Consider the following 144179-nt stretch of genomic DNA (forward strand, 5'->3'; position numbering starts at 1 on the left):
CAAGCTTTGTTTTAGGATTTTACCCCAGGACATATACTGCCACAGGGGCTGGATTAAATTGACCAGAAGGCTGGATTAGGCCCCCAAAATGGACTTTGGACATGCCTGATTTAGGACCACTTAAGAACATAAGAATAAGCCTGATGAATAAAGGTCCCTGATGATGTGAAGACCCAACACACATGCAGGTGTGTGTGTTTGTGTTTGTGTTTGTGTGTGTGTGTGTGTGTGTGTCTGTGTCTGTGTCTGTGTCTGTGTCTGTGTCTGTGTCTGTGTCTGTGTCTGTGTCTGTGTGTGTAGGGCAGGTAGAGATGTCTGCAGAAAGCAGAACTGAGATCCCCACACATGACTGGGGACTTCAATCCTGCTGGGTGGGGTGTGGCCATGCCAGCCAGTTCCCGCTGGTCCCCAAGTTAGGGGAGATAAAGATCTTGCCCACTGGACCAAAAAGGTCCCCCACCCCTGCCTTAGAGGTGCAGATGGCACATACTCCTTTTCTTTTCTTTTTTTCATTTCGTCACCAAGTGAAATCGTGCTTGTTTCCCCAGGCATTAAGAGGAGATGAGCTTTAGTTACTTATTCCTGGAGGTTGTAGTCTACTCTGTAATTTGAGGATGTGTATATTATGGATTGTTCATTTTAATCATATTTGTCTCACTTGCTCTTGTTGATAATCAAGATTTTTAACTTCCCTTAAAAGAAAATTGAATGAGTTTTAATTGTATTTCACTCTACCCTGAGATTGCTGATGATGAAGGAATGGTTAGAAATATTCTAAATAACCGTATTCATTCATACATACTTCACTGAAATGCCTGAAAGGTTGGTATTCTTTGAGGGTCATTCCTACACTTTGAACACCCTCTGCTTTGTGTCTTTTTATCATTGATATAGGCCAGCTTTTGCCTGTGTTATCCTTGGTATAGGCAATGGTAGAGGCTGACTGGCACAAAGATATTGATTGAATCCATAGACTCAGCTGTAAAGATCAGACAGCACCAAAGATAAAATAATATCAAAGAGAGCATCATTGGGCATGTAGCTGTGATACAGATTCCATGGAGGTCAAGAAAAAGTCACCAAACTTATTTTCTTTGTTGTGAAGACAGTGTTTGGTTCTTCAAAAGCCATACTTCGCTGCAGAATTTTGTATTTCTGATTCTCTCTGCACAAACTTTCCACCACTACTATGGAAACTGGAATCTGAAAACACTATTTCCAGATGTGTGTTTTGCAACTCATTGTTCATTTTAACTAATATGACAGTCCCCTCCTCCGTAATCTTTTCTAGTTGCAAAGTTAACAAAGAAAATAAAAGAGAGAAGAGGAAAAAATGAAGCCAATAAAATTCAATAAAGGGAGGGGGAGTACATAAATAGTCCTGGTAGTAACAAAAAAAAGCCATTCTCCATTTGCAATGTGAATGCAATAACCATTTTCACATACATCTTAAGCTAGGCCTATTATTTAATGGAAGCCCTCAAAATATCAATATACTGTATTATCCACACAAAATTATCAGAGGTGGGATGGCCATCTGTCATGGATGCTTTAGTTGAGATTCCTGCATTGCAAGTGGGTGGACTGGATCAGTGTTTCCCAACCGGGGGCCATATGCCATATGCCCATATGCCCTCAGGATATTCCAAGGGGGCCACAGGTGAAAAATGCATAAATGGGGGCCACAAAATGAGGCTAGGGGGGCACAAAGGGAAGCGAGGAGGAAAAAATCTTTTTTAAAAAAATAAAAATTCCTGATTGGCTTGCTATCCATTTGGCTGATCACGAGCGGGTAAGGGTGCAGCCCCCCTGGGGCCCAGTGCTCCTTTTTGCCACATGCATTTTCTTGGAGCAGTCCTGGTTTGTTTCCGGTGGTAGAGTGCGATCGCTGAGGCTCCCCTTTTGACCAGTAGAGCCCGCGATCCAGAACCCCCAGGTCAATTAAGTGCAGTGGTGGGGTGGCAATGAGTAGGGCTGGGTGAGCCGGAGCTGCTTGTTGCTGCCGCCAGTGCTGGGCCCAATGGCAGCCTGGGCCTGACTCTGCAAGGCGCAAGGTGCAATCCACCCCAGCACCTAGCAGATCAGATGCCGACTCGCATCTATTAAATAACTGAAGTGTTTACTCAGAAGCAAGCTGCACTGAGTTCAGTGGGCCTTACTCCCAGGTAGGGGGGGGGGCTATAGTGTTTTATCTAGGCAGCCAGGGCTCCTCTGGATGACAAGATCTTTTTGCACCAGGTCAGTGAGGACCGCTTGCTTTTTAAAATTCTCCCATATATACAGAACTACCTGTGCACCTTTGGGACTGTACCTGTAGGTTTCTCCCTCTGTGTCAGATAACTGGGGTCAAATAAGTGTCATTTACTGTTTATAATACATGGAAGATGGACCTCTTTCAGAAGGTTCTGGGCATTCCTTCCTTGGAGGTTTCTAAGCAGAGGACAGGGGGAGGCATGGGCGTAGCCAGGCTTTTTGTTAGGGGGGCAGAATCTCATATTTGTATTGATTTTCACTTATTTGGGGGGCAGCTGCCCCCCTGCCCCCCCGGCCATGCCTATGGGGGGCCCACAGGCAGGAAACAAGATCGGAAGGGGGGCGTGGTTGGGAAAAAGTAGGGAAACACTGGACCCTTGGTGTCCCTTCCAACTCTACAGTTCTATGGTTCTATGTGGGGTCAGGCCACTGGTCTATCTAACTGAGGGGTAGGCAACCTAAGGCCCAAGGCCTGGATGTGGCCCAATCGCCTTCTAAATCCAGCCCGCGGATGGTCCAGGAATCAGTGTGTTTTTACATGAGTAGAATGTGTCCTTTTATTTAAAATGCATCTCTGGGTTATTTGTGGGGCATAGGAATCCGTTCATTATTTTTTTTTCAAAATATAGTCCAGCGCACCACATGGTTTTCAGCCCACGGCTGAAAAAGGTTGCTGACTCCTGATCTAACTCAATGCTGCCTTCACTGAAGGATGGCCATTCTCCAGGGTTTCAATCAGAGCTCTTTCCCAGGCATACCTTGAAAGGCTGGGGACTGAATACATGACATAGTATTCTCTGTCTCCTACCATCATTCTAGTTACAAGTAGGTAGCCGTGTTGGTCTGAGTCGAAGCAAAATAAAAAAATTCCTTCAGTAGCACCTAAAAGACCAACTAAGTTTTTATTTTGGTATGAGCTTTCGTGTGCATGCACACTTCTTCAGATACACTGGAAACGGAAGTGTCAGACCCTTATATATATACAGAGGGTGTTGGGGGTGGGTGGGAATGGGTGATGGGCTGATGGGAGTGGTGAGCCTGTGGATGGCTGTTAACGGCTGCTGATGGCTGCAATTAGTCCTGGGGGGGGGAACAAGGGCTGAGGCGCTAAAGAAAGCTTGATCATGCATAATGAGATAAGAATCCGATGTCTCTATTCATTCCAGGTGGCTCCATGGTTTTAAGCTTGGTAATTAGTTCCAATTCAGCAACTTCTCTTTCCAGTCTGTTCCTACCATCATATTACTCTCACCCAGTAGAAAGCACACAGGATGCAATCATTTTAAAAACTAGCCTTAAAACTAGTCACTGCCACACATGTAGATCTGAGAACCAATGTGGTGCAACGGATGAAGTTTACGACTAGGGTTCAAATCTCTCCTGGACCCTGAAACCATATGGTGGCCTTGGGCAAATCAATATCTCTTGACCTAATCTACATGTAGGCTTGTGGGATAAAAATGGGGGTAGCTCCTATGCTTGTCACGTTGGTCCTCATTGCAATAGTTTCTATTCTCATTTCTCGCCAGAATGGCAAGAGAAAAAGAAAGTTTGACAAACTCTGACCTGGTACTCGATCGAGACACACTGATGGAATTGAAAGGGCTGAGCGTATGAAATGTTGCAGAGCTAGCAGGGAAAGGTGAAAAGGCATCTCTATAAATCTGATAGCGAAACTTGAAAGAGTAGCTGGTGGAGAGTAGCCAATCCTTCTTTTTTATCTTCCCTTGTCAAAATACTGAGCACATCACAGCACATAAACTTAAAGGCGTCCCAGGAGTAAAGAAACATGACAGCTTTAAAGGGTACCCTGGAATGCCAAGAACGAACTGATGCCCTTATGATTATTATTTTTTGGGGGGGGGGAATAATTTAGTGTGATTTAGGGATCAATTTTAAAAAAGGGCCATTGCTCATTCATTCACATGCATTAATGTTACTGCAAGCTGAAGTCTATATCAAGCCATTTGTGGGTCTTCCCCTATAATATGAAACACGGCTTAATTAACAGTGTGCTTGAGCCTTCTGCATTCATTTCTTATTTCCTGTCTCCTAGGCACCATTGAAATAATGCACCTTTCAGTCTTGTGCATCTTGTGAATCAAGCTGATGGCTCAGTTTAATAGATCTAATATGAAGCAATCTGTTAAGAGGTGGAGGAAACTGCCTTGGTACCCAGGAGGTGACTATATAAATGCTGTTGAGACCCCAGGCAGGAAGTAGAGCAACAGTCTTGCTTAGGTCACTTCCCACAGTGATTGTGGCTCTTTCTTCCCAGGGCATCTATTCAATAGAGCATGACCAGCAGGCCCTTCCTGAGATGTAATTATTATTGTAAGGAGTATATGTGTTTGCTACCTAGAGATCTACTGGGAGGAATGAAGAAAGAATTTATCTAGTCTCCTTTTCACAGCAGACAAACCAGACCTGACACTTTTGAACTTGCTTGTGGATCAGAAGCGGGTCACACATTTCCTTGGATTTTGCAGTGTGGTTTTGATGCAAAAAGGTGGCGCACAAAAATACTTATTTTACACAGGCATGCATGCAAAATACTTTATGAGGAAAATATTTGGAAAAGCATTGGAGGGGAAAGTTTGCTTTTCCTTAAAAAATAATATGAAAAATGTGTTGCACAGCATTGGAAAATATGTGATTTACATTAAAATTTGAGGAAGAATAGCATGAAAGGCATTGAAAAAAAGCATGTAAAATGTGTACAGTTTAAAAGAACATGAAGGCGTCACTCACCTCACATCCTCAAATGTTCATCTTTTGCTGGCTAGTTCACTTGCATCACTTACTGTTGTCATCAGACAGGTGAATGATCAGTCTCCCTATAGGCTTGTTTGTTTTGGGGGAGGTGCCTGTTTGAGTGGAGGACTGGGGTGAAAAAGGCTGCTTAGCCCATTTTCCTCTGTAAGGTGGAACATGTGGACACCTATATCATATGGTTTTGGTTTCATGGCACTGAGGTGTTTTTCTTGTCCTCTGATTTGTCCACCTAGTTTGAAGGTGGGTCAGTGACCCAAGACTTACACACATAGCTATACTGTAATTAAGAACAACCGTTTAATTAAAAGACTGTTCAGATATGACTGTATTATGCCCAAAGATTAGCAATTGGGGCAGAGCGGAAGGAGCTTAGATGGGAATAATAAGATTTCCCCCGAATTCCTCCAACAGTATGACTGTATTGAATATTCTTAATGGTCTTCGATTCGCAGGCCTTGCCAAGTTGAAATGAGATATGGGAGGGAATCATATCTTTCTGTTCAAAAGCATCCCTTCCTTTCTTACTTCGATTCACGCCTTCTACTTCTAGCAGCCATGAATGAGACAATAGGATGCTCTTGTCTGACTTCTTTCCCCCACCCTCTGGCTGTCACATTGGGGTGATCGTAGAAACAATACCTTTCCACACAAAGCCACAAAGAAGCCACTCCATTATTGAGACAAGATCAGAAGATACTTTCCTAGCACAATAGGGAAACAACACTGCCTTGTATGCTTCAAGAGGTTGGCAAATCTCCATTCAGCTTAATCTTCTTTCCTTTCTTTTTTTTAATCAAGCATTTTCTTTTCTTTTCTTTGTTTTCTCTGAAGATGCTCCAAAAAGATTTATAAAACAATGCACTTCCTTCGCCATCTCCCTGCTTGGGGTAAGGCCTCAGGGAGAGTTGGGTGAATGCGAAATAAGAAGGCCTAATTAATTTCCCCAGATAACTCAGCAGTGCAACTATAACAAACAGATTCCTTACTATGGTATGCCACTTTCAGCCAGCTGAGATCTCCTTAAAAACAACAGCAATGCCTTGCTGGATTAATCCATCAATAGTCCAAGGATCCTCTCAGTTTTGGGCCAAAAGTTAGCCTTCCAACACTGGCCTAGCCAGATGTTTCTGAATTTACCCTTCCAACCCCACCTCACCCCAATAGTTTTTATATTTTCCCATAAACTCAAGGTTAACCCAACACATTTTGCTGCCAGATGTGGAGGATCCTGCCCTCCACACTTCAATTCCACAGTCTGGCAGGTGAATGCTACTTCAACACTGGCAAAGCCATTGCATCCTCCTCTGCTTCTGAGGACATCAGATTTAAAACAGCGCAAACAGTACAATCTTTTGCATGTCTTCTCAGAAGTCCTGTCACATTCAGTTCACAGGTAAATGGGTTTCTGTAGGATGGTGGTCCAAGTGTCATAGGCCTTGCTGTCTCCACATTCACACCATACATTTAAAGCACTACAATACCGCTTTCCCCAAAAATTCTGGGAGCTGAGAATTGTTAGGAGACCCCTCTTCCCATCCTAGAGTTACAATTCTATGGGAACTGTAGCTTTGGGAGGGGAATAGTGGGTCTCCTAACAAATCTCAGCACCCTTAGCAAACTACAGCTCCCAGAATTCTCTGGGGGAAGCCATGACTGTTTGATATTACATTAAATGTATTGTGTGAACATGGCCTGTGAATGGTAAATAAAACTATCCTTCTGTCTTGACTTGATGCATTAATTCTGATTTATGATTTGACACTTTTAAAAAATGGTTTGGCTTGCATATTGTTTTCAAATCTTTGTTGTGAACCACCTCAGCATTCCATGGGGAACTGAAAGGCAGAACAGAAATATTTCAAGTACTGCAGCTCAGTTATAAGAACTACGGTATCCAAGCGAGTGTTTAGAAGAAGAAGAAAGTCAGCTCTACGAGAGCAAATAATGTCTGGTAGGCTTTGAGGGCTTGATCAATATTTTTTTTTTTTAACCAAATGAGAATGGAAATGTACAGGAGAGGAAATAATTTTAGTTGATAGCATTGCTGAAAGGTGGAAGAAAAGCAGAAATAGCTCTTAATTGATTGTCAATACCACTCAGGAAAAATCAAATTGCTTTAATAGCTAAGAGAAGGACAGCTTCTGAATGAGTCATATTTCCCAGATAAGTGTGTTTATTTTTTTTTTAAAAAAAAAGAAGAAAAAATCCATCCACACATTTAATGGAAATTGACATTAGTCTTTCAACCTACCATGTTTGGGCCTCAGTGATCTTCGGGATATGTAGTTTTGATTTATGCAGGTGACAAACTTTTGATTTGTTTTGAAAGTGTGAGGGCTACAAAGGAACAGAAAGCTATCTGTAGTCCAGCCTGTAAGCAAATGATTCAAAAATGCCCACAGCAAAGGAAATCACACCAAATCAACCAAGATTGCAGTCCCCAGAAAGACGGTGGGAGCAAACAAATTCTACCCAGATTCTTAGGTATATAGCACCTCCAGCCAGCAGATGGCATCATTCTGTTCTTTTACTGCTTAGACAGAAGGAGGCTAATATAAGCAATGAGTGAATGCATCAGATTACCATTGCATATGAGGCTCCATTGCATACTAAGGCCTTGCATGGTTGATTCACTGAGATCCACGGTTTTCAGGAGGGACAGGTTCACTATAACTTGCTGTACTATGGTGGCCTTCTGCTAACAGCCACCAGTGAAGCACATTGTGTGTGCACATGGGACAGGGATAGCTCCTCCCTCCAAGGAGACTATAGTCTACACATTTTGGCAGTGGATAAGACAACACTGAGAAGAGGAGGAAGACACAAAGAGTCATTCACAAGTGCCCTCCACCTCTCCATTGCGTGTGTCAAGTGTGGGGGTGTGTGTGACTGTACCCCACTAGCCCTGCACCCCACATGCCCACAAGTTCTCCTTCCACATGATCAGGAAAGCTGCATGTTTGAGGCTCCCAGTTTGCATGGCAGAAACTAGAGTTTGTATGCACTTGCATGTCCAGACCGTGGGCCAAACACTCAGAATGCATTCAGTTTTGCTAGCAGGCACAGCCATGTTTGTATAAGAAGTGCAGGCATTTCTGAATAGGGTTGCCAGACTCAATAGAGGACAGGACTGCTGTGCCTTTAATTGCCCTGCTCTCTTTTGAGTCTGGAAACCTTAAAGAGAAACCAGCAGACCCTTTGTTTAATTTCCAAGCAAAGGGTCTGCTGGTTTCTCTTTAAGGTATCCAGACTCAAAAGAGAGCAGGGCAATGAAAGGCACAGAAGTCCTGTCCACTATTGAGTCTGGCAACCCTATTTCTGAATGGCCCTAAGGTTGGATAACCACATACTTTGGTTATTGTTCGTATTATATAGGTTAAGGCCTGAGCCAAAAGCTTCACAGGGGAGAGATGTTTACAGGAGAGTTAGTGCACTGGTTGAAACAACTTTTCGCGCTCTCTCTCACAGACACATTCAGGGAAAGAGAGGCATACCAAATCTCTTGTCTGCCTGCTTTACTACTTTCTGAAATACAGATCTGTAAAACTACGGTGAGCTGCAATTACTTTATATTGGCTGATTGCTTCCAGAGTCAAATACAGGCAGCTGCTCTAATGTGCTAAGTCAATCTGTTTTAGCTGCTAGGAAGTCCAAAAGCAATCCATTATGGCTATTGAGGCTTCTTTTGACTACCCCTATTTTTATTTGCATCCCGATGTGTTTGTGTGAGGAATTTCCTGCCTTCCTATTATACAGAACAGCCTTGAGCAAGGTAATCCTGAATTTGTCACCAGCGTCTTGACGTACCACTTTCCCCCACAGGGGTATTTGCTGTTTTCCGAGATAGTATTCATCTCATTCACTGTCAGAGGGCAGTTTCATCCCATCTAATTTCCTTCTGAGCCATTTGTAATGCCTGGACCAGTGAACACGCATAAAACTTTCATGGCTACCTGTGTACACATACACCACACATAGTGCCCCCAAGGTAATTTGTTATCTCCTCAAATGGCTGTTTTAATGAGCTGGGGTGGGAAATGATTTGCACATCCATCAGGTCTAAACCTTTCTGGGTACCCAACAACCATCTACATTATTTATTTTCCTTTTGGCTACAGTTACCAAAAATTGGTGGGGTTTTGGAGGAGCAGGAAAATTTGCACCTGGGGCTGGATGTTAATAGGGAGATCTTCCGTTGCCTTATCACATTGAGTTATTTATTGGAGGGCCCATATTTGGGAAATGTTCCGAAGCAACATGAAACAATGTGCTGATCTTCACAAGGCTTTGGGGGGGGGCAGAGTTCAGGTATTTGACAATAGCCATGGTGACCAAGTGAGATAACAAAGTATGTGAATTGGGCTCACCCACAAATGAGGTAAGAGAGAGCAGAGAACTTTGCTGTCTGCCAAATCAATTCCCTCATGTTTTTCAAGTGGTGAAGTGACTGTAGCAGCAGTGAACACTGGGGTGCAGTGCTATCCCTTCTGCTGGGCCTCTGGTGTCTGAAGAGGTTGCCCCCCCCTTTCAAAGGAGCATTGTAACAAATTGGAAGCTTCATCAATTGTAGTTCCTGTTCTCTGTCGGTTAAATAAAGGGTGTTAAAAGACTTCCCGCCCTGAGAATTCTCCCTGCTTCAGCCACTAGGTGGAACTTGACTTAGCAGGAGCCTGTGTGGAGTGAGGAATTTCCTGTGTCTGTTCTTGTCTGAGAGAGATAATAAAGTTATTGACCACCACCCTGATTGCTGTATCTTCTAAGCTCTTCATGGCACTCACCCACAGACTCTGTTAGAATGTACTCAGGGGCGCAGGAAGAGAGGGGGGGTGATAGGGGCGCCCCACCCTGGGCAGCACGATCCTGAGGGTGCCATCGTGGCTGCCTGCCCCACCCACACTGGCCGCCCCTGTGGGCAGAGTGCCATGCCCCGAGAACGTGACCCCCGCCCCGAGAACACGCACCCTGCCCCTGCAGGTGTTGCGCCATGCCCCCAGAATGTGTGCCAGCCCCACCCCCACCTGCTCTCTGCCTCCGGTGCTGGAGCATGAAGCTCCGCCACTGAATGTACTGCGTTGGAAGGTACACCCATGCAGGACCAGCCTTGCCATGGAGCAAGGTGACACTACTGCTTTGGGATTCTAGGCATTTCTAAAGGGATGGGTGTTTCCCTTCTGCCTTTATTTATTTATTTATTTATTTATTTATTTATTTATAGTTGTCATTCTGACATTTGGCCAGCACTGAATCCATATTACTGAATTATTCCCAACCATCCAGAGTTTAAGGGAAGCGGGAATTATTGGCTCCACACACAACATAATGCTCCACCTGCAAGTCTGCTAGACAGAAGTAGGGTGGACGCATGTCCTTGTGTATGGAGGGCAGTTCTCTCTTTGAAGGGCCGTCAGATAGTTCTCTGTTTGAGGGACTCTCCCATTTCAGGTTAAAGAACCCTAAATAGGGAGAGCAGGGGATGCAAGAGGTTGCCCAATTTGCATGCCCTTGTAATATGCTAATTTATATGTATAGATGCAGCTTTAGAAATAATATATCTCACACCATGGTTCCTTAGAAGAAGAACAGGATAAAACTATAATGTATACTAGATAAAGGTTATTCTAGGCTGTATCAATGGAAGGAATAGCAATAGTGCTGTTGTCTTCTGCCTTGGTCAAACCACACCTGGAATACTGTGTCTAGTTCTGGCACAACAGTTTAAAAAGGGTATTAACAAGCTGGAACGTGTGCAGAGGAGGGTGGCCAAGATTATCAAGGATCTGGACACCAAGCCTTATGAGCATAGCTGCCAAGTCTCCCGTATTCCCTGGGAAACCCCCGTTTTTCCAGCCGTTCTCAGCAGGAAAAACGGATTTTTTTTGTTTCCCCCCCAGTTTACTTAGCGGCCAGGGGAGGCTCCTTCTGTGCATGTCTGGAGTCTCTGGACATGCGCAGAAGCGATTTCTGGTGTGCCGGCCATTTTGGAACTGGGCGGAGCATGCTCAGAAGTGACTTTCGATGCTGCTCTGCCCAGTTCCAAAATGGCCGCAGCGTGACTTCCGGCGTGGTGGCCATTTTGGAACTGGGCGGAGCATGCTCAGAAGTGACTTCCGGTGCTGCTCCACCCAGTTCCAAAATGGCGGCAGCGCTACTTCCGGTCTGCTGATCCCTTATTTTTCCGGCAGGAATTTGGCAGGTATGCTTATGAGGAACCACTGAGGTACTTGAATATGTTTAGCCTGGAAAACAGGAGACTGAGAGGAGATATGATACCCAGCTTCAAATATCTAAAGGGCTGTCACATGGGAAATAGGTCTAGATTGTATTCTTTGGTTCTGGAGGGTTGGAACTGAACCAATGGCTTCAAGTTACAAGAAAGGAGATTCTGACTGAACATCAGGAAGAACTTTCTGACACTAAGAGCCGTTTGACCGTGGAACAGACTTCCATGAGAGGTGGTGGACTCTCCTTCCTTGGAGGTTTTTAAGCAAAGGTTGGATCTTTCATGAATGCTTGAGTTGAGTTTCCTGCACTGCATGGTGTTGGACTAGATGACCCTCGGGGTAATCTTCCAACTCTACAGTTCTATGATTCTATGATCTAATAAAACTGCTTCTCATTTTCCCATTTGACCACAGCTTTTATAGCCTGGACACTGAGATCCTAAATCAGTTTGCTATCGATTCCTGTCTGTTCTCAAAGCCTGGAAGCATCCAAGACTCAGCAGATTGGTTAGCAATTAGCTAAGCTTGTTCCAAGTCATTAAAAAGTTCACCACAAACAATTAAGATGTCTGCACAAACAAGTTTTTATCCTAAAACCTTTGAATGGAAAATCAGCTTTGCAGCCCCAAAGATCCATTCTGATTACTGTCACGCTCTGACTTGCAGCCCTTCTGAACATCAAACTGCAATGATTGCCTCTTCAAAGTGCGTATTAACAATGAAAAGGTAGCTTTTTCGAAACATATTTTTTCTATATTAAGTCTGCCTTAAACAATATATTTAGCAATAGTCTTCGGTGAAAAGAAATACTCATTCCTCTTCTGTGTGATCAGAATCCACTCTCAGAACATGCTCTGGCAATATGCTATTTTATCTTGGTTGGATTCAGTCAAAATCATAGCTGGTGCTTGTCCTCTCATTGAAAGATTATTGAGCTAGTTAATGCAATGCTTTATCCACTTCCACATCTGCATCTCTGACATTGGCAAGATGTACATTTACGACACTTTTATTTTAATTGGATTTTCCTTCTGCAATACAAATCCCCCATATAAAATGGTGCTGGTATCTGTCTCCTTTGAAAAGTAGTACGTCTATTCCCAGTCCTCACCCTTGATTGTAAGAAGGGCTTATTAAAACATAGTTTGCATATCCTTGAAAGTTAAGCCTGTGAAATAGTCCTTCTAAAGTTTCCTTTTCATATCTCCATTGTTAATTTGGAATGCAATTCCACTTCAAATGCTATATAGAATGGTCAATTACAGAGACCCGATTTGTATGAGGATTCCCCCTTTTAAATTGCCACCAAATTGGCTGGCCTATATTTCTCCTGCTAGCTGCAAAGTGACTCCTGGGATGGTTTAATTCATCCAAATCATTATTTATATTTGCTATTTACGTGTAATCATAATCAATATATTAATTAATACATCCACATTTCAAATTGACATTATTACACCTGCTGAAGACACAGCTCTTTACCCTGGCCTTTGACACCTGAGATCATAGAATCATAGAATTGTAGAGTTGAAAATGACCCTGGGGATCATCTAGTCTAACCCCCTGCAATGCAGGAATATGCAGCTGTTCAAAAGGGGAACAAACCTGTAACCTTGATGTTAACAGCACCATGCTCTAACCAGGTGAGCTATCGCTGGAAAAAAAATTTTAAGACTTGCCCTATTCTCTTTATAATAAATTGTTTTGAGTGATTTCAATGTTGTATTTTTAATTTATGTGTGGTGTAGTGGTTAGAGTGCTGGACTAGGACCTAGGAAACCAGGATTCCAGTTTCTTGCTGGGTGGCCTTGGGCCAGTCACTGTCTTTCAGTCTAACCTACCTCACTGAAGAAGACGGAAGTAAAAATGCAATGGGCTTCTGTTAATATTTTGTGACTCATAACTCTCCATATGTTTGTGGGTTTAGTTTACATTTTGCCAATACACACTGTCGCCCTTCATATATATTTGAAACGATTTAGTACCATTTTTATAACTACAGTGGAACCTCGGTTTATGAACACCTCTGTTTATGAATTTACGGTTTACGAACGCCGCGGACCAATCTGGAACGGATTAATTCACTTTCCATTACTTTCAATGGGAAGGTTCGCTTCAGTTTATGAACGCTTCAGTTTATGAACAGACTTCCGGAACCAATTGTGTTCATAAACCGAGGTACCACTGTATAATAGATGATAGATGCCATATTTGTGATGTTCTATTACGTATCTGTTATTTATTGTTTGCAAACCACTTTGGGATTCATTTGAATGGAAATGAATTGCAGGGGGTGGACTAGATGACCCTCGGGTCCCATCCAACTGTACAATTCTATGATCCTATGAAAAGTGGCACTGAAATATAATCAATCCAATCAAATCTTTTCTAAAAAATTGTTTTCGATTCCATGCAAAATTTATTTATCTATCTGATTTGTTTACATCAGTTTGTAAGAGCCAACTTTTTGATCCCAATTACTTTTCTTTATCACGTCTGCAGATGGTCAGGATTTATTTCCTTCTTTGCTGTTGTTCTGCCTAAGCCACTGAGCATTACAAAACGCGCCATAGCGGTGTGCGACACCACTAAAAATCCAACAAGTAAGAGCAGATAAAAAAACCAAAACAGTTCTCCAAAGAGAAATCTGATACTGCTCACTGTGTTACTGCTGGTTTGTGTTTATGGCTTTTTTACTTTACAACCTGTCACTATTGTTTTATCTCAGGCTGTCTCTGAGTAGACTTTGGGTAGGCAGGCAGGGCAGAAATTGCCTAAAATAAATATATTAATACATGTTCATTCCTCAAACAACAAACAAGGTTATGTATTTTTTTAATGCAAATCAGCATTATCATTCCTCAAACAACAAACAAGGTTATGTATTTTTTAATGCAAATCAGCATCTAACCTGCTAGAAGATCAAACCTATCAATTCTGAAGGAAATCAGCCCTGAGTGCTCACTGGAAGGACAGATCGTGAAGCTGAGGCTCCAATACTTTGGCCACCTCATGAGAAGAGAAGACTCCCTGGAAAAGACCCTGATGTTGGGAAAGATGGAGGGCCCAAGGAGAAGGGGACGACAGAGAATGAGATGGTTGGACAGTGTTCTCGAAGCTACCAACATGAGTCTGACCAAACTGTGGGAGGCGGTGCAAGACAGGAGTGCCTGGCGTGCTCTGGTCCATGGGGTCACGAAGAGTCGGACATGACTAAACGACTAAACAACAACAAATCTAACCTGGGAAAAAAGGCCCTGAATGGCTTCAGGCCATGAAATTTGAAGGAACACCTCTTCCTACAAGATGCTGCCCATCAGGTGTGATTACTCAAGCTCTGCACCGGATTCAGCTGAAGCCTGGGTACCAAACTGGATCAGGTCCTTTGGTGGAGGGGAGGACGTGGGCTATGCCTGAGTTGGGTCAAGACAGTCCCAGACAGCCCTGAGTCAGGTCCAGACACCCAGGGGTGAATCACTGGGCAGGAAGGAGAGGCAAGAGACCCATTTTGGAAGGGGGGGATTTTCAATCCTAGGTGTTACTTGGGTTGTAGGGCAAGGCCTTTTCAAGAGTCCCAACTGTGATATAAGATCTAGAAGTATATGGAGGTTGTAGAGGAGGATTGGTCGAGAATTTACAGGTATTAAAATTCAAATATGTGTTATAATTATATTGTTGAGTTAGCATTAGATATAAATGTCAAGGTAAAATTGATTGGTTTGTTAAAGAAGTAATAAGAGATATTATTTGACAGTGAAGTTAAGCAGAGAAGAACATGTTTATATAACCTATAAATAAGATTGGAAACAAGATGTAGAAAGTACTAAAGATGATATACATTGTAACGCAGTTGGGAAGTACTGGAGGAATTCAACAATGTAAGAACATATGATAGATAATTAGAGTCTTTTTCTTTTTCTTTTTCTCTTTTTTATTGTTATTGTTTTGGTTTTCTATATATATATATTTTGTATGCTTGTATTGTATTCATTTTCAGGTTTGTCTTTTTGGTGTTTTTTTTCCTTTTTGTATTTTTAAGCTTATAAAATAAAAAATATTTCATAAAATAAAAAAAGAGTCCCGACTGTGGAACTCCCTCCCTCTTTGATGTCCTGTACAGAAGCAGTTAGACATTTTTGTTGTTCCCCTGCACTTTTTAATGCTCTTTCGTTTTACCTCATTATGGTTTTTATTTATCTGTTTTTGGCTTTGAAAACTCTTTTTAATTGCTTTGATATTTGATTCTTATTTGACATTTGAAACTATATCGGGAGCTCTTTTTGGAACCAAAAGGCAGCGTGGAAATATTTTATAATTAAAATGGAGAAGTCAGCTTAAAACAAAAACACCCTCCCAAACTTGTCACATTGAACAACTAAAATATGTATTTGACAGTCTGTAGACACAAAATGACTTGTACTCATGGTGTTGGTTGGCAAAGCCATTCCAGGCACTAGAGCAGGGATCTGCAACATTTGAGAAGCCTGGGATATGTTTGGAAATCTGCCATGAACACTTCAAAATGCCCATTCCGTCCATCAGGCAAACACCCCCCTCCCAGAAATAAAACACAGACAAAAAACCAGTCGTCCCCCCCTCTCAAAGAAGAAAAGCAGTCAACCCTCCCAACCAAAAAACAACTAAAGACGCAACTAAAGAAAATGGGAAAGGGGCTACAATTTATTTATTTGTTTCATAAAATGTGCACACTCTTTGATTGTTAAGAAGAAAAGCTTCAAAGCGGTTTACGGGGGGGGGGGGGACAACCTATAACATTATCAGTAGTAGACTAAAAACAGATTAAAACTTGCACCAACTTTCTAAACATCTGGGTAGGCTTGTCTCAGCAAACATGCTTTTAGGATGCCTGCCTCATATCAGTAGGCAGGGAGTTTCAAAGTGAAGGTGCTCCCACACAAAAAGCTTGAGTTCTATGTAGCACCGGATACAGTGCCAGTACATGGAGGGAGGTGTTTGGGGGCTCTCTCGTGCCAACAGGCACTCAACTGAGGACTCCAGGACTCGAGTCTTTGTAGTAAAACCCTTAACTTTACCTTGCCTATGTTACATTGCAGGGTGGCATCAGTCTTAAAGCAGGGAGCTTAATGCATGGGAGCTGCAATTTACCACGTGATGCCGATTGTTTATTTATGCATGTTTAAAATTGTTGCCCACTTCCAACCTTCAGCATCCTACAAATTTGCTTAAATGGCAGTGTTTTCTGTGCGTGAATTTCAATTAGATATGAACGAAGGTTTCTGTGGTCCACAGCGAATGTTCCCTTCTCTCTCTTTTCTTTTTGCTCATCAGCGGAGGGAGGGGAATCAGAGTCGTTCAGCTGACACAACCGAAAATCTGCTAATTTCTCCTTTGACGCAAGTCTCTGCTTGCATACCAATGGAATCTGATTATTTAAATATGGCTTCCGGTTGACCACGCCATCTTGCTCAGACGGGGGTCCGCACAGCGGAGCGGACCTCGGCGCTTCAGAGGTGGAGGGAATCGTTCCAGCGAAACGAAACCTCCTTAAAAGCCCCAAATCGTGCTTTTTGGGGACAGATTTTGCCTGGCGGCGCCAAAAGCGGGCTCTCTCCTCCCCGGATCGGCTTTGTTTAAGCCCCCGAGAGCGAGGAGGTGAACCGCGGCGGACAGGCTGACATTGCTGCTCTGAGAGTGCGAAGCTGCGAGTCTGGGAAGTGGAGGTGGCCAATTCTTCAAAGAACATTCAGCAAATGAATAGACTGTGAGTAATTTGGATTCTTTGGAATGTAAATTAAGGCAACAATTTGGACCTGGGAGAGAGGGGAAAAGAGGAAGCCACCCCCCCCCACGGTAACATAAGAGACAGTAAACAGAAACCCGAAGCCGTAAACAGAAGATTTTAACTTAAAAGGATTCCTCAAAGGCATCAAAGAGAATCTCCCCTAAATGCAGGGTAAAAGGGGAGAGAGACTGTTGTGATTGACTAAGAAAGACCTTTCTTTTTCTCGGGAGCCGGCAGCCCAGAAAACCCAGTGAGCTGACCAGGATTTATAGTTAAATTTTATTTCTATCTTTATCTCTGGACTTTTTGGGAATTTTTTTTTTGGTTTATATGCTTTTGAAATGTGAGTTCGAACTTTATTTTTAAGAATGCAGCCAGCTTGTTAAAATGGAGTCGAGAAAATAGACTGCGATCATATTCCACCCCATGTGACAAGTTTTGACCTTGACAGGACTGAACTATGTCAACAAAAAGGTACCCGCCTGAGTTTCAGCGGACTGTTTTGACCTTAATGTGGGAAACAAGAATAGAACTATGTCAAGAGGAGACACAACGGCTAGTGTTACAGCAACAATTCCAGATTGTGATGACAGAATATGATTTCCTAGAAGATGAAGCTTTTGAAACTGAAGAAGATGAATGTGAGAATGACAATGATGACGACTGTGATGATTTAACACAAAATGAAGCCCATCACGAAAAAAATGATGATTTTACTCTACAAAAAGTTGGATGGAGTGCCTCCCCTTCGAGGGGGGCACGACTGGATTTACTGGAACTCCAGAATGACCACAGGGAAGAAGGAAAAATTAAGCAGAGAAGAGAAGAAGCTCAGGGGTCTGATATGGAGGCCTGGATGGCAAAAGACTGCAAACAGGGGGTGGGGTGAAGGGAAAGTGAAGTGGTGATTGTAAGGATGGGTTAATAGGACTATAACTGGACTGCTGACTATGGAACTTGCTGGATTGGAGGGGTGGAGCAGGTACTCGGGGGGAGTAAGGTTAGTTTGGGAATAGTTATAGGTTTAAAAAGTGAATTGATTCTGGAAAAAGGTGAAAATATGGAGGCCTATAGAGGGGTAAAAACTAGGCACGGGAAGAAAAAATGGGAGTTTGATTTCTCAGTGATTGGATAATAGGCGAAAATGATAATAGTTTAAAAGTGGTATAAGATATAAAGGTGTATGTTATAAAATATGAACTATGAAACTGTTGAAGATGATAAATAAGGGAGGAAAACCGGGGAAGGGTGGGAGGGTGGGGAAGCCCACAAAATATGGTTTAACAATTATGAATTTAACAATTATGATGAATTTTTTTTTTTTGTCTTTTTTCCTTTTTGTCTTTTTTTTTCCTCTTCTCTTTTTTCTCTTTTTCTCTTTTTGTATTTTCTTTTTTTTTTGGTATGACAATAGATGGTTGGATGGATGAACTCCTGCGTACTGCCCTGGTTCACTGGAGCTCCCTGGTGGCAGGGGGGGGCTTGGGGGGCAGGGGAGGGGGAGGAGGACAGAAACCCAATCATAAAATGGACCACTTCTGACTGATCACCTGCGTGGGATACTTCTGTGGCAGGGGAGGACCCATGGAGGGGGGTGGGAAGAAGGTGGAAAAGGTGTTTATGTATGTACCATCTTTTGTAATTTGTAAAAACCAATAAAAATTATGTTAAAAAAAAAAAGAATCTGATTATTTAAATATAAATAACCATGTTTCCCCGGACTCGGTTCTGTTGAAGTTAACGGGCGACTCTGAAGGGATTTGCATCGCCGACGAATTTGGCCCATTAACTTAACATTCAGGCAACATCTTTCTGAAAAGAAATAAGTGCTGCACAGATGTGACGGCTTGAGCTTTGTGGAAGCCTTCTGCAGCAAAAGAAACACCATATGCAGGAGAGGGGGGTGGAAATAGGCTTGTGTGGGTGTAGGAGCAAAAGGGTCTCCCAGTGGGGGAAATTTGAGAGCAACACAATGAACATTTCTTCTTGGTGGGGGGGGGGGAGAGTTAGCTTGTACTATTACAACTTTCCTACTTTAACTTGGCGGCTAGATTGTTACTCTGCCAATTTCCCATTAGTTTCCCACTTGTCAAGTTTAAAAATCTTCAAGGCTTATGAAAAATCCATAGCCACGGGGAAAAGGCAAGGCACCGATAATGCATGCAGTCTAATTTAACGTTCTTGCAGAATATCGAGGAGCAGCGCTTTGCTCATATTTCAGAAGTGCAGAACGTGTGTGAGAGAGAGGGGGGTGGGGAAGAGGGACAGAGAGATTCCCTTTGAGTATAACGTATCTCTTTGGCACAAACAGTGGGTAGCATTCCATTTTACACACAGTAGGCACACTGAAATCAGGGATCATGGCTTAGTTAGGCCCATTAGTATCAGTGGGTCTACCTTGAACAAAACTTAGTTGAAGATCACCCTATATCTTTGCATTTAATGTGCAGAGATGTCTTGTTTAATGAAAATGGCATTTGGGGAGAGGGGGGTGAATTTAACCCTTTCTTCCTCCATGCCTGCTGTGATCAACATCATTATCGGTGGTGGCGTGATGGTTGTGGTCCAGCAAGGGAGAAACAGGTTGTGGTGTTTGGGGGAAATGGGGGCGCTTGGATGACTGAGGGTGGTGGAGCTGAATGCAGAAAAGTCACAAGGGGAAATGGGATGGGATATAGGAGTGAAGCGGTAAGGGGGGGGGGGGTCAAGACTGTGGAAAGTTTCGAAGTTAAACATGAGAAACAACCAGGAGTGGACAGGAGGGTACTTTAGGAGTATAATATAATACAACCCTACTCAAGTGGAATTCTGTACATTCAATGGGACTTCCCCTTCCTCTCCTTCTCCTGTGCCCCCCCCCACACACACACCTGCTGTGGAGGGCTTCCCAGCCTTCTGCAGCAGATTACCTCTGTAGAATTCCTTCCTTCCTTCCTTCCTTCCTTCCTTCCTTCCTTCCTTCCTTCCTTCCTTCCTTCCTTCCTTCCTTCCTTCCTTCCTTCCTTCCTTCCTTCTCAAAGCACACATTTTCCAGCACCCAATTGCAAGTAAGTCAATGTACATGTAACTGAAATGATCACACATTCTCCCTTGGGATGGGCTGTAGCTCAGTGCTAAGACCTTTTCATGAGCTTTTCCTGTAGAAAATCCCAGGTTCGACCTTTGGGATCTCCAGGCAGGAAAATAATGATAATAATACTGAGCTAGATGAGAAAGTGACCTTACTGAAGAATTGATCAAATCAAAAACGAAGTAGAGAAAGGTTAGCTCATGGTTTTAAAGTATAGAGAATCAAAACTGTCCATGAAAATGTATTTATTGAATGCACTCCCAGCAAAAGGCAGCTTCCATTCCTTTTGATACACATTGGTCAAGCTCTGTCCCAGCTTCCTGAATCAAGCATTGTAACTCTCAACAGTGAAGCAAGTCACAATTATGTTTTCCTGTCAGCAGCAGCAGCAGAGAAAAGCAGGAGAATAAATTTCTCTGAAAATATTTTCATTTTTGAACTCTGCATTATTTTCTTGAGTTCTTGGTATTTCAGACCACCTGACCTTCTGCAGCTTTTACACCACAACATCTCCATATCTCCTTATCTCAAACTGATCTCCATCCTTGATAATTATTGTTTTCTATGACGGGAAACACTCCACCAGCCCCTTCAATGAAAGCCCTGCTCAATAACTTCTGCTTGCACAATGGGGCTTTCCTCACCTCCCTCGTGCCCCCCCCCCTACCTCTACAAAATTGGTCCAGAGGGGCAGGAGAACCCCAGAACAGCGCATGGCATTAGGAGAGTGAGGATCATTCCATCTGGCAATGTTTGCACAGATCGAATGATTGGAGGGTTGTTAAATTTCACCCCATGATTTTTTAATGGCCCTAACAATCTTCGGCTCATAGATCAGGTGGCCATATATTTTTTTCGACTTCCTGATGCAAGCAATTACAAGTGCATCTGTTCTGCACCCCCATAGTACCAGGGTGGATTTGTGGGTGCCAGAATTGCTTCTGCAGTTCAACTTGGATATATGCACATGCCCTATTTGCATATCACCTGTTTGCGCATGAACACTCCATAAGTCCATCTGGCATGCTCCAGCCTCTGGTAGTGGACACGCCCTCTTCTCATTCTATTGTATGCAATTGGGTCATGCAAGGTGACGTCCTATGGAATTGACGGACATCCCAAAGGCTGTTTCACATTGGAGGCTGTTTCACAAGCCCTGAGCACCATGGTCCCTAGATGATGTGATCATCTTGCCCCACTTTGTGAAATGGCTTCCAGGTCTTCTTGGGATGCCATTCCTGGTGACCATCTCACGTGTGCCAAGCTTCCAGTGTAGTGAATGGGCAGTGTTATTCCTATCCACTGGCTGCAGTGGATGTGATCAGGGAACATGAGGCAGCCTTCCAGAGTATCCCTGGGATTGTGCTGGGAAGCTGTAGGAGCTATCCAAATTAACAGCCGGCATTGGCTGCTCACAGTGCTAGATATCCCAGGCATTTTCAAAAGTTGGGTAGAATCCATGTATGTGTGTAAGGAGATGGGTGCGGTTCTCACTGCAAAATCTAAGCAGCACATTGCATTTCTTTTTGGGTTCTACCTGGGTTCTACCTCAGGGGCACTCCTGGCATTTCCTAACTTTCCTAACTTGCATTGCTCTTGCTGGCACTAGTTTGACACAAGATGGACAAGCAGTGATTTAGGTAGAATTGCCACCTCTTAACCTGCCCAATTGTCAATGTCCTTTGGCCATTACCCATGACAATAGGGCAAAACAAGGAGGGCCATGGTATAATTGCAGTTGCTCCCAAATTTCAAAGCAAATGCAGAGATTAAAAACAGAGTTTGAAAGAAACTTTGGAGAAGGAGGTGCAGTCTGCACATTCCTACATGTTTCCCAAAGAAAACATCAATGTGCGTTAGTAATCAAAATAGACGGAAGGTGTCTTTTGCTAGATGATGGGTATAGCAAATTATTTCTTTATTACTTGCACTTCACCCTAAGCCCCCAGGTGCTCCCCTATGCATAGCACCAAATGGATTACTCATGAGGAATTCAGTTTATGTGGCAGGTGTACTCATATGCACAAAGTTAGATATCCCTCTTCTATTAGCTCAGCAGAAATAAATTAACTCTCGGCTTGTGTCAGTAACTCATCTGCAGCAAACAGTGAGTTTCCACTCCTTTCAAAGCACCGCATGATATTTGACAGCAGGATCCCCTCACCCTGCCTTTTAGATACCGAGTTTAGATCCTTTCAGGAGATTTCTGCCTAACATTTATATCTAAAATGGCATCTGACAATCCTCAGAGTCATTCTCTTTTCTGTGCCACTGGATTAGTTGAGAAACCAAAATAAGCCACACAGGATTTGTAGAATTTTAGAGGGATAAATTTCCTTCTCCATTTTCTAATGGTGCCATAGCAAAACGTTATTGTAAAACCTGCACTCATGCAGGAAAGCCTGGTAAAAAGATCCTTTGCTCTAGTTAACGACTTCAGGGCTTATCATATAACAATAACGGCTTTAACATTAAGTCTGGAGGAGCACATTACAAATTGACTATAGGAAGCTGTGAATTCCATTATTTGCAATCAAATCAGGTTACAATCCATTTAAAGTTATACTTTGCCTATTAATGAACTTACTTTTTACCTTGCGGCAGCTGTTTGCCTTAAAGACCGCATTATTTTGGTTTATAAACTCTTTTTCTTGATTGTTGTGTAAACTTCTTTCTGACCATCCCTGGAGCATAGCTGTCTATCCATATTGGAAATAGATAAATAATAAATAAGTAAGTATTGCAGTCCTAATCTATTTGAGAACATGCTTAAAGGACATAATAATGTTACAGTCTGTACATATCGCTGGACCTTCAGCCTTCAAAAGATTAGTGAAGTACTACAGGTCAGTCTGCCGCAAGTCTGCATTGGATTATAAGCTTTTTCTAGGCTTACCAAAGCAACCCTCTCTGTAAGAAGAAAATAGCTTTTTTCCTTCCCTTGGTTATAAGATGTTACTTCGGATGAATACTTCTAATATGACATAATGTGCACCAAGGTTTCTAGACTCGTTTGCATTTGAAAGCTGTGAGCCCTTTTGCAGGGAGGGGGCAAGAATGATCCGTCAGCTTGATGTCAGAACTGTTTACTGTGATATAAAAGGCTTGCTCTGCTCCATTACAATAGCTTAAAATATTGGAGACCTAGCCAAGGCGCTGCTGAGCAACACAAAGCCTAATCACATCATTTCTGTGGGCCTGTACAACTTCTGCAGCAGTAGCCTGGATTTTGGTAATCACTGAAGAATCACTTATTATCCGTTGGAGGTCCAAGGTCTTACGCTGGAACAATATTGTCTCGTTATTGTCTGGGAGATGTATAAAGGGGCCGATAATGCATTTATGCAGTTGGGGAATCACAGTTGTTGGTAATGATTAACATCTCTGGGGAAATGCTTGTTATTCTTAATGAAGAGCTGTCTCCATAGTGGTTGCGCTTTGCCTTTGGACAAAGCAAGTCTCCCAAGATGGCAATTTTTGAAATTCGGGATCAAAAAAGAATGGTTGCATTTCCACCCCACCCTGCTTCATCCAGGAAGACTGTGTTTCATTGGGAGCTGACTTTGCAGTCAGTCATAGATTTATGCCATCCAGAGAAAACTTGGCAAAACTGCAATGTTTAACCAATTAATCAAATGAAATTGTTCATTAAAGATCTTCCAAACAATTAAAAATGTGGTCCCTCCCCTCAGTTAATTGAGTGCCATTTTATTTATTTTTTAAAAAAATATATTTATTAAAGGGTTTTTTTTTAACAAACAACCAAAAACATACAAAAATACAAAACACACAAAGAAAATACAAAATACAAAAATACAAAAACAAAAATTCTAATTTGTAACCCTTATTTCTAATCCATTGACTTCCTCATTCCACCTCCTTCTGCGTTTCTTTACACATCATCCTTAGTAAACTCTAAATCTTAAATAAACCCTAATTATTACTTTAATATTACCTTATTTCTCTATCTTTTGTATCTTATCCTTTTACACTCTATATCTTACCTCTTAATTAAATTATAATTATCTTCTAACAATACTCATTTCACACCATAGTATTATCTACAACCTCTTTGTATCTCGCTCACTTCCACTGATTCTTAATTGAGTGCCATTTTAGAAGAGCATCTCATCTTCTCCACTTTCAGTTGTATCTCCTATTACAGTATCTGCCCCTACTCTCCCCCAACAGATTTGGGTGGAAAGGAAAGTAAGATTGATACAGGCACAGAGGGTGGGTCAGAGTTCTCTCGCATGTCATCTCTGTGGCCGGTCCTTACCACAACTCTTGCAGAAGTTGATTAAGCAAGGGGAAATTAAGTTTATCTTCCCATGGCCACAAAGCCAAGATTTTGCACAGGGTATTTCCAAACAGAGTGTGAGGCTCTGCTCTTTAACAGTTTTATTTGGGCTGAGGCCCCATTGAAATCAGTAGGATTTCCATCACAGAACCATGATGCAGAAATGCTATTTCCCCCAGGCCAATTCAGAACTGCTGGTTGTCAATATATGTTGAGATAAGCAAATTTTACACGAACCAACCAACTGGCCAACTAAAACTCACACAATTAATCAGCTCAGATTTCTTCAGCTGGGTGACAGATCTATAATAAAGATATCATGTCTTCCCCAAGCAATGGTATTTCATGTGAAACATTCCTTTGTGAATAAACATGGCATGTGTTTTTTGGGTTCATACTATTTGGAATGCAGGGCACATTACAACGCTTCCTTCATTCAAACTAAATATCATGGTTCAGAACGAAGCTCAATCCAAGGGAACCTTGGAAAAAATTCAAGCAGATCATCCTTCTCCCCATTGCCTATCCCAATATCTGGTATTTACAGGTATTTTAAAGTTCCATTTAGCCACCCTGTCTAATAGTCATTTATAGAGCCGTTCAAATTCATTGCTATCACCACAACATGAGGCCTGTTTGGCTAGTTCCTATGAAATATCATTACTTATTCAATAGATGGCATGGACTTGACTTATTCTATCAGTAAGCTGTACACTTGAGTAAATATTAATATATGTTAGATGAACTGTTAATTATTGATTATTAGTGCTATGCTGCACTGCAGTGATATCATATATCTTATTATGTCTAGATTTTGATTTTTCTGTGAACTTTTTTGAGCACCAATTTACTTGTGGGAAATGCGGAATGTTGTTGTTGTTGTTGTTGTTGTTGTTGTTGTTGTTGTTGTTGTTGTATTTATACCCCACCCATCTAACTGGGTTGCCCCATAATAAAATGACAATGGCAATATGATAAAAAAAATTATGTTAATTCTTCAGCGTGCAGTAACCCACAGTAAGATAACTGTGAAATTACATTTACACTGTTGAAGTGGGGTGGAGAACATATGCCCCCCCCACCCCGATGTTGTTGGATTACAATTCCCATCATTCCTGACCAGTGGTAATGCTGATTGAGGCTGATGGGAGCTGAAGTCAAACAGCACTCGGAGGGCCACAGGTTCCCTTTTGAACAAGTCTAGTTTAAAGCAAAAGAACCCTAAAAAGTGAGAGCAGGGGTCCCTCTGCAGTGGCCCCTCTGCATTTGGCACCTGGGCAACAGACCAAGCAGGCACACACATCACCTAGTCATAGTTGTGTGTGCATGTCCTCCCTCTTTTGACAATGCATAAATTGCCACCCTTATGGAAAAAACATGTCTCGTACACCCTGGTTCTGTGACTGCTGAATTCACATGCCATGCATTATTAGTTTTGAATGATGCAATGATCCTTCAAGCCATCTATAATCCCGTGCTTGTTAATGACTGTAAACGGGTTTGTTGTGAAACAGCAGGTCACGCCCAGTGGTGAGTCAGCCTGGTTAACAGAATCCACAGGTCATATTAGACTAGGTGGAAATGACCAAGTACACCCCTTTTATATTCCAGTCCGCGTTCTGTATAGCATAGCAGAAAAACCGACTGGGAGCCCCTCGCTCCGAGGCGACCTTTTGGCAAACCTGACAAGTTTGCATTGACATGCCCAAGTTTTTTATATATATAGCGTAAGCTTTAAAATGCTCATAAATGACATCCAGGTTTTATAAGGCACGCATCTTGCTTCAGTGAAATAACTTTATTAAGACAGGTTGAGCGGACTGTAAATTTTGTCAAGGAAAGAGAGCTTTGGTGGTGGAAATAGGATACGTCTGCTAAATGGAATTTCTCCAATTAGGAGGATTAGTAGGTCATTTTGTGCGTTGATTTAAACGGACCTGCTAGAATAGGAAATAGAGTTGGGGAGTTCATTGAGACTCTGATGTAGCATGTAATGAGAAAGGGAAGCTACAGGACCTAATGGAAAACAAAAGCTTTTTCCTTTGGCTGGTTGCAGCTCCGGTTCCCCTTTGAATTATGCTTCCATTAGCTTCAAGCAGTTCCTGGAGTAGTGAAGCCCTCGCTTCCAATTCATTCATAAGCTGATCCATTGTGGGGCTAATGGCCACAGAGGATGCTCTGTGTAAGATTTGTTGCAGCAGCCTATTTATTTATTTTTTTAAAAAAATGATGCCACGGGAGAACAAAGTGTGAAGCAAACAAACTATACTTAACATTGTGCGGCTTGGGCTGTGGCTGTTGACGTCGGCATGGCTACGGCCACGTTAGGTTTCAGATCTCCCTTGGGAAGGTTCTCAGAACTGCTTCCATCCATACACCTACTCAAGGGACATTTCACTTCCTGCTATCATGGCCTTCTTTATTTAAAAAGTGTTGAACCTTTTGGGTTTCAACAAAAAGGCTGGGATGCAAGTAGCCTATACATGCACACCATAGCTGCCAAGTACCCCGTATTTCCCGGGAAACCCCCGTTTTTACTTACCTTTTCCCGGAGGTCTCCTGTTCCAGCTCCTCTCCCGTTATTTTCCCTTATTTTTGTTCCTGTCGGCGGCTATTTTTCTGGTGCCGCTTTGCCCATCTATGGGCACCGAAAATGGCCGGAGCCACCACCGGACATGCATAGACGCGACATCCGGCGCCGGCGCCGGCCATTTTCTGGGCAAAGCGACACCGGAAGTCGCATCTATGCAACTTCCGGTGTCGTGCGGCTGCCGATCCCAGATTTCTTCTCTGGGCACTTGGCAGCTATGATGCACACTGGGCTGTATCCAGTGTTTCTACTTAAAAGGAGGACATACGTTAGTCACATCCATCAATTCTAATAGATCAGCTTAGAGTTTTGCGATGGTAGTACCATTTTTTGCTACAGAAACATTGATGCTCACACCTGACGATCAGAAATAGAATGATTTGTCCCAATGATTCTGAAAGGGTGTGGGACATCACTTCGGTGTGGCAGGAGAGGGTGGCAAGTGTGGCGGGAAGATTCAAGGACAATCAAAGAAACATTTAAACATTATATATACACACACAACCAGATAAAGCACCCCTGCCTCTTTTCAAGAGCACTGGCCATTCTTCTACAGTTCTCCGTGACATACTGTTGTGAACAGGGATTTCCAACTCTGACAAATATGAAAGATCAGAAGAGAGAAGGGCTTCCTTGTATTGATGAGGAGATGAGAGTTTGTCTCGGATTAGATCTAATTACAATAGCTTACCCGGCAAAAGCGAGCCCACACCTCTCATTAAGTTTGTACACATAATTAAGGTACATATGTAAGAGGCTCGTTTATAAATATATTTTGGGAATGGTTCATGTTCTTATGTAGCTGCATTGTTTTATACTTTCTGGATGGTCTCGTGATCATATTATAAAGTACTGGTATGTTGTAAATCAAGCACTTCCAGTAGTATGGTAGTTTCTTTTTGTTTTCCAATGCGTTTCTTTTTGATTAAAAAATTGGTGTGGTGCGAGCAAATTTTTATTCTGAAAGTGTGGCCCAGAGAAAAAAGTTTGAGAACCACTGATTTATGCCTTTCTTTTGCTATGACTTTACTTAAAAGAAGTTTTACAAATGATTGTTACTTACCTTGAATCTAAAGATTTTGCAAGTGTATGACCTACCTAGATATTCACTTACAAACCATTGACTTGGTTAAAAATTGACGCAGTCCATTTGTTGATAGATCTGCCCTTTTCCCCCGACAATTTCATAGAGGCTTCTGTTGTTCAAGGCAGGAGCAAATCACTTGCATATAAAGTCTTGTTCAAATCCTTAATAACACTGTGTCTTCCTCCCCTAGCCCCTAGCTCAAATTTGATTCTTAGTTCTATCTCAAGGGAACGGGAAGCAAAACATTAAACTAATATGGGAGAGGTGAGGAATCACTCCCTTTCCCTCTCCAATTCCTCATTATGCACAACCCAGATTATTTTACAAGGGATAGCAAGCCAGGAAGAGATGTCAGATTGCTTCTGTTCTAATCATTTCACCAAGTCTCTTTCTTACACATCACTTACTTGTGGGCCGCAGAAGAAGGCAGCCAGCATGCCTACATTGGCTGGCATGGCCTCCTTCTATATACACAATGAAAGGTATTTGGCAGCCCAGCAAAATGCTGAAAAGACATACCTTCTGGTGGTTTTCAGAGCCAGCATTAATTAAGGAGGGTAGCCTATCTTTTTACTACGCAAAAGTTAAGTTACAAAGCATTCTTAGGAGCATAGGAAGCCGCTTTATACAGAGTAAGATCCTTGGGTCTATCTAGCTGTCTACACCGACTGTCAGGATTTCAGGCATGGAGTCTCTCGCCAGCTCTACCTGGAGATGCTAGAGATTAAAACTAGGACCTGCTGCATGCAAAGCAAATGTTCTGCCACGGAGCTACAGTTCTAAGGAGAAAGTTTACATGCCTTCTCTGAGAACAGGGCTGCCAGCTTGCACCGACCTACCATGCAGCTTTGAGTCTGGGACTCACTCCACAGCTCCATCACTCGGAAGAGGTGGTAATTCTCTCTCCCAACTAGACACAAAGATATGCAGCACCACAGGAAGGCAATATTTCTGCAATATAAAATGTGAGTGGGGCGTGCAAGAAAATGTTGCAGTACATCCTCACTTCTTCAGAGGAGTTTCCCTGCCTGTTCAGGGTGCCCGCCTGCCTGCCAGCAAGCCATTTCAGCTCCTGCTGGGTTTTTCCATCAGCCACGCCACCCAGCAGTCAGCATTCTGAGGCAACTGAGCATGCTCAGTCCTCAGTGGGCTCTTTTGGTGTCCTCCAGAATATGATAAACTGGGAGGAAATCAAGCAGGCCATTCCATTCCCCAACCAACTTGAGTCATAGGAGAATTAGAAAAGGTTCAGAAATGGGCAACAAAGATTACAAAATTAGAGCCTTTTTTATTTTAGAGCAAAGGCCAGTAAGAGACAAAATGATAGAAACATATAAAATAAGTCCTGGCATGGAGAAAGTGAGCTATTTTCAGGGGACAGTTGCTCCCTTAAGTTTTTGTTTTTAAAGGTTTTTTTGTACTTCTGTAACCTTGGGATTCTCCCAGCATGCTGACAGGAGTAGAGGAAGCTGACTTATACAGAGTCAGACCATTGGGCTATCTGTCTCAGTATTGTCTACCCTGACTGACGGGAGCTGTCCAAGATTTCAGGCAGGGTTCTCTCCCTGCCCTACCTGGAGATACCAACAGACTGAACCTGGGACCTTTTGCATGCAAGGCAGATAATCTAAAAGGTAAAGGTAAAGGATCGCTGGACGCTTAAGTCCAGTCAAAAGTGACTGTGGGGTTGGGGTGCTCATCTCACTTTCAGGCTGAGGGAGCTGGTGTTTGTCCACAGACAGCTTTCCGGGTCATGTGGCCAGCATGACCAAACTGCTTCTGGCTCAACGGGACACCATGATGGAAACCAGAGTACACGGAAATGCCATTTACCTTCCGGCCGTAGCAGTACCTATTTATCTACTTGCACTGATGTGCTTTCGATCTGCTAGGTTGGCAGGAGCTGGGACAGAGCAATGGGAGCTCACCCCGTCGTGGGGATTTGAACCGCCAACCTTCTGATTGGCAAGCCCAAGAAGCTCAGTGGTTTAGACCACAGCGCCACCTGCACCCCTGCAGATAATCTACCTAAAGCAAATAAGATGTTAAAATGGTTCCTGAACAGTATCACTAGAGGTTGCAGGTCGAAGTCTTAATTGCTGAATGCTTCCCCCATTTGGGAGGTAGGGGAGCATTACATGTACATACAAAGCTGGCATATTGGGGAGAAAGCAATACTATGTTTATTCTCCTTGGCACCCAGTTTTCTATCAGTAAGGAGGTATGCATACAGAGCTATGAGATTCTGACCTGCAGCCTACAGCCTATACAGCTGAAGAGCAGCTGACAGTGACCCTGGAGGTGTTAACATTTCAGAGCTACAGAAAGTATAACTTAAAATGTTCTGGCCCACTAGATGCTTGAGTAGCACTCAGTCCAGTTAGGTGATCAATCCCTGACCAGGTCCTCCCCTTTCAACAGGTTAGTTTGAGAGACCTAACATTAAAGAATGGTCCGTGTTGAGATCTGGGGGTTTTAAAGCTCCTTTAAAGCTTGGCAAGTGCATCTTTGACCTGCTGTTTCAGCCCCATAAAAAAAAGCTTTAAATAATTGACCCAATCTTTTAAAATAGACTGGAAAGATGGATGGAGGTAGATTGTGAAGGAGATAAATGGCCATGGTAGAACATTCATTTTTTATAACACTGATATGTCCGTGCTCTGAAAGATTTATCCATGTCTAGGATGATTTGAAGCAGGATATCATCGATTACTCTTAACCACAGATTTAGTTTCCAGAGAAACCTACATACCAAGATAGACAATTTGTAAGGCTGCCAACCAAATAAAGAAACTTTGGGTGGTTAAGCATCATTCTAGCTGATTGATTCTATTTAAATAAATTTGCATAGCTTCAACTCCTCAATACAAGTCTCTTGCTGAGAAGTAAAACTGCCACACATGGTTGGAAAGGAAGATTATCTATTACAGTTACATCGGGAGAGCCATAGTAGCCCCCAAAAAATTCACAACTGTGCCATTCTATTTCAGTCTTATCAATTAATCAAAGTGTCAGTTATGGAATGAATTAGTTAAAGCTTGAAACCATAGGATTTTGGAGTGGTTGACGGTAAAAATGCTATGTTTAGAATCAGTGCTATTTTTCTAGAAAAAGAGGTGCTGGAACTCACCATGAACACCTCCTTCGTTCTCTTAGAATGGCAATGGCGCCCACCTGAGAGGTGCCGGAACTGAGTTTGAGTGAACACCAGGGAGGAATCTGTGGTCGTTCAGATGTCGCTGGACTGAGGCCCATTTGTGACCAAGCCAGCACAGTCCAGTGGTCAGAATAGTAGGAGTTAGTAGGCCAACATTTTCTGGAGAACCAATGGCTGGGCATCCCTTTTACATCACATTCTAAAAGGAGCAGCACTACTTGATACATGTAAGTAGTTTAGAAGTGGATATCTTTGTTCACATCTGGGGAAATGATGCAGCAGCATCTACATATAGTAGGAACTTAAAATACTTCTTGTTGAACTTAATACGCTGGACGTCTGCATCAGAGTTTCAGCCGATGTGCTGGGCTATGCCAAATATTCTCCAGTTTTGATTTTGATTTTGGGGTAGAAACTTGCAATATTTAGTGAGTGGGCATTGTTTGCCCCCCCCCAAAGACTCTCTGAAAGAACTACCCACACACCTAAACTGTGCAGATATTCATCTTTATCCTGTAAGGTGCTAGTTTTCCTTTGGCTGCTGCATCCAGTCTGATTAACCCTGATGACATCACCATAGGCAAGTGAGGGCATTTGAGAGAGAGGGCAAATGAAGGCAATGGAAGGGGACCTCCAAGCTGAAGGGTCGTCTACGAATCTGACAATACAATAATAAATGAAGAAAAGGGAAACGTTGCTCAGAGTGCTGAAAACTGCCCCAAAGTGAATTAATATCTGGCTGTGCCAAAATGTTTCAAAATTAACAGTGAGTTGCTTTTGATATTTCTATTTTCCTGGGGAAGATTGAGGAGATGGAAGAGAAGAGAGACAGTTTGAACTTAAGCGGTTAGAGAATCTTCATACGCCACCCTCCTATTTAGACTTTTCTTTGAAAGAAATTCAATGGAACAATTCTCTGCTGTGTTGGATTCTGATAGATTTGGTTTCTGCCTGTGTGAAATGCAGTCATTTATGCAAATGCCTTATAGAGTGGTTGATAAATTGTGCTTCAAACCAAGCTAAATCATTTTGCTATGCAAATAAAATCAATTTTGCAGCACTTACCCAAATTACGGCGATGAATTTGGTTTTGCTGGTGTAATTCTGAAAGCTGGCAAAGGGATAAGATTCTGCTAATTCGTCGGTGCACTGTTTACATGCAAATGGGCAGGTTAAGAAGCCAGCGCTTAAATTTAGGGCTGTTGCAGTTGGGCTTAAAAATTAATATTTTCCCCTGTAGTCAGCACCATTCATTTGGCCATCCAACACGGCCAAATGTTTGGAGGAGCAGGTGGGAACTGCATTTGATTTCTCCTTCTCTGGAGGGCCAGAGAAGGGGGCAAAGACATAAAATAAGGTGTAGACAATCCTGATTTGGCAGGGACAATCCATAGCTCTGGATGGTGGCAGAGTTGTTCCAGGTCACTCTGCTGCCGAAGACAAAGCAGCAAATGGTTCTCATCCCCTGAGTCGGAGGATAGTATTCAGTAGACATCTAAAAGACAACAGTGATTATGCCTGTCTAATATTTAATGGGAAGAAACTCCAAAGGGGTCCACAAGATTAAACCCCTGATTGACATTTGTGTACTTGCAACATGAAATGGTAGTTTCAGTTGCGTAGACTCAATGCGTCCATTTCAGTGACCGGACAAATCTGGGACCACTCTGCCGCTGACTGCCATCAAGCTCCAATGTATTCTTTTATTTGTGCTTATTAAATTTAAATCCTGGCCTTCATTTCAAAGGAAGCCCAGGGTGTCAAACGCATAAAGAACAACTAAAAACGTCTTTAAAACAATTCCCAATCAAGTGCAGACTTGGGAAGAGAAAGATTTTCAGTAAGTGCCAAAAAGACAACAGAGACAGCCCTTATTTTATATTTAACAGGAGGGAATTCCAGAGGGTAGGTGCCATGACACGAAAGGGCTGATTCCTTTATTCTGTGGAATGCGCCTCCTGATAGGATGGTATCTGGAAGAGGCCCTCACCTGCAGAACACAGCAATCAACTGGGTATATAGGGGGTGAAATGAGCTTTCAGGTATCCTGGTCCCAAGCTGTATTAAGAATATAGCATCCCACCTGTTAACTCTCAAAAGCTTAAAGTGGCAGATAGAACTTAACAACAAAACGTTGTAGTGTGCAGCATTCCATTCAGCCAGTTATACCTTCTGCCAGGTTCCTCTATGCCAGTAGTGGCCAAACTTGGTCCTCCAGCTGTTTTGATTCAATCCTTGTTCAGTCAAAATGCAGAGGCAACCACACTTGGAATACTGTGGGAATTGTAGCTCAATGAGCAGAATTGGAGATCTAACTGTTTGAAATGTAACAATATTGCTTTAAATGTGGCTTTAAATGTATAGTGTATATGAGACCCGGTAGTATTCAAAAAGCCAAAGAAATGGGTTTGGTTGGCTGTTGTTCTTTAAGCAATTATGACTATTTAAAAATACTTTCCCAAGCAACTTTGATGTGGATATGAGAGAGAAAATAAATTACAATCCTCATGACATTATGTTTATAGTCAAGCTTTCGAATTCAATGAGATATAATCAGAAGCTGAAGTGGGCTATTAGGAGCATGAAACATTTATTATTTTTGACACTTTCAGAGAGAACAAAAGAAAAATAAATTTAAAATATTTCTTTTCCCTAGTTTATTCAGATTGCTGCACGTTTCAGCCAATGAAGGTTGGCAGCTTTGAAGTAAACTTATAGGCACACTGTATATTTGCAGAGAAATGTCATATTCATCAGCTTTTGCCAATTCAAATGTCAAATGGTGTTATTTTGCAAAAGAGAAGCCAGGGCAAAAGCTACCTTGTTTTCAACAATTGAAAGTTGAAAATGTTGTTGCCCCCGCCAAGGTCCTGGGATTCTACTGATTCTTGCTGCAAAGAAGGGGAAGTTAGGCTAAGGCTCCTTACCACCACTGCCACTTGAACAGGTGAGCAGGTGGCAGGAGCTAGCCCAGGTGCTAAAGAGGGCAGGACTCCTCTTCTGTGTAGCTATTATAGATGCAGGATCTGGAGAAAAGCAAATACATTTCCTTTTCCTGAACTTGAATTAAAGCATGTGTTACTTTAAACCACATGAGGGCACTATTTGTCTAGCAATGTAGCTACCACTTGTTTATAATCTTCGATTTGTCTAAGGTAACTCCACCCCTAAAAGCTGAGTCAGTTTGTTTATTATTCTCTCCCAACTTGTTGACACACAATGTTTGCTGTTTTCTTTCTCTCATAACCACTCATCCTGTAAATAATTCCTGCATGAATAAAGCCTTTGAACTCCAGAATGTAAGTGACTTTTTCACTCTAATTCACACAAGCTGCAATTTCTGCTAGCACAGGAGTGCTGTCCTCTTCTGCATGTGGCCAGTTTGTTGCCTCTCCTTTGCTCACAGAAAAGCAACCAAGTGGGAATGGTAGTGCTAAGGAGAAAGAGCTGCCACCAGCAGCTGTCATCTGAATGTGTTCAGAAGCTAGAAAGGAGGAGTCCTTCTGCAAGGATCAGCACAGTGCAATGCAGGAATGGGGGTGGAAAGGTTCCTCCCCAGGGACCCAAACCAGAAAGAGAGCAGGCAGGTAGAAGTGGAAGTGGCTGATCTCCTAACTTCAGCAGCTCTTCAGGAAGCTGAAGCCCAATTAATGTTTGGCCAGTTAAATGCCATATTTCGTCGTCCTTGATCTCCTAGCTACAATTCCCAGTTCACTGGAAGATGGATTGATCACTCTGAACATTGTAGTTTTGTGGGGGGAACAGAGATTTCCTAACAACTCTCAGCACCCTTAACAACCACAGTTCCCATGGTTCTTTGCAGTGGGAAGCCATGGCTGTTTAAAGTGGTATGATAGTGCTTTAAGGGGAGTTATTGGTTTATTGGTTTGAACTTTTGGTAGGCGATTTTCCAATCAGGGAGCTGGCAGGACCAAATTCCAGGCTGAGTTAAAATCCTTTCTGTCATCTCGTTTGGTGGCTTCTGGCACTTCTAAAGAATTTCATTCATTCATTCATTCATTCATTCATTCATTCTTAAGATTTTGGAAGGGCTTAATGAATGATGTGAATGGTGCCAGGGTTTGTAAAAACAAAAAACAAAAACTAGGGGTATTATGGTGCATAGGTAAGCAGTGCTTGCAAGCTTATTGTATATTCAGCTTTCCACAGTTTTATATTGTTTTACCCTGTCTTATATTACTTGGTTAATGTTTTGTTAGTTATACCTAAGTAGATCTCTACCTTTCCAGCTCAAATTACTAGAAAACACACCATAAAATAGCTAATACACAGAAGCAATAGGTGGAAAGGGGCAATTGTACTTACCTCCCAGCACCAGTATTTCTGCAGCTTACTGGAAGGAAGAGAGAGAAGCGGGCAAGGAGGTCAGTATGATGCAGAGGCCCCACTGGAGCCAATCTGTTGCTCTCACCCATGCTGTGCCAAGCTCCCAGCCACGCCACCTCTCCCCCCCCCCCATAAGCCATAGGGTAACTGCTGCCAGGTGGTGGCCAGATGTGTGTCGCTGCCCTGCCCCTCTGGCTGTTCCTGCTAATCCATAAAAATAAGTTTTAGAAACAGCATGTCAATAAAAGCAGCACAGAAATAATATCAACAATCATCAGAAGAAAACACATCAATCAAAGACTGAAAACTTGTAGCATTCCTCTCCAGCCTCTGTGTGTTCTAAGCTTCAGCTTTCCTGACACCGTCTGAGCTTCTCAACTCTACTTGTCCATAGGGACCTGCCCTGCCTTCCATTTCTTTTATACATCCTTTTAAAAAAAATCAGCTCCTTTCCAAGAGTTCCCTGAGACAAGGGCTTGGTAGTTAAACCAGCTAGGCACTGCAGCTCTGTGTGGGAAATAGAGGTCACCTAACAATTCTCAGTACCCTTAACAAACTACAACTCCCAGAATTCTTTGAGGATGACCTGGGAGGCCAAGGCTCAAATCCCCATGAAGCCATGATGCTCACTGGGTTACCTTGGGCGTGGGTTACCTCACAGCCTCTCAGCTCAACCTACCTCACAGGGTTGGTGAGAGGACAAAACAGGAAGGAAGGGGGTTGTGTAAGCCCCCCTTGAATTTCTTGGAGAAAAGGTGGGATACAGATGCCATAGGAAAAATGAATCAGAAAGCTTCACAAATAGTGAGATGACTCAGAACTGAACCAAAGGTGTGGGTGGGGGTTCAGTTATTTCTATAACGAAGCATTGCTTGAAAAAGACGTTGCGGTTTTGTTTTCCTTTCCGTTTTGAAAAGTCAATTCTATTTGAAGTTAGATTGATGGTATCAGAACACACACAAAGCAATAACTTTTGAGGCGGGTTACATGCTTCTAAAAAAAACTCCGAGAAGCATCTGGTAACCACAAGCAGTGGTTATTGCAAGTCTCTCACAACCTAATAGGAGATGGGAAGAAATAAGAAAAAAAATCAGTTTATTGTCTCGGGAGGCTTGTCAAATTGCTTCACTGCCCCTTTCTCTGAAATTTCCAGGTGCATCACTTTGGGACCTCCTTGGTTCAGTAAAATAATTGTTTGTAGACAGGTTTAAAAGACTCACTACATATGTTTCTTTCTTTCTCTCCCAGAACAGTGGGTTCTACTTTGTAAGGTACCTATTTCTTTTCTCTTTTTTCACCTTCACAAACCTAACCCTCCCATCACCCTAGAAGCCAGCATACAGAGACCTCAACATCTCGTTAAAACGTTTTACAGCTTCTCTCTTGTACATAATGTCATGGTTCGACTCGCTAATTGAAATAGACTTGGCATCATGTCAGACAAATGGTAATGCAACACAGAGAGGGTCACATTTCAAAGACAGAAGACCCTCTCGTCAGTCTGCATCACAACAACAACAACAACAACAACAACAACAACTGCCTTGTGTATAGCATGTCAGCAAGATTGTTTTCCTCAGAGAATCCCCTACCCAGAAAACACACTCCAGATTCTACATACAGTAATCTGATCCCTAGCACAATGGATTTGTATTCTGTAGAACAGGAGTTGCTAATCTTTGGGAGGCAAGCATCACATTAGTCAACACTCAGGGGGGTGCATATTAAAATAGGTGTGTGTGTGTGTGTGTGTGTGTGTGTGTGTGCGTGTGAGAGAGAGAGAGAGAGAGAGAGAGAGAGAGAGAGAGAGAGAGAGAGAGAGAGAGAGAGAGAGAGAGATTTTTGGGGAGCGAGGTTGTTCAGCCTTGTAGCTGACCTTCCACTAGTTAAGCAAAGGGTGATATTTTTGAACATATGGAAGCTGCATATGGACTACCTAATCACTATACAGTGGTACCTCGGGTTACAAATGCTTCAGGTTACAAACGCTTCGGGTTACAGACTCCGCTAACCCAGAAATAGTACCTCAGGTTAAGAACTTTGCTTCAGAATGAGAACAGAAATTGTGCTCCAGTGGCGCGGCGGCAGCAGGAGGCCCCATTAGCTAAAGTGGTGCTTCAGGTTAAGAACAGCTTCAGGTTAAGAATGGACCTCCGGAACAAATTAAGTTCTTAACCAGAGGTACCACTGTAAATGACCTAGCATGCTGGGTGCTTGTGTAATGGGGAGAGGGAGAAAACAAGGCCCTCTTTGGATGTATGGTCCGCACTAGGGCTGGGAGATATATCAATATATCGCCCAAAACCAGTTTGTGGTTCCTATTGTGGTATCAGTTTCATAATTTTTGACCTGGCAATATATCATGAATCATGGTGTGCGTGTGTGCTGTGCAAAAATCTAAATGTGGGGGGAACCATGAAGCCAGCCAATGCTTCTCTTGATTCCTGCAGCCCCTGTTAACTCTGCTGGCTCAGCGCTTCCCCCTGCCTCCTGCAATGGGCAGTGAATCACGAACAGATGCCGGCAAAAATCACAATGCGGGAAACACCATGAAGCCAGCCAGTGCCTCTACACAGCCCCATCCTTATTTCAGACATCCTGATACATTGGTATATCGCGATATTTAGCTGGTGATATGTCATGATGTTGAAAACCAGATGTCGCCCATCCCTATGTTGGGCACAATACTACTACTTGGATGGGTTGGGTCCTGTAAGAATACTGTAGCTCTGATATTATTTTAACTGTCCTGGCTCACTCCAACAATACTAAGAAATGTAATTTTGTGCTGAGTGTTCACTGGTAAAGATCCCTCGCACACCCAAGCTACAGTTCCCAGGAATTCCTAGTGATAGTGCAGTCCTATACATGTCTACTTAGAAATCAGCCCCACCGATTACAATGGGACTTGGTCTTGGGGGAATGTGTATAGCGTTACTCAATCTTCTTCTCTAGCTCAGAACCATCCCCACTGACCGCTTATCTTATTGAGATTCGTGAAATTACTTGTAAATGTATCAGGGATAATTCAGTACTGCACTCCCATTAGTCAAGCACAATCCTTGCAGCAGTTAGAGATGCACTCAGTAGCAACCCCTTGGGTGATTCCTTCAGTGAGCAGGGGAGAGAAAAAACCTGTGCTGCTAATGCAGATGTGCCAGTTCTCTCATCCTTTTTGGACATCCATTCAGTCACACAGCAATGTGTTTTCTACCAACATTCAATGAGAGGGTTGGGGGCGGGGGTTGCCATTTGCTCAATCCTGAGAAAAGTCCACGGAGAAGGAAATGTATAGGTCCATAGCTGAAGCCAGATTCTAATTTCCATGCATATTGTTTCTGTTGAAGTGCTCTCTAGTGGTGGAATATTAATATGTCTACCGAATGAATGAATGCATTAAAGGAAGTTCATTACGCAAGTGTGGCACAGTCTACGTAAGATCAGTTCGCAAGGACTGCTCATTTTGCAAGGGAAGGCACAAATTATCATTTGCCCATTGAATTATTTAAATGGTAATATAGATCTGAAATTTATGTAACCCAGATAAATTTCCTAGTAGACTGAAGTGAAGAGCAAATTGAATGTAGTGTTTGCAGAATGAATTATGTACTTTATTTAAATGCCTGAAAGTACAGTTTCTCGCCAGTGACCCCCAACACACTGTAAACACAAGATCTGAAGAAGAAGAAATAGCTTAGCTATCCAGCTGAAGTTTTCAAAACCAGCAGAACGAAAAGGCTAGTAGTTGGACTGAGTTCAAAAAGACATTTAGGCTGTAATCCTAGACCCACTTATCTGGTAGTAGGTCTCATTGAAATCAATGGGACTTGTATCCCAGTAGGCAAGTACAGGATTGTGCTGTGAAAATACAATTTCTAAAACATTCAGGTGATGTCACAGAAGGAAGCACAGAAAAGAGGCTTTGTTCATGATTAGCTGCCTTCAGTAATAAGGTGACATATTTCTAATGTGTCCAAATCAGTTCACATGCATTATCTTGGTTGTTATTTTGTCTTGATGGCATCAATTGACAACTGGGTACGTGCAATGTGAAATGGTCGCCTCGGTTGCATGATAGCTTCGATTCTGTGGACTCCGTATATCCATTTGATTTGACTGTACAGATCTGGGACCACTCTGCCACCTGTGGCCATAAAGGCCAATGCATTATTGTGTTATTTATTAAATTTATATCCTGCCCTTCCTCCCAAAGGAGCCCAGGGTGGCAAATGCACAAACAAGAAACAACTAAAAACGTCATAAAAGCCATTTCAATGCAGATGCAGACTGGGGAAATCTGTCCCTAAATGGCTTGTTAGAAGAGGAAAGTAGGTTCCAATAAGGCAAAAGCGTCTAATATTTAGCTGGCCCTATTCTGTGGAACAGACCTCCTGATAAAATTGCATCTGCAGGAATCCTTCACCTGCCAACTGCAGGTATCTTGTTCCCAGAAAGTGTAGGGCTTTTATATAACAAAAGCAGCAGCTTGAAGTTAAGGCTGGTAACTAATTGGCAGCCAGTGGAAAAACTGGAACTACCGTACCAGAGTCGTTTGCAACTGGACTTAACTGTCAGGGGTCCTTTGCCTTTACCTTTTTTTTACCACAGGGTAGGATTCTATACTATATCAACATTGCCGAAATAACACACATGTTAAGGGTTTGACCCCTAACAGTGATTTCCCAGTTTTTTGGAGCCTGAGTGCACATGAAAATCCCTTGATGCAACATGTTATAATGAAAGGTTTTTTCATTAATGCAATTTGATTACTTTTGGAGAAGGCTATGCTTGCAATTGAAAGTGAGAAACTCAACAGAAGAAGAAAGGAAGATATATCATTAATAAGAAACCATGTACCATTTAGAAGGGCAAGAATTCACATAAGAATTATCTTAACCTTATTAAGTGGCTAATTTATTAAATGAAATGAGTCTAGAAATAAGGGCTCCCATTCCCCCCCCACACACACTAACCAGACTCCTGTGTCTTTAAAAGGGTTGCCATATTTTACTAGCTTTCTGCTTCTCTGCCTATAACTACTGGTTCTTTCACCAGCCATAGTGGGGGGGGGGGGTTGCCCATGTTGGTTCCCATGCTTGATAATTGCCCTGACTACTTTGTTTTGCACACTGTATGATTTTGAAAGCCACACACACACAAAAGGTCAAACGGGCTTTTCAGGTCAATTGGCAAATCTCACCATTAAAGGTTGCAACAGAAAATGAGGGAAATTGGCAGATGAACTATGCAGAACCACACAGTAGCCCCCTAAACATCTCCGCTTTTCTGAAAGCTCTTCTGTACCTTCAGAAGTTACCCATGAGAAATCCAGCCACTGTCCCTCTCAGAGATTGCACAACAAGTTTGTACTGGCCAAGGAACACCTTTATGAAATCCGTTTGGCCACAAAAATGTAGCTTACTATAAGTAGTGGAGGTTTAGGATCAAGAGTTCTCCTTCTCCTAGATGGGCGACCTTCCCAGGTTGATGAATCCCATCTGCTTTTCAGTTGCCTCTACTGCACATGCAAAAACCGCCTTCTTGACTGTTGGACCCACTATTGGTCTTGCCCACTCAATACGCCGGAGCCTCTCTTTTCATGAAGGGAAAGTCTCTAACTCGCAGAGGGTTTGAGACCCACTGGCTACCCTCACCTGGTTTAGCTGGCCAATCGAAGCCGTTCCCAGGGGGTAGCCACTGTTGCAGCTTCTAGGAGCCACAGGTGAGAGCTACCGGTAAGTGCAAGGTGGGGATCAAAGGTGGACAAACTACCTCAGAAGGAGCATGACATGTCCCACACCAGAGGTACTGCCCCTCCCCATACACCCCGCATGGCCAAATAATACGCTCCCCAAATGCATACACTAGAATAAAGTGTGTATAAGGTTGCATACATTGGCAAAAATAACATACAGAAATGAATTATACTAGGAGCAATTGTGAAGATTAGGATAAATCGGCACAAAATGCTTGTGATTTTCATCAATACTGGAATGTGAATAGGAGCTGGTGTATATAATTTGAAAAATGAGACCCAGTTTAAATCTCAAGCTAGGCAGGTATACAAAGCTTTCTGGTGTGGGGATTGTGACACCTAAATTTGGTTGCCATGTCTACCTGCTTAATAGCAGCATGCTAGGGACAGGGTAATAGTGGGTCACAGATACGTGGTGTGCAAATGCTGCACATCTCAGTGCCAGCAACTTGGATTAGACATGACAGTGTCCATATGGGACCTTTGTATGGGTAATGATTTATTTTTAAATGCCAGGCATCACATTTAAATTGGACCCGCGATGCATTTGAAGCCAGCAGAGCTCTATGTAAAAATGAGGAATGTAGCCAAAAGGGTCTGGAAGGAAGGTGGGGGAACAAATTAACCCAAAGTGCAATTAAGGGAAGGACTGTGGCTCAGTGGTAGAATGTCTGCCTTGCAAGCAAAGGGCCTGAAGTTCAACCCCCTGCACCTCCCTGCTTAAATTCCTAGACAGCTGCTGCCAGTCAGTGTAGAACATATTGAGTAAGAGGGTCTGACTCAGTATAAGGCAGCTTCCTGTGTTCCCGTGCAATGAATAATTCGGACTGAACTGGTAATACTGTGTCAACTACTAAAGTAACGACTGGCTAAGATAAGGTTAAAAACACACAGAGTAAGATATTAGATCGGAAATTGGATATTAAATAGAGCATGGGAGAGAAGCCATTATTCTACACGTGGCTGCGTTCGCACAGCATCTTATTCCCTTTCCTCAACGCTCCCCGGACGGTTAATTTCTGCATTATATTTCAGCTTTCATGTGACGTAAACGCCAGTTCATGAAAACTAATGGAATATAGCACATGTTCAGTGTTCGTTTCCATTCTATTTTATTCCGGGGGGGGGACCTGTTTGCAGTCCACGTGACCTTGAAAATTGTGGGAGTAAAAAGTGATTAAATTTGGGGCGGTATACCAGCATACAGACTAGTTCTTTCCTGCTGTTTTTGTGAGGGAATTGTGGGGGGACAGAAGCACGCATGTGCGGAATGCCGGGTGGGAGGGGATAGCAACATCGTTCAATGACACACCATGCTCACTGGTATGAAAGAAAGTTAGCATGATCTGCCAGTCATAAAGCCACAGTTCTATAATGCCCCAGGTAGTGCAGTGTGAAAGGAGCATTAGAAAACAGAACAGAAGTATATATACTATAATCAGGAAGCCCAATGCGCTATTCCCCATGCCTGAATGCACTGTGTGTTTGAACTCTTAGAAATTATACCTTGTTGAGTACCAGACAACTTCATGGGAGTCCTAGGTAAGTTTAGTTGAAAGGGTGTGTGAGTGTGAGTGTGAGTGTGTGTGGAGAGAGGCATCATCTCCAAGGCGCTGTCAGAATCAGGCTTGGGTTGGCAACTAGAGGAGGCGACAGAAACAGAGGGGCATCTGATTGGCAGGAACTGGAGTTGGAGGAGGGAGGTTCTCCTCATTGCCCCTCAAGCTGCTTTAGAAAGGAGAGCAAGAATCCTAGCTCCTTCCCCCAGCTCAGACATAGAGGGCACCTGCTTTGCATGAAGAAGGTCCAGCACACAAAATCTCCTGAGATGGATCTGTGCCAGAGAGTTCCTGCCAAGCAAAGCAGGAAGGACTCTGGGCTAGATGAACCAATGGTCTGATTCCCTTTACGATAGGTTTGTATGTTCTTCTATATGATTACTCTTCACCATGGGTAGGCAAACTAAGGCCCGGGGCCCCGGATTCAGCCCAATCGGCTTCTAAATCCGGCCCGCGGACGGTCCAGGAATCAGCATGTTTTTACATGAGTAGAATGTGTGCTTTTATTTGAAATGCATCTCTGGGTTATTTGTGGGGCATAGGAATTCATTCACCCCCCCCCATATGGATACATAGAAGATAGATAGATAGATGATAGATAGATAGATAGATGATAGATAGATAGATAGATAGATAGATAGATAGATAGATAGATAGATAGATAGATGATAGATAGATGATAGATAGATGATAGAGAGATAGAGAGATAGAGAGATAGAGAGAGAGAGAGAGAGAGAGAGAGAGAGAGAGAGAGAGAGAGAGAGAGAGATAGATAGTCTGGCCCCCCACAAGGTCTGAGGGACAATGGACCGGCCCCCTGCTGAAAAAGTTTGCTGACCCCTGCTCTTCACAATCCCAGCAATGGCACACATGGAGTTGATCTCCTAGAGACCACGGTATGCATGAACTTGTCCTTTATTTGTTTCTCATTTCTTTTTCAGGGGACTTGCGGTTAACAATTCTGCCTTTTTCATTTCAACCGTCAACAAATTTATATAGTAGTAAATCCCATTGATTTCAGCCTGAGCCTCAGAAACACAGAGCTAGCCTCCAAATATGTTTTCCAGGTATTGAAATAATAATAAAAGAAAGCAGCTCAAGTTGGGAATGAATTGGGGAAAGTCTTACTGGCTGATTGATGGAATGCCCTTAAAGTTTGTGGTTTTGCTGTTTTATGTTGGTAACATATTGTCCAGTTTGCTTTTCACCTTGTGCCCAATAAAGCTGTAGTAAGTGCTATCTTACTCATTGTTATTTGGTTCAACTGGACTTTTTTTCTAAACAATCCGTCCTTTGTTAATTTTAGGTAGTTTTTAGATTGTCTGTCTGTGTTTATTTATGGTTCAGTGTGCCCTTTTGGGTAGGCTATGTCCCAGAAGGGGATACATAAGTAATAACCGCAAATCTTGTAACTTTTTGTGCCAAGGATTGAGAACCGCAGGCCTGGGGGCAAAATGTGGCCCTCCAGGCCTGTCTATCTGGCCCTTGAGACTCTCCAGAGGCCACACTCTCTCTCCCAGGCCAAATCCCTTACCAGCCATGCCTCACACCCTCCTGCAGTGCTTTTTGCCTGGCTGGAATTTGCCCTTGAACTCTTCCTTACCTAGTCAGGCGCAGAGTAAACTGTATAACTATCACACATAGATTCACATTTTGTAAATATATGCCATCTGGTACTTGACAAGGGCACAAAAATGGCCTTTGTTGAAAACCTACCCCCTTGGAAGGGGCTCCTCTTAGATCGCTTTGCATTCATTTTTCAATGGGGAATTGGCTCACTATGTTTTTGAGCAGGGAAATGAGGCAAAATTCCTAGAGCTGTAATGCTAAGCCAAGCCCCGACTTAGAACACATGTTGCTGCACTTCTCCTCCAAGTTCTGATGTGAGAATAAGGTGACGGCTTAAAAATTAGCCGCTTTTTCTTTAATTCAAAAAGGAACTAAGTCAGCGGCCTACAATGAATTGGCAAAGCCTGCACGACTCACACAACCTTTCACCCAAATATACTTGTGTATATATAGAATGATCTGGTTGGTTAAAGCTGGTAGTGTTGATGTGTGTACAGTTGGTCGGTCGTTTTGCAGATAAAGACTTTTAAGAATAAAAGCAGAAAATACTCTGCAAGGACACTCTCCTCGTGGACTCTTTTATGCCGACAAGGGTCCGAGGACCAGGCTGAGGAGACAAAGGGAGTCAGGACCTTTGCTTTTTTCAAACACTGACAAGATAAGCCATAGCGTGGCTTAGTGTGTTGTCTGAATCTGGCGTTTGTCTCCACTAAACAAACTATGCACTGTAAACTAAAGACCAACATGGATCACAGCTTGTGGTTTGTCCAGAGTGAGACAAACCATGGGCCTGGGTTTGGCCAGCGTTCTAGACTAAACCATGATGTGGTTCATAGCAGCGCAGTGGAAGGAGGATCGGGAGACGATCACAGTGGCCACAATCTCTGCTTCGAGACCCCACCTGCTCATTCACTTGCACTAAGCCATACTTGGGCTTACTGTTGCTTGCAAGCCAGTTCTTGGTCTCTATCAACTTATACACCGGGGCCCTGATGCCGATTAAAACTAATAATGGCAATGGAATCTTTCCTCTCCGTGCAGATAGCAGCTGTGAGGACCCAACAGAGATCAGATCTGCTGAGGGGGCAAAGGGTTAAATTATCCACTGCCACCATGGCTTTTAAAAAGCCATTCATGCATTCACTTAATTGCATGATTAATGTCACGTCTTGCTGAGCACTCCATCAAGGCGTCTCCAAACATTTGATGCAGATGTGGTTGTTAGAGCACTCTGCACACTGACCTTCCACTTGCACACTGTTTTCACAACTCCAGCCAGCACCAATTACTGGAGGCTGTCTTTCCATCTGATTCTGAGCTCTTCAGTCACCACAAATGTTTGGAAGTGGCACTGCAGGGGAGAAGCACCCCTTTGCTTAATGGGCAGAGCAGATGAAAGAAGAAGCTTTTCACCGAGGCTGCTTCGTTCCAGCTGCTGAAATGGGAGTTAATCCTGACAAGCCTTCTCAGAGCAGAGTCGCACTGTTGGGCTGCTTTTACACTTAAGAAGCTCTCCTCCTTTTCTGAAACAAGCCTCTATGTATGTAGGAGTCTTTCTCACTATAATTGTATTTCTAAAAATGAAGAAAAACTGAATTGGCCAGGATCCATGGAACTACTCAGATTCACATGAAAGACATGAGCTAGCTAGCCCAATGGAATGACTGGCTTTGTTTTCTTCTTGGAGCACCTTGCGACCACATCCAGGTTTTTTGGGGAGGACCCAGACAAGGAATGAGCTCCCACTCCGGTGCCAACCCTCACCCTTTGTTTTCCTCCTTTCCAGTAAATGGTAGCAGTAAGTGCTAAGGAGTAGCAGCACTGGTGGAGTCTCCAGTCAGCAGCAGTGGGACTATCAGAGGCGCTGAGGCTACCCAGGTTTGCTAACCCTGGAGCACTGGTCCTGCCAATGGTTTGCTTGGTCCTGCCAATGGTTTTCCCACAAGCATTTGGTTGGCTGCTGTGATAACAGAAAGCTGGACTAGATGGACCATTGGGCTGATCCAGCAGGACACTTCTTATGTTCTTCTGGCTACTGTTCAAGGGAAACAAATCTAAAACTGCCTTGTGCTTCCAAAACCACATTCATGGTTCTCTCAATCCCAGTGATTTGCCTCCCCTCCCCAATGCTGGCCATTATCTTTATACCTTCATCGTTTTCAGAGTACAATCAGTGTTGCCATCCCACCCTTTGTTTCTTCTTCTGCCAAGTTTTGAATGGCCCTGCTTTGCAATAAGTCTGCAGGTCTCTACACACTTGCCTGGAAGTCAACCTCAATAAACTTAGATGGTCCAGTTTTTTTAGTGGATATGCATAGGATTGCCCGGCAGTTGAGTGAGCAAATCTGTCCATTTTGGTTTCTCATTTGTTCCAACCCAAAGTTCCATTTGCCACTTTCTGCATCAGTTGGGAAACTTCTTGTTGTTGTTGTTCTCATGTAAATTTGTCAGCATTTATGTGCACATTTCGCCCAACATGAACATTTTTATGTGACTTTTTTCCTACTACACACATTTTTTTTGCAAGCAATTCTCCCTGACACAATGCCTTTTTTAATGCTGTTTTCGCTAATGAATGCATTTTTAATGCATGGCCGCCACAAAATTCAGAGAAGTGTGAATTTCAAAGAAGAACTGTATTTCGGTTTGCATATTGTCTCTGGAAATGCCTGTCAGGTAGGTTTGCAGAAAAATGAGTCCCAAGTAACACACACACACACACACACACACACACACACACACACACACACTTACCTAGCTTGTAACACACTCTCCTTTTGCTGGCATGTCTTTCATAGAACAATCTTTTCTAAAGTTTTATAATTAGTTTTGTGCATGTGCTTTTGCAACTGGTCTCCTTGATAATTAACGGTGTGTGTTCATGCAAAATACTCTAGGGGATACTGTATAGCTCCTCTAGCCCATCCGCATAGCACTTCAGCTCTGTCTTAGCAAAGTCCAAAGATTGTCTGTCTGAGGCTTCTTAGTTTCCAATTAACCTGGGAAGCACCTTTCCTTTGCTTTAGCTAGTGAACTAAGCATTTTAATTGTTAAGCCCCTTCCTTCCTTCCTTCCTTCTTTCCTTCCTTCCTTCCTTCCTTCCTTCCTTCCTTCCTTCCTTCTCTTCATGACGTAATGCAAGTAGACACACCAACGTAAACCAAAAAGCAAAAGCTAATATTCAAACCATGCAAACCTATTCACCAAATAACCTTTGCACTTGAGACTTGAACCCCAGGTTTATATCTGGTGTAAGGTCAGGTGAGGGTTTTACGCTTACTTGCTCCTCCACCGCCCCAGGTAAAAGTCAGTGGAAGTCAGATTTGTCTGCAAAGCTCACCTAAAGCAACATGGAAAGCTAATCCAGCCAAAACAGAGAATGTCAATGTGCTTGTGTCAGTAACTTCCAGCAGCCAACTCAACAATGCCTTACCATGCATCTCTACCTTTGGCTGCAGCGAGGTACATCTAAGCACGATGTCATTCGGGAGCATCCCTAGGCTGTAAGTTGAGCTCCAAGTGCAGTACGGGGAGAATGCCTTGGAGGGTACGGAGTGGGGAGCAGATCCTTGACTGTGTCATTGGAGTGGAGGGAGGGATACAAAGTGGGACTCGAATTGAGGAGGAGAGCACATGTGAGTCAAGCAGCGTCTCCATATATTGAGATTGGAGAGCCTTCAGAGGTAAACGCTCCCCTTTTAGACACTCCAAAATACATCTGCTGGTGGATCCTTCAAGGGAATCACCTCAAGGGCACCCAGAGAGTTAGCTAAGAGAGGTGAGGCCAAAAGGTTGTTGGAATGGGATATTTTGCCCAGTCTGGTGTCTCAACTCGGACTGACTGCATAATATGAGATGCTCAAGGCTTCAGTCATGTCTTATCTCATGAACGTGGAGATGGGTCCACTCACACTTTCTGCTACAATAGTGGCTTAAGTAGAGGTCCCAGACTGGCCCAGATGTTTTGTTCATCTGAACAAAAGAGCTGGGCGATTTTTGCCTGTCGCTCACATGGATATGATTTGCTTCTGCTCTCGTATGGTTCTGCAGCACATCCTTTTGTTATTGTCCCTGGTGGTTTAGGAAACTGTTGTTTTTCTCAAGGAAGCAAAAGCCCAGTTGCCTGCTTTGTCTGCCAGGAGAATCAATCCACCAGGCCTAGGCGACCTCTCTTTATTCTGCAGCACATCAGACTCTAGTCTGCCTGTGTGGAAATTTCCATCTGTAACACACTGACAGGTTAGAAAAGAAAAGGTGGATGCATGTCAGCAGCAGTAGCGAGTTATTAAAGCTCACTTTGTGTATTGCACCAACGGCTCCCGGTTATTTATTTTGCTTCGGCTGCGAATGAGATATATATATAAATGTAATATAGTTTTACATGTTGAGGCATTTTTTTCTCATTTTTACTGCTGCCAGCTTCCCCAATTTCCCCTCAGAGCAAGGCTCTGGCTCACCATAAATTCTTTGTCAGAGGGAGTGAGCAGAGACACCGATATTTTTTTTTTCCTTTTAAAGTAAGTTACAGCAACTTTTTAAACCTCTCCAACTCAAACAAATGCCCGACAAAAGAGGCCCGAATTCTAATTTGGCTTCATACCACTCCTATAGCCCCAGGTTAGTACAGATATATGGCTCTTTTCATCTTCAATAGTCTTTACAAACACTGACTAATTAATCCTCCCGGCATTCAGACTGAGTTGGATGTGCTCCTTCTACCACATTTTATAAGGTTAGCTCTCCTACAGAGATCACTGAGGGAGTCGGTGGCAGGGCTGAATTTTAAGCATTCCATCTCCCAGTTATGTCGAAATAGCTGCTTGCTCCCGGGGGCTACCAGGACACACCCTTGGGTAATATATCTCGAGCTAATCACCACAGAGGCTTCCAGGCCAAATCACACCATTTGCCCATGGCTTTTTAGATTTCAAATCGTGTTCCAACGCCTTTTTCTGTACTTCCTCCACCTCAGATTTGTGTGTGTGTGTGCCGTTGTTGTTTTCCCCCAGCCATTTCCAGAATATGCAGCCTGGTTGTTAAATGGGGCTATCTCAAGCCAGGGAACATTCTTCCAGTATCTAAAGAATTCCAGTTGGTTCCCAGTTCATTTCTTAGTAGACTTCAAGATGCAGTCTACTAGGATCTAGGAAGCTATCAGTTACTTGAGGTTGCGGTGTCTGAAGAAAGACTGCCCACTGCCACGGGGACTTGTCCGTTCCTTCATCATCTCCTTTTCCAGGTTTCCACCACCATTTTAGGGATAGGGCTGTTCTGATTGCATTGTTCTGCTTGTGGCAGTACCCTCATCGAGAGAGAGATTTCCTCTAAGCTTCTCAGCACTGTGTTGGTGGCCTTGTGCCTCTGAATACCATTTGCTGAGAGCTGCAGGATTTTGCACTCATATTCTGCTTGTGGATTCCCCATGAGTACTTGGTAGGCAAATGTGAGAAAACTGTGAAGGAAAACATGCTTTACCCTTTGTTATTGCTCCCCAACTTACCTTAAAAGCCCCTAGGATAGTGTACACGTGAAACGGAAGCAACGGAAAGTATTGATTGACCTTGCTCAGGCCCAAGTCTGAGGATGTTTGCTTTTTTCCTTTAGCTCTTATGCTGATGCACTGATGGGTAGAGAGTTGTTGATTCAGTTCCCTGTATGCTGCAGATACACCGTGATGGGCAAATGGTAGTGAATGAGCTAATAAGGTAGTGAATAGACCTAGCAATAAAAGTCATTAAGGAATGTTGATATTTCAGGTGCAATGTATGAACATACATTCTTGTTGCTTGAAATACTTTCATTCATACAGTGCTATTTTTCTAGAAAAAGAGGTACTGCAACTCACCCTTGTTCTCTTAGAATGGCAATGGCGCCTACCTGAGAGGTGTCAGAACTGAGTTCTGTTGAGTTCCGGGGGGGGGGGAGCCCTGTATTGATATTTGCTAAGTATTAGTTAGCTTGAACCTGATTATAGAAGAGGTATAGAGCCCTTAACTAACTTTATACTATACATATTAGAGGCAAGGAGGTTGAAGGATCTGTATGTTTAAATTTAAAGATTAACCATTGTGCTTTTGTTTGTTTTTACTGTTACTATTGTTAATTTATTGTACTAGGATGGCTTGTAATGTTGTTGGCTGACATGGAATGAACAACGTGGAAGTAGTTATGTAATAAACCTGATGTACGTTGTTTGTAAAAGGTACATTAGCTGTGTGAAACCTGTGGTCGTCGCAGTACCCATCACTTATGGGATTGTCCTTTACTGCAGTGAAGTTAATAAAAGGGTATTGTCTTTCTGGAATCTTGCTTGCGTTTCTTATTCTATTCCCTGCCTGAGAGGAACCCGAGGGATGGTTTTGGTCACTTCCTTGTCTACAGGATGACTAGAGGGGTCATTGTTCTGATCCAGAAAGCTCTTATTAGGTTCTTAAGTGGTTTGAGGACAACACTGGAGGAGGAGTTTAGTTATATCTTGAAGCATCCCAGTATTTCTTCACCTGTTCCTTTGGTGTGGCTTGAGATTATCAGATGAAATGAAGCACAAAAGCACAGGTAGGGCTAAACCAGAGCTTCGGGAAAAACCGAGCAGTTTCAATTAAGGCAGATTGTGGCCATTGGATGTAGCACACAGCATCCACCAAAGCTTGTCTTTACTTTTAAAGAAACAAATTTCTAGCCCCTCTAGCTTGAAAAGAAGTGGACCATTTTCTGGTGACATCTCCAGAGCTAGAGAGGCTCACTGGCAGAGCTAATCTGGTGCTCCTGCCACAGTATCTTCACCAGGCCAACCTCCCTGCGACTTTGCTTCTCCGTTCTTGCAAGAAGCAGTGACTCAACTCCCTGGAGGCCGGGTGAGCCCTGCTGCCCCCACTGTGTCACCTGCAACCAGTACCAAGTTGGCTGGAAAGCTGGTTTCAGGGTTGCCTCCAGTCTGTGAGGGGCCTGAGCACAATGTCTACCTGCTGATGGGGCCCTTCCTCTAGTGGGCTTCCTGGAAGCAGTGCAGGAAGGAGCAGACAGTAGCAGGTGGCTACTTTTCCCACAATGTCCAGGAATGATGCATTGTCTGAAATCAGAATGGCAGCTAGACTCTGGTTCAGTGGACCTGAAGACCTGTTACATGATGAAATCCCACTCAACCCTTGGCAAGATGATACAGAAAGCCAGCTTATCAAGCCATTCCATGCCCACCACAGTAAGTCCGAACACAAACTTCAGCAATGGAAATCAGAGGACAGATATGGGAAGAATACCTTCCTCCACACTTTAATTTGCATCTGATGAGAGGTAAAATTCTCCTTATCCTTGGCAGGAGGGCTGAAGAAGACTCATTTACACAAAGCACAGATGAGGGAGTGAAATTGGGCCTGGACTGTAGCATTTCAGACAGCACTTGTGGGGCTCATGTGACTGATGTTCTCCTCCATGTTATAAATAAACTAAATTAGAATTCCTGCTGCACATACAAAAGTTACCTGTCAGTAATAGGACTAGGCTTGTAGATTTGGGGAGAAATTTTTAAACGTGGAAATACAAAATCTGGGGTGGGGAACCTGTGGCCCAGCACCTGTTGTTGAACTCCAACTCCCATCATCCCTGACTATTGGCCATCCTGGACAGGGATGATGGGAGTTGTAGTACAGCAACATCAAGAGGGTCAACGATTCCCCTTGTATTCAATAATGTGCAGTCTGAAATGGCGCAGTCCAGGAACAGTCTAGCTATGTCGTCTGCTGCTGCTTTGAACTAAACCAGGAATATATCTTAGAAAGTGGCCATATGCACCGTGTGATAAATTACTATTTGATAAATGGATATCTTCATCCACCTATAATCAATTGGAAATGCACTATTTCCATATATTAACTACAGCAAATTTTGCTGTATGGAAGTGGCAGCCTTTCTAGTGCCATTCTTCAGGTAGTAAGGTAGCTACGAGGCATATTCTAGTTCATATATTTTATATTAACTGCTACCTGGTGATTTTTCATGGAGCTGAGAGCTACAAATTTCAAATGGAATTTTGGTTTCCCTCATTTGCCTGTGGACTAAAACTTTAGCCAATTTTCAAGGGCATGCTTCACAGGAATTGCACACTTTCTGCAAAACAATATTCCGTCGAACTCAGTATTTCCAAGAAAGAATTCAATATTTAGAAGCGAGGGATCTCTTTTGTATATATGTGGTCAAGCCTCCAAGTCCCTCATAAAATTATACAGCAGATCACACTGTGTTTTGAAATAGGCATTGATTGATTTTTCTGTACATCTTGGCTAAATCAAAGAGATAGACTGAAATAATTTGAAATGCATATGGGGAAAGGGGAGCTTTGGTTTGCATTTGGAGCACAGATTCAGGGGGATGCGTAGGAGGGTTGTGCCAAATAGTCTCTCGTTTTTATATTCACTTTGAAAGTAGCATATTTGATGTGTGTGCGCACACACACACACACACGCACCATCTTATTTTGTCAACTCTTTTTAGCATTGTGTGACATCCAGTCTCCCACCTTCAGACCTCATTGCTCTCAGTAACAAATGTCCCACTCGTAACAAATGATGGAGGCTGGTCCATGAGGGCAAATGGGGCGCTTCCCTACCAACCTCAGTCTGTCTTCAGCCAACTCCTGCCTGCCTGCCCTCCCACAACCAGCCAGGGGGTGTCTCTGCCTGCCATTGGCACTGGCTCAACATTGGCTGTTGGTCTTCCTGCCTCCTGCCCTACCAGTTCCAGTGGGCTCTACTTGCCAGCAAGAAAGATCTGCATGCATAAGCAGCCATGTGATGCTTGTAAACGGCCTTCCACACACATTGGATGCTTCAGATGTTCATCACATGGACAATCCCTGCCCAAGTTGTAATGTTCACTTGCGCATTGGGTGAACAGGTTGGATGATGGCGGTAGCTAATTGGAGCCAGAAGCAAGTTTTTTGTGTTTTATCTTTTACTTTCTCTAAAGTAAATAGAGCATATGGGAAAGTTACTTGAATGCCATACAACGTTACACAGAAGCAACTTACATCCAATCCCTTATTAAAATGGAACTCCTTGCCAAATAAGGGTTATCTAAGGGGCCCTGGGAGGCTTTTAATGTTTAATAGATTATTATTTTATTTTATTTTTCTGTTGGAAGCCACCCAGAGTGGCTGGGTATAAATAATAAATTGTTGTTGTTGTTGTTGTTGTTGTTTGTTAGGCAGCTGCTTTATTTTTATTTGTTCATCACGCCATTGCATGGTTCCCTGGGCAATGTCCATTTAATAGCTTAACACGCTTTATAAAAGGCAGAGATACAAAAAAAAATTAACATAATAAAATCCAAAAACAGCACAGATAAACAAGCTAACTGCAACCACCCTCAAATTCATGTGGGTCACGTGGGCAGCTGAAATAATCTCATAAAAGCTAAAAACCTATGAGCAAAGAGCAGCACAGCCAGAATAAAAGCAGAGACAAAATACCAAGTCAAGCCATTGGTCTTCCTTGCTTAGCTCTGTCAGCAGTGAATGGCAGAAGTTCTCCAGGGTATCAGACAGGAGGCTTACCTGGAGACGCATGGGGTTGAACCCAAGGCCTTCGGCATATGCTTTGCTACTGAGCTCAATGGAAGTTTCAGCTGTAGATACTTCAAAACCTTTACCTGCTGTTGATTATGGGGTTGTTGCCGCCAATGATGATGTGTTTTATTTGTACGTTGCCATCGGGATACACGATATTTTACAGACAAATGTAACTAAGTAGTATCTGTGCCCCAGGGAGATAACAATCTAAACCATCTAAATATCAATAGAAGAGGCAAGGAAAGTATATTGGGAAAGCAGTTACATATACCTAGACTTCATTGCTATCTGTGAGGACTAAAGATACAAGTATGTATGACTGTCCTAGATAGCAATGAAGTTACAACACTTATTCCGCCACACCACAAACAGAAGTTTTGGTAGCGGGTTTTACAGTAATCCCTTTGTCATTTGAAATTATGTACATTTCCCATCCTGTATTTAAAACCAGCATAAAGAGTCCAACTTGCTTGATGTCAACTGCCAACAAGTGTTGCAGGTGTGTGATTCACTGCACCCTAAATGTACAGGTGTACAAGAGGCCCCTCCTTCCATCCCCTCTTCTCCATCATGGGTTTGTATACATGCACATTATGCACATATGAAATCTACCATCATTGGCAGAGCCAAATATGCAGCCTGACCCTATTCCTGTTTATTTGGAAATCAGACCCGCAAAACCCACCACCCTTAAATGATTACACAAGACCTGCAGGCAAGCATTCAGGACCACTTTCGACCATAGGTTCACAGTTTCTTCAGTGGGTTATATGCCCACCCAAATAATTGTCTGTGAATCAGAAGAGGCTTTCTTGCATACCCATCAGCTAGCTGTATTGGGTTATTTTTCTGGTGCCTGCCCTGAGCGCGGCAGCTTTATTAGTCATCTCCCACTGGTTGAGCTAACTAGATTTTAACAGATTCCTTAGAACCTTCCATTCTCATCCCCCCACTCCCTCTCCCTTTCCTTCGCTCCACAGGGAAGCTGTAATAATTACAGGCATATAAAAAGGATTGTGTGTCTGTGGCCAGCCTGCTTTAGTGTGTGGTGATATAAGAAAGGAGACTAGGAGCTGCACTGGAGGGGGGAAGAGAGAGAGTGAGAGAGAGTGAGAGAGAGGCTGCCTAGATGTGTGTTTTAGTGGATGATTAAATCTGGGGAGGCTGATCCCCTTTCATGCTGAGGATGTTGTGAGCTGCAGGAACGCCTCTCCCTGCCAGCCTGCACTAGGATGATAATCAGTCACTATGAAAACTCATTAGCCTCCACAGCAATGAGTCCTCCACTGCTCAAGCTTGGTGCTGTCCTTAGTACCATGGCAATGATTTCTAACTGGATGTCCCAAACGCTCCCATCATTGGTAGGACTAAACACCACCAGGCTGTCCACTTCTAATACTCTAGTAAGTAACTGCAATCTCTTGAAGGGCTTCGTTTGGAGGAGGGCTAGGGAGGGGGAAGAGACATTCAGAGCAATTTATTTTTCTTTTTTAAGAGACTGGGAAGTCCTTCTTCATAAAGTTTTTAATCTCCTTTTGAAATCTGTTTTAAGTAGGAAACCTCCCAAGGCTCTTAATTGATGTATGTTGCGAGGTGGACCCTAGAACCTCAGAACAGTTGTGAAGGATCTTTGCAGGAGAAGATTTTGAAGTGAGCTTGATGAATACTTGTCTAAAACCCTGGGTATTGTATGCAAGATGCAAGATATTGCTAGATGTTGAGGTTTGGGTTGTTTTCATGTGCAGGATTATTATTATTCCAAAAACAAACAAAAAATATTGTCGTGGTTATGTGGAGTAAAATAGATTAGACTGTCAGAGTTGTTTATTTTTATGTTTATTTTATTGTAAAAACTATCATATGCAGCAGAGCAGAATAATTTCTCCCTCCTCCCCTCCCACCTTCCCGCTTCTGCCAGGTTTCAATGCAGCATGTAAATATCACAAAATAATATTTTAAAAGTAGGAGTTTTACCGGTTGGCCAGAAAACAAACACACACTTGCGAGCAATCTGGCGAGGAAAGAATGCCAATTGTTATTCCCAGCTTACCAGCTATTGATGTTCTGCTACTTTTCCTTATGGATTTAATCTCCCGTTTATGACTACTTGCAGTTCATATATGATGCATGCCAGGGAATTTTGTTCCAGCATAAGAGCAGCCAGTTCAAAATTGCTTTTATCTGTCTCGTTCTGTGGTCTTAATATTGGCTTAATAGCTTGGTGGAAGGGGTGAACCCTGGGTTCTTTGCCATCTCATTTGATGAAAGAGGAGCTAATGAAAGTTTGAAGAGAAGGCACTTAAACTAAATATCTGTGAGGAATCATTCCTCCACACCTGTGCTAACATGCCGTGTAATTGCAATCAAATATCGGGGCAAGAACAGCTTGGGGCTAAATTTCACTTAAAAACTAAAGATGTGATTAATTTACTGATCAATGTTGAATTTGCCAAAAAGCCTGTGAACAGAGGAAGATAATTATAGTAGTTAGCTTCCAGTGCTGTTCATTTGGACTCCTTGTTTTGCTATTTTTAAAGACCTTCTAATGTAGCCCTATTGATTTCAGGGAGACTGTGTGTAGAAGGGAGACAATTCTGATTATTTTCAAGAAATACAACTGAATTATTGCCTTTGTACCTACTGGGGCTCTGGGAAGATGTGAGTTTATTTAAACTGTGCACCCAGTTTGACTTACTAAACTTGATGGATCAGCTCTTCACCTAAGGTGAACTAGTGTATGTAGCTCTTTAGACCTCAAATGAGCTGTATCGAGTTATGGATTGAGGCTATACATTGTGTGTGTGTGTGTGTGTGTGTGTGTGTGTGTGTGTGTGTGTCCTTATTTTTGACTGCAGTAAGATGAAAAAAACTAAATGGGTTTAATTAAGGTTACAGCTAGAAGGAAGGGGACGAAGTGTCACTGTTTCTCTCAATTATATGTTGAATGAATATAAAATTATTAATTTTTGCAAATTTGGAAAACCTGTGTGGTGTAAAGGATACACTGGGAGGCAGAGGGTATCTGAGTTCAAATTCTTTCTTAGCCACAAAAGTAACTGGCTGGCCTTTAACCAATTTCAGCCCAACCAGCCTTGCAAGGTTGATGTGATATGCCTTGTCCCAACACATTTGAGGATGGGTGACTGTTAGATAGATTAATAGATCCAGATGATTTCCTTGGTTCCCTCCCCCCCCCAAAAAAAAATGAAACTGGGAGACACATGAAGCCAAGAAGTGTAGAACCTACAATAAAATTGGCTTTAATATATGATTTGACTTCATTTCAAAATTTACAATTTTTGGAATTTAATCTTGATCCAAGAGCAGGCCTCCAAGTATAACTGCCTTGTTGGCAGACCCTGAAAGCAGTGGTACCACCAGGAAAGGAGTTGGGGGCAGAAATTTAACAGAATGAGTGCAGAGGGCCACATAGCACAGCAGGTTGGCTTTTGAAGTAAGTCTAGTAAAACTCCTTCCTCTTTAAAGAGAGGGTGACTGTGTGAGATCATGTAAAAGTAAGCAAAGTGATATACCTTGCCATCTAAAGGAACCACTAAGTTCAGTCTAAAATGTCCTACTGTGTACCACTGTGTGAGAGGACTCCTGTGATGGATCTAAGAGACCGTGACAAATGTAGAGATAGAAGTCAGGACAGCCTGATTAGAACCTGGGCCAATATACTCATAGCTGCCAAGTTATCCCTTTTTTAAGGGATTTTCCCTTATGCTGAATAGGCTTCCTCGCGAGAAAAGGGAAAACTTGGCAGCTATGAATATACTTTAGAGTAGGCTGGTGAGTTTCCATTCCCCAGATAGAAACAAAGTTTGGATCCCACCCCTTAGTCACTCTTTTCTCACTCTCTTCTTTTTTTTTTCTTTCCTTCTTGCTTCAGCAGCTTGTATTTGATTGTGTGTGTGATTGTGTGTGTGTGTGTGTGTGTGTGTGTGTGTGTGTGTGTAGGATGTCCGGCACACAATATCTCCAGATATCACATTCCAACACACTTCACCTCCATCATTTCAGCAATCCCTACAGAAGCAGCCCCTACAACAGTAATGCAATCCTCATAGTTCAGGGGAATGATAAGGAAATAATAGCATATATGTCTTACTGTGGACCAGTTAGCAATATGTTCTCTGTATGTAGAAGGCACTGGGTGGTGATTATGAATCCACCATAGATAAACTCGAAATAAACTATCAAATGTGAAGCAAAGAGCTGTCTTTTTATGAAGTTTGGTACCTTTTCAGATATTTTGCTGCACATACTGTATCATAAAGGAAGAGCTGTAAATCTACTTACCTTTATTATTTCCTCAACTGGGCTGGAGAAATATTTCCTTTTTTTCCTTTTTTCAGTTGCTGCTTTTATTGAACTTGATGGAATTTGTTGCCCCATCCCCGCCCACCAAAAACTTGGCCAGTATACATTGAGTGGCCAGTCTTCTATTGAAACAAATGAGGCTGTTTCCATAGAAAGTTTGCATTCATTGTTGTCATCCCTACCACTTTCAATTCAGTGGAACCTGTGCAGGAATTTTTTCCACTTAGAGATCTGAACTCCAGCAATTGCAACTAAAAGCATGTCACCGTGTTATCATCAGACGATGAGAAACATAAACAGCTTGGCTGGAGTACAGCTATTCCGCAACTGTGTATTTATATCTAGATACACACACACACACACACACACACACTCACACACACACACACACACACACTCAACACACATACATTGGCATCTATATTATGAACATGCAAACCTATAGAACTCACATACTCACATATTCACTATTGTATAACCCTTCACCATTACCTCTATGAATCATGACTTGTGAAATGCTCTCCCCAGGGAGGTTCGCCTGGCGCCTTCATTATACACACACAGCTTTATTACAGTCCATAGGCCCATTATAAATCTTTAGGCACCAGGCAAAAATGTTCCTCTTTAACCAGGCCTTTGGTTGACTGGCATTCAATGCCCTTTTTAAAATGTGTTGCAGGGGGTTATTGGGTTGTTTTATTTTGATTGTGTATTTTGTGTTTTTATATTGTGATATTATTCTGCGAGTATAGGGCAGTATACAAATTTTAGTTTAATAACCATGACAACAACTTGATATAATTAGCAGTGAGATTGCTTTACATGCATTCTGAATTGTACTTGTGTTTCATATAAATAATATTGCTCTCAAATTGTTCTCAGCTTCTTGTCCTTCTCACTTCCATTTCAGTGAGTTTTGATACTGTGGCAATGCATTCTGATTTATTAATCCATTGTACCAGTAACCCAAACCCCTTCAAACAAAGTCAAAGTAACTTCATTCGCCCCCATTCATCTCATGTTGCCATAGTCTCAACTCTCTTCGCCTCCGTCTGCTAGTTTGTTTCCCTTGTCTCTCTCCCCCCCACTTCCCTCTGAAGTTTATCTTTCATGCCACACTTCTCAGTCTTCCTTTAGTTCATGGAAAGCATCAAGGGCATGGACAGCGCTGCAGAAATAAACATAACAGTCATCACCATAATATCTACAAATACATGGCAGCCTTTCTGTCTTCTTTCAGATCTTTCTTCGAAGCCTGCCTGTTTTGGTGTAACCCCTTCATTTTATGTCCGCTCTAAAGATAATGTCAAAGTTTGTCATATCTGGGACCTGCATTTTCATAAATATCATCTCAAAAGAGAGGTGAGATTGCAAGCTGCAGATCCGGCTGAAATCTAAGCCTGAGAAGAATACCCAGCCTCTCTCCTACCAGCCTCACCTGATCTCCAAAACATCTTCCTCCACCTTCCCCTGATAACCAGAACAATCTTCTCCCATCCTCCCTTAAAGACATAGTGGTTGGCAGCAGCATAGCATCACATGAAGAGAGGGGGGAAAGGGAGACAAGTTAGTTCCTCCATCCTTTCCCTGATGTCCCGGCTCTTGGTATATCCTCCACAACTGCCACAACTAGCTGTTAATATCTTTAAGGGGAAGGAAGAAGTTGTTTGGAAGGTCTCAGCTGGCAGGGAGGTCCTTTCTGGAGATTTGAGAGGGCTGGCAAGAGGGAATGGTATTCTCCTTTTCAAAATGTTGGATTCGCTCAGGAAATAAGCCTAGTTCAGAAATATTTTGGCTCTGTTCCAAGGTAATCCAACATAAACTCACATAGGGAGGAATCTCACCCAGTTCTAACTAGCCAAGGCTATGTACACCTCCATTTGTTCTCATTCATCTCTTACTACCTTTAGCAGTCCTTCCTCTTCCTCTTTCCAGCTGCTAGTTTTTAGAATGTAATCTATTTGAGGGCAGGGACCTACTTGTTCATAACTCTGTTTCCTTCCCTGTTTCATGCAGTGTGTCCAGCCCTAAAGATTTGCAGGCATCCTTTTTCCTTTGCATGAAGAGAGATTTCCCCCCAGCTTCCTTGATTTTTCTCAGACCAGCCAGCAGCAAACCCGCATTTGCAGGAGACGCACCAGTGGCTTTTGTTAGTTTATGTTAGGTGTGGTGATGAGAGCAACTAGCTCAGTATTGTCTACCCTGACCGGCAGCAGTTCTGCAGGGTTTCAGGCAGTCCCACCTGGACATGCCAGGTATTCAACCTGAATATCTTCTGCATACAAACAAGATGCTCTGCCAATGAGCCATGGCTCTTTGATGCAAAACAAGTGCATCAACACTTTTCGAAAATGAAAATCCAGCTTTACCTGTTTGTTGCTGTGCCATTTCTCCTAGGGACAACAGCCCTTCTAAAATCACAAAAGATGCTGGAAATAATAAAGGAAAAACAGAAGGCACAAGAGCACTGTGGCCTAAATATAGCCTAATATCATCAATCATTTAAGCCTGGGTAGCCAATCACAATGCCCTTCCACTGTGCCTAAGGAATTTTCTTTGTGCTAAATATGCATCAGATGAACAGGAAGTTATTTTTTTTTAAAAAAAAATGTCTTGTAGTGATTACTTGATTACTTTTAGAATAGCACTAGTTCAGCATGCAACATGCTGAGGACTCTTCCAGCTCATCGTGTCTCATACATAAGCTTATGTCCTTTGGGTTTAGGGAAGGTTTTGAGAATCCATCCTATTTACTGTCTGCCTCGCTGTCCAAATGTGGATTGTCATACCTTCAGGGAAAGGAACATTCCCATTCTGCTTACGTTATCTTGTTCAGCATTATTATTATTATTATTATTATTATTATTATTATTATTATTATTATTGGGTGTTCAACAGGGCAGGCACAACTGCTGAGAAGGCCCTCTTCCTGGTTCGCTGTAACCTCACTTCTTGCAGAGTGAGGAAACTGCCAGAAGGCCCCCAGAGCTGGATCTCAGTATCTGGGCTGAACGATGGGGGTAGAGACACTCCATGAGCTACATAGATGACCCTGTATAAATTAATAAGAAAGCTGCAATCCTATGCACACTTAGGAGGCAATCCAAACCCAAGGTTCTCTGAGGAATAAGTGAGTTAGGATCTAGTGAATCTCTGGTTCAGTGTAAGACACCACCCCCACCAACCCTGGCTCGTCTGAAGCTAGCTCATCTGAGGCTTGTATTAGCCCCCCCCCCCCCGAAAAAAGAGGCATTCTGCAGTGTGACAGGTGTCAGACTGGGGGCAGGGACACACTTATGCTCAATCCTAATTCCTAGCTCAACTGCATGGCGTGATAATCCAGCAAAATGGGTGGCATAAGTCAAATTCTATTTTAGTTTTCCCTCTGCTGGGCTTACACCAGCTCAGTTAGCAATAGCCTCATATCTGGACTTGGTTTACTTTATGCTGTCCTCTCTTAAGCCACTTTAAATTTCACCGGCCTCCCAGAGTTAGGATTGCTCCATAAACTGGGAATAAGTCTCCCTGACCTCCGTGGAACTTACTTCTGAATAGACTTGTATAGGATTGTGATATGAATATTAGTTTTGGAGCAAATAAACACCATCACAGTATGTTCTTTGATTTGTAGGTGATACGTAGCTGTCCTATCTCTTAGCCTCATCCGTACAATAATGGCGATCACTGTTCTACTCAGTTTCCAAATGTGGAACTGAGGCCAAGAGATGCCCAACTGAGTCTGAAGCTGAGCAAGAATTTTTACCCATAGTTCCTGAGTCCAAAGCTGTTGCTTGGCGAGAATAAGCCTAGCTTAGACCTGTGAGAATGCTTCCCCCTCGTTAGCTTTTCAGTAACTTTGCATCTGCAGTTGAGTTTGTTACTCACCCTCAAACTGTTTGCTTATTCGTTCTGTGCAGGAACCAGCCCCAGAGCTCCCTATTCCATGCCTCAGATGTGCCAATGCCACAGCAAGCTTGTGATCCATTACTGAGTCATTATTATAAAATATAAACTGCCTTAAGTGCTTTGGCAGCAAGGTGGTAGATAAGTGTCATAAATAAATAAGCAACCCACATTTTAATAGCTCGGGGAATGGCGCAAATGTGAATGAGACATGGATACAACATGAGCATATGTTGGGATTGGTCACAAATTCATGTTTATCACCTGATTGATCATCAATAGATTACTCAGCAGCGGAGCTGGGGAGGAGGGAGAGCTCAGTTGCAGAACACAAGCTCTGCCTGAAGAAGGACCACATATCGATATATGGCACCTCCAGTTAGTTATTGTTGTTGTTGTTGTTATACCCTGTCCAGCTGGCTGGGTTTCCCCAGCCACTCTGGGTGGCTTCAGGCAGCTGAGTGGCACAGTCCACTTTTCAGCTGCTGCTAGTCAGGAGTCTTGCAGCCAATTCCTTTCTCTCCGGTGATATTTCATACATGACATGGCAGCAAACCCAGGGTTGCCACCAAACATGCACTCCACAGGGACCTGCAGCCAAACAAGGCTCCCTGATTGACGGGCCTGCATGTTGCAAACATTTTTTTTTATTGCATTTGCACATTACTTTTTTGGGTGTACATGTCAAACAACAATGTCTTCCGTGCACATTTTTAAAATGTCACACGTGAGGTGTCCTTGAGGGTGGGGTAGGAGCTCTTCTTACCTGCTTCACTGCTGTGTAGGAGCACGCTTCCAAAACAGCACTTGCTCAGAATTTGTTTTCTTGCCGATGTAAAGTACAGACAAGGTTCCTGGCAGTACTTCAGAAGCTAGAAGGGTGCTGAGCAGGAATCCCAGCTTCTAGTGGTCAGGGGTGGCAACCTGCGTGTTCCTTTGGCTAGCAGAACCATAATCAGTTCTGCAAAATAGTATTCATCACCACCATTATTTTCCCCACCACACCGAGACTTTTGGACGACTTACCGTAAATATTACACCGCTGAAAACAAAATGGAGGCAGGCCCCAAATCACAGTCTTCCCACAGCACCATTTGGCTACTAGCTTATACATTTGCGATTCCCAAATGTCAACACAGTCCACTGTACATTTACGGCAGCCTTCCACTGGCTTGAGAAAGTTCCTGCCTTTACTGCTTGCCTAGGACTCCCTTGCAGGGAAGAGGATCTATGGGATTGTCAAGTATTTGATAGGCATCAGCAGCCCAAGATGTTTTGCTACCCTAGGCAAAGATGGTGCCTTTCTACCATTCCATGTGCAAAAGCCAACCATACTGGCAGCTGAGACCTTTCAAGGCTGTAAATGGGGAAGCATCTTCCCCTGCACCTGATGGCACCAGGCTAGCTTAGTGCACAAGCTGCATGGCTCACACACCTCTGTACTACAACCTGTACACCTCTGCAACTTCCACCTGAGACAGCTACCTCATTCTGCCTAATGATAGGGCCGGTTGCCCAGCCACCATAGATGACTACTGGGCTGCATGTGACTTGGTAGGTTGTACAGACCTGCAACAGTGTCTTCTTACTGCACAACATCAGCTTTAATAGATCAGCAGGTAACGGAAAGGAGATCTCACGGCCCCACGTTTTATTTATGTTACAAACAGTTGTAGCTTTGATAAGCTGGGCTTATTCCAGCTTCCAATGCTTCCAGCTATTCAAAACCCATCAACATTGGTCCCTTTGGCTCTGTTTTGCTTTGCTTTTATTGTTCTTGTTATACCACATGCCCTCCGCCGTAACAATAATAAACACAATGGATAAAAAAGCATTGTGGGCGTCCTATAATTCAGCACTAAACCTTTTTTTTCCAGAAAGCCCTAAGGCAAGTCTTTCCACGGACCTTTCCAAATAATAAATACACCTTTCTTATTCCTTTTTTATGGAGGATCCAGACATCTTTCTTTGAGGCTGCACTTCTTTGTGGTGGGAGTGTTGCACTTTCCCAGCCTTTGTGTTGCAGTGTTTTGTTACCGGGAAACTGCAGCTTTTCTTGCTCCAGAAAATGCACTCTGAGCTAACGTGATTGTCGTGTGTGCTATGGTTTGAATCCCCCTTTGCAATGTGTATTTTTTTTATATATATATAAAAAGATTGTGTGACAAAACAGATTGTATTTGTTACCTTTTCAGCATTTGAATTATTTTTAGAAAATTATAAGTCAATCTTATTTTTTAATGTCTTAGGTAAAGCCCTGAAGCTTGCTGATCAGAAGGTCGGCGGTTTGAATCCCCGCGGCAGTGTGAGCTGCCGTTGTTCAGTCCCAGCTCCTGCCAACCTAGCAGTTCGAAAGCACGTCAAAGTGCAAGTAGATAAATAGGTACCGATACAGCGGGAAGGTAAACGGCGTTTTCATGCGCTGCTCTGGTTCGCCAGAAGTGGCTTTGTAATGCTGGCCACATGACCTGGAAGCTGTACACCGGCTCCCTCGGCCAATAACACGAGATGAACACCACAACCCCAGAGTCGGTCATGACTGGACCTAATGGTCAGGGGTCCTTTTACCTTTTAAAGCCCTGAAACAAAATGTTGCTTCTGTTCAGGGTTCTAGGCACTTCAATCCTGTCTGCCTCAGAGGAGTTGGGTGGGGTAGACACCTTAGTACTCAGTCATAACTACTACAGATGCAATAAGGCAGCAATATGCATTCTGACCTGTATTGTCACAATTAGCACCATTTCCATTCCACTGCAGTTCGGTTTCTACCAAACACTATGTTATAGCTCTCAATGTCTGCTATTCAGTGTAAGTTACAGAACTATTTACATGACTTATGTGACTTACATTCATTTCAATGTAAAAGAATTGCCAGGGCACTGTTAAAAAAAAGTTACTAATTATGTACTATTTGCAGACTTGAAACAACTGTGTGAATGAATACCCACTGTATTCACTTGACTGATTTCTGTTCCTGACTATTGCTGTAAGTTGCAGCCATTACTGCTTCCTTTTACATTTTTGGCAGAATTTTACGACATCTGTAATAACTAAATTAAAATCTATGATTTAATCTTTGGCAGGTCTCACTCCCCCCCCCCCGGACCTATAAAAATAGCTTTACATTGTGACCAGGAAATGACCAATTCAGACAATGAGATTCTTCTATCCACCTTTAAATATCTATGTCTCTTCCTCGGTCCTCCTTTTCTAATCAGCCCATTCCATTTCCCTTCCACCTAGTTTTCTGTTTTTCCTCTCTCAGCAGTATGGCAGAATTCCATGGACAGTGAGGGTGCTCAATCCTCATGGGGCTGTTTTGGGGGATCCCCAATCCCCAGGGTTGTTGTTTTTTTTTCTTAAAAAGAAATAAGTACTTCTGCAAACAAGGTTAACCCAAGTCTGCTGATACCTCCCTTCTGTGTATGGCTCTTGCCATTTTGGCTACATAAGCAATAGTTTAAGGACGGAATGACAATGAATGAAAATTATGTTGTGTATAAGCTGTTCTTTCAATTGGAAGGTCGGCAGTTTGAATCTGCGCAACGCAGTGAGCTCCGGTTGCTTTGTCCCAGCTCCTGCCCACCTAGCAGTTAGAAAGCACACCAGTGCAAGTTGATAAATAGGTACTGCTGTGGCAGGAAGGTAAACAGAGTTTCCATGCACTCTGGTTTAGTCATGCTGGCCACATGACTCGAAAAGCTGTCTGTGAACAAACGCCGGCTCCCTCGGCCTGAAAGCGAGATGAGCGCCACAACCCCATAGTTGTCTTTGACTGGACTTAACTGTCCAGGGGTCCTTTACCTTTTACCTTTACCTTACTTTCAGTTATTCTAATGTTTTAAGTTAGTAGTGTGGATGGTTACTTCAATGGGCCTATAATTATGTGCATGTATAGGATTGTTCTGAAAGGATGCTGATATATTCATTTTATTAATTTCCCAGCTTTCTTCCAAGGAGTCCATAGTTCTACACCCCTCTTCCATAGCTGCCAAGTAATCCCCTTTTTTAAAGGGAAATTCCCTTATGCTGAATAGGCTTCCTCGTGAAAAAAGGGAAAACTTGGCAGCTATGCCCTCTTCCACTTTTAGGTCACACAGTGGGCTTCATGGCTGAATGTGAAGAGCACTCTATGCAAGTCTGTGCTGTAGAGGCACCAGTTCATTCATTCATTCATTGCATTTATATATTGCCTTTCTGCCGAGGCAGTTTAGAATTTTAAAGAACTTGGACAAATGCTGTAACTTGTAAAGCTGGCCAGGTGGGGGAGGGCACAGTCCGTCTGGATAAGATCCTGATGTCTTCAGCTGCCTTCTTCACTCTCTTCATCCTCCTCACAGTGCAGATGGTGTTGGTTGGCCCTCAAATATATTTGTTGTCAGTTTGACCATTCTCTTTAATATGTACCTGGTACAATGTACAGTAAATGCTGAAGTGTGTGTGTGTGTTTGTGTGTAGTTTAGCAGGCCCATCCCCGCCATATACATGAAAAGACTCAATCAGGGAATGGGCGGACTAACATGGCACATTGCAAGCTGTTGTGTTTGTGTTCAGGGGGGCGGGGAGCAATTCATAACCAGGACTTCGAAATCCTTCCTTTATTATAACTGAAGGAAAAGTTCCACCTGAAAGCTACAAGCAGAAGAGAAGTACAGGAACCCAGTTAGGTTTTATATATATATAAAAGCACTAACTTAAACCATCAGTTCATACACACCTGTTCTTGAAGTAGGCAAAGCTCCCTAATTTGTGGAATTCATTCTCCACAGAGATGTATATGGCACATTCATTAGATGTATGCTGAAGATGCACCTTTTAACACTGGCTGTTGACACCTGGGATATGTATTTTAGAAGCCGCCCTATTTCCTTAGTTGTAATTGTCAGTATGCATATTCTCGATTTGTGTAATATGTCCGGTACCCATGCATGTCCACAAAGCATTGAATGCCTGCTCCTCTTACTTGCCTCCACCTATAAAGTAAGGACAGAGCACATCCTTAGAAGACCCTTTGCATATGGGTAGAAATTGGGTGGTTAAAGCCCAACGATGGTGTAATGGGCTGTGGCATTTCAGACTGGAGGTAAAGGATGCTGGTTTTGCATGTTCCCTCATGTAAAAGCTCCCTACAAGTAGATAACTAGCACATCAGGAAGGAGGAGCTTGCATCTCCCTCCAACTACTGTGCTAGTTTTCTGTTTGCAGTGAGAGAGTTTGGTTTCAATTGTAGAGGAACATTAAAAGATGTTGTTATCACCACAGTCCAGAGTCGTTCCATCTTTTCCACTGCCACTAGGATTCTACCCTCACTTTCTGCTGCCTCTGCATATCCAGTCTAGGTGAGACATTTTAATTTGACACTGACTTTTTTTAAAACAGTGTGCTTCCCAGATCTATTTTCAGCTCTGCTAATGACTAGTCTACTTTGCAATATCTACTCTCTACCTCACAAAGTCCTCTGAGGCTTGAAAGGTTTTGGAGGTAGAAAAATGCCTTGCAGTCTTGTTTCTTCATATTTCTGCGATTATTTTTTAAAAATTATTAACACTCCTGCATCTCGTTCAAATCCTTTGCTGCCTTGTGTCTGGGGAGGGCTGTGTGAGATTAACCCTAGAGAAAAGCCAAGCAGTGTGCAATCCAATAATTGTAGACATGTAAACCTTTCTTCTTCGTTTTTTAAAACAAAAAGATGTCAATGCTATCTTTTTCCTAAAACAATTAAAACATAACTGCACAACTTCTAGCCCAATGCATGCTTTCTCTGTTGTGTCTTGGGTGTGTTGAATGGTTTTGTCTATGTTGTTGTTTAGTCGTTTAGTCGTGTCCGACTCTTCGTGACCCCATGGACCATAGCACGCCAGGCACTCCTGTCTTGCACTGCCTCCCGCAGTTTGGTCAAACTCATGTTCGTAGCTTCGAGAACACTGTCCAACCATCTTGTCCTCTGTCGTCCCCTTCTCCTAGTGCCCTCAGTCTTTCCCAACATCAGGGTCTTTTCCAAGGATTCTTCTCTTCTCATGAGGTGGCCAAAGTATTGGAGCCTCAGCTTCACGATCTGTCCTTCCAGGGAGCACTCAGGGCTGATTTCCTGGTTTTGTCTAATGCTTTTATTAAGCAATTTGTTTTGGGTCTGTGTTGTGCTGTCACTTTTGTGTGTGTGGACAGTTGGTAGGCTACAACTTAGTCTGCATTTCTTGTATGTCTGGGCGTGATGCCAAAGTTACAACCATCAGTAGTTAACATGGTAACATCCAGGGCCAGCCCTAGGGCAAGGCTGGGTGGCGCGGGGCACCAGGCCACCGGGCCACCAGAGGGGTGCCGCACTGCTGCTGGGAAATGGGGCGGGGGGGCACCAGAGGGATTGTCACACCACTGCGCCAGGGCGCCCGATATACTTAAGACGGCCCTGGTAACATCACAGAAGAAGACACTTGTGAGGTTGTGGTTCCTCTTCTGCAGTTAGAAAAACATCACACCTTGTATCTTGTGTGGGCATGAGTGTCAATCATAGGTCAAAGTCAGGAGCAGCTTTACATGACATGCATGGCCTGCCGTTTATTTTATTTTATTCTATTCTTTATTTATTGTCAGCTTTGCACTCCTCCTTTTAGCAGACAAGCTCCTTTGGCCAAGTTGAAGTTAAGTGCTGATCCAGCCATCAATCCACTTGGAGTAAATTGTGCTCTGCAAACGTATGGAGCAAAACAGAGGTTTAGTGTCCAAATCCTTGCACAGATATTCACATACTGGAAGACGCAGCCCATCCAATGAGTAACTTCCCTGTTCACCATGGCTCCATCTCCAGGGTCGAAATCAGGGTGAAGCATGATCACTAACACAATTAAAGTAAGGTCTGCTTTGGCCCTTAGTGAGCAGTGAGAGGAGAAACAGTAACCTCTCATATCTTAACCCACATAAGCAGGCTATAAGTAAGCCTTGTGCATTCGGATATCTCTTGCTGGATCAGGACCTCTGCCCTTTTTGAAAAGAAATTAAAAAGGCACAAAGGGTGAATTGTTTCATTTTCTCTTTATAACTGTTGGGGTGTAGGTAATTTAGAGATTTCCGTTCCATATGGAAGCTTCATCTATGGTCATCTGGTTCCTCTGAGGGAAGTAAGGAAACACCACAGCTTGGTGGGAGAGTAAATGCTTTGCAAACACAAGGTCCCAGCTCCAGCCCTGCCAACCACAGCACTAAAGAGGCGCAAGAAGCACAATTGGTGCTTCTTTGCCATGCCTCTGACATCAGAACATCCTCTTGCTGTCTTCAGCTGATTGTAGCAAAGTACTCACTAAGTCAGGGCTGCCCAACAGGTTGATCGCGATCTACCGGTCGATTTGTGGTGTGCCCCGGTCGATCCTGGTCGATCGTGTGATCCTGAGCGATCGCCCCCCAAAAAAGTTCAGCAACTTTGGGTCTTCCTCCCCAAAATAATCTCAACAACTTTGGTCAATCCAATGGGTAGATCACTACCAGTTTTTTTATAGTGGGAGTAGATCACAGTCTCTTGGGAGTTGGATATGCCTGCACTAGACAGGGCACAGGCAATGGGTGTACTAACATAAGCCTAAGGCGTTCGTTCATCTGTTCCCTCCATACAAATTCACCGACCACATGGAGGGATTGATCTGAAAAGGGACATAGAGATGGCACCAACTGCAAATTGAAATATATCACCGGCACACATCATTCCTAGAGTAAATTGCCATTTCTGGAAAAGATGAGATTAGGCTATACTTTGCTGTACTTTTTTTCAATGCTTGCTAAAAACCCTTTTAGTTCAAGCCTGCCTACTCTGGTATGGTAAAGCTGGCGTGTATTTTGATATACCTTATAATGCATATATTTTAAACCACTGGCTTTTCCTTTTTTGAAATTTTTAGGTCAACCTGTTTTTAAATTGCTGATTTTTGCCTATAACTTTATGCAAACTACTGAAGAGATTTTATGCAATGGAACACTGTACAGATTCAATTTATTTAATAAATAAATAAAATGGTCACCTGCAAATGAAACCCCATTTCTCTTTCTCTCCGTTCTGTGCTTGTTTATTATAGTGCCCCATTATTTCTTGTTCACAGACTCAAATCAGCCCCAAAGAAGGATGGCAAGTCTATAGTTCCGCCCAAGACCCAGATGGAAGGTGCATTTGCACTGTGGTTGCTCCAGAACAAAACCTGTGCTCCAGAGATGCCAAGAGCAAGCAGCTTAGACAGCTACTGGAAAAGGTGAGTATGGTCACCAGATAACCTTTGTTTTGCCTATTAAGATGCTCGTGGAAATATGTTCTTTCACTCCCTTTTAAATACTATTTTTATTTTCCATTTTAAAAGTTATCGACATCCACTTTCTCTTCTTAATGTTAAACAGCACAGGGCAGCGAGCTCCTGACACAGAAGGTGACAATGCGTGGCAAACATACTGCAGACAAAGTCTGCCCATAATTTCTGCAAAAGCAGCACTTGTGTTTCCCCACGAATTGCAATTAGCGGTGCTGACAGTCTCCCAAATAAGTGTTTTGTGAAAAACAGCTTCTGTGGGCAACAAAAAAAAAGAACTTTTTAATAATCACCATCATCTCTTTTGTAGATTTGCAATTTATATTGTAATTTTGTGTGCCAATGCTGAAAACAGAAGTTGTTGCGCTAGATAATAAAGAGTTCTAAAGATAATCAGGCATTAGTGGCCGGTTTTACAATTTTAGCTTTTAATAATCTAAAGAGAAATGGTGATACTCAGTGCTACCTAATTGCCACAGCCAATTTAGTAATTCCCAAACTGAGTGCCATGAAAGAACTGCTGTGAAAAATGAATTAATAATAATAATTTATTTGTACCCCGCCCATCTGGCTGGGCCTCCCCAGCCACTCTGGGCTGCTTCCAACAAAAATTTAAAATACATTAAAATGTCACACTTAAAAAACTTCCCTGAACCGGCTGCCTTCAGATGTCTTGTAAATGTCAGGTAGTTATTTATCTCTTTGACATCTGATGGGAGGCCATTCCACAGGGTGGGCGCCACTACCGAGAAGGCCCTCTGCCTGGTTCCCTGTAGCTTTGCTTCTCGCAGTGAGGGAACTGCCAGAAGGCCCTCAGAGCTGGACCTCAGTGTCTGGGCAGAACGATGGGGGAGGAGATGCTCCTTCAGGTATACTGGGCCAAGGCCGTTTAGGGCTTTAAAGGTCAGCACCAACACTTTGAATGAAGTACCCATTCTGTGCCCCAGCTCAACCTCCATAGTGACATCTTGCCTGCCATATCTTTGATTGATTCACTAGACCTTGCTTGCTTCCAGTCAACCACATCTCTGCCTATGGTGGTGCTTGGCTCAGATGCTTGTCCTATTACTGATAACAGGGAGCTGTCCAGCAGATCTAAAGGCTCTCTAATTGCTGAGCAGAAGTAGATATTGCACCTGTGACTGCTATGCACAAATTGTGCTGTTTTATTACTCACTCTGCTGCCTATCCCTTTTCTTGGAGTGTTAACCTTGCTCTGGAGCGTGAGTCTCAGGAATATGACACTTCCTGCTGCTACATGGTCCTTATCCCTTTGGCTCTGGGCTTCTGCACAGAGTAATTTTTTAGGGGGTCTGGAGGTGGTGCTGAAGACCAATCAAGGGTACACTGCCCCCCAGATTGGAAATCGACACAAGATAATATCACCAAGCCAACTATCTGTAAACAAACAATAAACATCCATAAAAATGGCAAAGTAGTTTATTTCCCAAATAGTTTTTATCTTTGTTGTTGTTTAGCCACTTAGTCCTGTCCGACTCTTCGTGACCCCATGAACCAGAGAACGCCAGGCACTCCTGTCTTCCACTGCCTCCCGCAGTTTGGTCAAACTCATGTTCGTAGCTTCGAGAACACTGTCCAACCATCTCGTCCTCTGTCGTCTCCTTCTCCTTGTGCCCTCCATCTTTCCCAGCATCAGGGTCTTTTCCAGGCAATCTTCTCTTCTCATGAGGTGGCCAAAGTATTGGAGCCTCAGCTTCAGGATCTGTCCTTCTGATTCCTTCAGAATGGATAGGTTTGATCTTCTTGCAGTCCATGGGACTCTCAGGAGTCTCCTCCAGCACCATAATTCAAAAGCATCAATTCTTCAGTAATCCACCTTCTTTATGATCCAGCTCTCACTTCCATACAGTGATCCATGAAGGAGAGTTTTTATCTTGAACAATTGCAAACACAGTAAATAAAGAGCTCATCCCTTTTTATGGATGTTTATTGTTTGTTTACAGATAGTTGCCTTGGTGATATTATCTTGTGTTGATTGCAGTGGTCACTGTATCACCACCCTGTTTATGGTTTTATTGTTATACCCCGGATTGGCAGCCAGCTCTGATGGGCCATCATTTCCTGGACTATTTTCTAAATGAGTTTTTATTTTAAAATTTCCTGGGCTTGTGGTCTCAGGCTCAGTTGTCTATGACCAATTGCCCTAGGTGAGAGTCAGTGATACCGTCAGAAGAAGTGGTCTCTCATTCTGAGTTAGTCCTGACAGAATGAAATGTTGGGGCATGGCAGAGAGAAAAATAACCTGTAGAGGAGGCTACATATTGTATCTCTTCATGAGCCACTGCTTCCAGGCAGCAAGAGCTTCCCACCCCTTTGCAGGCAGGTATTTTAGATGTTTCCTCAACACTGTACTTCTGTTATTATAAAAAGGTAAAGGTAAAGGGGCCCCTGACCATCAGATCCAGTCGTGTCCAACTCCGGGGTTGCGGCGCTCATCTCGCTCTATAGGCCAAGGGAGCCGGCGTTTGTCCGCAGACAGCTTCCAGGTCATGTGGTGTAGTAAAATTTAAGCTGGTTCCTATGAACCCAGAGAAATGGATCCTGCCCAGGGAGAGCCCAAGGATCCAGGCAAACAGACGAATTTAAGCGTCTCCTGCCTACCAAATAACAGAGACCAAACCAGGACATACGAAGCAAGGCACTTTTATTTTCGCTGTTGCAACAGGGTCCTTCCTCTCACTCAGGAGAACAAGGAAGGAACCCCAAACAAAGATGTCTTGCCCTTAAAAAGAGATTTGAAATTGGTTTCAGCCCACCCCCCAGAAGCATCATCCATATGTCACAGAAGGGGTGTAGCCCAAGACCCCCCCTCCCTAGATTCATCATAGGCACATCATGAACGGGGAGGTCTGGTGGCAGTAATCTGAGCATCCTGGACCCTGCCCCCTGCCCCCAAAACCTAATCAACAAAATTGAGAGATATTTACATTTCCCTGTTTCCCAGCCAAGTCAATCACACCCTTCTGTCTGGCAGTCAGGTATCAGGATGCCAGGGATTATCACTTTAATTCCTGAGACAATGAGAAGGTTCCCCCCACCCCACTTCTTCCTTGCAGAGGAACACCTGGTCAGAGAGAGTCAAAATGGTGTCAGTCAGGCCTGTTTTCCTGTGCTGCTTCAGACATGTTTCTGTACATTCATGTACATGTTTTATGAACAATTATTATATATATATATATGACCTCAAAATTCTTATAACAATCCCCCATTTGGGGCTATAATTTTTCTTAAAAATTGTTGCCCCACAAAAGAATAACCAGATGTGTTGTTTTAGTACTTTGGGAGAAGCATTTCTCAAAAATGGTCTATGTATTACACTTAACAGGATGGTCCACCAATATTGACTGGAAAGTGCAGTTTGTTACTAAAATTACTTGTGACATTCTAGCACTTTGTGATAAGCATTTTCTCGGTAGTGGTTTATGCTTTAGAGTTATGAGGAAGGTTCAGCAAAGACTGAAAAATACATTCTGCTTTGTTTCTGTCTTTTTTGTGTGTGTCTCAGGTGTCAAAAGCTAGCTCTCCTCTGGTTGCACACCTCCATCGTGGCACAGCAGCAACAATCCCTGGTGAATCCCCTTAGGGCTTTCATATTGACCATGTCGCCTGGCACTCACCATAGCTGCCACAGGTTTGGACATGTCATGAGAGAGATGCCTTTGCCTTGGGCTTTCTATGGGCCTTTATTAGAGGCTCTGGCCTTGCACTGTAGGGAGTTGCCCAGTTGCTCTTAAAGGAAGGAAGCTACTTGCACCTTGGATACACTTGCCCAATTAGAACTGAAGCCAAATTAAAATTTATACAGCCCCATAAAACATGTCCAAATTAGTCAAATTTAACTCTAAAAGGGACCATTCCTGTTAAATCAAGACATAAATACCTTCATTTATCTGGTGTTTCATGGATCTTGGGGCTTATTCTTGGTAAAATGATTTAAAACAATCTAAAATTGTGTAAGAAGGCTGGCACACTGCAGAGTGCCAGGTGGGACAAGAAAATGTGGTCATAATTTGATCTAATCTAAATACTGGACTATGCAATATCCTGATCCTTTAAAAGGCATACAATGCATGGCAATAATACAAAAAAAAAAAAAAACATTGGGACACTATACATTTTTTTAAAAAAAAAAACCCAACAATTAAACACAAAATTGGTTCACCTCCCCCTCCTTGTGGAAATAACATACTGTCAGACATAGTTCAATGTTTCTGTCGAATATCACGCAACATAAAACCTAATAATTATATATCAGTTGTATGTCTTGAGGCCATCATGATCTTGAGACAATTCCGGCTGCTTTTAAATCCTAGGGCACAGAGTCTTGAGGTCAAGGAGAGAGAATGTCCTTGCAATTCACTTTCCCCCTTTGTCCCAAAGTCATTTGACACATTTCAGTATTCCTATATAACACATAATGCACAAAACCTTCAATTTATTAATTATATGCCAGTTGTATATCTTGAGGCAATCAGGTGAACTTGAGATAATTCTTGCTGCTTTTGCATGTATCTCCAACAAGGGGGTTTTCTTGTCTGCCTTCGAGTCACTGGGAGGAAGTTAACAGTACTTCTATAACAGCACTTCTAAACCTTGCTGAAACGTTATAGCTTTCTAGGTCCTCCTTCTTAGGTTGTGATCAAAGAGATAAAATGTCAATTTGGTTTCCTGTAAAACATCCTTTTGAAAATAGGCCTGCAGGGGGTTGGGGTCTGAAGATATAATTAGTTAAAAAATAATAATGATAAATAGTATAATAATGATAAAGTCAAGAAAGGGGAGAATATTCTAGAAATTTATTCTTGGGAAGCTGCAAAGAATATAAGATCATAGTTAAGCATTTTATTCATTTTAAATATTACTATTATCATTCATATTTAATTACTGCTGTTATTGTCCACTCAGTCAGTTTAATTTACTTCACCTAGTTTGGCTGTGGAGGAAACAAAGGACAAAAATTTTGTTAATTAGGACACAATCGATAAGTTATTAACATTTTCCTTATGTGGTTCTGAATTCTCTTTGAGGTTCACGTATCTTGTTTGAAAGGGGTTAATATTATTATTATTATTATTTACAGGAAAGAATGAGTTAGATGCTACATTTGTATGTACAGAAAGAAAAAGTAGAAATACCAAAAAAAAGATACAAAAATAAAACAATAAAATTTAGATTACCACTCACACAACAATTTTTCAAATGAAATTGGACTTGACACAAAGATATCAGATTTTTTTTAAAAAAGAATTATCATTAAATAATACAAAGACATTATAAATTGGAGAGGAACCTTAAAGATCTGAAGGTGAAATATCCAATTAAGATGGAAAAATGGTAAAATAACGGAAAAAGCTTTGAAATTCATCATGTGCTATCTGATAAAAGAGAACTCTTTGGGGAAAAACACAGATGGTACCTGAACAAACATCAGTAATAAGTTTTTGGATATGCAATAAGTGAAAGACCTCATTCCACGTGATGGACTGGTGGACATGCCCCAAGATATAACAAAACAAAACACTTACCAATAAATAAATAAATAACTGCTAAAACACACAATTTCTAAAAATGAGCATCACAAAACAATACCTGGTTATTGTTAGAATAATTTCATAGACATAATGGATTTAATAAATGGAAGCAGATTATTTATAAGCTAAAGAGAAGAGGCAAAGCCAAAGAGAAATGAAATTACTGTTTGTATCTCCTCACTCCTCACTTTTTTTTTTTTTTTTTTGCTGTGGAAGAAAAAGGGGCAAAACACTCAGGTTATGTGGAATTAACATAGAGGTAATGCTTGGGGCTGAAATGCAAATGTGAGAGTAAGTACACAAATGTGAGAGTAAGTACACATAGGAAAGAACAATAGAACAATGGAGCCTTAGTTTGCATAGTCTGTCAACTGGGTGGATCAGACCAAAGGTACACATCAGGGCAGTATGAAGAGAGGACCGCAATTTCCTATGAATTTCCAAGTGTGGAGGGGGCTTGTTTAGGTTCCAGCTCCCCCTTTCTGTAGTGAAAGGGGTAGGTATGCACAATTGGGAGATAATTTTGCATTAAGGTTCTGAAAGAATTTCTCTGCACCCTGAATCTCAGCATCCTGCTGGAAGGGGGAAATTATTTCATGTGAAAATCTTGTCAGGAAATGTTGTTCCTAAAATGTATAGGTATACAGTGGGAGAACTGTGAAAAGTTTTGCATGTTGAACTGGAATTGGCAGCTTCTAAACAGTTGATGGTTCAATGGTTCTTTATCTATTTATTTTTACATAAGGAAATTAGAATTTAAGTTTCATGTGCAAAGCATAACCTTGAACCTCTTAATTAATTTATAAACTACTCAAGAGACAGACATATAGTAGGAGTACTCTGCTATTTATACCTGTGGAAAGAATCTGGCATGTTAAGATTTTGAAACTTGGCAACCATTTAACTTTGATGGACCAGTAACACACGAGGTTGTTTTCCCTCAGTGGTTCAAAGCTTTACATTAAGAAATTTGAATAATATTTCATGAGCAGATTATAACTTTTTCGCCCCTTAGTTAAAACCTCCTTTTTCTCTTCTATTTTCCTCTTCAAGCTGACATAGCCTCTGTGCATGTACAGAGTTCATGATTCGGCAGTCTATTATACCATTTTTTAAAGTGCTGCACCTCTTGACCAAATTACCATCTGAATAAAGGAAGGGAAGGGGAAAGAGTAGATTTAAAAATAAGGTTAGATTTCAAACAAAAGATAGAAACATAGCAGTGTTGTTGTTGTTTTTTTAGAGCCAGTTTAAATTCGTTTTCCTAGTTTGGAGTCCTAATACAATTTGATACATTGTTTCTTGCTTCTTGCTGCTTAAGAAGCAGGCTTATAAACCTTAAACTAACTTGGAAACTGCAATAAAAGTTGGGTCAGATTAAAGTCCTAATGAAGTCACCAAATAAACATCTCGTACCCCAGGCAAAATAAATCTCGATTTGCCCCCTTTATCTACAGGGTTCGGGGTGAATTCGTAATTGCAAATGTTTTCGTTTGTTTGTTTGTTTTTAATTAATTTATTACAGCCATGGCAGACTAAATTCTCTGCCCCCTTATCTATGGGTAATATGGCCAGAGCAGACTTAATGATATTCAACATTCTCACTCATCTCGGCCTCACCATCTTCCAGACTAATTCTTCTGGCCTTTATGTACAGGGATGGTCAAAGCTCATTCTGCTTAATTATGAATTTGTATGTGCTTGAACTGTTGGCTGGAGTTTTGCAGTTAAAAAATAGCTGACAATATGGTGGAAAAAATAACACCAGACATTCATTTTCAATGTATGATATACCATCTCTACCTCTTTCTAAGTGGCACCTCAAACTCTTCATGCCAAACTTTAAAAATCTGTCTTTCCATCCTTCTCCACCAAAGAGTAAAGCTTGAGTGAATTCAGGCCATTTCACTAAGCCACCAGAGTTTAAACTCACTTTTCAGTGCTTGAGTAATCTAGTCCACCCCTTCTGAAATGTGGGGATCTCAACACTATCACCGCCCTTAGGATACACATACATTTGAGTAGATGCCTGACTGGGAAGGAAACACGGGCTATGCCCTATCACGGAAGCACACGTGTGTACTAAGGGAAAAATAAGGAAGGGGAAGATTAAAAGTACCAACGTTATATAGAAGTCTTTAGCAAACCTTAAGATTGGATAAACAGTTTAAGAGGGAATTTACTTCCTTACTAAAACCATTCTGTCCATTTGAATCAAGGTTAAAGTGACTCAGATAGACATTTGCTGGCTATGGAGCATTTCCCTAGAAGGAACACCATATTTCATAGTCACATGGTGAAACATTACATACAGAGCACATGGCTCCCTTGTGACACAGACCTTAAATATTGTGAGTTCACAAACAAACATTTTCAAGGTTACAATTTCCCTTTTCCCTTCCAGCTCCCCCTTTCTGTAGTGAAAGGGGTAGGTATGCACATACACCCCTCTTTCACTCTCTAGAGAAAGATTGGGAAATGTTCAAGACTTTCATATGTGCTTAAACTTTAAACCTTAATAGACAAAGTGATAAAAACTTATATAATCACTCCATATAAAAACAACAATGACACTCTTGTTCCAACTCTGAAAACCAATAATCTTTCCTTGCCAGAAAGCAGAGCTGGGCTGAATTTCAACCCATCACCACATCAGCCTTTCACATAGCTCTAAAATGGGAGTTAGAAGGGACCCTGAGGTCATTTAGTCTAACCCTCTAAGATACAGGATTCACAAGATTTGAATGAAAATACCAACTTTATACAGAACCCTTGAGCAGATGAGTTGTTTTTTTCTTAAGAGATTGATATGGGGAGCCCAACAATAACCCTTCTGTCCAACACAATTGAAGTTAAAACTAGACTCAGATAGACAATTCCTGGCTATGGAAGCTCTACTTTTGACAAACAAATCATCTTTATTGGAATAGCTGTTCAATTTTCCTTTAGTCAATATTCATCTAGTCACTTGGAGAAAGACTCCCCTTTGGAGCCTCTCTCAATAACAAACATTTGCACACCTCATTCTCATATTTATAATGTTTAAGATTGATCGGTTCAACATTGTTTCTATACTAGAAATTTAAACAAGTTGGCAGTTTTAACTATGCACACTTAAGAAGGCAGTCTATGGATGTTGTGGCAAATTTAAACACACCCCATAACATTTCTAAACCTTGAGCACATCTCTTATCCACTTATAGCTGGAGTTTATGAAGTGAACATTTTCAAGTTTAAAATATTTTCAAGGCATTGAGCAAGCATTTATTTTCCTTCATCCTGCCCCCTCTTTTTACTTTTGGAAAGGAAAAAATGGCCTTCTACAGCCTCTTTAAAACAAACCTTTACACACTATCTATAGCAGACACAAGGAACAGGCGCACATACACGTAACAGACAACACAGACAACATGTAACATGCAAACATTCTGAAGGGGGTACTGGTCTTCCAGGGTCAATTTTAAAGTGGAGATTCTCTGCATGTTAAAGGAACCTCCTGGTAGCCATTTCCCCTCATCTGGGTGGTCCATGGTAAAGCGGACCCAGTGTTTTTTGCAAAGTTTTTGCAAGCGATTTCTGTCTAGCTTGTCCGCTCCAGGGATATCACTCCAACTTTGGAGGACAAATTGTAAAGGGGTTTCTCCCTCAAAGTCCCTACCAGAGCCAAGCTTCCACTGTGCTTTGCTCCGGTTGGGAGTTTGGGGTAGGAATTCCTTAGAAGATTGGGCGCCCATGTTTAACTCTCTGGCCTATTTATACTGCAGTGCGGGTAGAAGACCCTCCAATCCGGGACACTCTATACCTTAAACTCCTGAGTCTAAGACTCACTCAACAGACGATACCGTCTCCTGCCTACCTGTTGCGTGCACTTGCTAACTAGGTGGCTGGTGTGGCTAGATACCTAAGGACCCCCTCCTGGTCATTAATTGCCTAGGGTCCTGCAGCAACTTTCCTGCCTCTTACACACTAGACTCAGATCCTACTGAACGCTTGCCTACGCAATGTCAGGTCGGAACTGAGGAATACAAAGTAGGAAAAAGGAACGGGCGCACTTGCAATCTCCGATCATGGGTCATACCCAACATGGCAGAGGGGCGTCTTCACCCGAAGATTAAGAGCAGAGGAACACGGAATAAGGTTGGGTAGATTGCTCAGAACTCCTGCGCAGATTGGCAGGAGCGAGCTGGGTCCGTCCTTCTAGGGATTTCGTTTTAACGAAAGGACGGATCCCAAAAGGCTCCAATTCTTCTTTATCCCTTATGCCTTTACAGCTTAGCTGCAACTAGAGCCCAAGATAAGAAACAGAAAAGGAGAGAACAGTGAAGAGTGAAGTTTTAGATTTTTAGTTGCTGCAGTAATAGCCCACCTGAGTGTCCCTATTAACCTATTAATACTCACTATACTCACTTCCGCCATCACACTCTGTTTCTGATGATTCCTTCTTGATTCTTGATTCCTTCTTGATTGGTTGTTTTAAGGCCGGCCTGATAAAACTTTGCTTCCTCTGGTTAGCCCCGCCAGAACTCCAGTTATTTCCAGACCCTGGGATCGCTGCAGGAGTGCTGCTCCTCCTGGCAAAATGCCTGGTGCGCGCTGGAGCATCATTCCCTCCTCGCCCCCAGAATCCGGGTAACCGAAAAGTCCCTTCGTGGTTGCCATCTGATATAGGCAAAAATCTGCCTTTATTCCCTTATTGGGTTCTCCATCGGTTGGAGAATATAACAGAGGCCAACCAGAGAAGTTTGAGAAGCAAAGCCTTTATTTTCGCTGTTGCAACAGGGTCCTTCCTCTCACACAGGAGAACAAGGAAGGAACCCCAAACAAAGATGTCTTGCCCTTAAAAAGAGATTTGAAATTGGTTTCAGCCCACCCCCCAGAAGCATCATCCATATGTCACAGAAGGGGTGTAGCCCAAGACCCCCCCTCCCTAGATTCATCATAGGCACATCATGAACGGGGAGGTCTGGTGGCAGTAATCTGAGCATCCTGGACCCTGCCCCCTGCCCCCAAAACCTAATCAACAAAATTGAGAGATATTTACATTTCCCTGTTTCCCAGCCAAGTCAATCACACCCTTCTGTCTGGCAGTCAGGTATCAGGATGCCAGGGATTATCACTTTAATTCCTGAGACAATGAGAAGGTTCCCCCCACCCCACTTCTTCCTTGCAGAGGAACACCTGGTCAGAGAGAGTCAAAATGGTGTCAGTCAGGCCTGTTTTCCTGTGCTGCTTCAGACATGTTTCTGTACATTCATGTACATGTTTTATGAACAATTATTATATATATATATATGACCTCAAAATTCTTATAACAGTGGCCAGCATGACAAAGCTGCTTCTGGCGAACCAGAGCAGCGCACGGAAACGCCTTTTACCTTCCCACCAGAGCAGTCCCTATTTATCTACTTGCACTTTGATGTGCTTTTGAACTGCTAGGTGGGCAAGAGCTGGGACCAAACAACGGGAGCTCACCCCGTCGCAGGGATTCGAACCGCCGACCTTCTGATCAGCAAGCCCTAGACTCTGTGGCTTAACCCACAGTGCCACCTGGGTAATACTTGCTGATAAATAATAAGCCCCTTGATGTCCTTCTTGTTGTGCTGACTGACATGGTTCTTGACAGACTTACACATAAGTGCTCAGTAGTTAAGTCCCAGAGTTTTCAGTGGGACTTACTCCCAGGTAAGTGAGCATACGGCTGCAGTCTGAATTGTCCACAGTTTGCCACGTGAAAAGGTAGCAAGCCTATGACCTTTCCGTAATACCATTTTACAAGTCAAAAGTCCTTGCTTTGGTGGCTAGTGTCTACACTCAGGAAATGAGAAAGCCTCTTCAATTCAGCTTTAAGAAACTCTCTTGAAATAGGCTACACTTAACATGGTAGGCTATCCCTGTTGAAGATCTGGAATCTGATATTATTGAACTGTTTCTGCAGGTTTTTTAAGGTTTCTCTTCCATACACCAAATTAATAAGATTATGGGTAGGAGTGGCAGTAAATGTATGCAGAATAAAGAGGGTGGCCCACTACCAACAATTGAATGGTCGAATGAATGAATGCAGTGTTTGTTTTCATGTCATACATCAAAGCATGGAATCCTTCTCTCCACAGTAGAGTTTTTCCACCGAGAAACCCACAACTGGCTCCAGAGATAAGCTGTGATTCAAGGCTAGTCATCAATTGTGCAGTCATCAAGTGCAGAAAAGTTGGCAAGGGATCCATATGTGTGGACCAGTTCTAAGAAATCACAACATGAGGGCAAACCAGGATAAAGGCAATATTCCACATCAATAGGCACACATAGCCAGAAGGCTTTAAAAACAGCTGGGTTGTTGTCGTGCTACTGTTCTTCGAAGTTTCAGATGTTACATTGGCTCAGGCATTGTGAAATAAAAGCAAACTGTCTTCCACAATAAAAGAATTCATGAGCATGGTGGTGGAGGGTGAGGTTATAGACTTCAGTTTTAAAATAATAAGGGAATATTTGTGTAGCTGCTCCCATTCTGGGTTTGTTTGTTAACAGACAAAGGGACCATGCCATTTACACTCTTGCACTAAAATGCTCTCAAGGCTTTCCGGCAATTTCACAGCACTGATGCTTTCCATAACTGTAGCTATAAACTGCATCCTTGATAGACAACCTATTGAAGTAAAGTAGATCACTTCCAGAATAACAAAAGCTTCTGAATCTACCTCACCCGGTATTTCCTGTTGGTACAGCAGCCAGTCAGACATCTCTAGGCTGCTTCTCTGGAAAGGCAGAGAGGCAACAGTGCTTCACCATTATTCATCTCCCAGAAACTAGTTCTCAGAGCTGTTCAGCCTCTGGCCATGTAGTTTTTCTTGGCTCTGCCCTCCAGCTCAATAAGACTCTTCTTGGTGAATGACTTCATCTTTGTGAAATCAGAAAGACACTGCAATTTGTATATGGAGCCCAAAGAGCCTGTGCCCCCACCCCCTTTATTAAGAACTCAACAAGAAGATCCACTGAAACTGTGATATCTTTTTGCGTAATCGTCAATTCTATATTTATGTTACATATAAGGTAGCTAAATTCCTTGTCTCTTTAATACACATGTGGAAGCAGATGGTAAAGCGAGAACTTCTTTTTTTTGGTTCTTCGGTAAATTCATCCATATCTTTTTGATGCATATTATTCGAGTGTAACGAATTATATTGGTCTGTGGCTGTAATCAATACATTACGTTTTGAAAAGGATTAACTGCCCATTAGTTAAAACCTGACCTTTTCTCCATGAATTTGTCCAGTCCAGACATTAAATCAAATTGTAGTGTGCTTTGTGATTTTTACCATAAGCCCCACCCTTGCCACAGGTCTTGCTTAGAAAACCCAAAATATTCTGCACAAACTCCGACTTCTCCTGTATTTTTATGAACGTGTACAGCCGTGGCAAAAAAAAAACCCCAACTCTCCCCTTTTCAACAGTATATTTTGGCACTCCTCACAACAAACATACTCACTTGCTCTCGCTCTTCATTGACTTTGCTTGCTCTCAGTGACAACATCATGTAGGCAAATCTGATTGGTTACTTAGCCATGTGGCATTATCCTATTCACTGTGTGATCCCAGATTGTGAGGAATCAATTGTGTAACTAATCTAGGAAGTACTGCAGGCTGAAGGAACAGGCTGGGAAATAAAATGGCACCCAAGTAGTGGCAGCAATGATGGGAAACAGTGGGTTGTATTCAACTAAATTTTACTCAGAGTTGGCCCATTGGAATTAATGCTCCTTAAACTCAGTGGGGTCTACTCTGAATAATGACTACTACTCAGTTTTTCTGAACTATATTCAGAAAAAAACTATTCACACAATCAATGTTTCTGGAACTATTTCTTCCCCATAGTATTTTCAGCCACAAAAGCAAATCTGAATGATATTGAGTACAGCCCTAATAAAATTGTTTTAATTTAATCACATTGAGTATGCAAGGAAATTCCCGTTTATGTCGCATTGAATCTTCTTACAGATTCCGATTAACAACAACTCTAGCAAAACAAGCAGCCCTAGTTTTGTCACAGTTCTAAGGGGTGTTTTATTTGCTTGACTTGCATAGCGACAGGGATAATAAAAGTTGTGGATTTGCTATCATCACTGGCAGTTTCTCAAAAAGCGTTAAGAGCTAGATAAGTAGCAAATCTGCATTTTGATGAAATACCAGCTTTGCAGTCTTTTTAAACTAGGAGCAGAGTTACAGAAGATTAAGTGATCACAAATCCATAGCATTGTTTTCTCTGCATCTGTGGGAACTTCTGACCCTACCTACCCCTCAGGGCTGAGCTGGTTTACAAATTTAAAAGTTTAAAGCAGGGGTGTCAAACTCAAATTCATCGGGGGCCACATCAGCAGTTTGGTCACCCTCAAAGGGCCGGTTGTATCTGTACAAGCTTCTTAGCGCCCGCTCCGCCACGCGACACTAATGTGGTGGTCTTTTAAGGTGACCTGCATGCCCAGAAGCACTCTCCTTTTTTCTTTTCCCCTCCTCTGAACACAGTTCAGCAGCAGGATTGGCGGCAGCTGCTGACTAACACTTTATCATAGATTTGTAGAGTTGGGAGGGACCCTGAGGGTCATCCAATCCAACCCCCTGCAATGCAGGGACCTCAACAAAAGCATCCATGACAAATGGTCATGCAACCTCTGCTTAGAAACCTCCAAGGAGAGTCCACCACCTCCCAAGGGAGACCACTCCACTGACAAACAGCTCTTTCAACCAGAAGGTTATTCCTGATGTTTAGTTTGGAATCTCCTTTCTTTTAACTTGAAGCCATTCATTTGAGTCCTGCCCTCCAGAGCAGGATAAAACAAACTTGCTCCATCTTCCATATCAAGGTGTGTGTGCGTGCGTTTGTAGGGGGGTGTTGAATCAAATAAAGGTGTGGGGGTGTTGAACAAACTCAAGTGCTGTGTGTGTGTGTGTGTGTGTGTGTGTGTGTGTGTGTGTGTTGAAGCAAGCCAGAGGGTGTGTATTTGTGTGTGGGCAAGTAAAGAGGTGTTGAAGAGAAGCTTAAGGGCTCTGTGTGTGTATGTTGGGGTTGGAGCAGCCCTCTCTGCCCCTCGCCCCGTTCAACAAAGAGCAGCTGAGGGAAGCGACTTTCTTCCTGTCACCGCGGCTGCTAACGCGGGTGGGCTGCTCGTTCTGCCCCCCCCCACCGCAAAAGCGGAGCACGCTGGCAGTGGCTTGGGAGGAAGAAGAGCAGCATCGTTAAGGGCTGCCCCCTCCTCTTCGTGAAGACAGCCCCCGTGCCTTCCCTGCCCCCTGTCAAACTTCTCCCCCTCCCCCCGCAGCTTGTAAAAGCAGGCTTTTGCAAGCGGCAGAGATGCTTCACGGAGCAGGGGAGGAGGGGCAGGCTCGCTTTTCCCGGAGCAGAGCTGCTTTGGAGGGAAGGTAGAGCCATCCTCCGTGCTCACCCGAAAGCAGCAAAGAGGGAGAAAAGTCTTGGGTGGCGCTTGGATCCTGACCCGGGCTCCTGGAAGGGAGGGGGCGGTGGAGAAAAAAAGCAGAGGCGTTGCTAGCAGCCCTCTCGGCTTGCAATTGCAAGCGCAGCAGGAGCGGCGTCTGCAGCTGCCGCCGAGTTGCCCGCGCGCAGGGCGCGAGGAGGAGCCTGCGGCGGAAGGGGATTAAGGAGGGACGAGGAGGCGGCGAGGGAGGGAGGGGCGCGTCTTGGCCAGGAGCAAGGCGAGGAGGCCAGCCGGGAGCCCGGACAGATGGACGCGGAGCCGCCGCCACCGCTGCAGAGGCCCCAACCTTGTCCACCTTCTCCTGCTCCTCCTCCGGCTGCTGCGCCTCTCAGCTTTTTTTTTGCTTCTACGGGGGCAGCTGCAGTGGCACGCTGGTGGTGGCTTGGGAGGAGAAAGGGCAGCCCCCGTGCCTTCCCTGCTCCCTGTCAAACCTCTCCTCCTCCCCCCCCCCCCGCAGCTGCCCCCCCTAGAAGCAAAAAAACAGCTGAGAGGCGCAGCGCCATGCTCCGCCTTCTAGGAGCAGGGAGGCGAGGGGCGGGCCAGTTAGGAGGGAGGGGCGTTAGCGTCACGCCAGCCAGCCAATAATGCGGCGCCTTGCTAGCCTAGCCCGCCCCTCTCCCCTCCTCCCCAGCCCCGAGCCCGGCAGCCTCAGAAAGAAAACAAAAGCGCACCGTAAGCTCAGGGGAAAGAAAGCCACCACAGGCGTGCCTAAGTGAACGTTCCGGCCCTGGGCGGGCGGCGGGCCACATCACAAGGTCTGCCGGGCCGGATTAGGCCCCCGGGCCTTGACTCTGACACCCATGGTTTAAAGTATGCCTTGCTGCATCAGGCCAGAGGTCCATCAGGCCAGAGGTCCACCTACTCTAGGTAGTCATTTAAGCAGCGCCGAAAATGAGGAAATGACCAAAGAAGAAGGCACCCACCTGCATACAATTTGCATGTGGATTCATTGATTTAACTTAAACAGAAATAAAATACACCTTACACCCAGACTGTGACTGGGTGACCATTGTGCCTGCTCAGTCCTGCTGCCCTATGGGGCATGGGTGGCGCTGTGGTCTAAACCACTGAGCCTCTTGGGCTTGCTGATCAGAAGGTCGGTGGTTTGAATCTGTGCAATGGGTCAGCTTCTGTTTGCTCTGTCCCGGCTCCTGCCAGCCTAGCAGTTTGTAAGCACACCAGTGCAAGTAGATAAATAGGTACCGTTGCAGAGGGAACATAAACGGCGTTTCCGTACGCTCTGGTTTCTGCCACCATGTTCCGTTGCACCAGAAGTGGTTTAGTTGTGCTACCCACATTACTCTGAAAGCTGTCTGTGAGCAAACACCAGCTTCCTCAGCCTGAAAGCGAGATGAGCACCACAACCCCATAGTCGCCTTTGACTGGACTTAACTGTCCAGGGGTCCTTTTGTGGGATGTCCTTAAATGGGGTCCTTAACTGGGAGCAGTTAAGTACAACATTACCTGTTTTGCTAGAATGAGAATGCATAGGATGTTGGTCCAGCCAGTCAAAACTTCCTGTTCCTCCTGACCTGGAGCATCCTTTCTTGCATGTAACTAGTAGGTGGGTGTGACCTATCCATACCTGGCAAAAGGGCAAGTCATTCAGCCACCTCCCTCTCTTCGGTCTTCTTTTTCGTCCTGCGAACTTCCTGATTCACCTGGACTGTACTGCTGCCAGCCAGCAGTCCCCCAGGTTGTCTCCCATATGGGGGTAAACCTGTTTGTACATGTTTGTAACTTTAAGCCTAAAGCTTGCCTTCAGGGATCACACTGTGCTCTGCCTGATCGTGAGTAAAACTACTTTTTGTTACTTATGAATAAGACTGTTGTGTCTTTATTCTTTTGGGAGCGATCAAAGGGGTCTTACCAGGAATAATAGAACATACAGTGCTACCTCTAGTTACGAACTTAATTCGTTCCGGAGGTCCGTTCTTAACCTGAAACTGTTCTTAACTAGAGGCGTGCTTTTGCTAATGGGGTCTCTTGCTGCCACTGCGCTGCCAGCACACGATTTCCGTTCTCATCCTGGGGCAAAGTTCTCAACTCGAGGTAACTCTTCCAGGTTAGCGGAGTTTGTAACCTGAAGCATTTGTAACCTGAGGCATTTGTAACTCAAGGTACCACCGTATCTCAATCTGGGCAAGCTAGATTGAATTGTTTGTTGTCTTAAGAGGCTCACACGAGTCTGCAACCAGTTTTCTCCTGCGTAAAAGGGGAATGCATTCTGCTAAGTGAAGAAACTTCCTGGCGCAAGTTAGGAAAGATATTAATAATCAATATATCCTCTCTTGCCACCCTCAACTTTCCCACACCTTTGCCTTTCTTTACCTTTATCTGCTGTCCACAGGGCCGTCTCTAGGCCTGGGCTGGGTGGCGCAAGGCGCCAGGGCGCCTGGCCACCAGGGGCGCTGAACGGCTGGTGTCTGGGAGCAGCTGCTGCTGGCACACACACCCCACCCCCCATGGTGGCAGTAGTGTCCAGCCATTAAGCTTCCTCCATGAAGCAGAATCAGCAAGACTTCTGCCTAGAGTGGTACCACGCACCTGCTGCCACTCTAGGCAGGACTCTCGCTGATTCTGCTTCATGGAGGAAGCTCAATGGCCGCGCGCCACCGCCGCATCCCGGAGCGGCCGCTGGAAGGAGGCACCAAGGAGGGGCCGGTCCAGGGGGGGAGGCCGAGCAGCCCCCTCTGCGGGAGGTGGGCTCTGCACCCAGGCCACCCCCCTGCAAGGTGGTGCACGCCGTCCAGGCTCCGCCATCCTCCATCTCCGCCCCTCAGCCACGCGCTACTGCCATCAGGGGGCGCGCCGGAGGATTCTTGCACCACAGCGCTGGATACCCTTAAGACTTTACTGGCTGTCCAGCTTCTAATTGCTGGTGGCCATCTGCATCTTGTTCTAGCACTGAAAGATGCCACTGGAAGCTCACAAGCAGACCGTGAAAGTATTCCAAGGTATAATGCATTTCAATATGGAGCTTCCTCCTGGCTGATAAGGGAGGAAGCCAGGGAGTCAGTTGGCACACACAAAGGTTGGAACAAAAGCACCATGGACGGACTTCCATGTGGGCACCATGGCTCTCCGCTCTGCAGTTTATACCACAACAATTCCCTCTTGAATCTCAAGGTGCTGGAGGAAGCTGCTTCCAGTACAGTGTGAGAAAGGCCGACTGCAAAAGGAAATGTCGAGGCATTTGTGGGTATATGTCTGGACACCAATGTCCAATGTGCAGGTTGTACTTCCAACTACTTGCAGAAGAAAACACTAACATAGTTCAGGGAGGGGGGGAATGAGACAGTTTGTACAGTACTTGAACAAATATCAGTGTCTCGCATCTTCCAAAGCACAGGCACATCAAAAAGGAGCATAGCAGGAAAGTATAGAATTCGGGGACTCTGAAAGAAAAACAAATAAATGCACTCCAATGTATCAAGAGTCAGGGCTGAACTAAAACCATGACCCCACATCAAAGACCCTGATCCCAGTGTTTCAACAAATCTTGCAGTGATTCAGAGTGGGAGTGGTGATGTCACACCAGCACTAGGATTGCCCGGAATTGATATGGTAGGTGGGGGGTGAACTTGACATGGAGTAGCCACTTATGTCAGCAGTTCTGCCCTTCAGCATAGAAGGTGGTTATACTTCTGGTCGTCCTTTTCTTTTAGTAGTAGTTCTAAGGCCACTGAGGTCTGAATATTGCTAGAATCACTCTCATAATAAATCCTTTCGAAGGATGGTGGCAAACCCCCCCCCCATCAAGAAGATGCCATACTTCTGAGAAGCCACATAATATGGTTCACAGCACTTGAAACATCAGCAGAAGCACACTATATTTTATCTGTGTGGCAGCTCCCCCCCCCCCCAAAAAAAACACCACATTTTTGGTCTTTTCAGCCTCCCTACTTCATTTTATTTTTTCCCTTATTGAAAATCCCATCTGGACATTTCTTTTGCATAGTATTTTGGGATTATGAACTGAGAAGTAATGATATCAAATTTGCCAGTTCCTGAGCTAGAATACTTAACATTTTTGTGTTATCTGATACATTATACATTTTTAAAAAGCAGCAGCTGAATAGGGAAGCTTATTTCTGTTCCATTTTCTCTCAATCATAGGTCCCTTCCATCCCATTATTTTGGATTTTTAAAATGCTCAAAAACGTGCTTTTATTATTCTTACTATTTGAATTTATTATGCACCTCTTATGTGTTTTTGTACACATTCCAGCCTTAAAATGCATGTTTTGCGTTTCCATGCATTTCCCTTTAAACTATGCATTTTGTATGCACATTTCCCCCATAAAATAGGACATCTTTGTTTGAACCAAAACTGCATCACAGAATTTGACGTGTACAATCCAATTGACTCCCTAGGCTAAAGAGTTCTTGGGTGAGCAAAGGCCCAATGTCCTAATGCAATCAAGAAACCATACTGAAAGTGATGAATCGGTTGCTGAGAGCCCAGAGTTCTTGAGTGACCTCAAATTAGCACAAGAAAACATCCATCCAAAGTCAAGTACAGTATTGTACTAAAAAAAAAGCAGTCACTCTCCTCTTTGGTGCACCTGAAAATTCCCCATTCAGATGCCACCCTGTTTTATTTTGTTTTTGTATTTCTGAGGCTGTATCTGGTCCTAGACCCCTGAACCCTTTGGTCTTCATTCCTCAGTTAACCACCATAGATGACATCCAAAGGCTGCCCAGCAAGCTCTGTGAGAACAGCAGGGGCTCTGCCTTCCCCTCCATCCTTCCTGCATTCCTCAACAACCTACCTGTATCTGAAGCTCAGGAAGAGGGGAACTTTTAGCAGTTTTACAGTGGGGAAGAGGCAGGCGCTAAAATATGAAAAGCTGGAGGCACACCCAGAAAATGTGTATGAAAGCCAGAAGGTGGGGTGGTGCGGTGGCCCTCACCTGACCGCATCTGCGTACTGGGAAGGGGAGGTTGACAGGGTGCAAACATGGTGGCAGAGGCAAGGCTGCAGGTGCATTTGCACTGTGGCAACCTCTGTGCCGCCTGGTATGCAGCAATGCAACCAACTGGAGGTCAGGTGAGTGGCTGAGCCATACCACTGATGACAGCAAACAAGGTTTGCCAGGTGCATCTTTGACCAGGAGTAGAGATGGATGGTTCAGTCTATTTTTGATCTGCGTTACTTTCACATCTGTTCTTAAACCCATTCCATTTTCTGTTTCTATATCAGCCTGGGAGCTTTAAAAAAAGTGCATTATTTTTGTACATATTTTTCATGAAATAAGCATTACTTTGGCGTTTTACACTGAAGTATGACTTTTGTATGCATTTCGGTATGATTTCTAAGTGTCAGTACCAAAGGCATTTAGATATCCCTAGCAGTCTGGGAAATGTGAGTCCAGTCATTTTATTTAAAAATACAGCATGCATGTAATCCTCAAGCATCTCTAAGCAGGAGCTTAAGCTAATGTTTATATACACACACACACACACACACACACACACAGTGGTACCTCGCAAGATGAAATTAATTCGTTCTGTGAGTCGCTTCGTAAGCAAAAAGTTCGTCTTGCGAAGCGCGGTTGTCTACCCATTTAATTAATGCGTTCCTATTCGTCTTGCGAAGCGCAGCCACAGGAAACTTTGTCTTACGAGACACCTCGCGCAATGCAAAACGCTTTCGTCTTGCGAGTTGTTCGTTGCACAAGGCATTAATTTTGTGGGGTACCACTGTGTGTGTGTGTGTGTGTGTGTGTGTGTGTAAAGGTACCCCTGACCATTAGGTCCAGTCACGCACAACTCTGGGGTTGCGCGCTCATCTCGCTCTATAGGCCGAGGGAGCTGGCGTTTGTCCACAGACAGCTTCAAGGTCTTGTGGCCAGCATGACTAAGCCACTTCTGGTGAAACTGGAGCAGCCACACGGAAACGCTGTTTACCTTCCCGCCAGAGTGGTACCTATTTATCTACTTGCACTTTTGGCATGCTTTCAAACTGCTAGGTTGGCAGGAGCTGGAACCGAGCAACAGGAGCTCACGCATCACGGGGATTTGAACCGTCGACCTTCCGATCAGCAAGCCCTGGGCTCAGTGGTTTAGACCACAGTGCCACCCGCATCCCTAATATGTGTGTGTGTGTGTGTGTGTGTTTTCACAGGATTTACATCTTTTAGCCATACACTCACACCCACTTAGGTGTGCACTTTAAACTGTGTAATGTATGAAGCAGCCATAAGAGACTGCTTCCATACCAGCCTGTGGTTGTTACTGATCCCCAGCACTGTCCTGAACTGACCTAAAAGCAACACACAGACCTTGCTTCAGGCTACTACAGTATTTAATATATATATATGTGTAAAAATATGCAGCTCTGCCTCAGCATCGATGTTCCTCTTTTGCTGAGTCGCCACAGTATGTTCTTTTTTGCAGGTGTTGTTTGATGGGCTAAAGGGACAGGTTCAAATTCTATACCTCCACAGTCTCATTAATTTTAGAAGGGGTCAAACCTGTACAAAACGAGACTGTGTTTCCAATTCTCTGTTCTTGTGAATTTAAGAGCTCAGCAAAATGCCTAGCAAATCTGAATGCTGACACATGCCGGCGTATCATTCAGCGTTTGATGTAACAGCATTTTTATATGTGAGAAAGAAAACTTGAAGTATATAGATAGATAGACAGTATATTCTGAGAGCATAACTGATGTTCTTCCTTAACAGGTTCAGAACATGTCCCAGTCCATTGAAGTTTTAAACCTACGGACTCAGAGAGATTTCCAGTACGTTTTAAGGATGGAAACACAAATGAAAGGGCTGAAGGCCAAGTTCCGGCAAATTGAAGATGACCGGAAGACGCTAATGACAAAGCACTTTCAAGTATGTTTGACTTTTCTCTTCTTTTAATGATCACTTGAATGACTGCCAGAAGTGATGTGCTTGTGAGAAACAATGTGCAGCAAAGCTGCCGACTTGAAACGCTTGTCGGTAAGCGCATAATGAACCCCCTTCTTTCTTCTGCGATCATCCCTCTCGCTGCACCGTTTCGCTGTGATGGGAAGTGACCATTAATTACTGACACAATAGTGGGGGGGGGGGGAAATGTCACCACTGCAGAACAGAATCCTGTTTTCGCGGCATCCGTGATGGGGTTCCCACCAGGAGATTTATATGCAAAACAGCCTCTGCTTTTGATAAATGAAGCACACCCAGCAGAATTAATAAGAAAAGAGCAAGGAGCGATAGTGTCCCTTTAAACTCTGACATTCTGTACTTTCCAGGGTTGGGAAGTTTTATAAGGAAAGAAGTTCGTGTTGCTTTAATTCACCCATAGGCAAACTCTGGCTCTCTAGATGTTTGGGACTACAATTCCCATCATCCCTAGCTAACAGGACCAATGGTCAGGGATGATGGGAATTGTAGTCCCGAACATCTGGAGGGCCGGAGTTTGCCTATGCCTGCTTTAATTGGTAGCACTGGGTTTTTCGGTTGTTGTTTCTGAGTTTGTTGTTGTTGGTTTTTTGGTTGTTGGTTTTTAAAAAGGCATGATAGGTTGTTGACTCTTGTTAAACATGAAGTAATGTACAGTGGTACCTCGGTTTATGAACACAATTGGTTCCGGAAGTCTGTTCATAAACTGAAGTGTTCATAAACTGAAGCGAACTTTCCCATTGAAAGTAGTGGAAAGTGGCTTAATCTGTTCCAGACAGTCCAGAGAGTACTTAAACTGAAGTGTTCATAAACTGAAGCGAACTTTCCCATTGAAAGTAATGGAAAGTGGATTAATCCGTTCCAGACGGGTCCGCGGAGTACCCAACCTGAAGCGTAATTAACCCGAAGCATGGGTGTAATTGGTTCCGGAAGTTTGTTCATAAACTGAAGCGTTCATAAACTGAAGCGAACTTTCCCTTTGAAAGTAATGGAAAGTGAATTAATCCGTTACAGATGGGTCCGCGGTGTTCGTAAACCGAAAATTCATAAACCGAGGTGTTCATAAACCGAGGTTCCACTGCAGTTCATTTCATTTTATTTTTGTTAATATTTTTAAGTTTTACAATGTATCGGCAACAAAAGTTCCAAATAATAACATTACAACAGGTTGAAAACTGCATAAGGCTGCATGTCGCCCCTGTGCTTGTTATTCCAAGCATCTAGAAGAACATCTATTTCTCCATCAATTTATCGGGTTGATTTATTTGTAACTGCCTTTAGTAGTTAGTTTAATCATTGTCACAATAGACCAGATCTTTTTGATCCATTAAAAAACAGGAAGAAGTGAGCGCCTCTTTTTCTATCCCCCCCCACCTTTGCAGCAGCAACATAATTGGGGTGGTTCCTTACATAATTATCCTCATTTGATTTTTTTAATCCAATTTTTTCCTGAAAGTGGAACCAACTTCCCTTTTCCCCCTCCCTCCCCATTCCCCAATCAACATTTTATTTTGAGACAGAGTTAAAAAGACAAGCAAGGAAAGCAAGGAAAGGAACTTGCAATGGAACAAGATTACCAAAGGGGGGGGAAACAAACTTACTGATAATAATCAATCCTTAAATTATTATGCATGTTGAACAACTAGCTCACTGACTATGCTATATGTAGAATGTACATTGTAGCCAGGCACTTGTACAGTCATACCTCAGTTTGTGACCACCTCCGTTTGCGACCGCTTCGGTTTCCAACTACCTGGGAGTGTTTACATCCGGGTTCCGTGGCGCTCGGATGCGCAGAAGCGATCTGTGCAGCGTGCGCGTGCGCAGAAGCGCTCTATTGACGCTTCACACATGCGCAGAAATGGATACAAACAGGGCCGTCTTTACTCAGGGATGCAAGGGGTGCGGGGCACCTGGACATCGAATTCTGGGGGGCGCCGGGTGCCCGCCGCTGAAGCCACCTAAGTTCTTAACTATCTACCTGTTATGAAATAATAAATAATTTTGATCAAGCTAGAAAAACAAAATACACATATACCTAGGTATTACCGAAATGTATACCTACTGTTTCACTAAAGGGCTTTCGGATTTGTGCGCTCATTTACCAAAGACGCACCGTGCCGCAAGCAGTGCTTATCATTCATCACGATGGCATTTGTCATTTACAACGGCACCGTGCACATGAAATTAACTCTTAACATCAAAATGTTATGTTACGTATTGTGTTGAGCTGCTATGCGGCAGCGGGGTCAGTGGCACCTTTGACACGACTGATGTTTCTCCTAAGTAGGTGCCTAAACAATACTTACAAGTTTAAGTGTGGTGGTGTTGTATACATAAGTGTATTGTAAATAAATGAGCAAATAAAAAAGTATGTTTCTTTTTCCTCCCTTCTTTCGTAAACAAGAGATAAGGCGTAAGCGTGGTGTCTGACATAAGCATAATTTGGGGGCTAAACTAAATTTGGGGGCGCTGGGTGGATCTTTGCACCCCGGCAGCACATATGCTAAAGACAGCGCTGGATGCAAACCATTATGATTGCTTTGGAGACTTCCAATTACCGGTACATACTACACACAACTTTGTCACTATATACAATTGCTGAAGAAGATAATTCTGCAGGAATGAAGGATCTTTACATTTCAAGTCCATTTTCCCCCTGACGTTTCTGCAGAGTGCTGCTATCTCTGTCTGTCTTCTCTCTCTCCCTTGTCTGCACAGTGGAAAAGACTCCACAAATAAAAGTGTTTTGATGTGCTTGTTCTTTGTGATTGCACCTTTTGATTCTTTTTTGTGTGGTGTTCTAACATAGAGGAACAAAAGCGAGCAACAAGTAACAATCCAAGCTTGCATCTGATTTCTTTTTGGAAGAATTAAAACAAACAGACAGTGGTGCAATTGTGCACTTTGCCAAGGCAGGAGAGTCAGAGAAGCTACAAATGAACCAAAGAAATGGAAAACTAGGACAAACTGCACATACTCCAGTTTTGAAATCTAGACTGGAACCGATTTTAGAGATTCTACAGGTTTCACCAGAACAGAGTGAGGCCCTAGATCACCAGAGGAGACAACTAGCTCATCCCTAACCAGGGCCATTAGACCCCAGCTCCGTTCTCACTGCACCAATATGGCAGCTTGGCAGAAAAGGGAGCTTCTGGCCTACTATCTGCAGTGCATTGTATCAGTACTGCAGAGGGCCAGAAAAGGGGTCAGATGACACAACGGAGCCAACAGCATTTTACATGGCTCTACAATGAGTCTTGTCTGGCTCCTGCTCAGTCAAAGCAACTTGACTTTCGAGCAAAAGCCAAGTTGCCATTCTCCCAGCTTCTCTGTCTCTTAGCTGCCCTGCTCAATATTGTGTTGCCTTACCAGCTCGCTGGCTCCCCATTCTGTCAACAAGTCAGCTCGCCTTTCTTCCAGACTCCTCTGGCTGCCTCGCTTCACCTCCTCTCACCTGCCTGCTCTGACAGGTAGCTTTCAGAAATGCTCCCCACTATCTAACCTAAGGACAAGAGCAATTCAAAAACAAAACCAGGTTGTCCCGGTTGGAGAAACTCTCCCTTTAAGATGTTCTTTTTCTGCCAAAGACAGGTTCAGAATGGTCTAACTAGAGGATATGCCCGTAGCCGTACAAGATTCCAACTCAACAACGATTCCTATCATCATTGGCAATAATGGGAAACTTGTATTGTGCCATTCAAGTATTTTGTATTGTCATTACACTTTTTGCGGCCCTAGCGTTAAGGTCAGCATCCAGCAGTTTCAATAAGAGCTGTCAAGGGCAACAGCATGTTCTGAACACTGTAACCTTTTAAAAGACCTGATATTTGGATTGGCTGGGCCTTCAGCTTTGATTGGATCCTTTGACTGGCATTTTAAAAGGAGTGCAAAGCAATCATATTACTCAGTAATTTTAAAAGGTCAGAATAACAGGCCGTGCTTCTTTCTTTTGGAAGAGCAATCTGCGAGATTGCTCAGTGCACTTCATGCTTAAACTGGGGCAGGGTGGGACTGAGCACAATGGTAAAGAGCAGGCGTTGTATGCACAATCACCAAAGTGCAATTCATGTACTTCCTAGTTGTGTTAGAATGCAATGAACACATTTGTTATCTGTAACTAATATGGCCCACTTTGGTCTTTTGAAAACTGTTGTAAAATAGTGGTTCAGTTTTCCTTTTACTGGCATATGCTTGATCAGAGCTCTTAAGCAACTGAATTAGCTCAACCCAATTTCAATCAAGGTGTGTGTTTGTTTGTTTGTTGTTCTTTTAAAAAAAATAAAACTATTTCACTTTCGGAGGAAAAGAAGCAATCTGTCGCCCTGTGGATATCATAGTCACATTACAGTGTTTTTATCTCGTTCACATTCTGAAAAGGCTGATCTGCCTCTTAGAGTGTGTGCGGAGAATGGGAGGATCTTTTAGAAAAATGCATTTCTACCCATTGATTGTTACAGACAATCTGAGCACTTATGTGTTCCCTATTTATGAAGCCTTCCCTGCTAGGTGATGTCGGCTTTGCCATAGAGTCTGTGCATCCAACTGAGAATTGCAATTCCTGAACTAGTGCCTGGGGAACAGAATACAGTACACAGGGTGACCATCCCTCATCTGTAGGGATGCCCACAAAAGTTATTAGCTGCAGAACCAGAGTACCCATCTGCATGTACACAAATGTTTAAAGATGTGTGTTCATGCATATGTTAAGAGGACTATAAGTTGAGCAGTTAATGTGCATTATCAACCAGCCATTGTGAACATTCACCGGACCTCATGGAGAATTCTTCCAAGACATGGGTAGGCAAACTAAGGCCCGGGGGCCAGATCCGGGCCACAGATGGTCCAGGAATCAGCGTGTTTTTACATGAGTAGAATGTGTGCTTTTATTTAAAATGCGTCTCTGGGTTATTTGTGGGGCATAGGAATTCGTTCATTTTTTCCCTCCAAAATATAGTTTGGCCCCCCACAAGGTCTGAGGGACAGTGGACCGGCCCCCTGCTGAAAAAGTTTGCTGACCCCTGTTCCAAGAGGCCAGGTGAATTATGCACAATGGCTGGTTGTTACGCACATGATCTTATGTCTCCCTTGACATATATATTGTTCAAGTTTGTTAAAGGAAGAACAACCGTGAACAAATTAAGCACATTTGCCTCATAGAGTAAGGGACTGCTGTAAGCTTGCTTCAGGAAACTGAGTCTGAGGTCTACAGTTCTTTCCTTTTGCCCATATTGAAACCACTATTGAAACGAAGCCCAACGATGTACATAGTCATGTCACTGTGTTCATAAATTTAGATCTCTGGAACAGAAAGAGGATTTAATGTCCCATTTGTGAAGGTCTGTATGAGTTTATGGTGCTGTGTCTAACAAAACACTCCCTCGACTCATCCTTTCCAAACAGATGCCCTTTCTGGGCATCAACAAAAAGTGGAATTTTTCTCACGAGTATAACATTATATTTGAGAACTGCAAAGGGAGCTCTAGTTACTCTAATGCATTTATGGTAATAACATTTCTGCATGTAATTTAAAAATGCAATTTACATCCATTTAAATTAACTATATGTAAAACATGCCTTTTGACATTGCCTGTGGATTTTTACGCCACCTCATCACCAGAATTAATATTTCCCATGTGATATCCCCCCCAAAAAAAAATTCATTAAAGTGAAATGGTTGATACAATTAATTTATATGTACTTTTGCCGAAACACTGGAACCACTATCATCATTATTATGCAGCATGGTACAGTGCTAACAAAAACACCTCAAGGGATGAACCCATTCATTGAGCTGAAGACTCATTTTACAATATCAGCTCATTTCTCTCAACATCATGAGGGCATTTCTCAACCATCATAGGCAAAGCTTTCTTATTAGAACCACTTTAGTAATGTATCATGAAATGTAGTGATTCTCTTTATTCCAAGTGAGCAAATGCCAAAACCCAATGCAGGCAGGCAGGCAGGCAATGATTTCTGCTGGAGTCAGTGGAACCAAATCATGTACTATCCAGATTATCCTACTTTGTGCGCGCACTTGCTCCGTGGTTGCCGCCAACCAAGTTTCACTTTGAGTAAAATCATTGAAATCAATAGACCGAAGTTAGTGGTGCCCATTAATTTCAATGGGTCTCCTCTGAGGAGGACCAGCATTGGAAACAACCCCAATATTGTTGTTCGCTTAGGACCCACCTACCATTTTCATACTTCCGTGTTATCATTGGTCCATACCAATGAATGGATGCTGGTGCACTTTCCATTTTTCTGCATTTGCCAACTACGCAGATGAACTGGCCAGTCCATTTTCGCTGTTCAGGATTTAGAAGCTGAGATCTTTTCTTAATGGATTGGAGAAGGGGTTCTAAATCACCTTTCAAAACCAGGTGATTGGCAAAATGATTGATGGAACTCGTTTAACGCAGGGTTAAAGTATTGACCAAAGTAGTACAGTGTGCTAAGGAAATAGTTTCGGAATCAGTTTGGGGTCTGGGGAGGCCTGCACCTACAGAAATCCAGAAGAAGCAAACTATCTGTGGGTGAAGAATCCAAGTGTTTTAGCATAGAGGTCAAACCACACACAAGGGCATATAATCAAAAGCCTTTCCTCTGGAAAACTGCTTTGTGAGAAGTTTTAGAGGAATAATCATTTTATTGATATTCGTCTTGATTGGCCAAATGGCAGGTATAGCCAGTTTTGTGCATGGTTAAAATATTTGCAAAAGAATCAGCCTAGATTCAGGGGTCTTCCTGTGGAAGAGCTGTCACCTTTGACAGTGTTGAACACTTATTGAAGTGCATAGGATGCTCTTAGTGGATGAGGCAGTTCTGTGCAGATCAACCAACTGCCTCTTCTAAGTAGAAAAATCAGATAAATTCACTAGCATTCTCACACATCACAATGATAACAGTGCAATGTATGTATATAGCTAAGGGTTCCGTCATTATTTGGACTAAATGGATGTATGTTTCTGATCAAGCTAGCTTTAAAAATAATATTCCTGTGCTTTTCAGTTCTATGCTAGGAAAGGTTTGATTTAAAAGAAAATGATTTCTCTTTAAGAACATTATTTAAGAACATACAATTTATCCAAAGCTTTAAGCCGTTCATCTCGGGGCTTCTAAATCTCTCGTGGGACACTAATTTTGATACTGTGATCAATAAGAATTTCAGGCATAGATTTGATAAGAAGCATAAAAGAATTTTATTAAAGAACTTAGAGGACCTAACATTTTTAGACTTCCCTAATGCACACTTCACTGCTTTTTCGCAGGAGCTGAAAGAAAAGATGGATGAGCTGTTGCCACTGATACCAGTCCTGGAACAGTACAAAACTGATGCTAAGTTAATCACCCAGTTCAAAGAGGAAATTAGAAATCTGTCTTCAGTCCTCACCGGGATCCAGGAGGAAATTGGCGCCTATGATTATGAGGAACTCCACCAGCGAGTGCTCAGTTTGGAAACCAGGCTTCGAGACTGCATGAAAAAGCTTAGTAAGTTCACAATTTCATGGCCCATTTCGTCCCACTGCATGTGGGTTTGAATGCAGTTTCAAGCCATCTGGAATTGCAGAGTTGCAATCTGACACATCGGGGGAGGGGCGCAGGTTGGCATCCTGCTGCACACCCCTGTGGCAATATATGAACATAGCCTCTGATCACAGTGCTTTCCCACAGGCTAGGAGTGAGAAGGGCGCTGAGCTCAGCTCAGGAAAAGCAATAGACTACTTGCCCAATTTCCTTTGCTTTGTAGCTCATCTTTGGCATTTTTATTTTTCGTTTACTTTCCAAGAGTGAATCAGATGCTAAAATGTACTTTGACTCAATAGATCCTCTTGCAAAATCCAAGGGTCTTGGCTTTCAGCCAAAGACAAATGTTCATGTAAACATATATATACTCAGAACACCACCTGCTTGGTGGGTAAGCACAATTTCAAAGAGTAATGGCCCATCTACACACCTCTGTTTTATTGCATGTGTATGCAGCCAAATCCCACTGACACATTAATCATGCATTTCATCAAATTGTAGAGTTGGGAGGGACCATGGGGGTCATCCAGACCAACCCCCTGCAATGCTGGATTCTTTTGCCCAACATGGGGCTCAAACCCATGACCCTGAGATTAAGAGTCTCATGCTCTACTGACTGAGCTCTGCTCCCTTCTGAAGTGGGAATATATAGGACTGCTCACGTATCATTCCACTTTATCAGCTGTTCCTCAATACTTCCCCTTTGTTCCCATCAGCTCCAGTCCCACCTTTTATCTCCCAAGTGCAAATTATTTGCTCTCTGATGCCAAGCCTTCATACTTTTTTTTACATTTTAAGTTTTTGTGTCCAGATTGCTGTGGGAAACCATTGCTCGTTTACACACACACACACACACACACACACACCCCAAATGCACTGGAAATGTAGTTCATCAATCTTCAGTTCCAACACAGTAAGACTTCTGTGCCCGTTAAATGATTCAGCTTGTTAGGAGGGGAAAGCTGAATGTTGAAGTGTGGGACACAGCACTTCCACTTATAGATGCATCTTTTAATGTCTGAAGCTTCCTCAAAATGGCTTAAATTCAGGTATTTCTGGATTCTGATTTGTGGCTTGGTTTCTTTTTTCCTTTGCTTTCATTTATTTAAGGAATTGATATGCCAAATCTCCACGATTTTAAAACTACGACACCCTTATGTACTAGGGTAGTTCTGTTAAATTCAACAGAATTGCTCCTGAAAATAGGCTGCGAGTTATGGCTCTAACCCCAAACACTTTTTTTCTTGTAAGTCTCACTGATTCCTGTGGAACTTCATTACAAGTAAGCCTCAGAACCAGTGAAGGTCCTGTGTGAGTGTGTGGAGGCGGTTGGAGGATGGATGGCGGCTAATGGATTGAGGTTTAATCCTGACAAGACAGAAGTACTGTTCTTGGGGGACAGGGGGCAGGCTGGTGTGGAGGACTCCCTGATCCTGAATGGGGTAACTGTGCCCCTGAAGGACCAGGTGCGCAGCTTGGGAGTCATTTCGGACTCACAGCTGTCCATGGAGGCGCAGGTTAATTCTGTGTCCAGGGCAGCTGTCTATCAGCTCCATCTGGTACGCAGGCTGAGACCCTACCTGCCCACAGACTGTCTCGCCAGAGTGGTGCATGCTCTAGTTATCTCCCACTTGGACTACTGCAATGCGCTCTACTTGGGACTACCTTTGAAGGTGACTCGGAAACTGTAATTAATCCAGAATGTGGCAGCTAGACTGGTGACTGGGAGTGGCCGCTGAGACCATGTAACACCGGTCCTGAAAGTTCCTCATTGGCTCCCATTATGTTTCTGAGCACAATTCAAAGTGTTGGTGCTGACCTTTAAAGCCCTAAACCGCCTCGGTCCTGTATCCCTGAAGGAGCATCTCCACCCCCATCGTATAGCACTGAGGTCCAGCGCCAAGGGCCTTCTGGTGGTTCCCTTGCTGCGAGAAGCCAAGTTGCAGGGAACCAGACATGGGGCCTTCTCAGTAGTGGCACCTGCCCTGTGGAACGCCCTCCCAGCAGATGTCAAGGCAATAAGCAACTATTTTACTTTTAAAAGACAACTGAAGGCAGCCCTGTTTAGGGAAGTTTTTAATGTTTGATGCTGTATTGTTTTTGATATTCAGTTGGAAGCCGCCCAGAGTGGGCGTGGTATAAATAAAAAAATTACCATCATCATCATCTTGGGGCTGCTGCCTGAGCAGTCTCCATGCTCACCCCTTATTTCAGCCTGGCTGGGGCTAGTGGGAGTTATAGCCCCAAACATCTGAGTGATATCAGGTTGAGGAAGGCTGCCTTGTTTCCAAAAAGGGGGGCCTCTCTCACATTCATGCAAGCACTCCATTGCACCATATTGATCAGTCCTATCCAAGATAAAAGGCAGCATGATTTTTAAAGTTCGGTGAACTTAAGTAAGTTAATGAAAGGGGGAAATGACTGTGTAGGAAGATCACTTGTACTAACTTCACAAGAACTGCAAGTGCATGAGAATTAACTTACAAAGTTTCTGAAGAAGAACATTCGCCCTTCGTTTCTGTCAACCGTGCATCTTTAGGAAGAGCCCAATGAATCGAAAGAAAATATTTAGTCAAAGATGGGAAATAGCAGGATTGCCCACATCACTGTCTTCTTCTAGATTGGGTCACTCTCCTACCAAGTAGGATCTGCTGCGGTAAACTCTGCGTAGTAACTGGAAAACTGTATAGAGCCATACAATATTTCTCAACGTCATGAATCCTAGTGGATCCTGGAGGCAAATGAACTGAGTCAGAGGTGAAAGATGATCTCTAGATTGAGTTGTCCTTTCAATAATTCATTCTCAGAGTCTCCCTTTGAAACTAGAAATAACAAAGTGAAAGAGAGAAAGCAAAAAAAAAAAGTGCAAGAACAGAAAGGCAAATTGTCTAGCGGAAATCTAGCCAGCATGTGAGTGATCAGAGTGCTAGACTAAGGCCTGAGAGACCACTGATCAAATCCTGACTCAGCCAGGAAGCTCACTGGCTGACCTTGGGTCAGTCAAGGCATCTCTAGGACGTGAGAGCAGAGGTTGTTGTTTTCTTGTTTCTGTTTTAGCTTGTGTTTTTATCTTGTATTTTCAAATTGTGAACCGCCCTGAGATCTTTTCATGAAGGCTGGTATATAAATCTTATAGATGAAGATGATGATGATAACCACCTCCCTCACAGAGCTGTGAGGATAAAATGAGGAAAGGGATGACCTGGAAGAAAAGTGAGGTATAAATGTATAGTGGTACCTCTACTTACATTCACCTCTGGTTACGTATCCTTCGGGATACGTGCGCGGCAAACCCGGAAGTATCTTCCCAGGTTTCACCCCTGCGCGCATGCGCAGAAGCGCTCTACATGCCCTGCACATGCGCAGAAGAGGCACCTCTGGATATGCACACCTCAGGATCCTGGGAATGGATCCTGTGCACAACCGGAGGTACCACTGTAATCATAAGTAATATCTCTTTAGGACTTCTGCTCCATTTTGGTGTTTGCCTGAATGAATGAAGTGGGAAACGGCAGGGGTGAAGATGCAAGCCTTACTTCCAATACGCCAGCTCCACTTCAGACTTGTCTGTATCAACAGGGAAGGCCTGAAGAAGAGTTAGTCTATTGTGTTTGAATAAATGCACATAGAAACCTCATCATGAATGGGGACTCCGTCAGAACAGGAAGATATGAAGTGCAGCTAGCCCTTGCATGCTTGCTCCTGCGCCGTTTTTAAATTCAGCACCAAATGCAATCCCAAATGCAATAAACCAGCTGCATTTAGGATCTCCCAGTCAGAGCTAACATGTTCTTAACAGTGTTCTCGAGCGCCATCCACCCGTGGCGCAAGGGGGGGATTGCGTTCAGCACTGAATTCAGCATCAAAAGCAAGCCCCGCTTTTGCCAAGGAAAGCGGCACAACCATACTGCTGCTTTTTCCTTTGAAGTGCGATCACCTGGCATCATATGAAGTCAGGTGAGCCACCCCCACCCCCCACCCACCCATCAAATATGCCCGCAGAGGGTGGGCCAACATTTTCTCTGCTGCGCAATGTGGGGCTGAGCTGGCATTTTAAGTCACGCTCAGCTCTGTTTCCAATTAAAGTCTGGCCGTCTCTGCTCTTGTAGAAAATGTACTGGGCAGATGGCTTTTACAGCCCACACTGCTCTCCCTCAGAACTATAGCTGCACATCCCGCATTATGTCCCTAATAGACACAGGCAGCAAAGGCATTTGTCTTCCTGACAGTCCTTTGCCACCAAAACATTGGTACGAGTCGCATATTAGTGGTGTTAAAGGAGTCCCTTTCAGCTAGCAGGAGAGTCAGAAGAAAGCTGACCTCTTCCTAATGCATTCAGAATTGCTAATATTTGCCGTGCGTTTCAGAGGCGACAGAAGGGCATAGCAGGGGAGGATTCCTTCATTTCCTCTACTGCCTTCACCCCTGCTAGCATGGCAGCCTTGTGCGGCTTTTAAAAATGATCTCTGTTTTCCAGAGGAATTGTGTTAGCAACAGCAACAGTAGCATTACTTTACCAACTAAATATCTCTCGAGAGGTTACCTCAGCAGGATGCTCTCTGCGGGGACCCGTCCTCTTTCAGTGAGCCTTGGGCTTACCTGCCTGTGATGGCCATCCTTGAAATGCCCCGCAGAGCCCTAAAGTGAGGCTCAGTCAGGGATATTGTGGGAAATTAACGGCATGGCTAGATCCAGCCCCCAGGTGCTGCTCAGAGTTCGAAGCTTGGGGAAAAGTTAAGAGGGCCTAGGGATGGTACAATGGTACCTTGGTTCTGAAACACCTTGGTACTCAAAGAACTTAGAACCCAAACAGTGCAAACCCAGAAGTAAGTGTTCCGGTTTGCAAACTTTTTTCGGAAGCCAAACATGCTCCATTTTGAGTGTTACGCTTCCATTTTGAGTGCCACACTTCCGTTTTGAGTGTTGCACTGAGGTCTGCCTGTTTTTTCCTATTTATTTTATGTTTTTGTTTTTGCGGCTCTTTTTGTTTTGTTTTCGTGACTGTGTGGAACCCAGTTCAGCTACTGATTGTGACTGCAGTACATTGTTTATTGTTTTCATTTTATGGATCAGTGGTCTCGTTAGATAGTAAAATTCATGTTTAATTGCTGGTTTTGGAGTTGTTTTTAAAAGTCTAGAATGGATTATCCATTTTGCATTACTTTCTATGGGAAATCGCACCTTGGTTTTGGAATGCTTTGGTTTTGGAACGGACTTCCAGAATGGATTAAGTTTGAGAACCAAGGTATCATAGTATTATCTTCAAATATCCTAAGGGCTGTCGCATGGAAGAGGGAAAAAGCTTGTTTTCTCCTGCTCTGGAGGGTCAGACTTGAACCAGTGTTACAAGAAAGGAGATTCTGACTAAACATGAGAAAAGAACTTTCTGACAGTAGCAGCTGTTTAACAGTGGAACGATCTCCCTCGGGAGGCTGTAGTCTCTCCTTGTAGGTTTTTAAGCAGAGGTTGGGTCGCCATCTGTCATGGATGCTTTAGTCGAGATTCCTGCATTACAGGGGGTTAGACTAGATGACCCCTGGGGTCCCTTCCAACTCTTATTAGTAGTGGGACCCACTAGGGTGCTGGGGCCCTGGCATCTGCCCAAGGATGCCAGATGCCAATGAGTTCATGGCTGAGCTGCAATTTCAAGCCCCTTATGATTTCACAGCTCATGTTTGACCACTCTGCTATAATGCCTTTCAGAAAGGTTCCACACACACAACAGTTTGAAGACTGGGTTCCTTTTCCACAGAGGAATCATTTGCACTCTCTTGCTTGTTTTTAAGTACGTCTCATTCTTAAAAATCATTTTAGAACTGGCACTTGTGGAAAAATTGATGAAACAGCTAAAGGCAACGGAGAACAACACAGGTTCCAAGGATTTTGTTGAACGACGACACTAATTGGTTCAGTTTATTTGAAACGGTGAAAGAATCAAGGTCCTACCAGTACCACATGGGCAATTATGAGTGGATTGGCTAAGGTAACTATAGGATCAGTTATGGTACACTCTGTGAACATCCATACAAACACAGGATTTATACTTACCTTGAGAGATCTAGGCAGTCAAGGACAGGGGAAGAATTTTGCGCACATTATTACTGGAGAGGGGGATTACTAGGGTCTCTCTATAAGAAGTGATTCACTTAGTTTTAATTTACCCTTAAGTCACATCGATCAGCCTCTTGGTGAATGCAATAGTGAGTGAAGAAGACATTTGACGTGGAATACTGGGTGGGTAGACTCTGAGCAAGAAGTCAATCATTGGGGAGGATTTCAGCAAGAATCAAATGGGACCCTGCATTTCCTCCATTGCTTTCCTGCCCTGAACTTACAGTTCCTGCCTGATCCATCTCTTGATACGTTCCCAAGGTCAAGTATTTCCTGGGCCAGTCATTGGGTGTTCTTCTCCAAGTCATTTTCTCTCCCAGCAGTTTCCAGTGTGGGCCTTAAGCAGCTCAAAATAGTACAGCCTGATCCATCATTCTCACCACTCACACGAAGACGTGCTTCAGGGCCTACCTTGTCATCCTGAGCCGTTCCCTGAATGCAAATGCAGGGTCCGCAGCTGCCGAAACTCAGAGTGCTGAGAAGGCTCATTAATCAAGCTCACTTTCTTTTCTGCGATTCCCCCCCCCCCTTGATTATCAACCAAAGCAGTTTGGAAGAATTGGCTCCTGACAAAGTTTTTTATTTTTATTTTTTAAGACTTGATTCTTTTCAAAGCCTTTGTTGTGGGAGAAGCATCGTAGCCGCATCAGAAGATGGCTTTGCAAGGGTTTTGGTGCTTGTGTCTGTGTGTAACTGGAAGTGCAGTGTATTTAAATGAAATAAATAAAATTTGAAACCATTTCATGCAGGCCACCAGGAGCCGTTTATAACAAAGTAGTGATGTACAGACACAAACACACTGGCACCAGCGCGTCCTAGGGTCCTGGGCACCCACAAAAAAATTGTTGTGGGTGCTCAGCCCCTGCACTATGGGGCCTTGGACATGACTTCCGGGGCTCGAAGGCACCACTACAGCATGCGCAACATGCTTCAGCAAGTGCCCACCTGCCTACCCTCTTACTTGCAACAAGTCCAGGGGGTGGCGCTGCCTGTCAGCTTCCTCCTTCTTCGTCTCAGTGTTGCACCTTGTAAAACTCAGCCAAGAGGAGGAAGGAGATAGAATGAGTTGGTGCTGCCTCTCAGTAGCTTTGGCTCCACCTGCTGTTGGCCTCCCTGCCTTCCACCCTACCCTTGGCAAGAGGAAAGCAGCAATGGCTGCAATTAAAACAATATATGTGGTTGAATATTATATTGCTATTTCATATTCTACTGATTAATTTTTTTTAAAAAAACAAACTTCACTTTTATTCCAAACAGCCTTCTTTAAACCTCACATAATAAGCTAATTTTGGTTAGAAATGTTACAGTCAAAATTTGCTCATTCCAGGAGGATATTAAATAAGTTCTTGGCGTTGCCATCACTTATGTATTGCTGCTTTAAGTAAACGTTTCACCTTTTCTAAGTCCCCCTGCAAGATGTGATCCTTCAGATAACCCCAAAGCAATATTTCAGGATTTAACATAATACCATGTCTGTTCATCTTTTTTATTACTTCCATAACTTCTTTCCAAAATGGTTTGACAAGAGGGCAAAACCCAAAATATATGTATTAAAGCTCTCCATTGGGCTTAACACCTCCAGTACTTTTCCTTCTGTAACCCCCCACCCCCACCCCCAGCAGAGAGAGAGAGAGAGAGAGAGAGAGAGAGAGAGAAGAGGTACCCTCAAAATCGCAATTTATGAAAGATTTAAGAGTGGCGGATACAGTATTTTTGCTATGTTCTGATACATCCAAGTCAGGGATCCCCAAACTAAGGCCCGGGGGCTGGATGCGGCCCAATCGCCTTCTAAATCCGGCCCGTGGACGGTCCAGGAATCAGCATGTTTTTACATGAGTAGAATGTCCTTCTATTTAAAATGCATCTCTGGGTTATTTGTGGGGCCTGCCTGGTGTTTTTAAATGAGTAGAATGTGTCCTTTTATTTAAAATGCATCTCTGGGTTATTTGTGGGGCATAGAAATTCGTTCATTTCCCTCCCCCCCAAAAAAATATAGTCCGGCCCCCCACAAGGTCTGAGGGACAGTGGACCGGCCCCCTGCTGAAAAGGTTTGCTGACCCCTGATCCAAGTCCTCTCTGTTGTAGAGACTGTGTTGCTGAAATCAATTCCCTATTTACATTGAAAGTTACATTTTTCCCCGTACTTTGTGCACCTGTTGATTCTCGAAGAGACCTATATTTCTGCGCAAGCCTACCGACTTGCTCTGAAATGGAGAAAAACAGGACTATTTGATTTAATTTTACAAACAGCTTCCGATTAAGTAAAATGTTGTTATTATGCCACATATATTTTAACCCGATCTAATCCAAGAAAATAGTCATAAAGAAACATCCCCCAAAAGATGGATTGAGGGGAACACCTAGATAACAAGAATTCCACAAATGGAGTGTTGTGACTGAGAATTCCCTCTCCTCTCTCACTACTGGCCTAGCTTCAGATGGGGAGGAGAGAAAATCCAGCTACATCTGGAGTGCCACAGATTCCCCATCCCTATACTAGATGTTTCCAGGGAGAAGGGGGAGACACACACAGGGTGGATGCTCCTGCAACATCTACTTTCATCCAATGTAGTTGATTGACTTGAGTGCCTATTCACTTTGTACATATTTCCATTATATCCATTTAGCCCAGCAATGGATTCAATGCCTCAAGGCAGCTTATCAAGGCACTTGCCCCATTATAACAGAATGAGAATAGGCTCGGATGATATAGCGCATTCATTTCCAGTAACTTAAGTGTAGGAAATGAAGTCATAACTTGGCTGGTGCAGCAGTCAGAACACACAGCCTGTTCTGCTTGTCTCCAATTTGACCTACTTAGTTATGTGCCGATTGAACAAAGCATACCTAAAACTAACCTCCATTTAAGCATTTTCATTCACGTGGAAGTGCAACTTGCCGTCTTGCCATCAACAAATCACTCAACCTCATTCAAATTCACCCAACGGAATCCTTGTCACTTTGATGAAAATAAGGTGTGTTTTTACATACTCCCCCCCCCCCCCAAAAAATCCATGAATGCTAGGGCTGTAGGTGGCTCCCTGATCCAAGGGCTGGTCTAGCATGTTGGAGCAAAAACCCTCTGGAATAGCATCTTGCAGTGCCCCTCAGAGGAGGACAGCACTTGTTTATTCCCATTTAATAAATAGCTACGGTAAAGGTAAAGGGACCCCTGACCATTAGGTGCAGTCGTGACCGACTCTGGGGTTGCGCGCTCATCTCGTATTATTGGCCAAGGGAGCCGGCGTATAGCTTCCAGGTCATGTGGCCAGCATGACAAAGCCGCTTCTGGCAAACCAGAGCAGCACATGGAAACACCGTTTACCTTCCCGCTGTAGCAGTTCCTATTTATCTACTTGCATTTTGATGTGCTTTCGAACTGCTAGGTTGGCAGGAGCTGGGACCAAGCAACGGGAGCTCACCCCGTCACAGGGATTCGAACTGCCGACCTTCTGATCAGCAAGCCCTAGGCTCAGTGGTTTAACCCACAGCGCCACCTGGGTCCCTTAATAAATAACTACAAAACAATATAAATTACCGTAAATCTCACCCAGCATGATCCAGGGTCAACCTGGATCTGGCCCCTGATCAAGGGGCCTTGCATTGTTTCTTAATTAGGATGTAAACCTCTAATTAGGATTTAGGCATTTAATTAGGGTATAAGCATGTGATCAGGAGATGCATGCTATTCTCCAGCCAATGGTCCAAAGGCCAGAACCTTATTTCTGGGTGGAAGCAGAGTCTCTTACAAGTAGAAAAACCCAATGATAGCTGTACAGGCTTCCTGAGTATAGGCCCATGTATTCAGGCACGATACCACATACAAATATATACGCACATATATACGTTTATATAATATATTTGTATCCTTTCTTTTGAGCCATATGGATCACTAGCAGTAAGGTAAAACCTCAATACACCAATCAAATAAGACAATGCATTAAAAAGTCGCAAAAACAACACTGAAGAACCAGCAACATTATATGCTACTTTTTAATCAACTCAAATGTTCCCTGAAAAAGCAGTGTTTCATTTGTTGGTTTTATTACATACATGCTACATAAAACAATAAGAAAGCATGATATACCACTGAACTGCTAGTTATTTCAAATCCTTATACCATGTCTTGTTTGCATCCTTCAAATAACCCAACTCTTCATTTAAAGAACTTTAACAAAGTATCCTTCTTCTTTTTTTGGACGGCACCAAAAGCAAGCGGGCATTCACCAGTGCTTTGGTTTCTCACTCAGTCTCCTTTCACAGCATGTATATCTGGAAGAAGAGCACAGTCAGCCAACATTGTGGTTTGGAAGGGATTTTCATAGAGTCATTTTGGTTTTTTTATCATTTCAGCATGCGGCAAATTGATGAAGATCACTGGCCCTATTACAGTCAAGACATCGGGAACCCGGTTTGGCGCTTGGATGACGGATCCATTAGCATCAGAGAAAAATAACAGAGTACGTGACTTTTATTATTTCTTGCTAGGAGCCGGGCAGGAATTCTACCAGTTGGTCAATGAAAGATGTGAAGCTGCCTTATACTTGGGTCACAGCATAGATCCATTCAGCCCAGTTGTCAGCTCTCTCCAAGGCCTCGGGCAGAAGTCTTTCTGAGCACCTACTACCTGAGAACGTTTTGGCTGGAGATGTTGGGGACTAAACTTAGGGTCTTCTAAATGCAATACACCTGCTCTACAACTATCTGCTTACCGTACAAGTGGGAGGATTGGATCCTGCAGGGTGCTGCTGCTCTTTCATCAGCAGTTTCCCTGAATGCAGGGAAGCCCCGTGGGAAGGAGCAGCAACCAGCATCATGCAGAATCGGATCTTTTGCTTAGGATTCGATCCTGTGTGGTGCTGCTTCAGGAGGCAGGAAGGAGAGGTCAGGCCAGAAAAGCATCAACTCACACCTACCTCTACCTTCTTCCACAAAGGTGCATCCAGCTGTTCGGGTCCACCTTTCTATGGTTTCTCCTCCCCACCTATGCGTAACTCTACTTCCCATGCCCTGCCCCATAACAGCCTGGATCTCTCTGGCCTGCCCAGCCCTATCCGGGGCTGTCTCAACCAAATTCCCCCCAAATCAGCCCGATTTAGTTTGGGGTCTATCCGAATGCAGTGCACAACCCTTCCCTTTTAATAAACATGAAATCAGGACAAACCACATGGGGTGGATCAACATGGAGACATGACAGCCATGTCAGTTAAGGGTCTAATATTACCATGACCTACACATCATTCTCCTTATTGTCCAAAGCAGTGGTTCTCAATCTTTTGGCTTGCAGTGGAACGCTTTACTTTAAAGGAAACTTCAGCAGAACACTTCCGGTAGAATATATTTAAATGAATTAAAAGGGGGCAGAGTTGACCATTAGGAGAGCACACAACAGAGGGGCAACTTTTAAAAGCAGCAAGTTTGAGACCAGGCTGGATTTGATATAAATCATGGTTTAAATCATGATTTAAACCACTAGTCATTAAGACTTGATTTAAATCATTTTTTAACGGAAAGACTCATTCTTTTTGGTATGATCTTAATATTTACAACCAGATGAAGGTTTTATTTTTGGACTAATAAATTTTCAGAGCAGTTTTTACAGTTACAGTATATCTAAAATTACTGCTTTGGTTATACTATTAGAAATACAAAGACAGGTAATTATGAAATTATTGATTATATTTGGATAAGTTTTCTGCTGTACTTTATTGGACGGAGAAAAATAATCATTCCTTAATAACAATTTAAACAATTTATTAGCATATGTATCCATGTTTGTTAACTGATGTGGTTAAATTATATATATATGTACACGTACACACACACACACACACACACACACACACACACAGACTGAGTTTTAGCCCACATGATAAACTTAAAACAAATCCTTATTTCCTGATGAATAGCCTTTGGAACATAATGTAACTTAAATAGAAAACTATCTTTAGAAAGATTTTCCCCCCAAAAGCATTTTATTTTAAAAATCTGATTTAATTTTTTTAAAAAAAAACACGTGATTTAACTGTTTAAAAAAACATTGGTTTTTATCCACCCTCTTTGAGACTTTAAAAATATTTGCGGTCAGTCTCCTGTACTCCTCTGGTCCTATCAGACAGAGTTCTTATCTCCTCATCAGCATTAAGAGCTCCTTCTAGCAAGTGCTAGAAGGGGACAAGGGATTCCCGCAACAAGTGCTTGAACAACTCTTTGGCTCCGAAATTTTGGGGGATGGTGGGAGCCGGTCCCACTCCAAAAATGTAGTGGGGGACTCAAAAGGGTTCAGCCCCTAGAAGCTGGCACCCCTGCACATTAGCTGCTACTGACTTAAACCTTGGAGAGCCCAGCAAGGCAAGGGAAGAAAGGGAAGGAAATCCAAGGAAAATTGCTTGAATGGTCCATTTAATTCCCATGGCGACAGCTCCACAGAAATCACACATTGTGCGTGCTTGTCTGCCAATACAGTTCTTTTCTCAGAGGAACCCCTTGGACTGCAGACTCCAGTGAAAGAGTAAATAGCAAATGTATTTAAAATGATAGACCGACTTGCAAATTATGCTTCTGTCCAAAGTTCACAGCTTACCCTTTCTTTCTTTCTTTCTTTCTTTCTTTCTTTCTTTCTTTCTTTCTTTCTTTCTTTCCTTTCAGGTCTGGTATATGGACAGTTACACCAACAACAAAATAGTCCGTGAGTACAAATCGATAGCAGACTTTGTCAGCGGAGCCGAGTCGAGGACATACAACCTCCCTTTCAAGTGGGCAGGGACCAACCACGTTGTCTACAATGGCTCCCTCTTCTTCAACAAGTACCAGAGCAACATCATCATCAAGTACAGCTTCGATACGGGCCGGGTGCTGGCTCAGCGCAGCCTGGAGTACGCCGGCTTCCACAACGTCTACCCATACACTTGGGGCGGCTTCTCGGATATCGACCTGATGGCGGACGAAATTGGCTTGTGGGCCGTCTACGCAACCAATCAGAACGCGGGCAACATCGTCATCAGCCAACTGAACCAGGACACATTGGAAGTGATGAAAAGCTGGAGCACTGGCTACCCAAAGAGAAGTGCTGGCGAATCCTTCATGATCTGTGGCACCTTGTACGTCACCAATTCTCACTTAACTGGAGCCAAGGTGTACTACTCCTATTCCACGAAAACCTCCACGTACGAATACACGGATATCCCCTTTCATAATCAATATTTTCATATATCCATGCTTGACTACAATGCCAGAGATCGGGCTCTGTATGCCTGGAATAATGGGCACCAAGTCCTGTTCAATGTCACACTTTTCCACATAATTAAGACTGAGGATGACACATAAACTCAACCTTGATATTCTGGCCACCTGAAAGCAGTGTCATTTGTGCTGAACTCAAAAGCATTCTGCTGGGTTTCTCTTAAGTTCTCTTTTTTCCAGTAAGAATTAAGAAAAGGAAATGGGGGGGAGGGAAGCTTTTTCTACAGTATCATGTATTCCAAATATGGCGGAGCCTTTATTTAAAATGATCTGGATGGGATTAGAGGTAACTTTCTTAACTCTACACCAGGCCTGCCATGACTTTGTCATGGAAAGCACTAAAGTTTATTTCAGTGGCTAAAGACATTGTTTAAAAAATAATTTAAAACAAGATTAATGATCTGCCTTATATTAGAGTCAGAGACTAATGGTGGCTTAACTGCATGAATGTCTTTTTCTACCATATATCATTTTTTTAAACAAAAGCAATCTGTCTAAATGCTCAACATCAAAATATATTTGGACAGTAATCTGAAATAGAATGTGCATCGATATTATTTGGGTTTCTCTTTAAAGCAACAAACAACAACCACACTCTCTTCTAAAGTCAAATACTTAAGAATCAGATTTCTTTGGAGGTGAAAAGAAGTAAAATTCTATTGGCTGTTACACAATTTCAGATGCGGTGCTGTACAGTCTGTTTTTAAACTTCTTGCAAGCAATTTCTCAGTGATATGTATTTATACCATTGTGTCCACCATTGTGCAATTGTATCTCTTCACTTCTGTGAAAGTCAACTATTTTTTATAAAAATATATTGAAGTTTGATGGTCTGATGGGTCCATTTTGGAATGGTGTGGATATGAAAATTCTGCAGTCGTCAAGGTCCTCAATTCCGGACTACATACGTGGATTTATTTGCTTGCCCGTTTTAAAAATGTAAATGCTGCTTAACTGGCAAAACCAAGGTCTACAAAAAAACATAAAATATACATCAATATTACCCATTGAAGTTAGAAGGTAGAAACAAGACCTAAGAAATAAATTCAAAGTACACATAAAAAAGTACACATACACAGTAGTTAAAAATATGCATCATCTGAAAACAAGAAAATTACTTAATAGAATGCTTGTCAATCGCATACTGTTTTCAGCAGGCATGTTACAGCTAGGTAGAACTAAAGGTAAAGGTAAAGGGACCCCTGACCATTAGGTCCAGTCGTGACCGACTCTGGGGTTGCGCGCTCATCTCGCATTATTGGCCGAGGGAGCCGGCGTACAGCTTCCAGGTCATGTGGCCAGCATGACAAAGCCTGCTTCTGGCAAACCAGAGCAGCACATGGAAATGCCGTTTACCTTCCCGCTGTAGCGGTTCCTATTTATCTACTTGCATTTTGACGTGCTTTCAAACTGCTAGGTTGGCAGGAGCTGGGACCGAGCAACAGGAGCTCACCCCGTCACAGGGATTCGAACCGCCGACCTTCTGATCAGCAAGCCCTAGGCTCAGTGGTTTAACCACAGCGCCACCTGGCAGAACTAAAGAAGACAACCTAAATTGCATAACTCAGGCCCCTGCTACTACTTGGAAACCCATAAAGACATGGCAGGGGGTACACCTCCTCATAGCTGAAGCTGGATGATGGGCATCGCTGCCCTGGGCTGGTCTTACACTGGATTCTCAGGGACAGTGTCTTCCTCCCTCAGGTTTATGCAGTTGCCTTACACTGGGGAAGGCAAAGTGTATGTTAATCACACCCGCCTGGGTTGTACGCTATTGGCCCTAATAACATGTACTATTCATAGCTGCCAAGTTATCCCTTATTTTAAGGGATTTTCTCTTATGCTGAATAGGCTTCCTCGCGAGAAAAGGGAAAACTTGGCAGCTATAGTACTATTAAAAGGGGACTTAACCAAGCAGTGGCTTTCCCATGGTCTATATACCTTCCTTACGCTTTCAAGTGTGGGAAAAGAAGTGCTAATGCAGACAGAAAGCAGCTGCATTCCCTAGTCGTAGGGTGTGAGACCCTGTCTTGGCTTATCTGTAACAGATCACAAGCCTTTGATCCTTTTTTAGAGCCTTAAGCATTTCTACTGGAGAAATGCCGAGTACAAAGAAATCATATTAACTCTCATCATATTGATGAGAGGTACGGATAGCAGGCTGTGATAAACGCAGGCCTGGTAAGCCAGGGGCGTTAGAAGGGGAAAACTGCTGGACATCCATCTAACTCCTCGTCGTGCAATTCTCTTCTGTGTATTCCAATACAACTGTATTGGACTGCAGGTCCCATCATCCCTGGTTGGCCAAACTGACTTGCGATGATGGGAGTTGTAGCTCAAGAACAGGCATCCCCAAACTGCGGCCCTCCAGATGTTTTGGCCTACAACTGCCATGATCCCTAGCTAACAGGAACAGTGGTCAAGGATGATGGGAATTGTAGTACAAAACATCTGGAGGGCCGAAGCTTGGGGATGCCTGCTCAAGAGCCTTTGGAGAGCACCATGTTTGCAGTCCCAGGAAAATAGAGTAGATTTGAAACACAGCGACTCTCATCTATGGTTCCCAGATACTTCAAGTGTCCTTATTTTCCAGGGAAAGTCCCAGATTTACAGAAGCTGTCCTGGGTTATGATTTGATCCTGGGATGTCCCACTTTTCCTTAGGACATCCCTCTTTTCCTCGGAGAAATGTTGGAGGGCATGGAATAGCACATACCTATTTTCATCGGAGAAATGCTGAAGGATATGAAATAGGACCTCCCTATTTTCATCGGAGAAAAGTTGGAGGGAATTAACGCTTCCGTGTTGCGCTCATGAATGTTGGTGGAGGCAGTCATCTGCATTGCTAGTCAACGGGAGTCAGGGCACACATTTAGTCGCCAGTCTGCAAGTGTACATAACCCAAAAGTAAAGATATCAAGTGATAAGCCAGCCCTAAGGCACATCTGTGCATACTTCACCTGTCTCTGACGTTACAGTTATAAAGATGCCCTATTGCACCTTTGAACTCAAAATGTGTCTGTTGCCTATAATGGGCACAAAGGAAATATCAGTAATAATGTCCCAGATGATTGTCTATAAGCACATGAGTGTTGGGGAGAACTGCTTCCATCTCCTGAACTGTATCATCAAAACAGCAAAATGGTGATAACACGAGAAAAGCAAATGGGGAAGACAAATTGGGGCACTGCCCCACCAACCTTAGTCTGTCCTCAATAACCCCACACCTGAACCTTCTTTCTGACAGCCACCAGAGGGTGGCAGGGCCTCCTCCTTAGTCTCAGTGCTGTCCCTTGTATAATTCAGCTGGGAGCAGGATGGACACAAAAGTAGAATTTTTTTGGTTCTGCCTGTCATTGACTCTGGCTCCACCCCCCTACAATTTCCTCTTGGCACCATTGGTGGGAAGGGAATCTGTTTGGGAAATCTGCTATTTTGCTTGGGAGGGAGGCTTTCAAATGCCATTTCCTTCTAGACCCAGCAGGACTCTGTAAATGCAGAAAGAAAAGCTTCTGTGACATCGGAAGTCAGAAGACCAAACTTCTCCCTATTTGCCTGTTTGGAACTCTAAAGCTCTAAATGACCATCTTGCAGATTTCTGAAACATTCTGGGCATTTTGGGGGGGGGGGCTTACTTAATCTCAATAATGGAATACTTATGTGTCAAGGTCTTTCTATCTTAATTATTTTCAAAGGGTCAAAGAATATTGCCAATAATACAGAGACAAGAGTGGAAGGAGAGGGAGGGAAAGAAAGAAAGAGAGAGGGGTGGGGTCTTTTACCATTGACTTCAGCAAAGAATGACCAGATATCCTTCCTCTATTACTTCCTTTTCCGGATAGCAAAACATCCAAAGCCTTGCTGGAACCAAAGAATCCATGGTTAGTCTGAGATAATGGGAGTTGTATTCCACAATAACTCAAGAGCACCACAATGGTGTACTAGGGATGGCTGAATATATTGATTTAATTTTCTCCCTGCTTCTTATTTTTCCAGTCTGAGAATTCAAATCTCCATGTCTCCATCCACATCATTTAAAAAAGAAAAGACCACATGAAAATTCATCAGCATTTTAGTGTGAACTCCTCCTTATATACACTGCTGTAAACAATTTTGCCTATACATTTTTGCAAAAAAAAAAAAGACGCATTTGTGTATATAACTTTTACTTATACATGCATTTCTATGCACACTTTACCCTAATACATGCATGTTTGAGCCCATTACTTGGCCAGAGAACTGCATTACAAAAATTCAGGTAAGTGCAGACTGCAAAAGATGGTTTCCGTCTCAGTTCATATCTTGAGTCAGAAAGTGTTGATTACCGTAGGTAAGTACACCTTGAAATGTGAACTGAATCAAATATCATAACATAGAAAGTGTGTGTGTGCATGTGTGTGCACATGCATGCACATCTATGCACACAAGGAAGCTTCCCAATAGGGTTCCTAATAATATAAACGGATCTCCAGCTGTCGGTGGTAATTCAAAGCCACACCACCATCTCAGGGATCACGATGTCTGCAGATTCTGTTCGTGAGCTCAAAATGCTTTCTTCTCCCGCCATCCTTTTAGCATAACTCCTTTTTGGCAGTTCTTGCTCGAGACACTTAAGATTATGATTGTTGCTCCACAGATGTCATCTGTCACAGCATGCCAAGCCAACCATGGGAAGAGCTGCTTGCTTGAGTGTCTTCTTGGCACTGAAGTGACTCCAAGCTGAAGACAATAATCAATTCCCCCAAGAGATGAGTGTGGCAGGATAATGCAGCAGCTTAATCCCCGTGTTGCTTCACTCTCTCCCGGATAATATTTATTTCCAGGCCAGCCTGGTGGTGCTAAATGCTTTTCAGCTCACTAGGCCAGATCCACCAAGTTCATGCAGCAATCGCTAGCTAAAACAGAACACAGGAGAACAGATGCTCGCAAGTCCAAAGAAGAATTGGGGGAAAGAGATGCAGACGAATGGTTCATAGAAGGTTTTTTCGTTCACATAATTTTGCCTTTGCCATCATATAGCTGTAAACCCATATAATCCAGCCGTGGATTGCCGCAGGTGGAAGCAGTCGTCCACATGCACAACAAACACAGGACGGATGCATTTTTTTTTACGCTGTTGAGGATCCCACAAACACATTGCCTGTGACTAGAGATAGAGGAAGGCTGTTTATAATCAATTTAATGCCAATGACAGGCAGAGCCAATTAATTATCGTTTTGTCTCCCATCTTGCTCTCTGCTGAATCCTACAAGAGGCAACACAGATACTAAGGAGGAAAAGTCTAAGGAGACTATGTCTTTGGCTCTGGTTCAACCCATGCCCTCCGACATTCCTCAGGTGAAAATGGGGACATAGAATAGCTCCCTCCCCTACCCAACTGACCCTCCTCGGTCCCACCTTTTTGGTCGCCGTCCCCCACGGAGCATTTCCAATCAGAAGAAGGGTGGCCTGCCACCACCACTTCACCAATGGGACACAGCACACACACCGTCCACCACCCTGAAAAAAACCCCATAATCCCAATGTTTTATTATTATTTGCTAGGTTTACAAAAAGAAAAACACACACCGATAAATAAAATTTAGAAAGGGGCGAGATTAGATGTGGAGACACATTCTCCCCTTCCCCCCCCCCCAGCTCAGTCGCGGTGGTGCTGGTGGGGACCCATTGTTAAAACCGTGTTTATGGAAGACAATCTTACTCGGCTACGAGTGATCGCCAAAGAAGAAGAAGATGGGGAAAATAAGGACATTGCAGGCTCAAATCAGAAGCTGGGGTAGCTTCTGAAATTCCAGGACTGTCCCTGGAAAATAGGGACACTTGGCAGGTATGTCAACCTACCGTTAGACTCATTGACTTTGTTCTACCAATCACCAATGGGTACCAAGTACCACTGCCCCCAAACTCAATGAAATGTCAAAAACTAAAAGGGGAACCCCCCCCAGCAAAGGGAGAAATGGCTGGAATTTAGATAGATAGTGTAAGAGAGAGGGCTTGCAGAGAGCAGCCCACTCTGCTTACTTCCATCAGATGGGAGAGCAGCAGCAAGTCTGGGAGTTCAAATCAGGAACAGGAAGGGTTAAGACGGGTCCAGGGCTCTGCAGAGTCCTGGTGGCTCAGCTCCAGGTTGGTAGCAGGGAAGCAGGGGAGGAGCTAGCTTCAGCAGGGGCTGGAAAGGAGGGAGGAGAGGGAACGGCACCTCAGGAGCCTGGTTTGGGACCACGGAGGACCCATAGAGCAAGGAGGAGGGGCGTTTGGAGTCTTAAAAGGGGGGTCAGAGCCCACGAGACGCCATTGTGGGCTTCTGCCCCATGCAGAGCAGACATGATTTGAGACATCTCACCACTGTATATAGCATGCACAATAAAACTATGAAAATCCAGAGGATGTGTGGAGGGCTTACTCGGGAGTAGCCAACACCCCATCTGTGACAGCAAGCCCACAATCTTTTGATGGCTACCCCGAGGAGAGAGAGCGGCAAACGTGGCAGCAGGCATGGAATTGGCAGCATCTGAAACTGAAAGGAGAGATGCCAAGGAAGGATTGGCATGCATGAGGGGAGCAGCGGAGAGCAAGCTGCAGCCAGCACCCTGCAACTATGGAACAGCTCAAAGACAAGGTAGGCGCCCAATCACAGGGGAAGCCAGGCTTAGTGAACCGAGCAGCTCTGAACACAGCCAGGCCAGAGGAGCGGAGGCTGGACAAGCAGAGAGGACACTCGGGAGGGCTGATGAGCAGGGTGCCGTCACGGGCCAGCACTTTGAAGGGCGACCCCCAGCACGAGCTGGCTCTGAGGCTGAGAGACATGGTGCCATGAAAGCGCAGGAGGGAGTGCAAGGCGATTCCGGACAGGAGGGACAGACAGAGGGGAAAGGCGGCCACCCCAAGTCCCCACACAGTCCTGGTGAGGCAGCTGCAGCCCAGCACAGACCCCTCCCACCAGATGTGATGCAGAGGGATAAAGCCCGCGCGCGGGTGCTTTCAAACGCTGACGCGGGAAAACAGAAAGAAGAGAAAGGCGGGGGATGGCTCCTTTGCAATGCATCCAGCCACTGGGTGGAACACTGCCCCCAGAGGAAGGAATTGCGAGAGCAGGCAGGCACAAAGATGGAAGAGCTCAGCATGCAAACTGGAGCGTGGGGAAACGAGCCAGCCTGGCTGCCAGATCAGGAGGGGAGTGGCCAGGCGGAGGAAGAGCAACAGAGCCCTCCTGGAACACCCCACAGCACGGCAAAGTGATGGAAGTAAGTCTGCAGCTACCAAGAGGCCAGACCCAGGAGACAGTCGGGCTTCTCTGCAGGGGCAGCAGCAATGATTTTCTATTGGTGGACTTGGCTAAGCAGAATCAGATTCCCATTTTCCCAAGGGAGCTGCACATGAGCGTCTTGACCGTAGGCGGCCGGGAATTGCAGGAGGGTGAGGTCACGCAACAGACCCCCTCTCGGAAGATGACAGTGAACAAGCACGCAGAAGTGCTAGCTTTGGACTTAATGGACAATGACCCTGTGGGCAGCCAACGCCGGGGAGATCTCACCTTTGGAGATGCAGACGGCAAGGAGCACTGCAGGAAAGAAGGAGAATCCTCAGGATCGCACCACATCAGCTCCCCAGGCGGATGGAACGACGCAGAGGCAGGGATGCAGGAAGAGAAACTGAGCCAACTCACCAAAGAGGACACTTTTACCCAGAACATACGGAGGGACTTGAGGGAGGGAGAGGGGGCAGGGGAAGGGCTTGCAGAGAAAGAGGGGTTACTCTTTAGCAATGATGCCCGGTATATGCCCCAGGACTCCCTCAGAGGGAAGATTCTCAAGCAATATCATGACAACCCCACGGAGGGGCATGCAGTACATGTCTTCACGAGGCTCACACCCAGTAAGGCCAGTCTTGGGCGAAACCCCAGAGCCTTCCCAGAGCAGGGGGAGGGGGAGATTGGGGGACCACCTATTGAGGCATGGGGTGAGAGGAGGGAGACAGTACACCAACAACTGGATGGAGACGTGGCAAGGGGCAATGAGGCTTACAAGGAGGGGGCAGACCATCACAGGGGACTGGAGAAGGTCTTCCACGGAGGGGACAGGGTCTGGCTGTGGTCAGAAGGCCTTCCCATGGGGGGAAGGGGGAAGAAGCTGGCACCCAGAAGGCTGGGGCCCTTCAAGGTTCTGACACAGATCAACCCTGTCACCTTCAGGGGGGAAGTACCTACAGCGAGAAAGGTCCATCCCGTGGGTCACAGGTCTTTGCTCTCACACTTTAGGGAAAGCCCAAGGTTCAGAGGACGTGACACACATCCAACACAAGACGCTGACAGGAGGGAGGGGGAGGAAATCACACAAAAGACACTAGACAGAAGGGTGGAGGGAGAAGGCAGCCAAGAGGTTCCAGAAAGAAAGGAAGAGGAGGAGGTCTACAGTGCCACAGCGAGCCCGGGCTCCTGGTGGGGGGAGGGGGGGTTAAAATGTCTGATGGCCAGGCAGGGCACTCCTGCTTCCCAAAACGCGGAGGCAACCACGCACACCATGCAAGGGGAGGACCGCACACTGGAACTGCACGCTCCTTTCTCCCACAGACCCAAACCACCACACGTCAGTAGCACAGGGAACACAGAGGGGGAGGGCAATCCCAGGTGGGGAGCAGGGGAGACGCAGACCCAAGGAGCCCTCCGGGAATCGGAAGCAATTTTCCAGAGGGAGGAGGAGGAGGACAACGGAAGGAACTACACGGACCAGCCACCCAGCACTGACTGGGAACAGGATTTTACACACACTACAGAGGAGGAAGACCTGTCAGGCTTCCAGCCCTCTTTACAGACATCAGACCAGGCAAACCAGGCCTCAGAAAGGGGGGGGAGCCTGGAGGGGGGGTGGATGTAAGAGAGAGGGCTTGCAGAGAGCAGCCCACTCTGCTTACTTCCATCAGATGGGAGAGCAGCAGCAAGTCTGGGAGTTCAAATCAGGAATAGGAAGGGTTAAGACGGGTCCAGGGCTCTGCAGAGTCCTGGTGGCTCAGCTCCAGGTTGGTAGCAGGGAAGCAGGGGAGGAGCTAGCTTCAGCAGGGGCTGGAAAGGAGGGAGGAGAGGGAACGGCACCTCAGGAGCCTGGTTTGGGACCACGGAGGACCCATAGAGCAAGGAGGAGGGGCGTTTGGAGTCTTAAAAGGGGGGTCAGAGCCCACGAGACGCCATTGTGGGCTTCTGCCCCATGCAGAGCAGACATGATTTGAGACATCTCACCACTGTATATAGCATGCACAATAAAACTATGAAAATCCAGAGGATGTGTGGAGGGCTTACTCGGGAGTAGCCAACACCCCATCTGTGACAGATAGCAAATTGCAATAAGTTTTTATCTTCAAGATGGACTTCATTGCATCACTTTCTTGGAAACATGTTTTGTATTTTATCTGCAATTTCTGAATGACTGTTGAGTCCCTAATTAAGCAACATGATACACAGTTCTGGGTTCCATAAAGATCGGTGCAAACTTGAAAAAATAATCATTCTCCAAAAAATAATTCTCCAACGAATAGCTATAATTCAATTTAATGATTTATTAGCATCTTAAATTAAGGGATTGAATTGCCTTCGATTGAATTAAGCTGCTTTGAACCAATGAATTGAATCACTTCATCATAAACAGTCCCAATTAATGTTTGATTAGGTGTTCCTCTGCAGGAACTGTAGCTTCGCTAATGAAGATGATAGGATCTTTTATTTACTTGAGTTACTCAATTCATTTATATAACCACTGGGGGGGGGAATTGTTGGCACTAATTGAGTCATCACATATTTAGGATTGTTCCTTTTTGGAATTGAATTGTTCATATACAGGTACTTGTGCAGAGGAGGGGGACCAAGATGATGAAAGGTCTGGAATGGGGGGTGGGATTATGTGCTCTCTGCCAATGTGCACTGAGAGCAGGAATGAGACCCCCATGCAACATGGTTTCCACCTGTCATGTTTGTGCTGTTTGGTTTTCAAATCAGAGTTTTACAATCGCATATCCAATATATAACATAAAAACAAGTTTCCAAGGAATCTTCTGGACTTCCCTCCTCCCCTTTGTGGGTCCTATTGTTAATCATTCCCTCCTGCATCTTTTATAATAATCCAATCTTTTACATCACCCTTATGTCCAAAAATTCACCATTAAACTATACTGTAAGTGTTATTCCAGTCCCGCTAACAGTTTTAACTGTTTACAATGGTTTTTAAGATAAATTATAAATTTCCCCCATTCCTTATTAAAGTTTTGATCTTCCTGATTTCTGATTCTTCCAGTCATTTTTGACATTTCAGCATAGTCCATCAACTAGAACTGCCATTCTTCTCTGGTAGGGACTTTATCTTCTTTCCATCTCTAGTATCCGTGCGGCCATGGTCATGCACATAAATAATCTTTTCTGCTCCTTTGGGATTTTGGCACCTAGAATTCCTAAAAGAAAGGCTGCGGGGGTTTTAAGAAAAAGTTATTTTATACATTTTTTTTCAGTTCATTGTATATCATTTCCTAAAATTCTTTTACTACCTTACATGTCCACCACATATGATAAAAGGTGCCTTCTTTTTCCTTACATTTCCAACATATATTTGACCCTGCTTTATATATTTTTGCTAATTTACTGGTATGTGCTGCGTCACTTCTTGGTAGCCTTCTCTCTGGTCAATTAGTTTGCCTCCCTCTCTGCTACCCTAACCCTCTAACCCTTGAGATGATACACCCTCTGCATGTTTATCTCCTTGACCCTGATCCTAAGAAAGTGTGTGGCTGCTAACCCCCATTTTAGTTTAAGGACCCAAAGAGCCTAAACATTGTTTTAGAGTTGGGTTGTGCCTACTCTACTTGATCACTTTGTCACCCTCAATCATACAAAGGGGATTTTGAGTCCTACTCCCCCAAGGTCTCTGTGGTTCCTAAATCCTAGTGTTGGTCCACTGAACATAAGTTCATTTCAGGGCATCATGTCAGCCCTCTTTGCAACCAGCTCAATGCCTTCCGTGCCTAGGAAGTTCACTGTTGGAATGCTTTCAATTGTTTCAATATTAAATGAGTGTTCCCAGCCCCCCTCCTCCATCCCTGCTGAGCTACTCACAGGATTCCAGGGGTCGTTTTTTAAAATAATAATTAAAATTTTATTTGCTTTTCAAAAACACAAGCATACAACAAAACCAATTCCAAAATCTAATTATCCAGATTACTCTGGATCTCCTGACCCACCCACCCCACATCCCTTCCATGGGTCCTATTAATCCTATTTTCAACTGCATATCAATACTTCTCCCATTTTTAATCTTCCTAGGTAATCTATACATTGGGATTCCAGGGGTCTTAGCCCTCAACTAGGGCCTGTGTTCCTTTGGAGAATTGAAGACATAGCAGAGGCTGTCACAGCTTTAAGAAATGCGATTTATTCACATATTTATGTCTAATTTAGATGGAAGGAGTCCAGATCTTACAGCTTGGTCATCACAAGAGGGTCTTGTTCTCCATTGCAGTGCAGTGCTGGAGTCCAAGGCATCTCTCCCCACTTGCCTTCAGCCACTCCGCCCAAGATGGATCTCCCTTCCTCTTTCCAGAACCCCTTGCTAAAAACTCTCTTTTCCTGTCACCTCACACCCAGTTCCCCTGGCAACCTTCCCAATCCCCTGTCTCTGTTCACCCCCCAAAGGAGGGGGAAGGGCAGTTCTCTTGCACTGGCAATGGCTCTCAATGGCCCTGTATTGTTCCTTCAAGGCCCTAGCTTGGCCAAGCCATTCTGCATAGACTAGCCCAGGAATTCCTCTGCAGCTTGTATTTCTCCCTTCTCATTCCGAATAATCAAAATCCTACCAATGATTAATTTATAGGTTTTAGGGGATCCCCCCCTCCCAAAACACCATGTTCATTTCATATTAAAGTAATTATAGCTTTTCCTCCCCACAGAACTGCAATTCCCGGGATGAATAGCAGCAGTGGCCTGAGTCATTTGGGTGCCTGAAATGAAACCCAAGATGGGGCCGTTCTCCATTCCATTCCATGTACAAAAGTTGACCGGATTGGCAGCTGAGTCTTACATAAACACTGCCAACAGGACAGCATCCTCTATTTCACCTGAGTATCTCAGGCTAAACTAGGGGGCAAAAGTGGTCAAGTTGTGTGTCTCCCACTGCTCTGTCTTGGTTGCCGCCTGAGGCACCTGCCTCACTCTGCCTAATGGTAGGGCAGTTCCCGGTGAGCGAAGAGGGAATAACTGCTGAGTCCATTTCAAGCCCGTAGTGTGGATCTGACCTTCAACGTTTTTCCCAAAGAAGTGTGCGCTTAAGTGACCTGGAACCCAAATGCACCCTGCTGTACAATCAGCACTTTTTCGTAACTCCTTCCGATTCACTTAACTCTTTAAATAAATTATGGCCCTCCTTTCTCCCACACTGCTTCTCCTGCAAAGAGGCACCAATATTTCCTTCTGATTTTCCATTAGTTTTTTTTTGTTTTCTTCCTTTCTTTCCGTGTTAATCTTCCTGATCACCGCTTACACCTGCTCTTGCCCGGCTTATCTTGCCAAATGAATTTTAACGCGGGGCTTCTCTGGGTAGAATTAGAAACCACAAAGGAGATTTATAACGCAAGGGAGCGTGGCTCAGAGGAGGACTTAATTTATTTTCCCAGTTATGTAAAATTTAGCTCTCGCATGCCTGTAAAACTGCCTGGAAGCAACAATGGATGTATTTCACTGCCTGCTCCATAGGAATGATTTAAGGCAGGTTTGAGAGGGCTCCCCCGCCCACCCCACTCTCTTGTATTTAATTTTTTTTAAAGGAAATATTTTGTTCCACTGGCAGCACAAAATTAGATTAGGATCATCTTTCACTGGAGCTGGGGTGGCTGCCATTAATTTCCCACTTCTGGAATCGTGCCACCCACCCAGCAATGTCACAGGATGGTCTACAGCAGCTCCTTGTCGATGACAACAGCAAGTGGAAGTCCCAGTCTGGCAAAGGCTGCTTGGGATTGAAACTCAGGAGTCTACTGCTGCAATCAAGTTGGTGGGGAACCTTCCTTTAGCCCAAAGGCCACATTATTTTTCTGAGCGACCGTCTGGGGGGTTAAATATAATTGATTTAATTCACTCAGAAATGGGAATTGTCTGCGTGTATTAATGAAAGTTTAACATGGAAAATGGCTAAATGTGTATTGCTAACACTGGGGGTTTTCCACAGTAGTTTTCTAAGTGCTCTCTGAGCTCTTGCCGAGTTGATAATTAGCTAATTGTTACATGTGAGTCTTGTAACCTTAGACCAGGTGACATATTGGGTTGCAAATTCGCCAGCTTGAAAGGGTGGTGGCTGTTAGTCTTTCTTAGATGGCCACAAGGAACAAACTCGTGTAAAAGACTCTCTGGAAGGGAGAGAAAACAGCTTCAGGGGAAATGGATGCTGTGGGAAGAGACAGACCTCTGCTTCTAGGTCTGTTGGGATTACCATATTTTGTATTTTGTAAGCTGCTGAGTCTGTGCTTGGATATTTTGGGTGTATCCTTACTGTTTCTGTTTTGTTTTTGAAGAGTTCTTCAAGTAAAACTTTGATCAATATTTTTATGGGTCTGGACAATGCTTTATTTCCAAAAGGAACAGTCTTTTATGCATCCAGTTGCTTCAAACTGTGCAATATTAATATTTGGGATATGGGGACCTCATGCAAGTGGAAAGCAAGGCCAAAGATAAAAGTGAAGGTAAATTTTGCCCTTCTGCAATAGACTAGTTTCTATACATACATTTACTCTCCCCACCCCCTCTTCCTCCAGGCAAGCAAATGGCATTCTCAGGGTTTAAGAACATGATCCAGCCAGCCAAAAGTACTCAAGGGGGGTGTAGATGAGGCATGGGCCTGGTGTGGGGAGAGACCCAAGGGTCAAAAAGAGAGCCTGGAGGGCTGCATTCTTCCACCCATGTCTGAGGTTTCGCAGCCCCACTGTACCCACTTACCTGGAAGTAAGTCCCACTGAACTCAATGGGACTTACATCTGAGCAGTCATGTATAGGATTGCATTGCTTGCGAGTAAACATGCACAGCACCAAGTTGCATGTGCATTGCAAGGGGTTTCTGCATTGTGGGGGGCTGAAGTATTTGGCCCTTGGGGGTCCCATCCAACTCTACAATTCTAATATTCCGAAAGCAGCGGAACCAGTTATTCCTAGCAAAGAGTAAGCCCCATCCTGGAACCATTGCATTTTTTATTGTTTATTAGCACACAAAGTCCACTGCTTCACACAAAGGAATATTTGCATAATTATCAGACAATGTGCATGATATGGAAATTCGGCTGCCCAGATTTGATATCCCAGCATGGGACCTGATTAGTGCGGTTCATTGAAATTAGAAGCGCAATGGTACAAAATGCAGTTCTTAAATGTGTGAAATTGACTTCCTGGTATTCTGATAGAATTCTGACATGATCTCATCTTTCCTTCAAGCCATACAAAGTGGCATACATAATGGGTGGGTGCCCTACCCCCCTCATTTTATCCTCACAACAGTTCTGTGAAGTACAGTAGATTCGACTGAGACATGGTGATTGGCTCAAAGTCATGCATGGAGCCTTGAGACCAAGAGAGACTTTGGGTGTGGGTGTCTACACTTAGTCTAACACTTATAGTGGCTGGGGAAACACAACCAGATGGGTGGGGGTATAAATATTATTATTATTATTATTATTATTATTATTATTATTATTATTATACCACAGCTCTAAATGGTTTCGTTCATTTCATTCCGTTAGCATTTGTGCATTGATATTCCTTTAATTCCAGCCGATGAACTATTCGGCAAACCAGGAAAAAGTTGATCATTATTATTGCCTCAACAAGAGTATGTTTAAATGTTTTAACTGCACATGTGATATATTGTTTGGATGATTAATTCTGATATATTTTATGGCTCTGTGCACTATATTTGTGGCATACGTGCATTGTTAGAATTATGACTCTATTGCGATCCATATGATTGCTCCACAAATAAACTCCATCAGTCATTCACTTGTCACAATGAACTTTACTGGACTGCAGCCTGGTTGTCCTGTCAAGAGTCTTTCTCTCTAGTTAAGTCACTGCTGTGTGTCAGGGCCACGCAGACAAGCCAATTATTCAGGCGTGCCTCATCCGAGCAAACAGGACTTATCGTAACCTTGGATAACATTATTGATTAGCAGTTGCTTGGAAGCATCACTGTCGCACAGCCCCACTTGAAAGGCCGGGAAACATTTCGGAGGAAACAAGTGTTAATTCATTCTGTGCTGCTAAAAGGAAGAGGGAGAAAAAACAACAGCAAGAAGCACAGACTCCTGGGCAGCGCCTGCCACCTAAGGACATCAAATTGTTTTTGCAAACCCTGTTGAACCAAGTCTTTGGGGAAGCTGGCATTGTCATTTTCATTGGGTGCTTCTGTGCAAGACCTTAAAAGCGTTCTGGGGTTCTTCCATGGTTAATGCTTTTATACATACTAGGTCAGGGGTCAGCAACCTTTTTCAGCTGTGGGCCTCACACCATGTGGTGGGCTGGGCTATATTTGGGGGGGGGGAATATGAACGCATTCCTATGCCCCACAAATAACCCAGAGATGCAAGGAGGACCCCCTGTCCTGCAGGTAATCTTGGGTTGGTGTGCAGTGGAACTGGGCAACAGAAAGGAAGATACGGCTGGGTTGAATGGCATAAAATTGACACAAAGTGCATTCTCACCTTTTTGTCCCAGGCTATGCATATGACCCAGGTGGCGCTGTGGTTAAACCACTGAGCCTAGGGCTTGCTGATCAGAAGGTCGGTGGTTCGAATCCCTGTAACGGGGTGAGCTCCCGTTGCTTGGTCCCAGCTCCTGCCAACCTAGCAGTTCGAAAGCACGTCAAAATGCAAGTAGATAAATAGGAACCGCTACAGCGGGAAGGAAGGTAAACGGCGTTTCCATGTGCTGCTCTGGTTTGCCAGAAGCGGCTTTATCATGCTGGCCACATGATCTGGAAGCTATACGCCGGCTCCCTCGGCCAATAATGCGAGATGAGTGCGCAACCCCAGAGTCGGTCACGACTGGACCTAATGGTCAAGGGTCCCTTTACCTTTACCTTTATGCATAGCAAAGTAAAAACAAAGAACAAAAACAAAACTGTATGGAGAATCCATCAATTGCTAAGAAAGCACATTTAGGTTTGGGAAATTCCTGGTTGTTGTTTTTAACACAATGGTTTTTCTTATTTTTCTCCTGAGGAACAAATAATGAGGGAGGCTTGATTTGAGGTGTTTTGCCTTGCCCACAGCTCTATTATTATTATTATTATTATTATTATTATTATTATTATTATTATTATTATTCCATATTATTATATTCTATTATAATGGCATGCAACTACCCACCTAACTACACACAATTATATACAATTATGTTATTGTGAACTTAACGAATAAACAAAACAAAACAAAGCAGAATAATTGCTGGGCGAGGTTAGCTGCTTTCAGTACTAACTCCGTCCACTAAGGGGGGTAGTGAATGACTGCCTCTCACCTCAAATAAGATGAACAGGAGTCCGAGTATTCCCAAACTATGTTCAGTCACAAAACCTTCCACTGGTAATAGTTTCCCTAATGCAGCACTCAATAAATGTGCCAGTATAACATGATATAAGGGGAACGTCCCAGCATGTAACTGAAGCATCTCAGGTAAGAATGGTTCTGTCAGAAAATACCAAAGGCCTTTTTGGCCCATCCTCTTTCACACAGTGGTCAGCCAGATGTTTCTAGAAAGCCTCCCCTGCCCCCCAGTAAGAGATGCTGCAATGTATACCTTCAGCTATGTTTTACAACTCTCAGTTTGCACAAAGTGTTATATGTAGCAAGGGATTCTGGGTTGCATTACTCCGATTGTGGTCTGGAGCCATTTAGTACAGCAAAAAAATGTCTTGGTCCAGTAATGTCCCCTGTTTTCTCTCCACAGGAGGCTGGAAAAGGCATGCCTATCTTTCCTTTCCTTTCCTTCTCTCTTTTCTTTCCTTTCCTTTCCTTTTCTTTTCTTTTCTTCTAGTTGCTGAACCGTTTGGTCCTTCACAACAGTTGGCAAGTCACACATTTGTAACATCTTGCCATGCATTTTGTTACTACCCTCGTTCTCCCTGAAGCTTCTAGTTGAAAGGATCTCAAGCATCAAAGTAGGGAAAAGCCTTTGTCTGAGACCCCATCTGTAACCTTCATTTAAAGCAGTACCTTACCACTTTAGTGAGGGACCCAGGTGGCGCTGTGGTTAAACCACTGAGCCTAGGGCTTGCTGATCAGAAGGTCAGCGGTTCGAATCCCTGTGACGGGGTGAGCTCCCGTTGCTCGGTCCCAGCTCCTGCCAACCTAGCAGTTCGAAAGCACGTCAAAATGGAAGTAGATAAATAGGAACCACTACAGCGGGAAGGTAAACGGCATTTCCGTGTGCTGCTCTGGTTCGCCAGAAGTGGCTTTGTCATGCTGGCCACATGACCTGGAAGCTATATGCCGGCTCCCTCGGCCAATAATGCGAGATGAGCGCGCAACCCCAGAGTCGGTCACAACTGGACCTAATGGTCAGGGGTCCCTTTACCACTTTAAACAGTTATGGCTTCCCCGCAAAATATATTGTATATTGTTATATACTGTATATTGTTTGGGGTGTTGAGAGCTGTATACTGAGGTAGATAGACCAATAAATAGGCTAAATCAGGCATCCCCAAACTTCGGCCCTCCAGATGTTTTGGACTACAATTCCCATCATCCCTGACCACTGGTCCTGTTAGCTAGGGATCATGGGAGTTGTAGGCCAAAACATCTGGAGGGCCGCAGTTTGGGGGTGCCTGGGCTAAATAGTCAGTATTGCAGCTTCCTGTCGTTCTAGAGTGTCAGTTTGTCCATTGTCCTTCTATTAAGGCAACTTCATAGGTTCTCATCATTATCAGAGGTTATTTCTAGAGCACGTAAAACCATGAAGCTTTAATATAGTAATAATGAACAGGGTCCTGCTCAGAAGTGTCTAATCCAGGCCAGGGCTTCTTTTTTCAGCTGGAACTCACTGGAACTCAGTTCCAGCACCTCTCAGGTGGCAGACTCTTCAAGTGTCCCTATTTCCCTGATTTAGAGAAGCAGTCCCAATTTCTGACTGACCCCAGAATGTCCTGCTTTTCCTTAGGATGTCCCTATTTCCATTGCAGAAATGTTGGAGGGTATGGTAGGATGTCCCTGTTTTCATTGGAGGGTATGGAGTTATCCGACCCCTGAGCTGTCTGAAGGCAATCATGTTTAGGGAAGTATTTTTTAAAACGTTCAATGTTTTCTTATGATTTGTATATGTTGGAAGCTGCCCAGAGTAGCCGGGCAACCCAGTAAGATGTATGGGGTATAAATAGTAAAATTATCATGATAGAATGGAACCGGAGAAATGTTGGAGGGTGTGAGGTGGGCACCTTGGCATTATAGGAGAACAAGGGAGGTGTTCATGGTGAGTTCGGGCACCTCTTTTTCTAGAAAATTAGCACTGATCCAGGCAGACATAAAACTGGACAGCATAGTAAAGCTTTGCTCCTATTTACCACTTTAAAAAGACAGCGACACCTTGTTCCCCCCTCCAGGATGTGTAATTTCTGAAAATTGGAGAGGGGGGCGGGAAGCAATTGTTCTGCTTTCTGGAATTCCATTACCACTGCTGAATTCTTTTCAACAAAGATGTCCTGCTCTTCTCTCACCATCAGTTAACTCAGAATTTTAACGAATTTTGGCATTATAGATGATGGTATATGGGGTTTTTTAATAGCAGGCAGTTTTTGAGCAGCTGACCATGCTCAAACAAAGAGTACGAAATCTCATCCTCCTCCTCATCCTCATCATCATTTTATTTGTATGCCGCCGTTCCATAGTTAAAACAATGCTCAAGGCGGCTTACAACATGACAAGACTGACATAATTACCAACGTAACAAAAGTCATAAGCAATAAATAAAACACATCAAGAAGTACACAACCAAATGGAAAGCAATTTCCACATAAATCATAAAATCTAAAACTAAGAATACAGCATTGATATCAATTACAATTTAAAATGACATAGATAAAAAAAACAAAAGCAATTTAAACAAAAAACAAAAACGGAGCCCTCGCTGCCCAGATGGAAGGAGGCAGGCAAGGCGCTTCAGGCCCTCAGCAGCAGGTGATTTCCTCACTGGTCAGCAGCAAACAGCCACAGTCCTTATAGAGCCCTCCATATTGCGCATATTGACTCAGAAATGTGTCTACAGTGGGCTTTACTTCCCAGTGAGCATGTTTAAGAGGGCAGCCTAAGTGGTGTGTCAGGAATTACTTAGTGATCTGGCCATGGAAAAATTATGGATGTCACTTCCTGCATTTGAAACAGGAAGGGAAATCATAAGAAGTCTTTAAAAAAAAATAAAAAGATTGTCAGCATCGTATTTTTAGGGAACATTTTACAAAATAGCCAGATGTGTTTCAGCCCATTAAGTATGCCTGAACCGGCTATGGATTTCTCCCTGCTCATTAAAGACTTGCTACACTGTCCCCATTAATTGGTGCTCTGAAAATACAGAAGGATGGGGAAACTGCAAGCCGTCATCTCGCGCACTGCAGTCATGCGCCACTAACAGACTTTATAAACAAGGAGCTGTATCATTGTCCTCCTCTCCAATTCAATCAAGAAACATCGTGCTCTTCCCACCCCCAGCCGCCCTAGCACTTTCCACTTTGCCTGCAGTTTTCCTTCTCTTCCTTCACGGTTTCAGCAATTGGCGCTGAATACTAAGCAGGTGTGGGAGACTCCCAACACCTTTCTCTCATCATTTGTGCCTTGTGCCGATTTGGTTTGAGGAAGAATGGTGTTGCACAGCAAAACACAGTTGCTTAATAAGCAGGTGGTATCTGGCCATGCACATGTTAGGCTCTCATCTGTGATGCCAGGAACATAGAGCCAGTTCATTGGCTATTGGAGAGGGCATACTGTGCCCTCAGGGCCCTCCTCAATAACTCACAAGGTGCCTGTGGAGTTTTTTATTATTATTATTCAAAGAAACAAAACAGCTCAGGCCTGGTGAGCACAGCAACTTTTCATGGTAGTCTTACCCCAATGAGGCAGTTGCAATGTCTGAAGGTCTCTGTCAGCTTGCCTTTCTTAGTACAGAAAGTATTGATCTGATGTGTAGAGATTTTTTCTATTCTACCTAATTCAAGAGGGTTCTGGAAGCTTCTCTGTGTGAAAGAAACTTCATGATGTTTGGGTTATTCCTTCTGAGAAGTTGAGTAGAGCTGGTTTAAACTGGTTCTGTTATCTTTTTTCGGTCAAGGTCATGCTGACTATAATAGGGAGGCCAGAAGGAGCCTGGGTCTCACTCTGTATTTCTGTATCTCTTTCTTTCTGGTGTGGTGTTCTGTATGTAGTCTCCCTCATTGTCACCCCACCACCACTCCTCGGGCTCTGAGCCTTCTTCTCTTGTGGGTTTCCCAGTCTCCCACCACCCCTCTGCATCCAGGAAGTCCAGGATCCAAGCTAAGGATCACCATCTGGCCCCTTATGGGAGGCAGCAGGGCAGACAGGCAGCAGTGCTCAGCCTAGTAGTGAGAAGACAAGCATTGGGCAAAGCAGATGCAGCCGCTTTCACTACTCTCATTACCCTGAGGGTGGACAGAGAGGGCACTGCATTCTAGCATAGTAAAGGGGGTGGTAGAGACAGGATCTCTTCTCTGCTGGAAAAAGAAACAAAAATGGGATGGCAGCATCAGCCCCATGCTCATGGGCTCTGGCATTTTCCCCACCATGTCAGGTGCTGACACAAACCTAGGTACTGGTAGCTCACTATTGCCACTTCCTGAAAACTGAATCATAGAACGAATGGTGCAAGAAATATTCACCGCCAGCCATCTAGCAATACGGTATAGACATGGGAACTTTGCCTGTGACCTAGGCATGGATTATTCAGTTAGTCAAGCATTAGCAGGAAGGACCCATAACTGGTTAAGGAACAGGAAGCAGAGAGTAAGAATAAATCGGTGGTAGGGAACCTCTGTTTCGTGGGCCTAATTAAGCCCACCAGGCTTCAGAGGTGAGTCAGCCAGAACGTGATGCCAAACCATGCCCACCTTTCCCTGTCCTGACAATACATAATATATCGGACACAGGAAAGTCTGAGCTACTGATTGAAATTTCAAGCTGCAGCTAAAAGGAGGAAAAAGGGGAAGCACAATCAAAGTGCAGTTCTGTTCTGAGCTGAGCCAAAAAGTTGGTGCTTTCTTCCTTTTCTTTTCCTTTTTTATTTTGGCCTCTTTTCTTGTTGCCCTGTACAGTTAACAGAAAAAGGTGCCAATTGCAGGCGCCAACTTTTGGCAGCAAAGGAAGTACCAGGAGCACACTTAGAATGCAATCCTGATTCCTCCTTTGCATCCCTGACTTGATTTCAAGCCAAGGATGCAAAAGAACACACACACACACACACACACACACAAACAAACAAACAAACACACACTATGCATTGTGGCTTGAATTCAAGCTGGGAGCCTCATTGTTTTTCTTTTTTTCTGAAGTGTTCTTTCTTGACTTCGTGTGTGAGTAACCTATTTGCTACTTTAGTCAGCCTATAAGCACCAATCCTAATTGTGTCTACTCAGTTCAGTGGGGCTGTGATAGTAGACATTGTCTCCCTGCTTATTTAACTTATATGCAGAACTCATCATGCGAAAGGCTGGACTAGATGAATCCCAAACTGGAATTAAGATTGCCGGAAGAAATATCAACAACCTCAGATATGCAGATGACACAACCTTGATGGCAGAAAGTGAGGAGGAATTAGAGAACATTTTAATGAGGGTGAAAGAGGAGAGCGCAAAATATGGTCTGAAGCTCAACATCAAAAAAACCAAGATCATGGCCACTGGTCCCATCACCTGGACCATAAAGAAGAGCTGGACCATAAAGAAGGCTGATCGCCGAAGAATTGATGCTTTTGAATTATGGTGCTGGAGGAGACTCTTGAGAGTCCCATGGACTGCAAGAAGATCAAACCTATCCATTCTTAAGGAAATCAGCCCCAAGTTCTCACTGGAAGGACAGATCCTGAAGCTGAGGCCACCTCATGAGGAGAGAAGACTCCCTGGAAAAGACCCTGATGTTGGGAAAGATGGAGGGCATTAAGAGAAGGGGACGACAGAGGACGAGATGGCTGGACAGTGTTCTTGAAGCTACGAACATGAGTTTGACCAAACTGTGGGAGGCAGTGGAAGACAGGAGTGCCTGGCGTGCTATGGTCCATGGGGTCACGAAGAGTCGGACACGACTAAACAACAACAACTGCGAATTTTAAAAACCAGTGGAACACATTGTTTATTATTGTTCTTTTCACATGGAATGACTTCATCTGCGCTCCTCACTTGAAGGTCTGAGGAATTCAAGCTGTCAAACATGATATCATGTTTACTACAAATGTTTAAAAACATACATTAGATCAGTGTTTCCCAACCTTGTGCCTCCACCTGTTTTCGGACTACAATGCCCATCATTCCTGACCACTGGTCTTGCTAGCTAGGGGTGATGGGAGTTGTAGTCCCAAAACATCTGGAGGCACAAGGGTGGGAAACACTGCATTAGATGGAACATGATGTTTCAGCAAATGAACATGCATAACCATTCTCTGTATAAAATATGCATTTGGGAAATAAAACTCTGCATTACAAAAATGCCTTTTACGAGTGGCATTATGCTGCCTATAAAATGTTTAATATGACCACAGGAATTCATAGACCACAGGACACAAAGAGCAAAATATAGAGAGAGTGCTAAGCCGTCCTTCCCTGATGCCTAAGTGAGAGAAATGAGACAGGATGTTGGCGGCTGAGATATGCATACCTATCACATGTACGTAAAAATACATATATTTCTGTATTAGCAGACCAAAAAAACAGAAGAGGCCAACTGCAGTGGAAAGGAAAATAGCAGATGAAAGGGCCAATGAAAGTTGGAAGATTTTGAGACATGATCATACATTCCTGCCTGTAAGTCTCTTCTTGTGTCCTTGTGATCCAGCCACAAGAAACCAGCAGTTGAGTTACAGCCATGTACTGCATTAATTGACCAAAATAAAAAAATTCCTTCAGTAGCACCTTAAAGACCAACTAAGTTTATATTTTGGTATGAGCTTTCGTGTGCATGCACACTTCTTCAGATACACTAGAAACAGAAGTGTCAGACCCTATATATATACAGAGGGTGGTGGGGGTGGGAGATGGGCTGATGGGAGTGGTAAACCTGTAGATGGCTGTTAATGGCTGCTGATGGCTGCAATTAGTCCTGGGCTGAGGTGCTAAAGAAAGCTTGATCATGCATAATGAGATAAGAATCCGATGTCTCTATTCATCCCAGGTGCTTCCATGGTTTTAAGCTTGGTAATGATTTCCAATTCAGCAACTTCCCTTTCCAGTCCGTTCCTGAAATTTCTCTGTAATAAAACAGCTGCTTTGAGATCTTGTATAGAATGTCCTGGGAGATTGAAGTGTTCTCCTACTGGCTTTTCAGTCTTATGGTTCCTGATGTCAGATTTATGTCCATTTATCCTTTGGCGTAGGGTTTTGCCTGTTTGTCCAATATAGAGAGCTGAAGGGCACCGTTGGCATTTGATGGCATACACAATGTTAGAAGATGAGCAATTAAATAGTCCTGAGATGGTATGTTGGATGTTGTTGGGGCCAGTAATGATGTTGTCCGGGTGTATGTGGCAGCAAAGTTGGCATCTGGGTTTATTGCAGGCTCTGGTACCAGTGTCCATGTTAAGTCTGGTGGTTGTATTATTGTGGGTGAGGAGTTGTTTAAGATTGGGTGGCTGTCTGTAGGCAATGAAAGGTCTTCCTCCCAGAGCTTGAGAAAGGGAGCTGTCATTGTCCAGGAGAGGCTGTAGATCTCTGATGATGCGTTGTACTGTTTTAACTTGGGAGCTGTATGTGATGACTAGTGGTGTTCTGTTATTTTCTTTTTTGGGTCTGTCTTGCAGCAGGTTCTCTCTAGGTATCAGTCTGGCTCTGTTGATCTGTTGTTTAACTTCATCAGGTGGATATTTTAGTTCTAAAAAGGTTTGCTGTAGATCTCTTAGGTGAGATTCTCTGTCTGTAGAGTTGGAAATTAATTGACCAGTTAGCAGTGCCAAGGAAAAGGGTCCTCCACAGAAGACATGTTGCAGCACTCAAGGCTAATCTTTCTTCAAATTAGGATTCCGAGATGTTCTTATTCCTGATCAACACTTTCAGAAAAATTACATGGTGCGGTGACTGTGCCACTTCAAGTGCAAGTAAGGTCATTACATACTTGAATACCTTAAAAAAAAACCCACCATAAACACCCACATTCTCACATCACTAGTAGAAAGCTTAGGAACTTGACTGGAACAGCTCCCTACAGTATGTTAGCTTGTCACAGAGAGGTAATTGACTTGTGTTTTGTTTTGTTTTTACCTAGAGGAGCATTCAAATGTGCAATCACCCACTTGCATTCTCGAGTGATGCCATTCAAGAGGAGCTGAACAATATGCTTCTTGTCTCCCGTCGGAAATCTGCATTCAGATAAGCCATCAACCTTTCAGATAAGAATGGGGCTACCCAGTGCTTTTGTAAAGGAAAGGGTAGTACCGTAGCTCAGTGACAGGTCATCTGCTTTGCATTCAAAAAGCCCTGGGTTCATTTACCCAGCCTAGTTAAAGAATTTCGTGCTGTACATTTTTTTGAAATGTTTGACTTTTTATTAATTTCATTTGCTATATTTTATCTCGTTAAGGCATTTTGAGGCTGTCTTTGTATAAGGCTTCTAACAAATGTAAATAATGCTAATACAAATACTAATAATAATAGGTAGGGACGCAGGTGGCGCTGTGGTCTAAACCACTGAGACTCTTTGGCTTGCTGATAGAAAGGTCGGCGGTTCGAATCCCCACAATGGAGTGAGCTCCCGTTACTCTATCCCAGCTCCTACCAACCTAGCAGTTCGAAAGCACACCAGTGCAAGTAGATAAATAGGCGGGAAGGTAAGCGGCATTCTCGTGCGCTCTGGTTTCCATCACGGTGTCCCGTTGTGCCAGAAGCGGTTTAGTCATGCTGACCACATGACCTGGAAAGCTGTCTCCGGACAAACGCCAGCTCCCTCGGCCTGAAAGCAAGGTGAGCGCCTCAACCCCATAGTTGCCTTTCACTGGACTTAACCATCCAGGGGTTCATTGCCTTTTTACCTTTGATAATAGTAACAGAATCAATTCTGGCATCACCAGGTAGGGCTGAGAATGTGCCCTATCTGGAGAATTACTGCCAGTCATATAGACCAATAGTCTGACTTGGTATAAGGAACTTCCCATGTTTCTAAACCCTACGTCCTATTTTCAGAAAAATTGCGGCAAATTATTTCCAGATTTTTTTCGATATAGACAACTGCTCGCTGAACTCTCAAGGATTGTGCCAATGTCGGGACTCTTGTCTACATTATTTCATGGTTCTTTTTAGCCTCAGGATTTGCAACTATACCCAATGAGACTGTACTGGAGTAAGTGGTAAAAAGCCTGCTCACCTGAATGATACAGCCATATGTATAGAATCCACCGATTTGGTTTCTGCACGAGCAATTCATTTTGCAGCAAAGAACACTGCAGCTGCACTCAGAGTGAAGGGCTTTACAAAAATCAATGCATAACACCTGCCATTTCAGTGCCGTCGATGCAGCCCCAGGGAAATCGATATCTAGAAGAGTTTGGTGGGGTGGGGAAAACAATCGGATCAATAACAGGCTTAAAATTGAAAGCAGTGTGGGATCTAGGAACGATCCTATTGATAGCTGCTGGTAGGTTCCGATTACCACTGTACTCTATGAATATGAGTCATGCCAATTAGGACAGTAAATGTATCACCAACATTTTAAATAGGGGAACCTATATTCCCCTCTCTGTTGGCATTCACCTGAATACCCATTTGCAGGAGATCGTGGAAAAATACAGAGGCTGCTTGAAATCTGTATCGACCATAACATTTGTATCAAGTGGGTAAGGAAGGAGTACAGCTCAGGGACTGTATACATGCCTTGAATACAGAAGGCCCAGGTTAGATTCCCAGCATATCCAGTGCTTTTCTTCTAGAAAAAGGTGACAGTACTGCATACCCTTGAGTACCCCCAGAAAATGTGGCTGTTATTTCTCTAAATGTGGCTGGTATTGTTATGTTTGTGGGGTGTCTAGACTCCCCTTCTAATTTATGGACCCCCCTTCTAATTCCTGGATGGCAGATGCTAAATTTAGCAGTGTCAAAACACTGGCCGAACCACTTTGCTGGAGCCTAGGAGACCATCTGGGAGAAGAACCATCATGTAGAACAAAGGAAGAGTAACAGGTGATTAACAAAGCAGTTCCTCTGTGCCCAACAGCAGAGTGGTGTGAGCCGCTCCTTCCACTAGGAGAGACAAAAGCAGAGTGGAATTTTTGGATTTCACTTGGAGATTATGCAAGCCAAGGAAAAAGGTGTCAGTCGGTTAAACACGGCAAACTGGAGAAACGGGATCATAGCATGATGTGGGCTGGAAGAAAAGCATTTCCGTCTGTAAGTGGCAAGCAGGAGGGAGAGAGTCAGAGCCATGGCTGAGGGTTTTTTTAGATCCATGGCTGCAGTTACGGGAGAAGCAAGAATCGCCTGGGATCTAATGTTGTGGACTCTTCTCTTGTAGGCTCAGGTTGTATATATTTGTAAATAAACCATATATCCTAAAGACAGTCTCCACTGTCCCTCATTTCCAAAGGAAACATGAATTCCAAGTAGGCCCCTGAAACTTCTGGAATTTCACACCGCTTGGAGATTAACGATCTCTCTCTGCCTAAGACTCAGGAAAGCTGCTGCTGGTCAAATACTGAATCAGAAGAACAAATAATCTGGCGTTGTATGAGTAAGCTTCCTAAAAAGCAAAACATCTGCCCTTGATACTTTACCCATTGGCTCATGAGGGCAATAGTGTTGTTCCCATGGGACATTCTGCTTTGAATTATAAAGGGAATGGTGATTGCCTGCTGGGGGTCAGCAAAGCTGTTGTTTGAAGCTGTGTCAAAACTCTCTCTCTTTCCCTCTCTCTCTCTCTCTCTCTCTCTCTATATATATATATATATATGTAGTCAAACCTCGGTTTACGACTACCTCGGCGAGCAACCGCTTTGGCGAGCGACCACCATGGACCTGGAAGTGTTTACATCCGGGTTCCGTGGTGTCGGATGCACAGACACGATCTGCGCAGCTCGCGCATGTGCAGAAGCGCTCTATTGGTGCTTTGCACACACACAGAAGCGTGCCTTCAGTGAGCAACCGCTTCGGTGAGCAACCGCCTCTGCGGAACGGATTGCAGTCGCAAACTGAGGTACCACTGTATGTATGTATGTATGTATGTATGTATGTATGTATGTATGTATGTATTACCCCCCTAAAAGCAGACAAACAAAAAACCTCACATCTAGGCTTCATACAGACAGCACCTTATTCTAGGGTTACCAGACGTCCCCGTTTCCTGGGGACAGCCCCAGATTTGTGAATAAGTCCCCGGACAAATTCCATCCCCGGAATGTCCCCGGATTTCATCTAATGTCCCTGGGAAACGCAGCAGCGGCAGTCTCAGCAGCCCGGAGCAGTTGGCTCTGGCTGGCTTCAGGAGCTGCTCGGAAGTCCCCATATGATGGTAGTGTAGGGGCTCTAAGATGCAGCTTCTGGGCTACCCCCACCTTCCCTGACCCAGCAACTAAGCTGTGAAGGGAGGCTTCATGCTGCCTATCAGAGAAGCCTCCCAACTCCTACTTGCGTGCAAGCAGGAGCAGGGCGGGGATCTCTCAGCTGGGAAGGGAGGCTTCATGCTGCCTATCAGAGCTTGCGTGCAAGCAGGAGGGGGCAGGAATCTCTCAGTTAGGCAACAGGAAGCCTCCCTTACCAGATGAGGGATCCCCGCCCCCTCCTGCTTGCACGCAAGTAGGAGTTGGGATGGGGCTGCTCCGAAAGGCAGTTAATTACTTAAAGTGTCCCTGGAATCATTGGGAAAAAAATCTGGTAACCTTACATTCCATTTCCCCAATGCTTCCTTACCTTATAATTTCTGTGTTTTATGTGATATTTCACACAATGCAAAAGCCACTTCTGGGACTCTAGTGTAATCTAGCAGGAGTTTAGTGTTCGTTCCATGTTAATTGGTTGCAGGCAGGCAGGCAGGCAGGAAGATGATGCCATGTGGAGGGTGGTGACATGCCCAATGACATCTGCTGTTGTGTCACACCACGCCCACTGGTGTGAATGCAATTTAGCACAATATGGTGGTGTGTTGATGGGAAAAAAACACTTTTCCATAACACTAGCCTTCCAACCACCCAAAAGTATCTAGATTTTGCTGACCCTTGAAGATTAATCTAATGTTCAAGGGGCGGTTTTGCTCTCTCCCCATCCCACCAAAAGTAACAAAGTCCAGGTTAAAGCATTTGACTCCCAAGGGAAATTAAGTCGCTTTGTAAGGGGCAGGGTGTAGCCCACAAGGAAGCTATTGATCTGCCAGTTTGAAAGCCCTCACAGGTCATAGAACTGGGAAATGGCCAAGAAACTGCATAGAATCTAGATGGATTTAAAAACTAGATCTGGCATGCATGCCCACCCCCAATTTCTTACCCCATTTGGAAAGCATGGTCAGTTTTCAGGGGTGAGGCAAACATTTGTGATGGGGCTCAGAGGGCACTTACTAAACACAGCAGTTTCCATTCTTCCAATCTGCCCCCTAGCCCTTTTTATAAACTATAAATAACACTAAAAACTGGAAAAATTACAGTTTAAAAATTACTTTATTATTTATTTATTTATTTATTTATGCAAACCACTTGAATTTTTTGCCCCCACCCCATTTCCAAAATAGCCCCCTTCCAGTTTCAGGACCTCAAAATCAACCCCCGGAAGAATTTTAGGCCTAACATTTTCATAACTCAACTTTGTTCAGGCACTACTCTCTAATGTGGTTCAGTCTGGCAAAACTGTTGCCGCTGCAGCATGAAAAAGCTTTATTAATGTCATCCTATATATACATTTACCTGGGGTTTGGGAAGAAATGGAGACTTGTTATATTACTGAATAAGAGGAGTCCATTCGGAACTATTAACATGGCTTTATGGTTAACTTAATTCCTCCCTCTCAATATTATGTTAAATAAATCTTCACTTGTTAGCTCTTTATGAACCCCACATCACTTATTACCGAGTGCATGATATGCAGAAAGGGGAATCTTAGAAAGATCTGAAGAAAAGGAAGAAAAAAAGAGGAATACAGAAAAACATGCGGAGAGCTGAGCTAATCAATGCCATTGAACACGGGATGAAATGTAAATGCTGGCCAAGGGAGAGCCAAAAAAGAAGATTTACAATCATCCTTTTCAGCACTGCAAGGCTGCATTTGCAATAGTTTGCAGCCCTCAGGAGAAGAAGAGCAAATTTGTAAATATAGCAAAGAAATAGTTTGAGGAGTAAGGTAAAAGGTAAAGGGACCCCTGACCATTAGGTCCAGTCGTGACCGACTCTGGGGTTGCGCGCTCATCTCGCATTATTGGCCGAGGGAGCCGGCGTATAGCTTCCAGGTCATGTGGCCAGCATGACAAAGCCGCTTCTGGCAAACCAGAGCAGCACATGGAAATGCCGTTTACCTTCCCGCCGGAGCGGTACCTATTTATCTACTTGCATTTTGACGTGCTTTCGAACTGCTAGGTTGGCAGGAGCTGGGACCAAGCAACGGGAGCTCACCCCGTCACAGGGATTCGAACCGCCAACCTTCTGATCAGCAAGCCCTAGGCTCAGTGGTTTAACCACAGCGCCACCTGGGTCCCATAGTTTGAGGAGTACCGTCTTCCAAAAATAAGCAAGAGTGTTGGAGATATATCTTTGGTGGCATGTGGTGAAATTTTTCATATGGGAACAGTTAGGGCTACAGATGCCAGCTTGTGAGGGCAATGTGCCTGTGAGCATCGTGTCCTGCCTCCCTAAGCTTGGTAGAAGCTTCCTGGAGACTTTGGGAAGCTGCTGGGAAAACTCTTAGACCCATCAGAGTATCACAGCTCCCTCCCTAAGCCAGGCAGAAGCTTCCTGGGCTTTGGGCACCAAGGGAATATTTGGGGACTAGCTGTGAGTAGGGATGGAAAAGGAATGCAGGTGGCGCTGGGGGTTAAACCACTGAGCCTAGGGCATAGCTGCCAAGTTATCCCTTTTTTACAGGGATTTCCCCTTATGCTGAATAGGCTTCCTCACGAGAAAAGTGAAAACTTGGCAGCTATGGCCTAGGGCTCGCCAATCAGAAGGTCGGCGGTTCGAATCCCCGTGACAGGGTGAGCTCCCATTGCTTGGTCCCTGCTCCTGCCAACCTAGCAGTTCGAAAGCACATCAAAGTGCAAGTAGATAAATAGATACCGTTGCGGAGTCTCTGGTTTCCGACTCATGGTGTCCTGTTCAATATTATGGGTCTGTTTCCTTGTTTGGCTTGTGTGTTTTTTTAAAAAGTATTCTAACACATCTGCTAGTTTTTGCTATAAGCCTTACAGAATCGACTCAGGATTTTTGCACCCTTTTTGTTTCTAGGGTGATTATAGTCTTGACCATATCAGGAGTCATCTGCACCACTTTCCCCGATATTTTCACCTGAATTATTTCTCTCGTTCTGAGGTTACCCTTTTGCCTGTTCAGTTTTCGCCCTTTTATTCTGCCTCTTCCTGGTGCTTGCCCCCCCCCCCAAGTTTCTGATCATGTTCTTCAATGGTGTTTCCTCAGGCCAGTTTATGCCATAGTCCATGGAAGCATGCAGTCACATATTTGTTG

The 144179-nt window shown here is 43.7% G+C and overlaps 1 protein-coding gene across 1 annotated transcript; it reads left to right on the top strand.

Annotated features, from left to right (window-relative positions):
- The first annotated feature begins 51494 nt into the window (after window positions 1-51494).
- Window positions 51495-114088, top strand: OLFM3 (olfactomedin 3). Its single transcript, XM_035122750.2, has 7 exons — window positions 51495-51645; window positions 55231-55412; window positions 70320-70466; window positions 92241-92396; window positions 99722-99941; window positions 110442-110548; window positions 112737-114088. The coding sequence occupies exons 1-7, from the start codon at window positions 51495-51497 to the stop codon at window positions 113412-113414; spliced, it is 1641 nt and encodes a 546-aa protein (XP_034978641.2). The 3' UTR covers window positions 113415-114088.
- The last annotated feature ends 30091 nt before the right edge of the window (window positions 114089-144179 follow it).

The sequence above is a fragment of the Zootoca vivipara genome, chromosome 7, assembly GCF_963506605.1.
Source record: "Zootoca vivipara chromosome 7, rZooViv1.1, whole genome shotgun sequence".
NCBI lineage: Eukaryota > Metazoa > Chordata > Lepidosauria > Squamata > Lacertidae > Zootoca > Zootoca vivipara.

Excerpts from the sequence above, each read along its gene's own strand:
- OLFM3 (XM_035122750.2), top strand. The coding sequence starts at position 51,495 with ATGTCCAGGAATGATGCATTGTCTGAAATCAGAATGGCAGCTAGACTC. Across the intron at positions 70,467-92,240 it reads TTAGACAGCTACTGGAAAAG|GTTCAGAACATGTCCCAGTC; the intron begins GTGAGTATGGTC and ends CTTCCTTAACAG. Across the intron at positions 92,397-99,721 it reads TAATGACAAAGCACTTTCAA|GAGCTGAAAGAAAAGATGGA; the intron begins GTATGTTTGACT and ends GCTTTTTCGCAG.